The sequence below is a fragment of the Magnolia sinica genome, chromosome 4, assembly GCF_029962835.1.
Source record: "Magnolia sinica isolate HGM2019 chromosome 4, MsV1, whole genome shotgun sequence".
In the NCBI taxonomy this organism is placed as follows: Eukaryota; Viridiplantae; Streptophyta; class Magnoliopsida; order Magnoliales; family Magnoliaceae; genus Magnolia; species Magnolia sinica.
Genome location: NC_080576.1, coordinates 88,713,445 through 88,857,623, shown reverse-complemented (window position 1 = coordinate 88,857,623; position 144,179 = coordinate 88,713,445). Strand labels below are relative to the sequence as shown.

At 39.7% G+C, this 144,179-nt stretch overlaps 3 protein-coding genes across 5 annotated transcripts; 1 reads left to right on the top strand and 2 right to left on the bottom strand.

Annotated features, from left to right (window-relative positions):
* The first annotated feature begins 41,222 nt into the window (after positions 1 to 41,222).
* LOC131243349 (probable protein phosphatase 2C 27) lies at positions 41,223 to 44,770 on the top strand. Of its 3 annotated transcripts, none has more exons than XM_058242648.1 (5): positions 41,224 to 41,383; positions 42,141 to 42,298; positions 42,458 to 42,652; positions 43,042 to 43,247; positions 44,127 to 44,770. In XM_058242648.1, the coding sequence occupies exons 2-5, from the start codon at positions 42,215 to 42,217 to the stop codon at positions 44,683 to 44,685; spliced, it is 1,044 nt and encodes a 347-aa protein (XP_058098631.1). In that variant the 5' UTR covers positions 41,224 to 41,383; positions 42,141 to 42,214; the 3' UTR covers positions 44,686 to 44,770. The 3 variants fall into 3 exon arrangements, with proteins under 3 accessions (XP_058098630.1, XP_058098631.1, XP_058098632.1); XM_058242649.1 differs by having other exon boundaries at positions 41,230 to 41,311; XM_058242647.1 differs by having other exon boundaries at positions 41,223 to 42,298.
* A 35,075-nt stretch (positions 44,771 to 79,845) lies between these two features.
* On the bottom strand, positions 79,846 to 121,523 carry LOC131243348 (uncharacterized). Its single transcript, XM_058242646.1, has 9 exons — positions 121,287 to 121,523; positions 116,487 to 116,513; positions 105,931 to 106,010; positions 99,216 to 99,288; positions 98,778 to 98,835; positions 93,037 to 93,088; positions 90,016 to 90,040; positions 82,021 to 82,112; positions 79,846 to 80,199 (listed from the first exon to the last, which is right to left on the bottom strand). The coding sequence occupies exons 1-9, from the start codon at positions 121,506 to 121,508 to the stop codon at positions 80,154 to 80,156; spliced, it is 675 nt and encodes a 224-aa protein (XP_058098629.1). The 5' UTR covers positions 121,509 to 121,523; the 3' UTR covers positions 79,846 to 80,153.
* A 379-nt stretch (positions 121,524 to 121,902) lies between these two features.
* On the bottom strand, positions 121,903 to 134,287 carry LOC131244206 (uncharacterized). Its single transcript, XM_058243849.1, has 3 exons — positions 134,228 to 134,287; positions 132,704 to 133,180; positions 121,903 to 121,914 (listed from the first exon to the last, which is right to left on the bottom strand). Exons 1-3 carry the CDS (start codon positions 134,285 to 134,287, stop codon positions 121,903 to 121,905), a joined length of 549 nt encoding a protein of 182 aa, XP_058099832.1.
* Positions 134,288 to 144,179: the final 9,892 nt, after the last annotated feature.

Below are 144,179 nucleotides of genomic sequence, written 5' to 3'. Positions count from 1 at the left end.
CATGATATGCAATATCCACTCTGGTCATTAGATGTATAATTCCACATTAGGCCCAACATGAAAAAATTCAAGGTGGCGCAGGATTTAGATGGACCATACCAAAGAAAACAGTTGAATGAGAGACATCCATGCTTGATTTTTATAAGGCTAATCATGATGATTATATGAAATCTACTCCAACCCTTACATACCAATTAAAATTTAGGTCGAGTGACCAAAAAGGAGGCCCATCCCTGATTCAAGTGGGCAAAACCAAGGGAAATAGTTTGGACGGTGAGCATTAGCCTATATATTATTTTTGACTGTGGAGTACACCTTTGAACCACCAATTTTTGTGCCCTAAAACAAATAGAAGTGATGCACCTAATGGTGAGGGTGGATTTCGAATAAACATCACAGTGAGGCTCACCCAATAGCGGTCCCCTTGCACTAAGGAAGCTACCCCATGATAATTACTTAAATTAATGGGTACTTTATTAAAAACTTTTCTGAAAAAGGCATTAGAATGTATTAAGTAGGTATTGTTTTGTAATTATTATTATTATTATTATCATTATTATTATTATTATTAATGCCTAACAGTAAATTTGAAAATACATTCTAAATTCCCAAGAAATTCTTGTGAAAAAACAAATGAGAACCATATTTCTTTCCCATAGTTTCCTGAAACTGACTAAAGAAATACTATACACTTTCCAATGCTTTTCATGAACGAAACAGACCTTAAAAAGATTCCCAGCCTATTGTTGCTCTTTCTCATGATGCTTCCTGCCTTTCGTAGCTCTTTTCAATCGTTATCAAACCATTAACGCACCAGGGCTACATATCAATCCGGACCGTCCATCTGTAGTCCTGTAATGGATTATCTTTAAAAAGTCAGACCTATTGAACCGTACCATTCATCACCGTTCTTCACTTTCGCACACCTAATGTAGACCGTCAAACATTTTGGCTATCTACCGTTGTTTCTTAAATCCATTGATCAGATGGTTAGGATGATTCCATTGACGTGTATTTTGAACCATTTTCCATCCATAGGTGGGTAAGTTAGATGAAAGGTCCTAAATGATTAAATCAATCGAGTTCTAGTGGCTTTACCGTATAATCTCATAAAGATGGGACATGATTCACGAAACGGTGCCACGTGTACGGCGTACCACTGAAGAACGTACACCCCACTTGAAAAACATAGGTGCAAAAGTTAGGCGGATCCACTCATCATGTGGGCCATACGTGTACATTTAGTCAATCCATTGGTTGTCCACTGTCTTCCATGGTGTGGGCCACTTGGTGAATGGGATTTCATGACTTTCGTGCCCAGTGGGGTCCACACATGTATCTTGAGTAAATCCATTGGCCGTCATTGTTTTCTACAGTGCGGCCCTCCTCATGAAAGGAAAATTAAAAAAAAAAAAAACTGTGTTGTCTATATTTTTAGGGACGTGGATTTATCCACACCGTTCATCTATTTTGACATATCATTTTAGTTGATAAACCCAAAAATGAGGCAGATCCGTAGGCTCAAGTGGACCACGCAGTGGGGATTAAACACCTACAAATGAAAACTTTCAGTGGGCCAGAGAAGTTTTAGATCAAGCTGATATTTGTGTTTTCTTTCTCTTCGTCCGAGTCTATGTGGCGTTATAAACATGTTGGATGGCAACAAAACATCATGGTGGGCCCTAGGAAAGTTTAAATAGTGGGCATCACTATCATTAGTTCTTCCTATGGTGTGGTCACTTAAGCCTTAGATTTCTCTATTTATGAGCTTATACCCTAAAATGATATGGAAAATTGGATGGATGGTGTGGATGAACCCTTACATCAAGTAGGGCCGGTTGGATACCCGACCCTGTACCGAAGGATTCCACTGCCCTAGTCGATCCCCGCTCAACACAGGCTGGGTTCCGATTGCCTATGGCTTTTATCCACTGTTTATTTATTTATTTTTCATTAGAGGTGGGCATCGAGTCGAGTAAGACCGGATTGGGTCCACCTCGACTCGGTCAGAAATTTTCAATGAATTGACCCAAACTCGATTCGATCCGGGACTGAGTTCGGGTCATCTAACTCGATCCGATTCATTGCACTGCTGGCCTGACCCGAACCGAGTCCGACTCGGTCAAGGAAATCGAGTCGGATTGGGTTGGGTACGGTTCGGATCGAGTCTTCTATTTTTTTATTTTTTTTTTTTGAAAAATTTAAAAAACTACAAAAAAAATATGATTTTCACCGTTAAAAAATTTGTAGGGCCCACCATAACGTTTATTTTCCATCAAATCTGTTAATAAGGTCACTACATGGATGAAGAGGAAAAACAAATTTCATATTGATCCGAAACTTCTGTGACCCCTAAAAGAGTTTCAATTACAAACGTTCAACCCCCCACTGCTTTTTGTAGTGAGGTCCACTTGTTCTTTAGATCTGTCTTATTTTTCAACTCAAACCTTAAGACGAGCCCACCAAATGGATGGACGGTTTGGATATAACACATACCTCATGATGGGACCCACAGAACTTACTGACGTCAATACACAGCTAGTTCTTGGGCACCGGGCAGTCTAGCACAGCTCGGTGCTCGATGAGCCACGGGTTGAGGCATGAGAGGATGGATTGGCTACTCCCCCTGCTACCAGCCCTGTGGACCCCACCATGATGTATTTATTTCATCCATGTTGTCCATCTATTTTTCTAGATCATTTTATGATATTAAACCAAAAATGAGGTATATCTCAATCTCCAGTGGACAACATTACAGGAAATAGTGTTGAATGAACGTTGTGCGGATTGGATCGGATCGGTTCGGATTGGCTGCTGACCCGAACTCGACTCGTTGTGCGGTCGGATCTGAGTGGGCCAACTCGATCCGACCTGATCCTGGCCTTCGGTTCGGGTTGGATCGAATCCGACCAATTCGATTGGGTCAAATCTGTCGATTCGGGTCGGATCTTGTCCAGCTCTATTTTTCATATCATTTCAGGATATAGACCTAAGGCCGATCAAAGGCTTAAGTGGATCACACCACAAGAAATAGCATTGATAATAATGCCCACAGTTGAAACCCTATTAGGCCTGTTGAGACCCTTCATGAGCCAGAATATTCAGATTGATGCTCCTAGTCTGACGGAGCATTTGTGGAGGATTTGTATAATATTTATTTTTTTTAGTGTCACCTTGCAGGTGAGTTCTTCATGACAGATACTATCCATCTTTTTTTCCTCATATTTTCTACATTACATGTATCATTACATTAGGGCCAATGTATCATTGCGGGGTGTGGATAGTCATCCATGTGAATTTATATTTAGGAATAGTAGAGTCTACTTTTGAAAATTAAAAAATTGGTTTATGAAAAAAAAATTAAAATTTTCAAAATAAAATTTATATATATATATACAAGAATGCAAACATGATGTTATGCGGATTCCACAGGCAAAATTAATACTTAGTCTAGGTTGATAGTAGTCAGAATTCTGATAACTGAAAATTATAAACTTGAGTTTAATTATCTAATCACTAGTTTAGAGCGAGTTGTAATTTGATCTACTGAATTCACAATACACCCTAGCTAACTAAGTGATGAATATGATATGTGAACTAAAATAACAAATTTTAATTCAAACAAGGTTGAATGAACTGGTACCATTGACATATGCTTCAAATAGAGAATATTGAAAAAAAAAAGTGATGGAAAATGAAAATTTTATTATAAAACATGAATGTAATGACCATAATAATCATATCAGTAATCCGGAGTAAGGATACTTAAGTATCTAGTGTTGTTACCATTACAATTACGATACCTTAAGTTATGAAGCAAACCCGATGGGAATCTTCATCTAAGGATGGTATATAATAATGAGGATATGATGATAAAAGAAGAAAAGACATGAAGGAAATGAAATAATTAGAGATTTCATATTCTTGGGATGATTGAAAAGAGTTAAGATATGGAATATGCATATTTCTTAAAGTTAGACTAGTGTCACTAAGCACTTAAGTATATTGTATCATAACTATTTTAAATTTTAATTAGGTCTCTGAACTCAAGGATATAATGAATTAGGAAATTAAAATTCTAACTAACTTCAGACTTAGGATAAATGTTGCTTTGTTTTGGAATTCATATGATGAATAAAGGCATAATTATATAAATTTTTGAGTTTTGAACTATTTTCCATATTTTTAATGTTTGTAGGTAGCATTTCTAAAAATCCACACGAGACTATAACTTGTCCACTAGGGGAAACCTAGGGGTTTATAGACTTGTTGCATATGTTAAATGCAATCGAGATTACCTGCGAAAGTGGTATAGTTAGAATTTTTGTTTTCGTTTTAATTTTATTTCTAGAATTAGTTTTTATTCTTATTTTTATTTGAAAATTTTTCTTTGTTTATTTTGCTCAGTACTAGCAAAATGCTGATTAGGGGGTGTGTTGAGACTCAAATATTGCATATTTTCTCTCATTTATATCTTGGTTTTATGAACATAATAATGCTTAATGGTATATTTTATACATATTTGTGTTGCAAAGTGAGTTTAAGAGCTTAGATTTAAAAAGATGTTAAAAGTATGGATTTGATGCTCAAGAATCACCAAGGCAAAGAATGGACCTTTAAAGATCAAGATTGAAGATTTCAAGACTCCAAAAGTCAAGAAAACCAAGTGGAAAAGGAAGGAAGTGTAGAAATTAGTAGAGAAATTCGTAAAATCTGAGCTTAGATGATATCGAACTAGTTTCGATGACATCGAAGCCAATCTTCGATGACATCGAAGAATTACAGAAAAATTGAATTTGGTTGCTGGATAAACTGGATACATTCTTCGATGACATCGAAAGCAGTTCGATGACATCGAAGCGATACGCAGTATCTACGCGGATTGCGTAAATAGAGTCGGTTTTGCGAATCTATCCGAGCTATGCTATAAATAGAGGTTTCCGAAGGACTTTTGGGAGATATCTCAGGTTCTTAGAGAGCATATCTAGGGTTTTTTTTTTTAGAGAGCTCTCAAGTTTTATAGTTTTAAAAATTGTTTTTCTTTACAAATTTTTATATCTTTATTTTTTTTCTTGCTTTCTTGTTGTTTTCTATTTACCATTTAGTTATGTTTTTCTAATTCCCTCTAGCCCAAGCTAGAAGGAAAGCACCTGGGTTTAATAATCTTTAAGTTATGATAATTGATTTTATTTTATTTTTTTTATGAGATGAATGGTGTATGCATATTATCAATGATCTAGGTTTAGGTTTTTGATCCATCATATGAGATCCATATGGTGGATGCTTAGGCTTAACCTAAATCAATTAGATTTCTTAGATGAGAGATATTTTCAACCTGCTACATTATTTTATTCATTATCTCATGGATATTGAATACTTAAAATCACTGGCGCTTGAGAATATATGTTAATGGTGTTAATCCATGATTCTTTAATCTCTTATATCATTTACTAAAAATATTTGAACTGTTTTATTTTTCGATTAGGCCGACCATAGTGCTCGGATCCTATTTGTGTTATCAAAGTCATCATGATTTATGGATTATTAACCTATGTATGGAACTTTGAAACTTAAGTGTTGTTTTTAATTTAATTGAATTCCATTTAAAAGTCATATATTCAAAACTTTCAAGATCATTGCATCCGTTTAGTTTTCATTACTTCGTTTTGCATTCGATTTTTTCATTCTCCTAAACCATCTCTCTGTGTAATCAACCATGTATTCATAGGATACTACTTATGAACTTCTGCACTTTAAGGCAAACAAACAAGGCCCACCTTTATCTTTATTTGCCATCCAACCTGTTGAGAAGGTCACATGGACTTGGATAAAGGGAAAACACAAATATCGGCTTGATCCAAAACTTTTGTAGCCTCAGGAACTTTTCCACTATAGGTGTTTAACCTCCATTGTGTGGTCCACCTGAGCTTTGGATCTACTTCATTTTTTTTTGCTCATATTCTAACTGACAAAATAAATGGACGGTGTCGATAAAACCCATACATCACAGTGTTCCTCAAAGCCCCAACCTATCCAAAGCTTAGGACATGTGGCGTAGTGATGTAGGGCAGGTTGCGAACAGTTTCATGGCCAAGATGGATCAAAAAAAGTCCGATTGATCACAGAAGTGATCCAGATCGTCGGAACTTAAAACGAATGTATCTCGCAAACCAGAATGAGCCATTGGATGTACCATATATGATTTTGGTGTAGGACGAGCTACTTTGCCCATGCTGAATTTGCAAAATACGTTTAGATCGACGGTCGAATTCGTGTTTTAATTTCGTTTTTACTATTTATGGTAAGTTTTAGTTTGAGTATAACTCTTCATCCATTGTACTTTAGGAGTTGCACCCAACATGAAAAGTGCTTAAAATAATTAGGAGAACAGCGTGGTAAAGCCAAATAGTACACTTACTATTTTTGGCCGAACACTTGCATGCTAGTAGACATCACGACAGTCTATAAATAGTAAGTTTACTATTTATAATAAGTTGCAAATTATAGGAGTTTTAGTTGTAGTTTGATATCAAAACTTCTTCCGTGGCTTAGTATCCGTATTTAAAGGGGTGTGATGTAATTTTTCATCATCTATTAAATTATTATGAATTTTCTAGAATTTATTTCTATTTTCTTGCTTCTTTTCTCATGAATTCGAAAAATCTCTATGAGAAGTCCAGAGAAGTTCCGTGGATTCATAACAGTTATCGCCTCAAAGGAAGATGGTGCTAGACCTCACGTCCTTCCCTTCGCCAGGTAGCACTCCGCATCGCTTTTTAGTGGACCAGATGTGTTTATACATGTGAAGCATTTCTATATCGGTTGTATTTTGTGGTGTCCCTTCATCATGTAAAATAGACATGTTGGTGGGTCCCACACAAGCTGGAAGCTTTCTATGGTCTGCTTCCCCCTCCTTATTTCCTGTGGGGTTAAGAGACTCGGCGACTCGACCCTACCCGTTCAGCCCTTTTTTGGGCTGAATCTGCCCGGCTCACCCGAATTTAGGGTGACTCGGGCGGTGACTCTTGTAATCCAACCGGGTTGGGCCGACCCAATCTGAGTTGACTCGGACGACTGACCAGAAAGGAAAGGACACGAGGTGGATGTCATGCACACATCACGATGGGCCCCACAGAGCTAGACTTCTTGATTACTTACTGAGGGGAGAAAGTCCATGTGTAAAGTAGCAAGAAATCTTTAGGAAAAGAATAAAAGAAAGTTGAGTGATAGACCGACTATAAACAGTTGTACATTTACAAAGATGAAAGGATGAGGTTCAAAGAAAGATATAATAAGATCAGTTTTCACAACTGTCCATTCTCTAGGGGCTATTTTCAATATCTTATGCTCCAATATTCATGATTAAGATATCATCGCAACCTTTGATTTGTATAATTGAATTTGAACCATTGAGACATTTCATTTCAATGTTCCACATTCTTCTGTTCATATCAAGGACGGTTTTGATCTTTGTTATATTTCTACAACTGGGCCACAATAGGATGGCACGTGCTAATGATATGGCCATGTGGGAACTGGGAACTTCCATGCACCCAACCTCCCCACGTGATTGTCTTGGAGAGGGGAAGGTGGATCGGGACCTTCCATCTAGTGGGGCCCTACAATGTACGGACAAAATTTTAAGCCAATGATCAAATGGTACTAGTATCTAATCGATGGTCTTAAAATGGATATAGGAAAAATAAAAGGAATCAACGGTTGAAATCCAAGAGGGAAAAGTGATGGCTATGATTTTGTGATTTTTTTTCTCCTGATTTTTGAATTGTTGACCATCCACCGTAGATCTTACGAGATAAACAGTCCCAATACGCCTTTCCTTTGCCACGTGTGCAGCGAGAGGAGACTCCATGGGAGTTCCTCTAACAAGCGCCGTGATTTTATTGAAGGAACCCATCCATCTCCAGGCACTACAATCGATGGGACACAATCCAAAGATTACACTGACCCGATGGTCCTGACCATCAATTGGAATTCAAGGTGGACGGTTAACCTTTCCTGTTTTCCACCGTCCGATGGAGGACTCGACATCGGTAGTCACCCCTCTAATACCGAGGTCAGTACTGGTTGGTGCCGTAAGACTCACCATGTATGTGTTTTATCCATGCCATCCATTCGTTCGCAAGCTCATTCACCGCCCTAACCTAAAATGAGTATAGGTCTCAAATCAAGGTCGTTATAGTAATTGTGTGGTGCAGATGTGTAGACAGCCACCTAAAGTGAGAATGAATTGCTCTTTCGCTTCAGCCAAGCTCCAATAAAAACATCTTTGAGCAACTCGAGAATCATTGAACAACCATAGAGCTGGGTACGAAGTATTTTTTATGTGCCACAAGAAAACTAACGAGCTCAGTAAATCAAGGGCTTGACCAATATAATTCTGACTAAATTACCAAAACCTTTTGGAAACTCGAAACGTACACTATGTTGATAAAAACCACCTCTAGTTTATCTAAAAGGCCATAAATTCTAGACGGATTAATGGAAAATTTCCTCGATCGGCATGACCCCAAAATGATTAGCCGATTATCTAAGCCGCCCGAAAACTTTGGCCACACGCATTTTTGATTAAACCGCATTTGGTCAACCCTAAAGACATCAAAAATCCAAGCGAGGCAAGTAGAAAGGATCCTTGATACCTCTTGGAGATAATCACCGGACCCGATCAACCAACATCAAATCTAGTGTAGAATAGGTTGTAGCCACTCAACTTGACTCTTCAAACCCTAAAAACCCTTTGTATATAGCATCTGATATATACGAAAAGACAATGTGTGTCACCTATCTAAAAGAACCATCTTTACACATTGGGAATCATTACCTAGCTTCCAGAGGTGAAAGAAAGAATAGCTTACAGTTAGCCCTTCAATGGCTACATGTTTTGGCATATACAATCAACACACTAGCAAGCACCTGCAGGCAGTAAGAGAAATAAGGGAGATAGTGGGAACTGTTCCGTTGGCTTCCGCGGTCCTTCCGGTCAAATTCCGTCAACCTTCGTACCATATCCGGTGTTTGCACACGATCCTAGGCCAGGTTCCGCGCACCGATGACGGCTTGATCTGAAAGTTGTATCATAGCGACCGCTCCGTCGCTGCGGTTCCAACGCCGCGTCTTGTGCGTCAAACCGACGCTTAGATCATAAGTTGGGGACTATGCATTATAATGGCCGTGGACCGCGTATTGCGGGGCCCACCTATTCCATGTGGCACTAATCTCTAGGAAATTATGAGAACGATGACATCACCCTACCCTAGCTATAGCCACCCTACCCTAGCTATAGCCACCCTACCCTAGCTATAGCCACCCTACCTACCCCTATCCCTTCTTACAAGCATTTAATGCTAGCCACCCTCTCTTACAAGTCATTATTACCTACCTAAGCTACTCTCCCTCTCTCTTATCTCTCCCTCTCTCCTTTATTTTTTTTCATTTCCTTCATTTTTTTTTCAAAGCAATAAACCCATACGTATGAGACCCTCTCCCATTTCTCCCAAGCTACTTGTGTGGCCCACCTTTCCCACCCCTTCATCTCTCATCTCAACCATCCATTTCCCATCTTCCTCCATCAAAGAGTAGCACAAGGAGCTAAGGAAGCCAAGGGAGCAAGAAGATCAAGCGGTGGGTGTTTGGATAGGATAGTTTTTGATGTTTTTAAGATGGGCCAAGTGAGGCCAACCGACCAATGGTTCGGATCTCACTTTGGACCCTATGATGTGGCCAATGGCCCACTTGGATCATCATGATCATTCCATGATGGGGCCATTCTCCATGGACCCCATCATGATGTTTACTTTCTTGCATATTTAGGGTCATCTAGACCATCTAATTTAGTGGAGAAGGGATCTCCACCGTTGGATCTAACTTTAATGGGCCCACATGTAATGAGACCCACTTGATGTATGATTTAGTGCAAGGGAGGGCCCATAGTGCCGGGGCCCCTCCATCACGCGGATCTCACCCTCTATCTCTCTATCCCTCTCTCTTTTATTTTATTTTCTTTTATTTAGTTTTTTTTTTTTTTGTTGTAATGATAATGAGTTGTGTGGCCCACTTGAATGGACCCCACCATGAGGTAGGTATACTATCCAAACCATTTATAAGTGGGGCCCATCTTATATGTGTAGTACCTATGACTTGGTGGCCCACCTAAGCAGGGCCCACCTCCAACATTTGTGCCCAAGTCCAGCATCCAGGGACGCTGGACGTTTGCTGGAAAAGAAACACAAATGCAAGCTTTTTTCCCTAAGCTTGGAATGGTCCACTCATGTAGGCCCCACCTTGATGCATGTATTAAATCCACACCATCCATTCCCTTTCCAAGCTCTTTTTAGCCGTTGACCTGAAAGATGGGATCCATCAGGCTTTCAGGCGGGCCATACCGTAGCAAATGGTGGTTTACGTCATTGAAACCTTCCCTAAACTTTTTATACGTTGAAATATGCCCAATATTGGGCTTGGTTTGCTTGTCTCGAGCCATAGAGGGCTACTGGACGGAGTGGATTCGCTGGATATGGACCCCACCTGCAAAATCCATGCGATCTGAATCAAAAATAAATAAATAAAACGTTTACGTCCAGTCATTTCGACGGTGGGACCCACCCCAGATGTATGTGTTCCACACGTATGGGGTGGCCCCACCTTGATGTTTATATGTTACCTAAACCGTTCATATGTGTGGGCCCACGACGTTGGCCCACCCCAAAATCGGCTCGATCCAAGACTCGGGTGGCCCACACCTATGGAATAGTGGGATTGAACCTCTACCTTTGAAACCCATTTGGGGTCCACAGAAGTTTTGGATCAGGGTGAAAACTTCTCCCACCCTCTATTTACCCACTCGGCCTTGTCAACGGGTCGGATGGCATAGAAACGTTATGGTGGGCCCCACATGGAGCCCACATTGATGTATGTGTTTCATTCCCACCGTCCGCCTGGACGGTGGACGTAGGCCACTGTGATGAGGGTAGGGTGCGCAGGAGACTATTACCGTGTGTGTGTGTGTGTTATATATATATATATATATATATATATATATATATATATATATATATATATATATATATAATATTATATTTCATATAACATTATATGTATTATGTATACATATATTATATACTATATATATAATATACACTATATTATATGTATATATTTGTACTAATGTTGAGGCCCGTGATTGAGGCCCACCTTGATAAATAGGTAAGGCCCACCTCAGTACTTGTGACCCATGGGTCGAGGCCCATTTGATGTAATGGGGCCAATGAGTTTAGGCCCATTTGATGTGCACATGGGGCCCATGGGTCGAGGCCCATTTGATGTAATGGGGCCAATGAGTTTAGGCCCATTTGATGTGCACATGGGGCCCAATTGGTGAGGCCCATTTGATACGTATAAGGCCCAGGTGAGTAGACCCATTTGATGTACATATGGAGCCCAACTGTCGAGGCCCATTTGACACGTGTAAGGCCCATAAGCTTAGGCCTATTTGATATGTTCCGAAGCCCCCGGGTTATAGCCCATTGCAATGTACATAAGGCCCATTGGTGTGGCCCACTTAATGAGTATAAGGCCCATGTGACTTGGCTAATTTGATGTATTTAAGGGCCCAATGGATGTACCTAAGGTCCATTGCAATGTGTGATCCCAAAATAGCTTATGAAATGATATTTGTGGCAGTCGTGCCTTGGGAGCAATGTTGGTTTGACGTCCACATTGTAAGTGTAGTGTGGTTAAATGTCCGCATTATGACTTTTCCTTGGGCCACTGTTAGGCCCATATGTGTAATGTGTAGGCCGTCTAGGCCCACCTTCGTTATGTACATCATCCATCCTATATAGCATGTTTAATTCCATGATTCATGATCATATGCATCATACGTATGCTTGATATGAGAAATGACTGATCATAGCATATGCCTTTGGCGATTATTTAGGGGCTCCCGTACAGGGGTGTTGCCTACATGAGCGCATGATACGCGTAGGATTGCGCATGATGGATAGTGTGATTCATGCATTCGCATTGTGTGATATGGTTACTATACGCCTAGCGACATCGTGGTCGTAGCCTCCATAGGTGTATCGTGGATGGCCAGATGGGACAACGGAAATCTTTCTACATGGGGTGCGATAGATATCCTGGTGAAAGTCCCTAAACCCTTATGGTACCAGGAGGTTGCTCCAACGTCTAGACCGAGTGGGTGCATGAGCGCGGAGTGCCTTACCAGACGGTTGCGCTTTCCACCGTGTCGTGGTCGGTTGGAAGGGGGTGCGGCCTTACCGCCCGAGAGTAGGGGGCAATGCTAGCCTGAGTCCAACTCGAGGAATGGGTCCGCTATTGACGAGCCGAGCCCGATATTGGCGGATAGTGAGGTCTTTTCCACTCACCTTATTGCGCGCGATGGGGCGGCAACGGCTTGGAGTGTACTAGACCCGGTGATTTCCAGATTTGAGCCGTATTGATATGTGGACTTAGTGAGGATTTGTATGCTTGACTTGCATTTCGCATTGCATGGCCTTGGTATGGCCGACATCATTCCTTGCACCGCATGGCCTTGTTACGGCTATAGTATTCTTGGCATTCATCAGCATGTTCCGCATTACTCTGATACTGCATAACTACATTATCACCTTGAGCATACACTTTCACCACCCTCTAAGCTTTCTATAAGCTTATGCACGACCGTTGCGTGCGGGTGACGTTGGTTCGCAGCAGCGCTGAGGCGTGGGCGCGTAGCTGATCTTCTTTTGGAGTTTTGGTCTATCTTCATTGTATTTCCCTTATGCTCATTGTACTGTAAAGTTTTTATTATAGTGGAAATGTGATGGAGTTTTTGGTTGTTGTTTGTGGGTTATGCCTTTGGTTATGCTTATTACGAATCAAATTGATGTTGAAAATCCTCCTTGTAGCATCCCAGGATCGGAACCTGGCGAAAGAAAGAATAGCTTACAGTTAGCCCTTCAATGGCTACATGTTTTGGCATATACAATCAACACACTAGCAAGCACCTGCAGGCAGTAAGAGAAATAAGGGAGATAGTGGGAATTCAAGATGGAGGGTTTTACAAGGTTCTAGTGTACAAAATATATGTGTAGCACCCATCTGAGGTTTTAGGGTATTCAGAGATTCCCAACCGAGTCGAAAGAAGATTTTTAATTAAAGAAGCCACTAAAGACAAGAGTATGGCTGAAATTGAGAATACCTGACCATCATTTTGCAGAAAAAGTTTGTATGGTCTTTTCCTTTTCTTCTTACATCTCAATTCAATTCGTGTTTCATTTCACACATACCAAACACATTAGGAGCACACACTCATTTTCTTGCCCTTTTTATTTTGCAATACCTCATCTTGTCTATCTTCTTTTACTTTATTTTTCCTACCTAGGTCCTAAACCCCATAAAGTAAGGATATGAATTGTTTTCTATTTTATTTGTCTACCCGAAGTCTCAAACCCCATGATGTAGGCATAGGGACTTCTTATGTTGTTTTTGCATGCATGTAGTATTAAACTTTACAAAGCATGGTTAGATATAGTATTGCTAGAATTTTGTTGAATTCCTTTAAAACTATCAAATCCTATAAAGTAGAGACTACATACTATGTGGGAGAAAAATAGTGCCTAACTCCTTCCTTTTCTATCAACGAGGTACTTACCAAAATTCACGTCATAGATCAATCACAAGAGTCTTAAGTTGGGAAATTCTTATGATTTCCTAACCCTGAAAGTGATTCTATGATTTCTAATTGATGTTGGATTTTGAGCTTTATTTAGCTAGTGGTGATCAAAGTCGAACATAACATATCCAAACCATCACTCCACACACAACATTAAAAAAAGAAAAAAAGAGGGAGACAAAAAATAGAGGTGACATTCATGCACGATCCATGTCGCACAACGTTCATAAGATGCTCATGCACAACTCCCCTCTTTCATTTTATCATTTTTGCATTGTTTTGGTGATCTTAGACATCTGTTATATAACATCACATCTCATGATGCATCTTCATCACATGAATCATACGATATCCAAAGGAACTATCGTGCTTTAATGTAAGTCGGTTTTGAGTTTGTAAGTTCTTAAGTACTTCACACCATAAGCATAAGATTATGAATGCTCATATAACATGCTCTTCATGAGCATATAATTCCATTCACATAGTTTACAGACACACACAACTTAGTGCATGTCACGGTCTATGGTATCCTATCTTCACATAATGGGCTAAATGCTCGTACATCTAAGGCACAATGGGAATTGTTATGTCCCATTTGCATGCCCTTAAAGTGGTGACCAGATGAGCATAATCATTCAGATATTGCTCAACTTGGACCAAAATGTCCCACAATGTAATGCCTTTAGTAAAGTTGGGACAATTAGGAATCAAATTCCAGGTCAGATCTCATCATGCGATATTAACAAGGGACTGATGTGATGAAATCTCCAAGATCAGGCAATCAAACGATTGATTTAAGTTATTAGATGTCTTCATCACATCAATATTGAGACAGTTCATGTTTTGTCCTAAAATGATCGCAAACGAATGAGATTCGTTGGAGATAAGATAAATGGGTATGATCACATTCGGTCCATATATGACCAACAATTTTCAGATCCAATCCATCCATCTCATAGAACACAATGAGGTAGTCTCTAGCTCAAATTTCAAGTTGATTTGACCCTAATGGATGAGATACGGCCTGTCAAGTTTCAACCATCCGCATCGGTCCAAATCATCCCGATCTGCGCTCCCCAATAAGGGCATCCATGTACAGATTTTCCATTGACTCAATAAAATACCATCATATCTATGTGGCTTGGCTAAGTCAGTGGCCACATTATCAAGGGAAACACATATGATGGACTATCATCATTTACATGATCATGCAGGCCACACGAATATGTGAAACCCATATGTTATACTAGTGGGTTGGACATATGGTGCCCACACCCTTGGAGGGTATGGATGGGTCATATATGTCCAAACGTGTGAACTTTCTAGCCATTATACACTTTCATTATTTAGGTTTAATCTACACATACATCTATGATGTGTGGATGATCAATCAAAGAGGAATCATATGGTACCACTTTTTTAGATTTTCTAGATTTCGAGATTTTCAAAATTCTCATGTTAGGTAAGCGAAAAAACTCACCTCATAAGAGAATGGAAGAGAAAGTACGAAAGTGGAGAAAAATGAGGGGAGAGAGAGAGAGAGAAAGAGAGAGTTTCTCTCACTCCGCTACTTTCGTACGAACGCAAACCCAACGGTAGGTGTATACGTATGGCTTCCATGTGGGTGCCCCATAATTTAGATTTCACAAAAATTATCCGAGTTGTCCACCTTACTCCTACTCTCCCAAGCATCCTCTCTATGTTCTCTATTTTGAGATCTGCTCATTGAGCATCCTTAGATCTTCATTAATGGTTGTAAAGCTCACTCAAATAGCACTGGAATTAAATGATTCTGGGAGCATTTGAAAGATAACTCAATAAGCTATTAAATGGGACTAATTTCGTGTCACTTTGACATTGTTTAGTTACCCAGAATTGGCTACTAAAATATTGATGAAAATATAAAAAATAAATTATCAAATGACTTATGGCTAAATATAACCCTAAAAATTATAAATACTATGAATATAAGAGTCATTTGATTGATTCCCTTGGCCCTACAATGTAATTTGACAATTGATCCCATCAAACTATGAATCTAGTCAAGATAATTTGAATTGTTAAATTGATCTAGTCCTTGACTAACCAACCTGTGTGGCCATTTGGTTCCATCAATTCCACCCAACTTCAAAAACAATTCATCGTTGAGTTAAAAGCCAATAGTTGTCCATTGTGATTATTCACCTTTGTAGTGTGTTTTGCTCAACTTTGACGGAAATTGATGGTGAAGCCCTATATGTTGGATTAGCATATCGCTCCTAAGATGATGTCTTATATAACATGAATCCTTTTTCTGCTTCTTCATAATCCTCCATATTTGGGGGTTAACTTCGACTTTTTTAATAAGAGTGTATTTGCAGACATGAATGGTTGGAACATTAAACGTGGCTCCATTCGTCGTGATCAATAAGCTTTAAGACATTGTCATGGAATCTTCTTCATTGTTGACTTTCAAATCTATGTACCTTGATCATTATTAGGCTGACACTAGGGTGTTCATCTACATAGAGTTTACCATTGTGATTGTAACATTGTCCATCTCTTTGACCATCCAATCGTTCATATTTGCTAATCCTTCAATCCTTTATATCTAGTTGTCCATCAATTGATCATCTTCTTTGAATACGACTTTCTCTAATCTAGTTGTTATCCATTAGCAAAACCATCCATGGAGTCATCAAGCAAGGTAGCGGTGATTCCTCTTAGACAACCATATTTTCTATATGCATGTCTTTCTTAAGATCTCCATTTACAATGTATTGAAATGCATAGCCTTTTTATTATTAAATCAAGGCTTTGAAGTAAGTTTCTATCTCCTTCATGATTTCCTTGAAATTGTTTGCAATCTCTTCCTTGATTGTTCTAATATCGGCCCTCTTGATTTCTCTTAAAATTTCCTCCCTCATCTTTTGAACCTTCTCGACTTTCACTAACATTTCAATGCAACAGTCTTTGTGAGTAGCAGCCATATGGCTACTCTTGTTCATAACATTATATGGGTATTGATAAGGATGATCACAAGATACATAGAAAGATGAATGAGGATTGGATCAATATGGAGAATTGTAGTGAAGGTCAAGATAACTTGGATAAAAATAGAGTGACAATATGGATAATCTTGGGAACGAAGATAAGGATGATTGTATGAGACTTATGAACATCTTGTTATCCATGACATCTCTAAGAAAGGATATGGGGATGAATTTTAGCTCAGGTTCAAGATCTAAGGCTGTGGTAGTTTGGGATAGGTTTTTTAGAAGGAAAAAAAGAAAAGGGATATGATGAGTTAGGAATATGGTTGGTTAAAGTTTTTAGTAGCATTAGGGAAATGGATATGGATAAGTGTTGGGTTGGGGTCTTGATGGATTTCAAGGTAGAGAAAAGGGTTGATGAAATGAGTTTAGGGGAAAAAGGGAAAAAGAAGTAGAACTTTCATTGGATGTTAGGAAAAATAGATAAAGGACTTGTGAAGAGGGGAGAGGAAAGATTGAGGGAGAGTGAAATACATTTTAGGAAGGGAAAAAGGTTTGATGGAGTAATCTTGAAATGAGTTTATGGAAATAAGAAGATGAGAATACTTGGTGAAGAAAGAAAAAAGTTGGTATTTTTAAAAGGAAATGGAGTCATAGGTAAAAAGTAGAAGGGGAAGAGAAAATAAAGCAAAGAAGTTAAAGGCTCAAATCTTCAAGGACGGAATTTACTCTCATGTCAATTAATACAACTCAAAGAGGATACAAATAGATGGAAGAAAGAAAAGTAAGATTGTAGGGAAGAACCTCAACAATGCCCTTGCTAACTACTAATGATTTAAAGAAGAAGAAGAAAAAAAAAAATCTCTCTTAAATCTTCAATCGAATTAAAGAAATATCAAAATTCAAACAACTTTTATTTCAATTCGTCATAATGCTTTTTATATTGGAGCGAGGTCTTATATAAACTTAAAACAAGAGAGAAACTTTAATAAAATATAAAATGACCAAAATTTCCTTAAATCTCATTGTCACCATACAGGTATTATATAAACTTGTCACATAAATGATATTAAAAATGCATAATCTCAAGCTTATTTGAGAGTTATCTCACTAGTTTATCAAATGAGACCAATTTCATATCATTCTAAAATTGTTTCATACTCCAAAAGTAGCTCACTAAAATAGAGATAAAAATACAAAAATGAAATTCTTAAATGACACAAGGCTCAATCTAACCTTAAAAAATGTAAACGTTATGAAACTGATAGCCATCTAATTGATTCCATTTGCCACATCATTCATCTGATTGCTTATCTCATCAGACAATAGATAATCAATTAACATAATTTAGATGGTTAGATTGATCATACCTTGATGAGCCAACTTTTGTAGCCATTTGGTTGATTATGGTAGAAATCATGTACCCATCAGTTCTTAAATGTGAGAGATTATTTCAATATTAGGAGCAATTTGTTAGATAAGGGTATTTATGTTGTCCATCGATACCGACATCAACATTATGCATGTATATTATCTATAACGGATGAATAAATAAAATCATCAAAAGCTATGATATTGTTGCAAGTCTAACAACAAATCATATGAGTAACTTAAATCATCCAAATGATAGGTTCCATTTTACATAACTTGCCAATAAAAAGAGATCTTGACATATATCACTATTGTAAGACTCGTATCCCAACCCGTACCATTCCATAGGCTTCCGTGGTCCTCCTGGTCGAATTCCGGTAACCTGCGATTTGTAACCAGCATATGCACTACTCTATCTCCAGATCCATGCTAGCTGCCAACCCAAGCAACACTCGTATGGATGTCATCTTCACCATTGGTGAGAATATCTCCTCGAAGTTGTTCACTCCCCAAGTATAGGGTTATGATGTAGTAATAAACTCGGTAAGACCGAGGTCGAATCCCAAGGGACTGATACCTGTACGTTATCTGAAAGTAACTAGAACTAGAACTAGACTAAGATGAAATCTAAACCAAATAGAATTTAAGAAATAATTGTGGAATAATTATCTAAAACTTTAAGGAATTCGGAGGAAAGAAACTAGGGTTTCAGAGGATCCACTTGTAGAGATCGGGGAGAAATTATGCCTGCTTCAGAAATCATGGAATTTAACTAGACTTCCTTTGATATAGTTTTCAAGAGGTGAAAGGTATATGAATTAGAATGGATTCCATCACCAAACCATGCCCAGGAGACAAAGTAAACAATAGAATTAAACTAATTACCAACCAATCAACAATGTATGAAGATCAGGAAGGGTATTGTCATCCTACCATGCCCATTGGACAATGATGAACAACAGGGGTTCCTGACTTCATAAACATAAAAAAGGGAAAGAAATACTCAAAGCCATTGCAAACCCATTATAATTTCAGTCACAGACCATAAAAGACTAAGAAAAATATTGCTTCAATAATCAACTATATCAAATCCAGTTTATGAATTAAAGGCACACAGTAAAATCTCTCATCTCGCTACAGGCTTCACCTCTTAGCCACACATGAATGGGCTAAGTCTTAAAAAATGAAAGAAATATAAAGGAAAAGAAGAGAAAAACCAGGCTGCTTCAGGGGTCTCTCTCCATTCCTCAGCTTTTTCTTCTTTTCTTCTTCTTTTCTTCTGTTCCTTCAAAGCCAACCCAGACGTCCAACCCAAGCCACCCCTGTCTTCCTGTTCCAACCACCACCCATTGACAGTAGCCAAAACTGAGCCCTCCTGTTCCAGCGCTCAGCAGCAGCCAAGGTGCCTCCACGGCTGCCCTGTCTCTCCCCGTTTCTCTTCCTTCCTTCCTTTTTTTCCAAAACTCCTCCCCAACTAAAGACGACCTTCAGCCCTGCCTTTTTTCTCTTTCTTTATAGGTGTCAGGGGCTGTGCAGGAGAGGCCTGGCCGGATTGCGAAATCCTTCGCGGCAGGTTCCTCGCGGAACTCTGTTTCTGCGCCAGGAAACGCTCAGTCTGATTGCGTTTGGACTGAGTTTGAGAGAAGGAGTCTTCCCCTCTTTGAAATCTGCCAGCATGGTGAGTGTAAGCACCCATTGTATGATCAAATGGACGGTTTGGATCGCTAATCCGTTCACGGACGGAGGCCTGCAACTTCCTGCAACTTCCGGCTTTCCCGGACGCGCGTAAGCTTACGCGGACGCGCTGACGTGTTCAGTGGGACCCGTGGCGATGTTTCTGATGAAATCCACCCAGTCCATCAGATTTTTCTAGATTTTTGGTCAAGAATGGGTGGTTTTGAAGGTCCATGGGCGGCCCAGAGAAGAAATCACCTCAAAATCGTTTTAAACGTCGCAGGACCGCTTGTTTGTGGCCTCTGTATCGCATACGTGTGCTTGCATGGGTCCAAAAGTTCATCAAGGTTTTATAGTAGTCGAGGCCCTCTACACGATGGACGGATTGGATCATCCGTGACAGGCCATGGGTGGGGCCCACTAGCGTCCGTAAAAACGGACAGCGTCCGTCCGTGTTGCCGCGTGAAACGGCAGTTGCCGTGTTTGGGAAGGAGACGTGGGTCAGCGCTGCTGACCCGCGTTTGTTGGCTCGGTGCGACTCGGGTCTACGTGTGCTGTGCACACACACATCACATACGGGCCCCACTGTGATGTATTTCAACAATCTGATCCATCCATTCATTTTCACATCTTATTTAAACCATCGAGACCAAAGTTGGATAGTTCCAGATATCAAGTGGGCCTAGAATCAACGGTTTATGGGCTGATCTGTCAGTTGGGGCACTTCTATAGTGATCCGAGGGCTGAAATTTGATATGTATGGTTAATTTATGGCCCTCAGGCCATATATGAAGTTTTGAGCCAATCAGATGGCGGAAACTATGTGATCTTGCATTCTTCACCAATTTCGGGCCTCTTTAACGAGAAGGGCTTGATTTTCTCGGATCTCTGGTTTGTAAATTCTTCAAGCTTGGTCCTCTGGAGTCCGTCCCTTGCCTTTAGTGTCATCAGAGCGTTAAATTTTGGCGACCTGCAATCTGTTATCGGTAGTTGCACGCAACCTTGAGTCGTGTCCCGTATTCCAGAGTCAGCTCAACTTGAGACTTGTACCCTTACAACCGCACCGTCGCCGCGGTTCTGACGCCGCATCTTACATACTGATCCGATACCCTGGCGGGGAGATGTGGGCCCGCGTTCAGTTCGAGAAAAACGCCGCGCGTTTGTAAATCTAAGAGAATCTCTACAACATGTCCCATCAATCACCCATCCCCATGTACAACCACCCCTCCCCTAAAGTCAACTCTCTCTTTTATAACCCATACATGTCAAGTACACATCTATCACCCATCACCCATCACACCCATCCCTCTCTCTTACATCACTTCTCTCTCTCTCTATCTTTTCTCTCTCAATCCAAGCAAGCAATCCACAACCAAGCTATCTCCATGAGAGAAGCTAGTGTGGCCACCTTCCTACCTCCCATCTCCACCATTCAATGATCATCTCCACCATTGAAATGCATCCCTTGGAGCTCTAAGATGCGTTGATGGAAGAAGAGGTCTAAGAGTCTAAGAAGATCAAAGGTGGGTGTTTCTATAGGCTTAGAACTCATGCTTTTGATGATGGGTGAAATGAGGCCTACCGATTGATGGTATGGATCTCACTTTGGACCCTAGATGTGGCCGATGACCCACTATGATTCTCATGATCATTCCATGATGGGGCCAATCTCCGTGGACCCCATCATGATGTTTACTTTCTAGATTTAAAGAGGTCATCTAAGCCTTTCATTTTGGTGGAGAGGTAATTTCCACCGTTGATTTTTAATTTGGTGAGCCCACATGTATTGGGACCCACTTGATATATGATTGGATGTATAAGAGGGAGGGCTCATAGTGGCGGAGCCCTCCATCGCACATGTCCCTTGCTCTCTCTCTCTCTCCCTCTCTTTTTCATTTTTATGTGATAATGTGGCCGTTAGGCCCATCCGGATGTACCCCACTTGATGTATGTCTTATCCTCACCATCCAGCCATTTGGTGGCCCACCTGAGTAGGGCCCACGTTAAACATGTGTTATGCCCAACCGTCCAACCTCTAGTGACGCTGAATGTGAACAGAAAGAAAAAATATTAGCTTGATTCAACAAGCTTTTGGGTGGACTCATGTAGGCCCCACCTTGATGCATGGATTTAATCCACGCCATCCATCTTATTTCCCAACTCATTTTAGGCGTTGAGCCGAAAAATGAGGCTGATCCGATTTTTTGGCAGGCCTTAGCATAGAAAATAGGGATTTCTACCATTCAAAGCTGTTAGGACCCACATTGACGTTTCGATTCGCCAAAACATGCTAGATATTAGGCTCTTTTGGACGGTCATGAGCCATAGAATCCAATGGGTGGGGTGGATTCTCATGATGCGGGCCCCACCTAAGAAAAACTACAAAAAAACATAAAAACAAAAAAAAATGTATGCATGCAGCAGCAGGTGCTGCTGCTGTCAGCAGCATCCTACACCCTACGCTACTATGCTGTGGACGGAAAAAGGGGCAGGACGTGGGTCCTAGCCATGGGCCCCACTGTGGTGTGTGATGCACATCAACACCGTGCATTTGATAAGGCCCCATTCTGGTCGTGGGCCACCCCAACAATCAGCCTTATGTGGAGCTCAAGTGGCCCACATCACAGATCAGTGATAATTGAACGTCTGCCATTAAAATCCTTTTAGATTCCATAGAAGTTTTGGATCATTATGAAATATGTTTTTCCTCTTCAGCCGGGTCTGTATAACCTTATTAACAGATTGGATGGGAGATAAATGTGATGGTGGGCCCCACGTGGGACCCACCTGTAAGAGGATTAGCTAGTGTACGCATACAGCAGCGTAATAGCTGTTGTATTGACGTCTCATGCCATGTGGGCCCCATGCATGAGGTATGTGTTATATCTATGCCGTCCAACTGTCCATGTGGACCCCACCATGATGCATGTGTTGCATCCAAACCATCCAACCATTTTGAAAGATAATTTTAAGGCTTGAGACTAAAAATAAGACAGATCTGGGATTAGGTGGACCACATTATAGGAAACAATGGGTTTGAACGTCCACCATTAAAATTCTTGGGGCTACCAAGATTGGACCTATATGATATTTGTTTTTCCTCTAAATTCAGGTCTTTTGTGACCTTATGAATAGGCTGGATGGGAAATAAACCCTATGGTGAGGCCCACTAGAATTTAACCGTGGAAATCATTATCACCACGGTTAGATATGGTATGATCCAATTGATCTTTTGATATGATTCATTTGAATGTATGTATGTGTGTATAGATTTCTAAATAGGTGAATTGTGTTCGGCCCATTTAACTCAGCCCATTCAACTCGGCCCATTTGACTTGGGCCATTTGATTCGACCCATTTAATTAGGTCCGATGTGATATACGAGGCTCATTGTTGAGGCCCACCTTGATATATATGCGGCCCATTTGATGTATTTAAGTCCCATGGGTTGAGGCCCAAAGGGATGTATATAAGGTCCATTGTAATGTGTGATTCCACCATGTTTTCTATACTGATGTTTATGGCAGGTCATGTATGAATCCCTTATGTGGGCCACTCCTTGAGAATAATGTTGGTTAAATGTCCACATTGATGGGCAATGATGGTTAGATGTCCTCATTATGATATTTCCTTAGGCCTTGTTAGGCCCATTCGCACCATTCTCTAAGTGGGTTAACCTAAATAAGTGAGCTCCATTCACCATAGACGGATGGCTCCGTGCCATTAGATTTGATATAACCACAGCCGTGGGCCGATCTTTATATTATAGTTAATCGGCCGCCCATCTATGGAACCCGCCTAGTCTATATGCCGATTGTATAGGCTGATTCCGATTGTCGAGGCCGAGTATCGAGGTCGATTCTGATTTGTAGAAGCCGATTGTATCTGCCGATTCTGATTGTCGAGGCCGAATATCGAGGCCCATTCCCGATTTGTCAGAGCCATTGTATCGATTAGGTTGAGGCCAAGTATCGAGGCCAATTCGATTTGTCAGGCCGATTGTATGTTGATTCGATTGTCGAGGCCGATTCGATTTGTCGAGGATGATTGTATAGGTCGATTTTGCTCGGCCAAGTATCGAGGCCGATTCAGAGTCGAGGCGATTGTATAGGCCAATTTTAATTGTCAAAACCAAGAAAGGCCGATTCGATTGTTGAGGCCGATTCCGATTCTGATTATCAAGGCTAATTCCGATTATTGAGGTCGATTCTGAGTGTCGATTTTGGTTGTCGAGGCCGATTTTGGTTGTCAAGGCCTATTTCGATTGCTGAGGCCAATTATCGAGACCTATATGATGTATATGCGATCCGTAGTTGAGGCCTATTGTGATATGTATTTGGCCTATGTGATGTATATGCGGCCCGTGTTTGAGGCCCAGTGTGATGTATATCGAGGCCAATTTCGATTGTCGAGGCCGATTGTATGGGCCGATTCCGATTGTCGAGACCGAGTATCGAGGCCGATTTCGATTGTTGAGGCCGATTTCGATTGTCCAGGCCGATTCCGATTGTCGAGGCCGAGTATCGAGGCCGATTCCGATTGTTGATGCCGATTTTGATTGCCGAGACCAATTGTTGAGACCTATGTGATGTATATGCGACCCGTAGTTGAGGCCCATTGTAATGTGTATTCAGCCTGTGTAATGTATATGCGGCTCGTATTTGAGGCCCATTGTGATGTGTATTCAGCCCGTATTTAAGGCCCAATGTGATGTATATAAGGCATATTGTGATGCATTTGAGGGCCAGGCGATGGAGCCCATTGTGATGTATGTTAGGCCCATGTGAAAGGCCCATCGTGATGTGTATTAATCTCTTGAGCGAGGCCCATGGTGTTATATATATTAAACCCTTGTGTGAGGCCAAGAGTCCACTATATGTTAGCTCTATGTGGGCCATTCCTTGGAGGCAATTTTGGTTAAATGTCCACATTGTCGAGGTCGATTGTCGACGTCGGTTATTAATACCGATTATGAGTATGTGACAGCATAGCATCATGATACATGACCATATGCATCATCTGCATTTTTTTATGAGATATGATTGACCATTGCATATGCCATAGTGCCGGTGGTTTATGGAACTCCCTGATAGGCGGAGTTATCCCACATGAGCGCACGGTATACATAGGATTGATGCATGATTGGACTACATGACTCATACATCTTGCATTATGTGAAGGTGATTACTGTATGCCCTAACGACATCAGGGTCGTAGCCTCCACAGGCATATCGTGGATGGCCAGATGGGACACAGGAAATATGTTATTAGCATCGAGCTGTCATAAATGGCACTGGGTGAAAATTTCTAAACCCTCTTGGTACTAGAAGACGCTCCAACGTCGAGGCCAAGTAGATATACATGAGCGCCCGAATGCCAAATACCAAGAGGTAGCGTCTCCCACTGTGTCGTAGTCGGTTGGGAGGGAGTGTACGCTTACCCGCCCAAGGGAGTAGGCATAGCTAGGCTGAGTTTGACCAGCTCGAGGAATGGGTCCGCTATCAATGAGCCGGGTAGGTATTGGCAGACTACTAGCCAGGCGGATAATGAGGTCTCTTCCACTTACCCAGTTGTGCTCTTGATAGGGCGGCAAGTGGCGTTGAGTGCACTAGATCCCGATGATGATCTCAAAGAGGAACCGTACTGATTCGTGGAGCAGGAGTTGCATACTCATTCATTCATTCACTACCCACTCGGGCTGGTGGTGCGCAACTGTTTGTTACATGTACTTTTGCAATGGCCAGGATTTCAGTTGGGGCGCGCAACTGACCTGAGATCAGGAGTTTATCACATTGAGTCTGACTATCAAAATTTAGGTATGGGACTGGTTTGGATAGAAGTCCCTTGTGATGGACCCCATAGTCTGCGATATTACGTACTATCATCCCGACTTCACACTGCAGCTTAGTCATTTCATTCGCACCACATATTGCATATTGCATTACATCATCGACATATGACATTTTGGGTTGCTACGTTTCTGCATTTATATGGCCTAGATACGGTTACGGTATTCGTAGACTCATCGGGATTTGAATATTACATTGCGTCTTTGGCATCTGATATTTGGCTTGTTGTCTTCATATTGCATAACTGATATACATTGCTTCATCAGTATATGATATTATTTTTGTTATATTTCTGCATCGCATAGCTTGGATAAGGCCGATGGTATTTATGGGCCCATCAATATGTTTTCACATTACTCTAATATCGTATGATTTATGAACTTGCTAGTATTTCTGATATTGTACGATTTATGAGCTTGTCAGTATTTTCGCTTACTCTAATCATTCTGATGTTGCTTACTTAGCACTTACCTTATGCACACACTTTCACCACTCACTAAGCTTTCTATAAGCTTATGCATGATAGATGCGTGCAGGTGGCGTTAGGTTGCAGTAGCGTTGAGCTTGGAGCATGCAGTGGACCTCTGGAGCTTTGATTTTCGATTTATGTATTTCCCTTTCAGCACTGTATTCAAAGATATTATATTAGTAGATATGTGATGATGATGTTGCCCTTGTGATTTGGGTAAACTTGTGGTTATGCTTGTTACGAGTTAAATATACATTAGAAAAATCCTCCTTGTATAATCCCAGGATCGGAATCTAGCGTATGGACATTGGTAGCTGAGAATGGGGTACTACGGAGGCTGTCAACACCGGATTTGGCGATTGGGAATTTTGTTGGCCCGATTTCCAAGTTTGGGGCGTGACAACTATCCCTTTCCTGTTAAAGACAGGCAATATTAGAAGTGTACATGAGTCGAGTTAGCTCGTTCGCTCGCTCGGATTGACTCGAAAAAGCTCGACTCGACTCGAATCAAAACTATGTTGGAGTAAAGTCGAGTCAGTTTTATTGAGCTCGAAACTTTTTTAGTCAAGTTTAAGCTAGACCTAGCTCGACTCGATTCAACTCGGTATTGAGCTCGAACTAGACTCAATTCGGCTCAGATCGACTCGGATCGATTTTTGAGTAAGTATATATAAAAAATTCGGACACCCAAAATAGATTTTTTTTTTTAAAAAAAAAAAAACCCTAACCCCCCAGCATTCTCTCATCTCGGCCGTTCTCCCAACCCTAAAAACCTTAACCCCAGCTCGAACTCGACTCTCTTCAGCGCTCGAATGGCGACCGGCGACCAGTACCACTCTCCTCTCCTCTATTTCTCGTCATTCTCCAGCACCCGACAATGATGTTTCTCACCAAGTGTTTGATGAAATGACTCAACGAAGTATGGCTAGTGGCAAGGAAGGTATGTATATAAAACAAATAACCTTTTTTCTTGATTTTTATATCGCTAGGTGTTTGATGAAATACCTATAAAACCATTGCCGTTGTTTTACATACAGTGAGATTTTGAAGGTGCGGTCCATGTGTTTATGAAAATGCTACACGGGTGAACTCGGCTCGATCTTTGCTCGAACTCAGCTCGAACTAGCCTGAGTTGCTGACCGAACTGAGCCAAGCTGGCCAGTCAAGCTCGAGGACCGAGCCGAGCCGAGTTCGAGCTGGGGTCAGCAAGTGGCCAAGCCGAGTCGAACCATGCCCAGCTCAACTCGGTTCGACTCATGTACACCTCTAGGCAATACCTTACCTTATACCTATTCTTAAATAAGTGTTATTTTCTTTTTTTTTTAATCAAAAATCACCATGTAGTCAACATCCATTGACAAGTCAAGTGTTAATTACACATATGGAACCATGTTAGAGCTTCTAAAATCCATTGGGAAAATGTGACAAAGCCTTGTTGGAGCAACTATATACTTGACAGTTAACCACGGGATGATACCATTTTATCTTTGGGTTTGGGAGAGGCTGAGGTTAGGCTATAGTTTAGGAGGAGAGAGGAGAGGTAAGGGTTAGGTTTGGGGTTTTAGGGATTTGGGAGATGGTTAATATTGTCATTTTTAAAAAGATTTTACTAACCTAACCATAACTATTTTTTCATATAAAAAATTTAACAATGGTATGGGTATTTACCATATTTGGAAGATGAAAAGTATTATTTTGAAAAAAGAAATTTTATTTGTCCTTAAGCCAAAAGGGAGGGTGCAATATAAGAGCTTCTTTAGATTGATGGCAAGAAAGGAAATGAAACATTATCTCATATGAAACTCACTTTATGTAGTTTGCCAAGCCTTTCTTTGTGGAGATTTGTGCGAATATCATTTTTTCGTTGGAAAATAAATAATTTATTTTTCCACTTCCACTCTTAAGAAAATCATTTTTGGATGGTGAAAAGAAAATGAATTTCACAGGGAGATCAAGCCTAAATGTGCCATCGTGCATCTTCAATCGTCTCATATGTATCATATATATATCAATGTACCAATGGACCGCAGTCCATCTTTAGTTATACTACACATGCCACTGTACCACATATGCAAATGTGTCACTATCTACCTTCTCTTGCACCCAATATATGCAAAGCATCCCACATGTGCTAATGTGCCACATATGACACCATCCATCTTGTATTGTGCCCATTTGTCTTTTCTTATGCCCCACACATGTACAGAGTACTCCACATGTGTTGATGTGTGACACGTGCCATTGTCTATCTTCAATAAATTTAAATATGCCACATATACCAATGGTAGCAATGTAATAAGTGTTAACATCTAGATTCAAGTGCTCACATGTCAAATATAACAATAGGTGTGTAACGCCACATGTGCTATTATACATCTTCAAGCACCTCACTTAACCCACATGTGCTACAAATAAGCTTTAAGCACCCACACATGCAGCATATGCCACATGTACCACCATCTATCTTCAAGTCCATGCATACCACTATCCACCTTCAAGCATGCCACATGTGCCACAATTCATTTTTAAGCATCCACATATGCTACATGTCCTAATCCGGACATGCTAGTGGCTACTTGAAAAGTTTTCTAGAGATTTTTTTACAAGAAAATATACCCAGAATTTAGGTTCTCATACCTTTTGCAAAAAGTTTCAATAAGTTATTCCATTAATTACTTTAAGTGATTATCAATAATTACCATTGGAGAGTATGTTCATTGATTTTATGTTAATTTTTTAAGGAAAGTTGGGGTGATTGTGGGAGCAAAGGGTTGGTCGCTAAGGTGGGGCGCCCCACCGTGATATTTATGTGAAATCCACCCGAACCACCAAGTGAGTGACCCTTGTTAGGCTCAAGGCCCGAAAATCAACCTAATCTGTGATTTAGGTAGACCACATGATTGGATCAGTTACAAGGCAATGCTTTCCCTCCAAACTATTTCCCTCAGTGTGGCCCACTTGAATCATGAATTGGCTTCATTTTTTAGCCCCTGCCTGATTTTTTGATGTGGCATCTAATGGTTGGAGTGAATTTTATATAATTATCATGGTGGACACTGTTAAAAAACAAATATGAACATCTCTATACCAACGGCTTCCTTTGGTGTGAGCATGGTTTTTAGCCCCGGTGCTAATGTGATAGTACACATTTAAGGTTGGAGTGGATTTTGCATATACATCCAGGTGGGCCATATTTATAGGATATCAAGGTGCATATCCCTCTCACGACTGTTGAAAAAAAAACATAGATTTGCTATGAAATTAAAATAATAATAATAATAAATAAAGATGAACACCTTGATGTTTTTATACAGGGCACCATGATATGCAATATCCACTCTGGTCATTAGATGTATAATTCCACATTAGGCCCAACATGAAAAAAAATCAAGGTGGCGCAGGATTTAGATGGACCATATCAAAGAAAACAGTTGAAGGAGAGACATCCACGCTTGATTTTTATAAGGCTCATCGTGATGATTATATGAAATCTACTCCAACCCTTCATACCAATTAAAATTTAGTTCGAGTGACAAAAAAGGAGGCCCATCCCTGATTCAAGTAGGCAAAACCAAGGGAAATAGTTTGGACGGTGAGCATTACCCTATATATTATTTTTGACTATGGAGTACACCTTGAACCCCCAATTTTTTGTGCCCTAAAACAAATAGAAGTGATGCACCTAATGGTAAGAGTGGATTTCGAATAAACATCACAGTGAGCTCACCCAACAGCGGACCCCTTGCACTAAAGAAGCTACTCCATGATAATTACTTAAATTAATGGGTACTTTATTAAAAACTTTTCTGAAAAAGGCATTAGAATGTATTAAGTAGGTATTGTTTGGTAATTATTATTATTATTATTATTATTAATGCCTAACAGTAAATTTGAAAATACACTCTAAATTCCCAAGAAATTCTTGTGAAAAAACAAATGAGAACCATATTTCTTTACCATAGTTTCCTGATATTGACTAAAGAAATACTATACACTTTCCAATGCTTTTCATGAACGAAACAGACCTTAAAAAGATTCCCAGCCTTTTGTTGCTCTTTCTCATGATGCTTCCTGCCTTTCGTAGCTCTTTTCAATCGTTATCAAACCATTAACGCACCAGGGCTACATATCAATCCGGACCGTCCATCTGTAGTCCTGTAATGGATTATCTTTAAAAAGTCAGACCTATTGAACCGTACCATTCATCACCGTTCTTCACTTTCGCACACCTAATCTAGACCATCAAACATTTTGGCTATCTACGGTTGTTTCTTAAATCCATTGATCAGATGGTTAGGATGATTCCATTGACGTGTATTTTGAACCATTTTCCATCCATAGGTGGGTAAGTTAGATGAACGGTCCTAAATGATTAAATCAATCGAGTTCTAGTGCCTTTACCGTATAATCTCATTAAGATGGTACATGATTCACGAAACGGTGCCACGTGTACGGCGTACCACTGAAGACCGTACACCCCACTTGAAAAACATAGGTGCAAAAGTTAGGCGGATCCACTCATCATGTGGGCCATACGTGTACATTTAGTCAATCCATTGGTTGTCCACTGTCTTCCATGGTGTGGGCCACCTGCTGAGTGGGATTTCATGACTTTCGTGCCCAGTGGGGTCCACACATGTATCTTGAGTAAATCCATTGGCCGTCATTGTTTTCTACAGTGCAGCCCTCGTGAAAGGAAAAAAAAAAACTGTGTTGTCTATATTTTTAGGGACGTGGATTTATCCACACCGTTCATCTATTTTGACATATCATTTTAGTTTATAAACCCAAAAATGAGGCAGATCCGTAGGCTCAAGTGGACCACGCAGTGGGGATTAAACACCTACAACTGAAAACTTTCAGTGGGCCAGAGAAGTTTTAGATCAAGCTGATATTTGTGTTTTCTTTCTCTTCGTCCGAGTCTATGTGGCGTTATAAACATGTTGGATGGCAACAAAACATCATGGTGGGCCCTGGGAAAGTTTAAATAGTGGGCATCACTGTCATTAGTTCTTCCTATGGTGTGGTCACTTAAGCCTTAGATTTCTCTATTTATGAGCTCATATCCTAAAATGATATGGAAAATTGGATGGACGGTGTGGATGAACCCTTACATCAAGTAGGGCCGGTTGGATACCCGACACTGTACCGAAGGATTCCACTGCCCTAGTGGATCCCCGCTCAACACAGGCTGGGCTCCGATTGCCTATGGCTTTTAACCACTGTTTATTTATTTATTTTTCATTAGAGGTGGGCATCGAGTCGAGTAAGACCGGATTGGGTCCAACTCGACTCGATCAGAAATTTTCAATGAATTGACCCAAACTCGATCCAATCTGGGACTGAGTTCGGGTCATCTAACTCGATTTGATTCATTGCACTGCTAGCCTGACCCGAACCGAGTCCGACTCGGTCAAGGAAATCGAGTCGGATTGGGTTGGGTACGGTTCAGATCGAGTCTTCTATTTTTTTTATTTTTTTTGAAAATTTTAAAATATATATATATATATATATGATTTTCACTGTTAAAAAATTTGTAGGGCCCACCATAACGTTTATTTTCCATTGAATCTGTTAATAAGGTCACTACATGGATGAAGAGGAAAAACAAATTTCATATTGATCCGAAACTTCTGTGACCCCTAAAAGAGTTTCAATTACAAACGTTCAACCCCCCACTGCTTTTTGTAGTGAGGTCTACTTATTCTTTAGATCTGTCTTATTTTTCAACTCAAACCTTAAGACAAGCCCGCCAAATGGATGGCCGGTTTGGATATAACACATACCTCATGATGGGACCCACAGAACTTACTAACGTCAATACACAACTAGTGCATGGTACACCTGCCACTTCTTGACGTCACGTCGATACACAGTGTCAGGAGTTAGAAGACTTTGAACTCGGAGCTCAAGGCCTAAGAGGAGACAAATTGAATACTCCCCCTACCACCAGCCAATGGCTGGTGGTCGGTGCTCTGTGGACCCCACCATGATGTATTTATTTCATCCATGTTGTCCATCTATTTTTCTAGATTATTTTATGGTATTAAACCAAAAATGAGGTATATCCCAATCTCAAGTGGACAACATTACAGAAAACAATGTTGAATGAATATTGCGCGGATTGGATCAGATCTGATTCCAGATTGGATCGATCCGGATTAGCCACCGATCCGAACTCGACTTGATATACGATCAGATCTGAGTGGGCCTACTCGATTCGACCTAATCCTGGCCTTCCGTTCGAATTGGATTGGGTCGGATCCGTCGGATCGAGTCTAATTCTGGTTGTTAAAATTGAAAATCCACGTAATGATAATGTGTACAAGGTTAATGGTCAAATATTGAAACCTTATATGGAAAACTTTCATTTGGGAGAGGAGTCCGTCCCTCTTCATGAGTCAGAATATTCGGATTGATGCTCCTAGTCTAATGGAGCATTTATGTAGGATTTGTATAATATTCATTTTTTTAGTGTCACCTTGTAGGTGAGTTCTTCATGGTAGGTACTATCCATTCTTTCTTTTATTTTTATTGTTCTCATATTTTCTGCATTACATGTATCATTACATTGGGGACAATGTAGATTTTAGGTTGGGGGGTGTGGTTAGTCATCCATGTGAGTTTATATTTTAGGAATAGGTTGAGTACAAATATATATATATATATATATATATATATATATATATATATATATATATGGGAAAAGGTATATGTGCTCGACCTCACGATAAGCTCCCGTGAGGTCGAGCCGTGTGGGCCCCACCGTGATGCGTGTCGACCATCAACATCATGCATTTGATGGGTCCTCTAAATTATGGGATATCCCAAAATCAGCCGTATACGGAACTCGTGGGCCATACCATCTAAAATCATGTGAAGACACCGTTAAAACATATAAAAGCACTTAGTGGGGCCCACCTGAGTTTTGAATGCCACTAAAACTTGGTCCGAACCCTCATCCAAGTGGGACACACATAATGGATGGGCTGAATTTGCAAACCACATCTCGGTGGGCCCAAAAATGATTATGAATGTTTTAATGGTGCACGGCCCCTCCCCACTTCGTATGTGGTGTGGCCCACACAAGTCACGGATTGACTTGATTTTTGAGACCTAGGCCCACGATGGAATGGTGCATCCGACTGATGGGGTAGATGTTCGAAACGCATCACGGTGGGGCCCACACAGCTCGACCTCAAGAACACATGATCATCCCCCATATATAGATATATATATATATATATATATATATATATATATATATATATATATATATATATATATATATATATATATATATATATATTGGTTTATAGAAAAAATTCAAAATTTTCAAACTAATTTTTTATATATATATACAAGAATGCGAACATGATATTATCGAATTCCAAAGGCAAAATTAATACTTAGTCTAGATTGATAGTAGTCGAAATTCCGATAACTGAAAATTATAGACTTGAGTTAAATTATCGAATCACTAAATTGAGTTGTAATTTGATCTACTGAATTCACAATACACCCTAGCTAACTAAGTGATGAATATGATATGTGAACTAGAATAACAAATTTTAATTCAAACAAGGTTGAATGAACTGGTACCATTGACATATGCTTCAAGTAGAGAATATTGAAAAAGAAAAAGTGATGGAAAAAAGAAAATTTTATTATAAAACATGAATGTAATGACCATAATAATCATGTCAGTAATCCGGAGTAAGGATACTTAAGTATCCAGTGTTATTACCATTACAATTACGATACTTTAAGTTATGAAGCAAACCCGATAGGAATCTTCATCTAAGGGTGGTATATAATAATGAGAATATGATGATAAAAGAATAAAAGACATGAAGGAAATGAAATAACTAGAGATTTCATATTCTTAGGATAATTGAAAAGAGTTAGGATATGGAATATGCATATTTCTTAAAGTTAGACTAGTGTCACCAAGCACTTAAGTATATTGTATCATAACTATTTTAAATTTTAATTAGGTCTCTGAACTCAAGGATGTAATGAATTAGGAAATTGAGATTCTAACTAACTTAAGACTTAGGATAAGTGTTGCTTTGTTTTGAAATTCATATGATGAATAAAGGCATAATTATATAAATTTTTGAATTTTGAACTATTTTCCATATTTTCAATGTTTGTGGGTAACATTTCTAAAAACCCTCACGAGACTATAACTTGTCCACTAAGGGAAACTTAAAGGTTTAAAGACTTGTTGCATATGTTAAATGCAATAGAGATTACCTGCGAAAGTGGTGTAGTTAGAATTTTTGTTTTCATTTTAATTTTATTTCTGAAATTAGTTTTTATTCTTATTTTTATTTGAAAATTTTTCTTCATTTATTTTGCTCGGTATTAGCAAAATACTGATTGGGGGGTGTGTTAAGACTCAAATATTGCATATTTTCTCTCATTTATATCTTAGTTTTATGAACATAATAATGTTTAATGGTATATTTTATACTTATTTGTGTTGCAAAGTGAGTTTAAGAGCTTAGATTGAAAAGGATGTTAAAAGTATGGATTTGATACTCAAGAATCACCAAGGCAAAGAATGGACCTTTAAAGACCAAGATTGAAGATTTCAAGACTCCAAAAATTAAGAAAACCAAGTGGAAAAGGAAGGAAGTGTAGAAATTAGTAGAGAAATTCGCAAGATCTGAGCTTAGATGACATCGAACTAGTTTCGATGACATCTTCGATGTCATCGAAGAATTACAGAAAAATTGAATTTGGTTGCTGGATAAATTGGATGCATTCTTCGATGACATCGAAAGCAGTTCGATGACATCGAAGCGATACACGGTGTCTACGCGGATTGCGTAAATAGAGTCGGTTTTGCGAATCTATCCGAGCTATGCCATAAATAAAAGTTTCCGAAGGACTTTTGGGAGATATCTCAGGTTCTTAGAGAGCATATCTAAGGTTTTTTTTTTAGAAACCTCTCAAGTTTTATAGTTTTAGAAATTATTTTTCTTTACAAATTTTTATATCTTTATTTTTTTTTTCTTGCTTTCTTGTTGCTTTCTATTTACCATTTAGTTATGTTTTTCTAATTTCCTTTAGCCCAAGCTAAAAGGAAAGCACCTGGGTTTAATGATCTTTAAGTTATGATGATTGATTTTATTTTATTTTTTTATGAGATGAATGGTGTATGTATGTTATCAATTATCTAGGTTTAGGTTTTTGATCTATCATGTGAGATCCATATGGTGGATGCTTAGGCTTAACCTGAATCAATTAGATTTCTTAGATGAGAAATATTTTCAATCTGCTACATTATTTTATTCATTATCTCATGAATATTGAATACTTAAAATCACTAGCGCTTGAAAATATATGTTAATGGTATTAATCCATGATTCTCTAATCTCTTATACCATTTACTAAAAATATTTAAATTGTTTTATTTTTCGATAAGGCCGACCATGGTGCTCAGATCCTAATTGTGTTATCAAAGTCATCATGATTTATGGATTATTAACCTATGTGTGGAACTTTGAAACTTAAGTGTTGTTTTTAATTTAATTGAATTCTATTTAAAAGTCATACATTCAAAACTTTCAAGATCATTGCATCCATTTAGTTTTCATTACTTCGTTTTGCATTCGATTTTTTCATTCTCCTAAACCATCTCTCTGTGTAATCAACCCTGTATTCATACGATACTACTTATGAACTTCTGCACTTTGAGGCAAACAAACAAGACCCACCTTTATCTTTATTTGCCATCCAACCTGTTGAGAAGGTCACATAGACTTGGATAAAGGGAAAACACAAATATCGGCTTAATCCAAAACTTTTGTAGCCTCAGGAACTTTTCCACTGTAGGTGTTTAACCTCCATTGTGTGGTCCACCTGAGCTTTGGATCTACCTCATTTTTTTTGCTCATATTCTAACTGACAAAATAAATGGACGGTGTCGATAAAACCCATACATCACAATGGCCCTCAAAGCCCCAACCTATCCAAAGCTTGGGACATGTGGGGTAGTGATGTAGGGCAGGTTGCGAACAGTTTTATGGCTAAGATGGATCGGAAAAAGTCCGATCGATGACAGAAGTGATCCAGATCGTTGGAACTTAAAATGAATGTATCTCGCAAACCAGAATGAGCCATTAGATGTACCATATATGATTTTGGGGTAGGACGAGCTACTTTGCCCATGCTGAATTTGTGAAATACGTTTAGATCGACGGTCGAATTCGTGTTTTAATTTTGTTTTTACTATTTATGGTAAGTTTTAGTTTGAGTATAACTCTTCATCCATTGTACTTTAGGAGTTGCACCCAACATGAAAAGTGCTTAAAATAATTAGGAGAACAGCATGGTAAAGTCAAATAGTACACTTACTATTTTTGGCCGAACACTTGCGCACTAGTAGACATCATGATCGTTTATAAATAGTAAGTTTACTATTTATAATAAGTTGCGAATTATAGGAGTTTTAGTTGTAGTTTGATTTCAAAACTTCTTCCATGGCTTCGTATCCCTATTTATAGGGGTGTAATCTCTTTTTTCATCATCAATCAAATTATTACAAAATGTTTAGAATTTATTTCTATTTTCCTATTTCTTTTCTCATGAATTCGAGAAATCTCCATGAGGAGTTAATCGACTACAGAACACGATTAACTAGTTATCGCCTCAAAGGAAGATGGTGCTAGACCTCACGTCCTTCACTTCGCCAGGTAGCACTCCGCATCGCTTTTTAGTGGATCAGATGTGTTTATACATGTGAAACATTTCCATATCGGTTGTATTTTGTGGTGTCCCTTCATCATGTAAAATAGACATGTTGGTGGGTCCCACACAAGCTGGAAGCTTTCTATGGTCTGCTTCCCCCTCCTTATTTCCTGTGGGGTTCAGCCCTTTTTGGGGCTGAAGCTGCCGGACTCACCCGAATTTAGGGTGACTCGGGCGGTGACTCTTGTAATCCAACCGGGTTGGGCCGACCGAATCTGAGTTGACTCGGACGACTGACCAGAAAGGAAAGGACACGAGGTGGATGTCATGCACACATCACGATGGGCCCCACAGAGCTAGACTTCTTGATTACTTACTGAGGGGAGAAAGTCCCATGTGTAAAGTAGCAAGAAATCTTTAGGAAAAGAATAAAAGAAAGTTGAGTGATAGACCGACTATAAACAGTTGTACATTTACAAAGATGAAAGGATGAGGTTCAAAGAAAGATATAATAAGATCAGTTTTCATAACTGTCCATTCTCTAAGGGCTATTTTCAATATCTTATGCTCCAATATTCATGATTAAGATATCATCGCAACCTTTGATTTGTATAATTAAATTTGAACCATTGAGACATTTCATTTCAATGTTCCACATTCTTCTGTTCATGTCAATTGTCAGAATAATTGCTAAACTATAAGTCTCTTGGTAGGGATGGAATGGACGGTTTTGATCTTTGGTATATTTCTACAATTGGGCCACAATAGGATGGCACGTGCTAATGATATGGCCATGTGGGAACTGGGAACTTCCATGCACCCAACCTTCCCACGTGATTGTCTTGGAGAGGGGAAGGTGGATCGGGACCTTCCATCTAGTGGGGCCCTACAATGTACGTACAAAAATTTAAGCCAATGATCAAATGGTACTAGTATCTAATCGATGGTCTTAAAATGGATATAGGAAAAATAAAAGGAATCAACGGTTGAAATCCAAGAGGGAAAAATGATGGCTATGATTTTGTGATTTTTTTTCTCCTGATTTTTGAATTGTTGACCATCCACCGTAGATCTTACGAGATAAACAGTCCCAATAGGCCTTTCCTTTGCCACGTGTGCAGCGAGAGGAGACTGCATGGGAGTTCCTCTAACAAGCGCCGTGATTTTATTAATGGAACCCGTCCATCTCCAGGCACTACAATCGATGGGACACAATCCAAAGATTACACTGACCCGATGGTCCTGACCATCAATTGGAATTCAAGGTGGACGGTTGACCTTTCCTGTTTTCCACCGTCCGATGGATGACTCGACATCGGTAGTCACCCCTCTAGTACGGAGGTCAGTACTGGCTCGTGCCGTGAGACCCACCATGTATGTGTTTTATCCATGCCATCCATTCATTCGCAAGCTCATCCAGCGCTTTAACCTAAAATGAGGCAGGTCCAAATCTCAAGTGGAGTACACCACAGGAAACGATTGAATTGGGACACTTTGGCTTTTTTTATTTTTTATTTTTACACACGCAAACACACCACCACACACTCACGCCGTGATGAGATTTCACCATCTATGGGTACTTGAACCCTCAATCAGGTGTTGAAACTCCTAAAAGTCTACCATTGGAGTAAGTGTAAGGACTCCATATGCTTATATTACTACTAATGTGATTTTTAATAAAGATGAACAAATATTCTTATCTACTCATCTATTCTATTCAATGCTATTAATATGGTATTTTCATTCATTTTTGAGGTAGGTTCTGCCCCCTCAAATTAAAGTCATGAAATAAGTAGCAAATTAAAATTGAAACGGCTCAATTCGCCAAGTTAAAAGCATTTGCCCCTGTTTACTTCCATATCAACAAAGCAGCTCGGAATCAATTGGCAAAAAGTCAATGACTACTTGAGTTGCTTACCGCCATTAAAACCCTTTTAGTGCTACAAAAGTTGATAACAAGCTGATATTTATGTTTTCCCTATGTTAGGTCTGTATGACTTAAGCAATAAGCTAGATGCCAGATACATATCATGTGGGTCTAAGAAATTTTAATGGTGGGCATACAATCGTTATTATTTCCTGTGGTATGGTCACATGGGACTTCGTTCTATTTCGTTTTTGGGCTCTTGTCATGAAATGAGCTGGAAAAATAAAATAATGAACAGCATGGATAAAATACATACATCATACATCATGGTGGGCCACGCACGGTACTGGCCAAGTCACTACGGAATCCGAGTCACTCTGGTTGAATCCAATAGATGGTCAAAAGCAAAATAATCACTCAGCATGACTTATGATATGTAGCCCATCCGATAGTGACCAGACGATGGACGGTTCCTATCATCTAACAAGAGCTGCATCTAACCCGCTGCCATCGAAACAAGATGTGATAACACGAAGAAATACGAAGAAAACTCGCGAGTGCACTTTCCAGCTAAACTTGTACATGTACTCGACTACCTCAACCTTCCAGCATGCAAGATCCAAGCCGTTCATCAAATCAGCCTTATTGTAGTTACTCAGGGATAAATTTCAAACCGGCCCACTGATCCAATTTAATATCTGATCCTCCTAAAATTCCTCTCCCTCATACCATCCATTTATTTCTCCACGCTCGGCCCACATGTGATGGAAAAAAAAAAAATCAATCTTTTTTATTTAATATAATCTAAACAATCTGATTTACCTGATGAACGGTCTGGATCTTTATAATGAAATTTGTGTTCTTGATCACACGCGCGACTGCTGTAGAGTGAGTGCACTCAGCAGCCTCCATAACTCCTGGTTTCGCTTCTCAACAATAATATCTCCCGCATCCAACGGCATCTGGCCACGTATCCCCCACACGAACCGAATGATCTGTTCGTCATCAACGCTTTAAGAGAAAAACTCTGGTACCCTGCCAGAGTCGGATCAATGATACGCATGCACCTAAAAATACAAAATGTGAAATGCAAATAATTAAACTTTCCAGATTAGGGGCACCTTTTTAAATGCATCATGAACTAAAAATCAAGTTTATTTGATTATCTGACCGTCCGATTCTAAATATTTATTGGACGGCTCAAAATGCAACCAAAAACTGTTCTACAAATCAGAGGTTAGGATTGTTCTAGCAATCGGATTTTAGGCATGTGACTTAGAGAAAGTGTTTTCCATAATGTAGTCAGTTAATGCGAGTTAATTTATGCCTAATGTCCAATCTGAGCGCCTGCTTATCAAGCGTCATACGCTGCCGGAGTATGAAATTACTCCCACTCCTTCCGTCCTCTGTAACGTAAAAGACAGGTAGTCCTACCTTCCCAGAACGGACGGGCAGTCCACAGAGTGAAGTGAAATCATAGGCCGCCAGCTGGCCAAGTGGATCTCTGTAAGAGAAACTTCAATAGGTGGGGCCCAGCATGGATAGGCCATGGACCGTCCTTATCATCTTTTGAGTTGATGGAAAATCGCAGAACTGGACATGAATGTAAAGCATTGACAATTCTAATATCCTATCCGTCCATTGATCGGACGGCTGCAATCGTTTTGTGTCAACTCATACCTCGTCTGTCCTTTATCGGAAATGGGACTCATTGCTTGAACAGTTCTGATCACCACACGAATTGCCCAACTAGCGGAATAGGAAGCGAATTTCATTCTGGTAGTCCGCGGACTATAAACCTGCCTTTAGAATAGTAGGAGAATGGGATCTTGAGGCGCATAAACCCACTGTACTGCCCACCAATTTCATTAGCTTAAAAGAAACCTTAAGCTTAAAAGGGTCTGTTTGGGCGGTGGGATTAGAAGGGATTAGGTGGCATGGGATTCATCTGGTCCTCTGCCCATTCCACTCTATGCCTGAGAAGAATGGAAAAGGCTTAGAATTAGATTAGATGGAATTGCATTGTGCCCGTGCCAATTTTACTCAATGTTAGCAAGTTGTGCAGATCCCACCATGATGTGTGGGTTATATCCACACCATCCACCCATTTTTTGAGATTATTTTAAAGCATGAGCCAAAAAATCAAGTAAATCTAAAGCTCAAGTGGACCCCACTATAGAAAACAACGGAGATTAAATACTTACCGTTGAAAACTTCTTTAGGGCCACATAAGTTTTGGATCTACTCATTTTAGGGGCTGGTATCCTAACGTACAGGAGTATTTTGATCAAAATACCAGCGTCCGAACCTCAAAGGTCACTTTCCCCGAGATAAGTTTACGGGGCTGAGAAAATAAAAAAGACTCATCTACAGTTCTACTTATTTATCGGAGAATAGCCAGCGACCATCCACATCCCTAGCCGTCCATCCCCGCCACCAGAAATCCAACGACTGAAAATTCCCAGCCGCACTGATCTATGAACCAGAGGCTACCATCCGGTCAACACCAAAGTTTCCATTCAGAAACCGACACGTGTCCGGACCCGACAGCTACGAGGCAAGCGAAGGGATGACCGGAAAACCTGGGATCGCCTGTTACTGCGGCCTATATAAATTCAGTTCCTCTCCTTTCCGCCCGTCTTTCCATGGTTTTTATGGGGTTTTCTCTCTCCTCTTTTCAGTAATTATTTTTTCTCAGGAGAAGTAAAGAAAAAGGCAAGTGAATCCTTCACCGATCTGTGGAAATTCATCTTTTTTTATTCTCCTCGGATTTCACCTCCTGCAATTGTAAGAGATTCGGAATTTTATTTTATTTTGGGATATTTGCTGGTTTTTTTGTGGAATTTGGTGAATTACAGGGCTTGTTTGGGTTACCTAGGGTTTTTTTTTTTCTGATCGAGAATACTTGTGATTTGGGTTAGATCTGCAAATTCTCGGTTTCTAGGGTTTTCTAAGCTTTTAAGACTGTAGGATTTGGTGAATTTGAGGGTTTTGATATGTGAATTGTTGGATATTGGTGGAATTGGATTTTGGCGATCGGCTGGGAATCAGATGGTGTATGTTGCTTTGATTTTGATCGATTGTGCGTTGTTATCGTGTGTATGTATTTGAATCGGCTGGGAGGGTTGTGAATTGTGTGGGAATTGAAGGGAATGTAGTTTGCTTGTTTCAAATGGCGTGTGGTTGAAAGAATTGGTTGAATTGAGGGTTTTTGTGTTTTCCTCTATCGGTGGATTCATTAGGATGTTTGATGATGAGAAGATGGATTTTCATGAACATTGAGGCTTTGAGATTCTGGAGATTGTAACTGATGAGCATTCACTGAATTCTGGATTGGGGTGGATCAGGTTTTAGTTTTTTGGTTTTCTATCTCTTACAAATAACGGATGGTTGGGTATCTGATCCAATTTTGAAGGGTTTCAGCTTTGTAACTGGTGTAACGAAATTTTGGGTCGTTTGAATTTTGGGTTATTTTGGAGGGTTTTATGTGTGGAAAGGGTAATGACTGCAGGGACTGATTTATCGCGTCCTTTTACTGTATTAGATGGTCGATTCAGTAATGATAATAGGCCACCCATTGGCGATGAGAACTCCGAGGCCCTGGAGAGCTTGAAACAGATGAATATCGGGAAACCTCCTCGGCACCTTTCGGTCATTCGGCATTGCATCAGCAGTGCTCAGCTGGTGGCTGAAGATGAATTGGTGAGTTTTTGAATTTCCCCTTTGTTATGGATTTTTTTTTAATTGGACATTTTATGTTTGAAAATTACGGATATGCCTGAAAAATTATAACCATGGGCATCTTGCTGCCTTTGGAATCGAGCTAAATCTAATGTAATTGCTACCAATCTCTGCATGTAGGAGTTGAATATTGAGAATATTGGCCCCAAATCACCAGCAAATGAGAAGTCTGTGTTTTTACCCATTTTTCGCTCTGGGAGTTGTTCGGATAAAGGACCCAAACAGTACATGGAAGATGAGCACTTATGTATAGATAATCTACTTGAACATCTTGGAGAAGTTGCAAATTTCCCGTCACCAGGGGCTTTCTATGGGGTGAGTAACGTAAATACTGCTGATGCATCTTCTGATTTGTAATTGGTTGTTAATTTGCTATACCATTCATCCTCATTTGGTACAATAAAATCATGGTATGGCTAGATGCTTGCTTTTATGGCTAATGAAGATAAATGGTGTAATTTATTTTATATTTTCAGTTTCTTTACTAATTCCATTCAATCATGATCACGGAACCTCTCATTTTCCATCATTTGAAATTTAAGAGATAATTGGGGAACAAACCATTTGGTGGATTTGCACCCGTTCATTGATTTTGCCAATATGATTATTTTTTTATTTTTTTTTTTCGGCCAGAAATTCAACAAACTATGTATAGGCTGCTCATGATGATGCAATAGCTAACATGCAGTAGTTTATGTGGGCAGGTATTTGATGGCCATGGTGGTTCAGATGCAGCATCTTTCATCAGAAAGAACATTCTTAAGTTTATTATTGAGGATTCTCATTTCCCCACTTGTGTGGAAAAGGCCATTAGGAGTGCATTTGTCAATGCTGATCGTGCCTTTGCTGATACTTGTTATCTTGACAGCTCCTCGGGCACCACAGCGCTGACTGCCCTTATTTTCGGAAGGTGAGAACTCTATCCATCTCTTTTATTGATCAACACACCTTAATTGAAGTTCGTTAGCACAGTTTTGAAAGTAACTATAGAGTCTGAATTGTTTATCATTAGAGGGGGGGGTTTTTTTTTTTTTTTCTTGGCTATGTCGCATTATAGGAAATTTCTTTAGTTTAAACTGCACTATCTGTTGATTTAAAAGCCACGAATGTGTGGATATGCTTCTTGGTTCCTAGTATTGGCGAAACCTATTTCTATTGCCTGTTTGGGCAACACTTTGTTAGGAGCAGAACATGCTTGGTCAATGGGGTGTGTTGTTGGTTATTTCAGAAAACCAATAAGCTTCCTTGGGAAGATCAAGGAAATTAGTGTCCTCTTTTATGATCTAGACTTCTTTCATTTGGTAATGACCCTGTTGCTCCTTTTGCTGTGTTCCAGGGCTGCACCCCCATTATTGCATTTCAGAAACTCCCCCTTGCTCTAATATAATATATTCAGTTATCTTCTCAATTGAAGGGAGGGAGGTGGCCGTCCATCACTTTAGTCTCTCATCTAAAATCATGATCCTTGACAACCTTTGATTTTTGGTTTTCAGATCATGGGCCCAGAAATATAGCTCCCTTGAATTGCATGGAATTCATAAGTTTGGCTTTTGTTTCGAAATCATAGTTTTAGATTCGGGGTATTATCTTTTTAACTTATGCGATGGGTTAAGGAAAAGAAAAGAAAAGAAAGGAAAAGAAAAGAAAAAACTTATGCAATGGGTCTTGCACATGTTGTCAATTGCTATTTACATTTCCTTTTATCTTCATTGTTGTTGTGATCTATCACCTAACGTATATTCATCTTGAGACTTACTTTTCCCGACATAATTCTCCCATCACCATTCAGGATCATGCTAATCGCCAATGTTGGCGATTGCCGAGCCGTGTTGGGAAAACGTGGCAGGGCAATTGAATTGTCCAGAGATCACAAACCCAACTGCACCAGTGAAAGAATCAGGATTGAGAATCTGGGTGGCATCATCTACGACGGCTATCTGAACGGCCAGCTGTCGGTAGCAAGGGCTCTTGGGGATTGGCACATGAAGGACCCTAAAGGCTCTGCCTGCCCATTAAGTGCGGAGCCGGAGTTGCAGGAGACAATCCTCACAGAGGAAGATGAGTTTCTGATAATCGGCTGCGATGGTCTATGGGACGTGATGAGTAGTCAAGGTGCTGTTACAATAGCAAGGAAAGAGCTCATGCTCCACAACGATCCCGAGAGATGCTCAAGAGAGCTGGTGAGGGAGGCACTTAGGCGGAACACATGCGACAATTTAACGGTCATCATCGTATGTTTCTCCCCAGACCCGCCTCCTCGGATAGAGATTGCCAAATCCCGAGTGCCGAGAAGTATATCAGCAGAGAGTCTGAATTTTCTCAAGGGTGTTTTGAACAGCAATGTATGAAGGGATGTAAAATGTTTTTTAGTGGTTGGGTTTTATGTGCTTTACTTCCTTTGGCCACCAATAAAAGTTCCAGGAGTTGTGATTATTTTGTGGGGGGGGGGGGGGGGGGTGGTGCGGGGGTGGGGGTGTTGTTAGAAGTTAACAATGTACATGTAAGATTAATCATTTGTATCAGTAGAAAGCATGAATTGGTTCTTTTGGAGCTTCATGGGATTTCTCTTTTTAGAACACAGACACACACAGCATGATTTTAAAAATCAGTTTCATTACGGATGTATAGATCATTATGTGAAGGAAATGCCACTGGGTTACATGATAGGTGAAAAAAGGGATTGTATTGACACCATTACTCAGATTGATACGTCTGTTACATGATGATATGGTCGTTAAGGGCCCGTTATTAAAGTTGTAATTTTAAACTAGATTTAGCCTATTTTGAGGACCAAACATGAAATTTGAGCGGGATTCAAGAAACCGAAGCTGAGTGGACCATTTTTGAAAATATTAGGAGATGGGTTAAACTATCACCTTTTTTTCTTTTTCTTTTTCTTTCTTTAAAAAAAAAAAAAAAAAAATTCAATACACACTCTTACACCCGCACACACCACATGGGTTCTTGAACCCATGATCTCAGAGTTGAAACAGAGTGTTTGCCGCTAAGCCATAAATTGAGAGGCCCTCAGTTATATATATATGTTTTTACGTAAAGGGCATTAATACAACAATTTAGCAAGTTGAGATGACACATCTCAGTAGACACCATTCTTACTAAAGAATGGGCCATTACATTATCAAAACAAGTCCAAGAGAAAAAAATTACACGTGCCACCCTCACATTTATTAGAATTTTAATGGTTACTTTTTATATTTTTTCCCAAATCAGATTTAAGGCTGTTGCTGGAGCTGGGCACGGGACGATTCGACTTGTCCGACTTGTTTAGACCCGACTCGACCAGAACCGAATGAGTAAGTCGGTCCGAACTGAGTAGACTTCACCTAATCTGAATTCATACCAAGGCAAGTTCGAGTTACCCAATTACTTGACCCGAAACTCGATCTGGTCAGTCTTGACTTGACTAAAATTTAGTTTATATATATATATATTATATATATATATATATATATATATATATATATATATATATATATATATATATATATATATATATATATATATATTATAAAACCTAAATCTAATCCTCCTTTTCCTCCTATCCTGAGCCCAACAACCACCCACCACCACTAGGCCACCCTCCTCTCTCTCCTCCACTCCCTCATCTCCCACACTTGATGGTCTCGACCCAACAGCCACTAGCTTGACAGCTTAGCTGCTCGTCTTGACTGAGCAACTCGTTTGCACCCACCCGGTCCCACCACCATCATTGCCCTCCTATCTCCCTCCTCTTCCAAGCTCGGCAGCCAACCACCACCTGTTAGAAAATCCAATACACAACGGAGGATAGAAGAAAACGATCAGATCTATCGGGTTCAAGGCTCGACTTGAATAGTCGATTTCTCAAGATAGATTTGCTGCCCTTTTTCTGGAAATTCCAGCAAGTGCAAATGAAGGAAATTTGCAAATTGTCTTCAGGATACAATGAACTCTCAATCCAATTTTCAACACGAAAATTTGCACATTTAAGTATTGAACAGATCTCTAGTTTTGACACCACCATGCCTTAAGACGTTCAGAAAAAACTCAGAAAGAGATTAGATCAAGAGTAATTGCACAGAAGATGATATAATGTTAAGAATTAAGAGTCTATCCTTCTGGATTATAGTATCCAGGATTTATATCAACTGAAAAGTTATAGATTTCTTCCTGAAGAGGTGCTAAAGAGCCTTTTCAAGAAATTCATACCCATTCACAGCAAATAATTGTCTTTCCATGAAAGGACATGACTCTATGTCATATGGCAGTTATTTCTGTACCCATTCAGACAGGATCAATTATCCAATAGGAAAAACTGAATCCACATAAGCGACACATGACATAGGTGCCACATGTACAATCATGTCACAATTACTCTTAATCAACAAAGGTCATAAAATCATCAGGATAAACCCTCGTTCAATTCCAGTTGTACCATGGCAAAAAAAGTTTGAACCATGTGCCAAAAAGACTATCTTTTTGCTCCTTGCGACGATGTGAAGTGCTAAGTGCGCTTAATAAAGCGCCCAAGCAGCCTTACAGCCCACGCCATGTGCGCGGATGGTACTTCACACCGTCCTTGAGGAAATTTGAACCCTAGTTGCATAAGTAAAACCCCTTCTCTTACCGACTGGCTATTCACACTATTTATGAAAAGTTTAAACAATTAATATATTTATTTACTTTCTAAAAATAACTTTTATTTTTGAAATTTATTTTTATCTAAAAAACACAACACCACCATCATCACCCTCATCTCTCCCTCCTCTTCCAAGCTCGGCAGCCACCCACCACCATCATCACCCTCCTCTCTCCTCTCCACTCCCTCGGTGCCAACTCGAACAAACTCGGTACTTTTGACCAAGTTGGACTCAGCTCGAATTAGTCCAGGCCAGACCCGAATTCGGATCGGTTCGGGCATGCTGGACTTGGTCTGGTCATCCTCAACTCAGTCCAACTCGACTCGATGCCTAACTCTAGCCGTTGCATAGCCATATTGGCAGGACGGACCACACGTTACCTTTGTGTGATACCTTGGGGGGAGGGACCCTTGGATTCTTCTCATCCATTGCCAGGTATGCTACCGGCCCACCATTTTTTTGGAGCCTTTCCAACCTCGTGATTCCCTCTCATTCCTGAATATTTTATGACCCGCTCTATTAAATTCCCAGCCTACCAATTGGAGGATGTGTTTTTCTTTCTTAACTTTTCCTTTTATATATATATATATATATATAAAGGCATTGGCTAGCCTTGCAACCTGTTTTATTTTTAAATTCTCGTGAAACAGGTGAAGGAGAGGTTTGCCATCCCACAAGCACTTCCAAACACATGCACGTGACTCGATACGTATATCAGGAGGGGCCACGTCGAGATCCTTTTGCCCAAAATTCAGGCTCTTCACTCTGATTGCGTAGTGTACCACCGACATTTAAGTGGCAAAGTTCTGTGGGCCCCACCGTAATGTATGTGTTATATCCACACCGTCCATCCATTTTTCCATATCAATTTAGGGCGCTCAAATGGACTAAACCACATAAAGCAGTAGGGACAATGACGCCTGCCGCAAAAAGAGTTATTGATCTATGCCGTTGTTACCACCTGAGAGGTTTGTCCACTCATTGTGGTGTATGGGGGAGCGGATTAGGTGAGACCCCATATCCACCTAGGTGGGTGGGACCCCTAGCTGACCTCATCCATTCCAACCATCCCGATTAAGAACTCATTTTAGGGCATGATCTAAAAAATGAACCAGATCAAAAATCTCAAGTGGACCATAATACAAAAAATAGTGGAAATCGACCATTAAAAACTTCTCATGAGCCACAAAGTTTTGGATCAAGCTGATATTTGTGTGGTCTCTTCATCCAAATCTTTATGACCTTATCAACAGGTTGGATGGCAAATAAACATTACGGTGGCCCTCATGAAGTTTTTAATGGTGAGGATTCAATCACTATTGTTTCCTATGGTATGATCCACATGAGATATGGATCTACCCCAATTTAGATAAACCACGCTCATGGTGTTATGCTCTATTTATGCCCGATCCTATGAGAGTCAATTAAAGAGTATACTTGTGTATCTAAATTCTGTTGAGATACTTGAAGATGATTTGTAATTGGCATCTATCAGGTGATGCCACACTATCCATAAAGTAATGGTGGCCGCATGAAACATGATCAAGTTAGCAACAAGGCTTAAAGTAGTTATTGATGTTGGAGGCAAACTAAGAAGGAAAAAGATTCCAAGGATTCAGTAGTGTTGAAATAATTAGAGTAATCATCAGGTCAGGACGTGAGAAGCATTTGAAGAACCATTTCAAGGTTATAAATATTAAAGGAATTTGGTAGAAAAATTTGTCTCCTATCAAATTAAACTAAATAAAATCTATCTTTCAATTATATGTCATTTATATTATTTAGTGTAATCATTTATATTCTTTAGTGTAATTTTTTAACTTTATATGTCATTTACATTTTCTTGTGTAATCCGTAGTAGCAATTAAAATAGTTGTTAACTTTAGTTGTAATTCAAGTCTACGATCATATGTTAGATTTAGTTTGAGTATCAAATAAAATTCTCTAACTAGATAGGCCTTAGACAATTATTTTTTTATGATCGAATATAAAAAATTTCTTTTTTGTTTTATATGTACTAAAGAGAAAATCATTTCATATGGAAGGCAGAGGTGTGACTCATTTTTAGAGGATAAACGTCACTCTCTGACTATTGCCTGATTATCTTAAGCAACGTTGTGCAAGTAATTGAATAGACGACTGATCTTATTAGATCTCGATCATATATGATCAATTTTCACATATATCTACCTATCTTGGTGCATGGGGTCATAGACGTTTGATTTAAATTAAGCCGCACATATAATTCTCACACGCTCGCACTAATCACGTGATCAAGATTAAAATAGTAACAATGCACAGTATATCTAAAATGAAACCCATGATCTGGACAGCTTAATTGCATCCCATGTGTAATTTATGAGTATTTTGTAACTGCCCGTGCATTATCCATGACACTTCAGGAGAGTATCAAAGTTCCTCTCTTAAAAAACGATGATAATAAGAATAATAATAATCCAATGTTTCAAACGTTGGCAGGAAATGTGAACATGGAATCCCGTTGCTGTCGCTGCAGGGGATGTGCTGTGCATTGATTGGGACTGCAATCTGTCAATCAATCAGGGGAAGGGTTACAATCAAATCCCAGCCACGCATTGGAATCAGGTTATTTGTTTTCTATCCAACCCTTTCTCAAAAAGGGTTGTTATTTGATACTCCGGCTGAACATTACACTTGATATGCAGGCGATCATAAATTGTACACATTGCATGGATTAACTCAAAAGTAAACTGACTAATTCGTGGATATCGTTGTTGCTTAGTCATTGTTCCCAAATCACCTCAACTTCTAACTCATTTTGAAGCGTCCATCAATCTGGACAATTTAGTTGAATTAACTTGTATTGCACGTAAGCAATTTCTGAATAATTTTTAATTGCTCGTGTATCATCCATCATCCTCAATCAGAGTACGGAAGTTTTTCTTTTCCCAGAACGCCTCTAGTTGCCAGCTTGTGATTGAGAAACCGTTTTAACGTTGGGAGCGGATTAGGTGCGGCCCTTACAGGTGGGCCCACGTGTGTATTCTATATCCACACCCTCCGTCCATTTTGTCTGATCATTTTAGGGCATGAGGCCAAAAATGAAAGAAGATCCAAATCTCAGGTGGACCAAATGATATAAAACGCTGATTGAACACCCTAGATTTAAAAACTTCCTAATGCCCACCATAATGTTTCAGTAATGTTTATCTGCCATCCAACCTGTTGATAAGGTCCGGTGAGATAACAAACAAATATCAGCTTGATTCAAAACTTTTGTGGCTCATTAATGGTCAATCACCACCTTTTACTATGTGAGATAACAAACAAATATCAGCTTGATCCAAAACTCGTGTGGCCCATTAATGGTCAATCACCACCTTTTCCTATGGTATGGTTCATATGAGAATTAGGTCTACCTCATTTTTTGTTCTCGTGCCAAAAATAAAATGATCCAGCAAAATGCATGTACAGTGTGAATATAGAATACATACAATAAGGTGGGCCCAACAATCAGGCTCGCACCTAATCCACTCCCTTTAACTTCGGGCTTACACGGAAGTAATCAAAAGTTCTAATTTTTTTTTTTCAAGTCAAGTTGGCGGAGACTAGTCAACAATTGTTTCTCAAAGGCATATGATAAGAAAGGATTATCCATCATGTAAAGTATGGTAGCACATGTGTAGCTTGGCACACGTGGCATATGATAGTGTGAACGCCGCCTTCACGCACGAGCATGCGATAGTGACCTCACTTCCTTAATTTTTGGTATTGATTTGTTAGTATAGCTAAAGTATATTATTGACTCGAGAAATGCATTTGATTCGAAGTAGCCACTAGTTAGATGGAGTTTAAAATTTACGGCCAGGTAGAAACTATAAAATTGCTTAGGGGTCGGGGAATTTCACGATTCCCTAACTCAAATGACTTTCGCTATTGGTCTATAACCGTATATTCTGAGTAATGAAAAATGAAAGGATTAAGCATTGTTTTTCGCTCACACAATGTGCGGTCTCTACTTCAGAAGAGAGTTTCAGCATTTTTTTATTTGGTCGTGCTTCACATAACCCATAAGGGTCAGATAGGCGAAAGCAAGAAAAAAAACTATCTAACCTTACACCACAGAGCCAAGTAGCTCCGGGTAGGTTAATAAAGTAAAAATGTAATGAATAAAATAAAATGTCATATAGCCTTGCTTTGCAAGATTTAGGATCCTGAGTAGGCAAATAAAGTAAGAAAAAATGGAAGAGCGTGAATAATGTAGAATGAGATGTAAGGATATATAGATATAATTGATGCACTTATAATGTGTGGAGTGGAATGCAAATTAAATAGAGATAGATGAACTCTTAGCTTTGATGACTTCTTAAATGACCATTTTTGTCTCCTATATCGAGCAGCATATCGGCATGTTGGAAATATTTAAGACACTTCGAGCAGCACCTCCAAGTGAATTCCAACCCACAGACCATCTCTGTATTTTTTTATATCTCTTTCTACTATCTGTTTTTTTTCTCTCTCCCTCGCTCTCTGTTTCTTTCTATTCGTTTTCTCTCTCTCTAGCTTACTTCCCTTGCTCCTCTTTATATGTATGTGTGTATTTTCATTCGTCCATCGGATCCCTTATATAAGCGTTGGCGGCCGAATTATACTGCCAACGGCCGTAATTACTCGGAATGCATTGTGGGCATCCGTAGTTTAAAACGTAATATATTATATTATACATATAAGTTAAAAAGTAATGATTACTTTTATATATTTATTTTATAATAAATTTTTATGTTTATATATATATATATATATAGAGTAACGATTGATTTTTATTTTTTGTGCAAATTATTTGAATGTTAGTATCTTATTAGTTATCTGTCTATTTTCAATAATCTTAATTTTGTTGGAAAGATAATTAGATAAGGTTCTCAACAAGATTAGAATCACTTCGATCGGACCTTATTTAACCTGCCGAAAATACAACCGTACATAATATGAAATCGATTGTGTGCAATTTGACCGATGGTTTATTTTCGATGATATTAAGATCATTGGAAATATCACCTGATAAGTTTTTCAATGCAACTGAAATAACTTCAATTGGATCACGTTTAGCTAGTTTTAAGTGCGGATAAAAATTTTACCGCTTTAGTTGCTCAGCAATGAGTGATTTTGATAAACGGGCTGGATCCTCCTCATCATAATCCAAATTAGAAAAAAACTTAAGTTCATTAGAAAAATCATTTGAACACATTTCCAATGAATCATACATCATCTTAATCGGTCAAAATTTACTATCAATAATATTATGACCACTTCGTGGACGAGGACGACCGTACTTTCTTCAATCTTAAATATATGACCTCTCACGCTTCAACACAACATTATTCGGAAAGATTAAATAGTACAGAGAGCAATCCACGAGTAGAGAGAGTTCATTTTATCCTTTTTTTGCTCATCGGTTGTTACATACAAAGAGTTAATAGAATTTTGGAGTTTTGATACACGACCATGATCGAATCGCTACTGGATTTGGTGCTTCCTGATTGGATCCATTGGTTATCTCCGAGACATGTTGAGTATACTCCCAATTGGATCTAAACAGATTTTCAATGATCTCTGAGTTAGTATAAGACAATTTATTGAAGTCAAGCAAAAGCTAAAAGAGTGGCTTGTCCTCGTTTTAGGTAGGGTGTCTATAGATAGGCTCTTGAAAAGTAAATATGATAATTTTTACTGCATAAAATTGGATAATGACACTTGTGATGCGTGTTTAATGCATTGTCATATACATACCACAACTAGGGGTGTCAATGGGATGGGCTCAGGCCTGAAAAATCATAATTTTAAATAGGGCTGGCCCGAAATAGTTCAAACTCTAGGTTGACACCTACCCTAGGCCCAGCCCGTTGATAGCCCTAACCAGAACCATTGGATAAGCTACCACACTAGAAAAAATAAAGGAATTTTTTCAAAAGAAATACTATCTAATTAATACTGAAAAAGTTTTCAAAAAACTATCTCATTAATCCATATAATTATCATTCCATTACTTTCGATAAAGGAATTATGGGAGCAAATAGTGGGTAGCTCAAGTGAGCCCCATTGTGATGTTCATGTAAAATCCCCCCAACCAGAAGGTGCAATACTCCATGTTATGCCAAGAGCCCAAAAATCAACTCCATCCATGATTCTAGTGAATTATATGATTAGAAACCGTGCATAAGGCAACACTAGCCCTTTTGGGCATGACTTTTGGACTCAGGCCTAAACGTTTTTTTGTGGAATCTATTGATTAGAGCGAATTTCATATTATCATGGTGGGTATCATAAGAACCGAGGGTAGGTGTATGTCTTCCAAATTGTTCCCTTTGACGTGGCCCACAAAATCACATAGATGGACCTGATTTTTTTATTTTTTATTTATTTAGTTTCCTTTTAAGCCTAACATGGTACTAAATATCTATCGGTAGGAGTGGATCTTACATAAACATTGTTGTGGGCTTTGTCAAAATCAAGATCAAACTCCATGCAAGTCCTTTTTCCCCCCCTTAAAACTCAATAGTTACACAAAGATGCAAGAGACTTTAAATTTTGGCCGAGCCTACTGTGATGTCTATGTAACATCTACTCCGACTATTAGATGTATAGTCTTAGTTTAGCCTGGATCCAAAAAATCATGATGACTTGTCACTCAGCTGGGCCACACCAAAGAAAGTAGTTAGGAGAGAGAGATGTCCACCCTTGATTTTTATAGGGTCCAGTACAATGATCATATGAATTCCACTCCAACTATTAGATACCAGACAAATACTTAGGCTTGGGGCCTAAAAGTTAGGCCCATCAAAATTCAGGTGGGCCATATCAAGGGAAACATTTTGGAGAGTGATCATTGCCCTGTACACTAATTCCAATCATGTGGTCAACCTAAATCACAGTTGGGGATGATGTTTGGGCCCTTGCCCTAACATGAGGTGATGAACCTGGTGGTCAGGATGGATTTTACCTAAACATCATAGTGGGGCCCATCCAATCAGCCAACCCATTTGCTCACACACACCCAAACAGCCCTTAAAAAATGTAACCAAAGGTAGCGAGATGATAATAATATGGATTAATGAGGTAGTTACTTGAAAACCTTTTTTGAAACAAGTACTGGAATGTAAATTTCTTGTGAATTAAGTAATTTTTTGTAAAATTTTTAAAAATAAGTATTGGGTTACATTTATTTTTTTCCCAAGTTTTATAACACCTTAGGTGTGATGTATACATGAACAAGGACTTAACCCAAATAAGCCTGACCACGGTAGAACTTCTGCTTCTACTAAACAGTATTTTACGACCTATGTATTGGTCATTTTTCATCAAGCATGGAATTAGTAGAAATTGAAAGAAGATTTGACCAAAACTCTGTTCAGACATGAACTACCAATGTGCTATGATACCAATTATAAACATATGCATAAAGGGTTTATGTTGACCGCTGAGTTTCGCTTGTTTCGTTGAGCTTTTTTCTTTCATTAGCTTCCTTTATTTTTTAAGAATAATTGTTGCTTATCTTAATAACAACCAATAAGTTAGCTATGAGTATTTACTTCCAATTCTTTAATAGAGTAGACGGACGCTCATGATTGCTTTGTCTACCTACCCTTTCCAATCTTCAAAAAATCAAAATTGGACTAGAAAATCTACCTACCTACCACTCTCTAGTCCTCAAATTTCCAAAATTCACCTGTCTCCTCATCTTTGGAAGATGCTTGGTATTTCGCTTAGATTCCATCGTTTGTGTGATATGTACATGCCAGATGTGCCAAAGCCTAATGTAATTCCAGCCAATCACCTCCTCCCGCAGCATCAGTTATAAGGATCTTGTCCTGATCTTTCGTACGGTGGTGAGTCACATGTTGGTTGTTTAGCCATTGGATCTTATGAGGTTAGATTGGGTGTAACATCTGATACAATAAACCTTAAGGGAAATACCCAATCCATTATGGGGTCCATCTAATTAACAGTTTGGATCATGGAACCACAAGCTCTATGTTTGGGGATTCCTATTGTCACATTTGCTGATGAATGGGAACCCTCTGAGCAAATACTCTTGATTCATGACACCGTGAATACTTTGGTGTACTATTTGTATGAATGGAGCCCATGGTTCCATAATTTAGGACCGTTGATCCTATTGTGCTTACCTTTGACTAGGGCCTGCTTAAATATCTGCCAGATTAGTGGGTTCTTGACCCTTCGATGATTGTTGATAGATGATCCACAAGACAATGCCAAAAGTTTGATGCCTAGGATCTTCCAATCAATTGGCCTATTCTTGGGCAGTGCCCCATCTTCACCCGGTGGGTCCAGAATATCAATGGTCTGGATCTGTGAACAATGGGCTTCACTCGTGTGAATTGTGATTCACATGATTATGCATCAGGACTACAACTCCTCCCTGACATGAGGAAGTATGTGATCATCAGCCCAAAGATTGCAGTATCCTCAATCTCCCCAATTGTACACGTGGAGGAGATGCATCATAGATCCATGCCATTGACCTGATGGGCCCACTCTGGTGGACCATGCCTCTAAAATATCCCATATAGGAGTATCAAAGACACCCATTAGGATGTGAGTGTGTTGTTGGATTTGCGTGCATGTGAAAAGTTTTTTTTTAAAGAACTATCTTTATAAGCGACAGACATAATCTTGATATGCTTCTTTTCCATCCAATCTATCTGTAGGCCACCACCAACAGAAGCATTAGGATTGTCCTGATCAAGGGGATCCATCAGACCAACGGCCAGGTCTTTAGAAGATATTGTGTGTATCATTGCCTCAAGCATGAAGGATCATACATGTCCTCATATACATCATGTGTGACATGTGCATTAGTAATATGTTGAAATTTTGGTTTTAAAAATAAATAAAATATTTTTGAAAATTCCATTCTCTTTTAAAATAATTTTTTAATTTTTAAATAAAAAGTTGTGTTTTCTTTAATCCCACATCGGAAAAATTATTATGATAGTTTATGATCAGTTTATAATTATGGTGACTCTCTTTAACCATACACAATCCAACAATCCAGACTCTCCAGAATTGAAGGCCCAAATGTAACTAAATCGTAATGGAGCATAATACAAAAGTTAGGTTAAGGATGTGATAGTTGTTGCAGAAAAACCCTCGCATATAAGCGATGCAGGCAAAGTAAAACTACTAAAAGAAAAAAAATAAAACAAAAGAAAAAAATGACGAACCGAAGCAAAACCAGAGACGAAGTAAAGAGAGTTATGTCGTTCAGCAATATACTATATTTACAAGACAACAATAGGAAACTTTTTTCTTTATTAAAATAAGATTTTAAAAAATAGAAGGCTTATCTCTCTCTCACTCTTTTACTATAAAATAACTTTCTTACCAAGAAATATTTCAGAAGCATGCATAACTCTCTACATATGTTCCTCTTATATAAATAACACCTAAAGAGAGAGCATATTGCAATACCTAAGATAAACTAGGCTTTATAGCACACATATGTACATGCATATGTACACACACAAGAGGGAGGCGGAAGATGTTTTATGCTGAGAAACGTTATACGCTTCACTGTCTTAGTATTATCTAATCATGAAAAAAATACTAAGACATTAGGTGACAACATGTAAAAAAAATACTTTAAAAAATAACTACCCAAACGTTACTAATCATTAAGTGACAACAAGCTCAAAAAACGTACTACACCAAACAAATTTCTCTCTAGCAATCAGTTTCGTTATCACATTTACTACATTGTTAGCGTGTGAATCTTTTACAATGAGATATGTTTGTATTCAACTATGTTATGAATAAAGTAATAGTAAATGTCAATGTGCTTAGTCAAAGCAAGAAATACATGATTCTTAGTCAAGAATAATGTGATCTAATTGCCACCGTGAATCACTATAATTTTTTAGCTTAATGTTTAAGTTTTCTAGTAACCTCTTCAACCAAATGCTTTCCTTGTATACTTGTATAACGAATACATACTCTACTTTCAGAGTAGATAATGTCACAATTGATCGCAATCTCAATGTCTAATTAACTGCACCGTCGACTAAAGAGAAAGTATAACCTATGATAGATTTTCTTTTATAACGATATTCTATATAATCCACAGTCATGAACTTAACCAACTTTAAATTTTGGCTACTATAATAAATTATCACCTCAAAGTATCTTTTAAATAATGAAAGATCCACTTCATAATAATTTTATGATCTCTGCTCGAGTTCTCCATATATTTATTTATTATTTTCACTACTCATGTAGTGTCTAGTCTAGTATACACCATGATAAACATAAGGTTCTCTAACGCTGTTGAATATTATGCTTGAGATATATCTGCCTTTTCTAATTCTATACTAGGACAGTAATGTAAAAACAATATGCAACTAACAAAAAATAAAGTATTTATTGAATTAGAATTTTGCATGTTAAAGTAATACGGAACTCTTTCAACATAATCATTCTAAGTTATTCAGAATTTCTTGTTCTTCTTGTGTATTACCATTCCAATAGTTAATTAATGGTATCCAAATCTTTCATATCAATTTTTTTAGCCAAACAAACTTTTAATGATGCAATAGTATCTCTACTAGTACCTACATTTAACATGTCATTTACATACATCAACTAAATAACGAAACCATAATTACCAAAGTTACGAGTATAAACACAATAATCTGCTCAACATCTTTGAAATTTAAATATCACAATAAATGAATCAGACTACTTGTATTAACATTATAGCACTTGCTTTAAATCATAAAGTAATATGTTCAGCCGTCAAATGAGATTCTTCTTGTTTTTATTTTAATAAAGCCTTAAGGTTTAGTCATATAAATTTCTTCATCGAGATTTTTGTGCAAAGATACAATTTTTATATCAAACTACTACAGCTCCAAATTAAGAACCACTGCTACACTCAGCATAGTATAAATAGTAATCAATCAGACAACTTAAGAAATGATCTCGTCGAAGTTAATGCATGATTTCTGAGCATATATCATTGTGCCATTAATCAAGTTTTGTATTTCTCAACATTTCTTTTAGTATCTTTCTTTAGCTTATAAGCCCATCTGCAACTAATAGCCTTTCATCATTTAGGTAAGTTAATCAATTTTTAAGTATTTTTTATACAAAGCTTCAATCTCTTTCTCCATAGACTCTCTTCACTAGCTAATATCTATAGATTCATTTGCCTATGGTATGAATAAGGACCACAATCTTTCGTCTTACAAGCAAAAGTTGAAATATAATTCTTGAGCCAAATAGAAAGTTTTATAGCTTTTTTATTACTTTGAGTTTCAACACAAGATATCTCTTTTATACGATTTTCATTACCTTCATCATCAACGATATCATCAACTTATTATTCTTCTGAGTATGTAAGCTAATTTTAAATATCATTTAAATATTTCAATTCAATTATTTCTCATGCCTCTGAGCTCAATAATTCGTAGTCTTTCTCACCGAGTCTTCATTAAAAATGACTCTCAGCTAAGCACCAACTTATAGGTAGTAGGGTCTCACAATATATATATATATATATATATATATATATATATATATATATATATATATATATATATTTATTTATTTATATTATTTTCAGTTCATCAAAGTAGACATAACCATATGATTGGTATAAAAAAAAAACCTATACATAAGCATCACAACAAAAAATATAGAGGAACAAATAATTAATATATTTTTTAAACTATACCTCTTCAGGAATTTCACAGTGTAGTGCAATCATAAGAAAATATTTCTTGAGCTTAGCGAAGCTCAACATGCTCCTAGAATGATCAATAAGTATATAGTACGACTCTATTCTACTATAGAGTATCATGGATTGTAGTACTTCTTAATGCCATGCTCATTATAAAAATTCTTAAATTCTTTAAACGTATATTCACATCTATTATTAATTCTCATCTACCTAATGTTCTTTCCCTTATAGTTTTCGAGTAATGTGTTAAACTTGATAAAACAAGTAAAAGTAACACTCTTCCTTTTGAATATGTAAACATATATTTTTCTTAAGAAATCGTCAATAAAATAAATAAAATACTTTAAACTTTCTAAGAACTCAATAAAACATCCTAAGTGTCAGAATAAATTAGATTTAAGACATCTTTATTTCTAGTACTGAAGAGTAAAAACACACTTTATAAAGTTTTTCAAATAGACATTCTAAAAAATCTAAATTAATAAATTTTCAAACTCTAAAAAAAAAAAAATCGATCGAGTACTTTTAATCCTTACTCATATGGCCCAACCGCATGTGCCAGATATAGCAATCTGTCATGACATTAGCAATAATAGCATCGCCAACCATAATATTTCAGATTAACCAATATAAACTACCCATCAACTCTCTTTACGATTATCATCACCTCTTTTAGACTTTTATAATCTTTAATCGACTATTTTTACTAAAAAACTTACCATTGTAAGACCCGTGTCCTAGCCTGTACTATTCCGTAAGCTTCCGCGGCCCTTCCGGTCGACTTCCAGCAACCTTCGACCTGTATTTGACGTTTGCGCACGATCTTGAGTCATGTCCAGTATATCAGAGTCGGCTCGACCCGAGACTTGTACCCTAGCGACTGCGCCATCGCCGCGGTTCCGACGCTGCATCTTACATGCCGAGGCGATACCTGGGCCAGGAGATGTGGACCCGCATTCGATTCGAGAAAAAATGCCACGCATTGTAAATACCGAGGAAATCTCTACGATACGTCACATCAACCCATCAATCAAGTGTTAAGTTGTAACACCCCGTGTTTTCAGGACCCGAGTATATGACCCGTTTCCCAAGAACCCGAGTGTTAACTTAAAAAGAACCAAATTCCATATATAATCTTTTTCTTTTATCAGAGTTAGCAGATAAGCGTAGAATGGACAAGTCAGTATAAAGGAATATTTTCATTTACATTTAGAGTATACAAGAGTTTGCCCATAATGACTTATACAAACCAATGTCTCCACGTTAATATTACAAGATTTACATACATGAGGAATATATAAAAACATATAAACGAAAGCCGTAAGATCGCGCAGCTTCCTTAGTAGGTACAACTACGCATCCTTGACTATTATACAGCTCCTCATCAGTCTGAACCTGCATATCACTTAAGCCACCTGTGCTACCTGTACGGTTATATATTTGATGGATGAGTGGCCAACTTAGTGTGAATTTCCCTCAAGATTACACACCGCCGCCTTAGCTAAGCATAGTTAAAAACAATAAGCATTCAATATAATACATGATGCAGTCTTTTTTATATGCATGGATGCGTGAATGCACATCGACCTGCGGATGTTCATCCAGTCGGAATTGGGCTCATCACCCATGCAACCATCGACCTGGGGATGTATCCAGTCGGATTTGGGCTCGTCACCCATGCAACCATCGACCTGGAAATGCTCTTCCAGTCGGACAAATAGGTCGATAGTCGGTGGTCTGGGAGCTAGCGAAGTAATCCCTTAATGCTCCTAAGGGAACATGCTATAACATCCAGAATTAGCCACCCGTCATCGCCAATATGCTATGGATGCATGATCAGCCAACCCGTTATTATTTCAATTACAATCAGCCATTTTAAGTTACTCAATGGTCACTACGGGAGGCTCGTCACCCAGCGTAGGCCGACAGCTCGGGCATAGTGTCCCATTACCACCATCCCTGGCTCATGAGATTTTTTCCACCTTAGGATGCTTAATGAAACCCATCGATCAGTGATCAATCAAATTAATTGAGTAGGGAATCTCATGTCCTACATAACCTCCAATCGAGGGTTCATTCGATTCCACACTCCATCATGTTACATCCTTAGTCTGGGTTCACATACACTAGAGGGTTTACCCACTAATAAGTGTAGTGAATATAGGTTCATAATGACTTACAACAATTCATATGAGAATATACTGATATAGCATGACAGGCATATGTTAAGCATAATAATCAAAATAGGTCATGATGTGAACTATAAATTAAAATGAGAGCTATCATGTAGCAACTATCAAATGCAATCATATTTCTCATTTATCAGTCGTAAATCATATATAAATCATATAAGAGATCGCATGTTATGAATTAAAAATTTTAACATTTGATAAAGACTATAACTTAAACTAATTTGGAAATGGAAAGCTTAAGGGAAAAAATCATCACCTTATACTTTGAATCGCCTACCAGTATTGCTAGGGAGTGCGTGTTTCCTTAGAATCAAACCCTATCATGAGTTATAAATTTATACAGTTATGTTCAAGCTTACAAACTATTTAGGGTTAAGATCTCAACCTAAGGTCTAGATTACCTAGCCGGGTCGAACATTGATACATGTAAGATCCAGGTAACGTTAACCACACTCCACATGGAATATATGTATAGTGATCAAATCAGAGATCATGTGGGCCCCTCAGATTACTAGAGAAGTAGTACCCCATCCAAGTCGGCAGGTGGGATGAAAACTTCGGCCAACTGGCGTGCACGATTAGGATTTATTTGGTAATAATACCAATAAGAGAGGGGTTTTATAGCAATGGATGAAAAGATAGATATTTATATATTAAAATCAGGAAGTGAGAGCCAGACCTTTTAATGTGGCCGAAATGCAAACGGTTTCAAGAGATCCGCACTAGAACTGGAATCGAAATTTTAAAACAGAAAACTAAATGAGGTGATCAAAACAGGAGAATTTAAATCCAACTAAACGGGAGAACGGCTAAATTCTAATAATGGTGGGAATTGGAGTTCAGATCTGGGGTTTTACCTAAATCTTTCAGCTTTCTCTTCCTCCCACGTTTCTTCTTTTCTTTCTGTCGTGGCTTATACTGGTGGGACGGGAAGTCTTTTGTAAACATGAGGACCCGTGCATATCCTTCACGTGAAATATGGGCTGAAATCTTGGCTAGCCTTGGTTTTGGTGATCCTCAGGAGTGTACACATTATGTGTACATGCACCACCAATGTGTGGGGCCTTCAGTGAGGATTAGTGAGATCCATACCGTCTGTCATGTTTTATGGGTCTTATTTAGGCCATCTGACTATGGGTGGTGCAAAATCAAAACTCAAGTGGCCTATGCTAATGGGGCACACCCCAAATCTAAACTACATATCGTTACAATGACGATTTTCATGGGCATTGGTGTAGCATGCGAGAGAGTTCCTTTTCCAAATCGGTCCTTCAGTTAGCAGGGTCCACTGAGGGTGGGGATCATCCCATATGGAGTGGTGAGATCTATTGATGCTAATCCTAGTTGGAACGTGATTGATTTATTGATGCTAATCCTAGTTGGAACGTGATTGTTTTAGGAGGAAGAAACGGAGGTAGTTCTTTTTGAATTTGAATACATATTTCGGAAGGATTTCTATCTTGGAGAGTTGAGACTTACTGTAGCATTGAGTGGGGTCCACTTTGATGGCATTTCCATAGATCTAATCCGTTCATTAGTTTTATAGGGTTGTTTTAGGCCATGGGCCAAAATATGGTAAGAATCCATTGATCAGGTGACCCACACGAGGGGTAGGGAAGTAGGGTGAAACCCGTCATTCTGCTCGGTTTAATCGCTGTAACAACAGCTAGCTTGTGCGGAAAGAATGCCAATTCTGTTTGATTAGGTGAGGTCCACTTGTGATGATCTTTCGGAGAATCCATACCATTCACCACTATTTGCATGTCGTTGTAGCCCACAGCCCCAAGTTTGAGTCAGATCCGCTTTCCAGGTGGGCCACACGATCTGTTAATATATTAAATGGTATTTAACGTCAAACCCTATGCATGTAGAAATTTGAGTGAATTGATATTTTGTGAGAAGTTCACTTTACTACTAATAGTTGTACGATCCGCTCTGTTCATTGTGTTCCCCATATCTTGCTAAGATTAAGGTCCAAAAATGGGACAGATCTGTTGATCGGGTGGGCCATACTATCCGATTCAAGCATCAATGGTGGCATGTAATGGCATTCAGTATTTACGAACTCGCCATCCATTTTTTAACCGGCATCCGACGCCCGTTATGTCGAAATGTGCCGTCCGAATGTCTTGAAATTTGACGAACATGCATCATTTTTCGTGCTCTTTCATGAGATCCAGTTTGGGTCCCGATCTCCCGAGGATAAATAAAATATTCTTTTAATGGCTAATATACTTCAAAATTCTAAAATAATATTTGTACACCTCTAATCGACAAGTTACCGGGCAGTTTGGACTTAGAACCTAAGATCTTCATGATGATCGGTTTACCGTGATGTTCTTGTGGCCCGTTTGGCAGATCCAAATATGACCGGGGGTCAGATGACTAGCTAAAAATAAGAGAACTTAATAGTTAACACTCTTACTATGTATGTAGGTGGGTATACGGTCAGTTTCATAAACGGATAATATGTAAGGTGGGTTTCAGGAGGATTAGGGGTAAAGCATGTGTATCGTCAGATTAGGGTGTCTTATTCACACGTGTAGGTTTCTCAAATTGTAATTCTAATGGTGGGTTAAGCATATTCATATGGTGTGAACAAGGTGAACGGATCAGAATCTTGATCTGATAAGTGTACGGACGGATGTAGAGATCAAGTAGCTAAATTAATGGGATCTAAGGGCTGAAATTCTATGTGTACGGTTGATTTATGATAATTAGACCCGGTATAAAATTTCACATGAAACGGATCATGAGAACCATGTGAATTTGAATTCAAGGTATAGGTTGATGGCATTTTTGTAATTATTGTTAATCTAAGAGTTTTGTGAAATCTAACAGTTCTACTTGGTTCTATGTCTATTTCTAAACAATTCTTACAAAATAACTTGCATCTAAATCATTATGGTTAAAGAGTTATTCACCGATTTAGTTGAGGGAAGGTACATGTATCCGACCACATGATCAACGGTCGGATGACTTGATTTATGGATGAATATCATTCATAATTGGTTAGATTCATGTTGGAGGATGGATGCAGGATTAGGTTGACTAGATTGGTACCGTACACGTATATATAATAGGTTAAATTTATGGTAACACTCGAGGACTATCAATACTCGAGTATTGAAAAGTTCGGGGTGTTACATAAGTACAACTACCCATCCCCAAAAGTCAACTTCTCCATCACTTCACCCATCCCTCTCCCCATCACTCCATCACTCACATCACCTCTCTCTCTCTCATCTCTCTTATTTATTATTATTTTTTTCTCCCAAACTCCATGGGAGCAACCCACGTCCAAGGTCCATGAGAAAGCTTGGTGTGGCCCACCTTCCTACCTCCCATCCCCACCATTCAAAGTCCATCTTGACCATTGAATCGCACCCCTTGGAGCTCTAGATCGCATTGGAGGAAGAAGGAAGATGAGATCAAAGGTAGGTTTTCATAGCCTTAGATTTGATATTTGATGCAAGGCCCATTTATGATGGGACCCATTTTCATGTACGTGGTTGTAAGCAAAGAGGGGCCCATAGTGGCGGGGTCCCTCTCTCTCTTGTGATGGGCATGGCCCACTTAATCTCCACCGTACAAAGCCGTGTGGGCCCACTTGGATGGATGTAGCTCCTATCCACCCACCTTTCTGGATGTGTTATTCCACAGGGCACCGTGATGTATGGGTCTTATCCACCCACCTCTCTGGATGTGTTATTTCACACTGTCCGTCCATTTGTTGGACATGTTTGAACAATGTTGTGGGCCACACCGTGTTGTATTATTTCATCTACACCGTCCAGACCATCTGAACAGTATTGGACTACTTGGACGGTGCTATCCCGCTCCACCCTGATGTGTTACATTTACACAGTCCATCCCAATTTATTTATTTTTAAAGCCATGGACCTGGAGTGAGGCAGATCCAAATCTCAACCGTTCCTTGCTGCAACAGCAGTAGGGACTGGTGCCCAATCTTAGAATTTTCTGGGGTCTACTGTGATGTTTGTGGAAGGTCAGCGGCTAACCCATCTTCCTAGGTGGTCCACGCTCTTGTGGGACCCACCTTGTAGATGCTTTATCCAGGCTGTTCATTTGTTAGAAATGCCCAAGTAGGGCCAGCGGTCCAGTAGGATTGACTGTCCAGCAACCTACTAGACCTACCATGACGTATATGTTTATCCATACCGTTCAGCCATTGGATGGTCCACCAAGGCTCGGTCCACGTCCCTGTAGGACTGGCCCACGGATGAGGCCCACCTCATGTGTTTCATCCTGACTGTCTAAATCATATGGGGCCTGCCTCGATGTATGTTTCTGTCCACACCATTCATAGGACATGGACCCACATGATGTAAGTGTTTTATCTCCGGGCCCACTTGATTTATATGAGGCCCATTGGTGTGGTCTATTGATGCAGCCCACTTGATGTGTATGAGGCCCATTAGTGCGGCCCCTTGATGTAGCCCACTTGATGTGTATGAGGCCCATTAGTGCGGCCCCTTGATGTAGCCCACTTGATGTGTATGAGGCCCATTAGTGCAGCCCCTTGATGTAGTCCACTTGATGTGTATGAGGCCCATTAGTGCGGCCCCTTGATGTAGCCAACTTGATGTGTATGAGGCCCATTAGTGCGACCCCTTGATGTATATAAGGCCCATTGGTGTGGCCTATTGATGTGGCCCACTGGATGTGTATGAGGCCCATTAGTGCGGCCCCTTGATGTAGCCCACTTGATGTATATGAGGCCCATTGGTGTGGCCTATTGATGCGGCCTACTTGATGTGTATGAGGCCCATTAGTGCGGCCCCTTGATGTAGCCCACTTGATGTATATGAGGCCCATTGGTGTGGCCTATTGATGTGGCCCACTTGATGTGTATGAGGCTCATTAGTGCGGCCCCTTGATGTAGCCCACTTGATGTATATGAGGCCCATTGGTATGGCCTATTAATGCGGCCCACTTGATGTGTATGAGGCCCATTAGTGTGGCCCCTTAATGTAGCCCACTTGATGTGTATGAGGCCCATTAGTGTGGCCCATATGATGCGGCCCACCTGATGTATGAGAGGCCCATGGATGTCATGTCACGCCCCAAACCCGGAAATCGGATTCATAGAAATCCCGATTGCCGAATCTGGTGCTGACAGCCTCCGTAGTACCCCATTCTCAACTCCCAGCGCCTATATGTCAGATTTCGATCCTAGGATCCTACAAGGACGATTTTTTTTACGTATATTTATCTCGTAATAAGCATAACTACAAGTTTACCCAAATCACAGAGGCAACAACATTATCACATATCCACTAATATAAACAATTGAATACAGTGCTGAAAGTGAAAGGGAAATACATATATCGAAATCAAAGCTTCAGAAGACCACCGCACGCTCCAAGCTCAACGCGGCTGCAACTTAACATCACCTGCACGCATCTATTGTGCATAAGTTTATAAAAAGCTTAGCGAGTGGTGTAAGTGTGTGCACAAGGTAAGTGTCAAATATCCAATATAATGTCATAATCATACAATATCGAAAATACTGGTAATCCATAAACCGTACAATATCTGAATAAGGAGAAATACTGACAAGAGCAGGAATTATCCGAGTAAACAGAAATACTCACAAGATCATAGATCATACGATAACAGAGTAAGCGGAAATATGAACAAGTCCATGAGCCAATCGATATGTACGCAATATATAACAGCTACGCAAACGAGGAGTCATAAAGAGCCAAATATCAAATGTAGAGGATGCAATACAATATACATTTCTGATGAGTAACACAAATAGCATCAGTCGTACCTAGACCATATAACCATATAAATGCAATTAGGTATATAATTCCTTATGTGTTCACAAACACGTCAGCCATATCTAAACCATATAAATGTAGAAACACAGTAACCCAAGATGTCGTATGCCGCGGATGTAATGCAATATGCGGTGCGGATGGAATGACCATACTGGAGTGTGAAGTCGGGATGGTAATACGTAGTATCGCAGCTATGGGGTCCATCACAAGAGACTTCTATCCAAACCACCCCATACCTAAATTTGGATAGTCGACTCAATGTGGTAGACTCGATCTCAAGTTAGTCGCGCGCCCCAACCGAAATCCCGGCCATTGCGAAGGCACACGTATCAACTAGTTGCTTACCACCAACCCGAGTAGATAGTGAATGAATGAATGCATGAATGAGTATGCAACTCCCGCTCACTAAATCCACATATCAAGACGGTTCATCTCTGGATCATCACCGGGTTTAGTACACTCCAAATGGCACCGCCGCTCTCCCACCCGCAACCCAAGTGAGCATAAGAAACCTCACTATCCGCCGGCCATAATCCGCCAATACCTATCCGGCACGTCGATAGCGGACCCATTCACGAGTGGTCAAACTCAGCCTAGTATTGCCCCTACCCTCAAGCGGGTAAGGCCACACCCTCCCAACCGACCACGACACGGTGGGAGACGCGCCTCCGGTATTTGGCACTCGGCGCTCATGTATCCACTCTGGCCTCGACGTTGGGGCATCTCCCGGCCACGGAGGTTTAGGGATTTTCACCTGTGGACATCTATGGCGCCCGTATGCTAGAACCAAACATTTCCTGTCCTATTTGGCCATCCACGATATGCCCGTGGAGGCTACGACCGATGTCGCTAGGGCGTATAGTAATCATAATGCGAGATGCATGAGTCATACAATCCATCATGCATCATCCCGCACATACCGTGTGCTCATGTGAGATAACCTCCACCTATCGTGAGTCTCATAACAACATGCTCAATGACATATGCAATGATCAACCACCTCTCATAACAAACATGCAGATGATGCGTATGGGCATGTATCATGATGCTATGTGTCACATACTCATAACTGGTATCCACAACTAGCATCGATAATCGACCTCGACCATGTGGACACTTAACCAACATTGCCCCCAAGGAATGGCCTACATAGAGTCAAACATATAATGGGCCCACTGCTCACACAAGGGCCTAATATACAACACAATGGGTCTTACTCAAAGGCCACATATACACAACAGGTGGACCCTGCTCATGGGTCTAATACATATCACAACGGGCCTTGCCCATGGGCCATGAATACATCACAATGGGCCTTGCCCATGGCCTCAAACACGACATGTGGGCCCTACACATGGGTCTTGAATTCATTAAATGGACCATGCATCATAGGCTTAATACATATCACAATGGCCTCAACTACGGTCACATATACATCATGCAGTCTCGACAATCGGCCATGGCAATCGAATTCGATACTAATCGGCCTCGACAATCGAATCGCATATATCAATCGACCTCGACAAATCGACACCGATAATCTACATCGATAATTAACACCGACAATCCGCTTCGATAATCAACACCGACGACCGGTCACATAGACAAGGTGGGTCCATAGATGAACATCCGATCAATCATAATATAAAGATCACCCGACCATGGTTATATCAAATCTGGAGCATGGAGCCATCCGTCCATGGTAAATGGGGCCCACTTATTTGGGTTAACCCACTAAGAGAATGATGAGAATGGGCCCGATAAGGCCTAAAGAAGGGTCACAATGTGGACATCCAACCATCACTGCCCAGCAATGTGGACATTTAACCAACATTGCTCCCAAGGAGTGGTCCACATAGAGTCAAACATAAGATGGGCCCAAATATCCAACAAGTGGGCCTCAAATAGTCATCACAGGTGGGCCTTACACATACAGCACGTGGACCTACACATCACGGTGGGTCGATACATTGGGTCGCACGCCACACCAATGGGCCTCAATTCAACAAGTGGGCCGCATCAATGAGCCAAAAATACATCTCAATGGGCCTCATCACAAGAGTAGGAATATTTCACAATGGCCTCACTAAATGGGTCGGAAACACATCTCAATGGGCCACGACGTATGGGCCGAGTATATATCACAATGGGCCACGACCCATTGGCCGCAACCCGTGGGCCTCAAATACAAGTGGGCCACATTAATGGGGCCCATATATAAACCTCAGGTGGGCTCTGCTCATGGGCTTCAAATACATAATATGTGGGCCCTACCCATGGGTCTTATACACATCAAATGGGTCACGCGTCATGGGCCTAATACATGTCACAATAGGCCTTGCATCAATGGGCCGCCCTAATGGGCCTCGTACACATCAAGTGGGTTGTATCAAATAGGAACACTAATGGGCCTCGACCCATGGGCCCTGATATATATATCATAATGGGGTGCCTGCCTTGGATGGCATGGATAAAGATACATCAAAGTGGGCCTGACAAATGGGCCACAACATACATCAAAGTAGGCCTCATAACATGGTCATACATACATAAAATTGGCCACATCAATGGGCCCCATGTATGTTAAATGGGCCACACTCAATATAAGTGGTGATAATGATTTCCACTACTAAAATTTTCAAGGTCCGCCATAACATTTATTTCCCATCTAATCTAATCATAGGGTCTCAAGATTTCAAAGATAGCCGTTCAATCCTCACCGTGCACTATGGTCCACTTGATAAGTAAATCTGACTTATTTTCGTCCCAAACCTTAAAAAAAAGGATCATTTTCCAAAAATGGTTGGACGGTTGGATGAAACACATGCATCATAGTGGGTCCCATAGGGATGGAAGGAATAGATAAGTCACATGTTCCATGATGGAGGTCCACAGTTGTGGACACAACACATACATAAATAAGTCTTAAGTAAGACCCACCAAAATGTTTATTTTCCACCCAACCTAGGGCCCAACATACTGTCCATCCAAAATGAGGCCAACATGATGTTTATCTTCCATCCAAACTAGTCATAGGGTCACATGGGCCTAGGGCCCACTGTAATATTTATTTATCATCCAACTTGGGCCACTATAACATCTATTTGCATCCAACCTGTTGATAAGGTCTTATAGACCTGGGGCCCACCAAAATGTTTATTTCCATTCAAACCTGTTGATAAGGTCATACAGACCTGGGGCCCACTACAGTATTTATTTATTTATTTATTTTTATTTTTATTATTATTATTATTATTATTTTTCAACCTTGTGATAGGGTCACATGATCATGGGACCCACTGAAATGTTTACTTGCATCCAATCTGTTGATAAAGTCGCATGGGCCAGGGGCCCACTGCAATGTTTACTTACCATACAACCAGTTCATAAGGTCACGTGGGCCTTTGGCCCACTGTAATATTTATTTGTCCACCAAATTTATTCCTTTTTTTTGGGTATGGTTATGTGGTCCTGGGGGTCCACCATGATGTAGTTCACAAATCCAACCCATTCATTATGTGTGTCCCACCAATTTAAGGGTCCAAACCGAGTTTCAGGTGGATCCAAGCTGCATGTGGACCCCAGCAGTTGATTCCATGTGGCTTGGCATACCACCGCATGAAAGGTGATGGTGTGGGCCATTCGAGAACTTTTTGTGACTGATTTTTGGAACCAACGCATCATAAAAGGGGACCTATTAAATGAACGGCATGGATGTAGAACATACATCATGGTAGGGTCCACAACTGGGGCCAAGGGGGGCCTCCCTGTTTAACGTTAGACGTCCAGACTCCTCTGGACGTCAAGTAGCAAATGCATGCCACATACATATATTTATTTATTTATCCTAGGTGGGACCCACATTAATCAGATCTACTCCGTCCATTGTATGTGTCACACAAAATTAGGGGTCCAAAACAAGTTTCATCTGCATCCAAATTTCAGGTAGGCCCCACCAAGTGATTTTATATGTTTTAGGCATATCTTCACATGATTTTATATGGTGTGGCCCACCTGAGTTCCGTATACGGCTGATTTTTGGGGAGACCACCTGGGGCCAGCCCGTTTGTCCGCCAGCAGCACCCACGCACGCTGCTGCTGACAGCAGCGTGTCCTTGTGGTTTTTTTTTTTTTTTTTAATTTTTCTCGAGGTTTTTCATATGTGGGGCCCGTGTCTTGAGAATCCACTCCGTCCATTAGATTCCATGGCCTACGACGGATCAAACGAGTCCGCTATGCAGTATGTTTTTGGCGGGTAGGGACATCAAGGTGGGTCCTAATGGATCTTAAAGGTAAAAAAAGTTGTTTCCCCCACCAGAAAATCGGATTGGATTCATTCTTTGGCTCAACGCCTAAAATTGGCTTGGAAATGAAATGGATGGTGTGGATTCGATTTTTACATCAAGGTGGGGCCTACATAAGTAGCCTGCCCCAAAAGTTCTCACCCCTCTCTATTTTTTTTTAGACGGTGCATTGCTCCTACTTGTGAAAAACGTCCAGCGTCCAGGGACGCTGGACGGACCGTGTGCACGTATTGTTGAAGGTGGGTCCCACGTGTGGGGTCCACATGGACATGGCCCACTTGATTTGGGTCAATCTTATATTTATGTTTTCCAATTGCCGTTAAGTGGGGCCCACATGGCTTGGCCGTGAGGTCCATTTGATGGACGGCTTAGACATCACATACATCAAGGTGGGGTACATCCGGATGGGCCACACGGCCACATTATCATACCAAATTAATGAGAGAAAAAGAGAGAGAAAGAAGCACCCACCTCGAGATCTCTTCTTCCTTCTTCCGCCAATGCATGATAGAGCCCCAAAGAAATAATTTCAATGGTGGAGATGATCATTGGATGGTGGAGATGGGAGATAGGGAGGTGGGCCACACTAGCTCTCTCATGGGAGCCATGGACGTGGGTTGCTCCATGGAGGGATTGCTTGGAATGGAGAGAAGTGAAAGAGAGAAATGATGTAAGGGAGTGATGGGAGAGAGGGATGGTGAGGTAATGGGAATTAATGAGTTTGACTTATGGGGAAAAGGGAAGGTAAGGTGGTATGGTAGGGTGATGTCACCCCTAGGGTGACATCATAGTAATTAATGTTTCTAGGGAAGTACAACAATAGGAATAGGTGGGTCCCACAATCAAGCGATCAACGGCCTAGATAATGCACGGGCCGGATCTTATAATCTGAGCATCGTATTGACGCACAAGACGCATCGTCGGAACCACGGCGACGGCACGGTCAAAATGACATAGGTCTCATTTTGAGTCGGCTCGGGTTTACAGGATGTGACTCAAGAGTATGCGCCAATGCTATCTACTCGTCCCGGGTCGCCGAAACTCGACTAGAGGGAACCGTAGAAGTTTATGGAATGGTACAGGCTAGGTTACGGGTCTTACATGTCACCCATCGGAATGTGTATTAGGCCCTTGTGTGAGGCCATGTGCCCACTATATGTTTGGCTCTATGTGGACCACTCCTTGGGAGTAATGTTGGTTAAATGTCCACATTGATGGATAATGATGGTTGAATGTCCACATTTTGACCTTTTGTTAGGCCCATTCTCATCAATTCTCTTAGTGGGTTAACCCAAAATAAGTGGGCCCCTTTCGCCATAGACGGATGGTTTCGCGCTATCAGATTTGATATAACCACGACTGAGGGCCGATCTTTATATTATGGTTGACCGGCTATTCATCTATGAGCCTCACCTTGTTTATATGTTGATTAGTGCCGATTATCAATGCTGATCATTGGTGCCGATCATATATGCCATTTGTCGAGGCCGAATCCAATTTTGTCGTGGCCAATTGACCGATTAGCGATCGAGGCCGATTATCTTAACCGATTGCCGATTCCGATTATCGAGGCCGATTATCGATCGATTCTGATTGTCATGGCCGATTGGCGATTGGCGATTGTCGTGGCCGATTGACTGATTAGCGATCGAGGCCGATTATCATGACCGATTGCCGATTCCAATTATCGAGGCCGATTATCGATTGATTTTGATTATCATGGTCAATTGCCGATTATCGTGGCCAATTGACCGATTAGCGATCGAGGCTGATTATTGTGACCGATTGCCGATACCGAGTATCGAGGCCGATTCCGATTATTAAGGTCGTTTCCCATTGTCAAGGCCGGATATCAAGGCCAATTGTCGAGGCCCAATGTGATGTATATGCGACCTGTATTTAAGGCCCATTATGACGTGCATTCGGCCCGTGTTTAAGACCCAATGCGATGTATATGCAGCCCGTATTTGAGGCTCATTGTGATGTGTATTCAGCCCGTGTTTAAGGCCCAATGTGATTTATATGAGGCCTATGTGATGAGGCCCATTAGGATGCAATTGAGGGCCAGGTGATGGAGCCTATTGTGATGTATGTTAGGCTCATGTGAAAGGCCTATTGTGATATGTATTAAGCTCTTGAGTGAGGCCCATGGTATTGAAAATTTGGCCCTTGTGTGAGGTCATGAGTCTACTATATGTTAGGCTCTATGTGGGCCATTCCTTGGGGGTAATGTTGGTTAAATGTCCACATTGTCGAGGTCGATTGTTGATGCCGGTTAGTGATAACGATTATGAGTACGTGACAGCATAGCGTCATGATACATGCCCATACGCATCATCTACATGTTTGTTATGAGATGTGGTTGACCATTGCATATGTCATTGGGCAAGTTATTTTGAGACTCCCTGATAGGCGGAGGTTGTCTCACATGAGCGCACGGTATGCAAAGGATTGATGCATGATTGGATTGTATGACTCATGCATCTTGCATTGTGTGTTGTGACTACTATACGTCCTAGCAATATCAGGGTCATAGCCTCCATAGGCATATCATGGATGACCAGATGCGACACCGAAAATGTTTGGTTTTAGCATACGGGAGCCATAAATGTCCTTGGGTGAAATTTTCTAAACCTCTGCCAAGAGACGCCCCAACGTCGAGATAGAGTGGATATATATGAGCGCATGAGGGCTGAATAACAGAAGGCCTCGTCTCCTACTGTGTAGTGGTCGGTTGGGAGGGGATGTGGCCTTACCCGCCCGAGGGTAGGGGGCATAGTTAGGATGAGTTTGACCAGCTCGTAAATGGGCCCACTATCGACGTGCCGGGTAGATATTGGCTGAATACTGGCCAGGCAGATGGTGAGGTCTCTTCTGCTTGCATGGTCGCGCGTCAGTGGGCGGGGGTTGCATGTAGAGTATACTAGACCCCGGTGATGATCCCAGAGAGAGAAACCATACTGATATGTGGACTTATCGAGTAGGAGTTGCATATTCATTCATTCATTCATTCACTATCTACTCGAGTTAGTGGTGTGTAACTAATTGTTATGTACCTTCGTAATGGTAATGATTTCAGTTGGGCGCGCGACTAACTTGAGATTAGGAGTCTACTACATTGAGTCTGGCTATCCAAATTTAGGTATGGGACTGGTTTGGATAGAAGTCCCTTGTGATGGACCCCATAGCCTGCGATACTACGTACTATCATTCCGACTTTACCTAGCTTGGTCATTTCATTCGCACTACATATTGCATTGCATCATCAGCATCTGATATTTGGCTTACTGTCCCCGCATTGCATAGCTAATCTACATTGCTTCATCAATATATGATATTGTTTTTATTATATTTTTGTATCGCATAGCCTGGATAAGGCTGATGGTATTTATGGGCCTATTAGCATGTTTTCGTATTACTCTAATATCGGATGATTTATGATCTTGCCAGTATTTCTGATATTGTATGATTTATGGGCCTATTAGTATTTTCGCTTACTCTAATTACTCTGATATTGCTTACTTATTACTTACCTTGTGCACACACTTTCACCACTCACTAAGCTTTCTATAAACTTATGCACGATAGATACGTGCAGGTGGCGTTAGGTTGCAGCAGTGTTGGGCTTAGAGCATGCAGCGGACCTTTGGAGCTTTGATTTGGTTATATGTATTTCCCTTTCAGCACTGTATTCAAATGTTTATATTAGTGGATATGTGATGATGATGTTGCCTTTGTGATTTGGGTAAACTTGTAGTTATGCTTATTACGAGTTAAATGTACGTTGAAAAATCCTCCTTGTAGGATTCCAGGATCGGAATCTGGCGTGTGGACGCTGGGAACCGAGAATGGGGTACTATGGAGGCTGTTGGCACCGGATTCAGCGATTAGGAATTTTGTGAGCTCGTTTTCCGAGTTTGGGGCGTGACAACCATCTTCATTAAACTTTCCTAATGACAAAAGTTTTTTTATAGGTCCGATACGTGCGACACACCAGAAACTGTATGTGTGATACAATCAAACGTAGTAATTTTAACATCTCAATTTCCCACAATTTTATACATGCTATCACTCATATAAATTGTTCCACCATCACTTAACTGATATATTTGTAAAAATAGTCCATATATGGAGTAATATGGAATAAAGCACCCGAATCTAAAATTTATTGATAATTCAGATTCTCTTGTAAAATCACTATCAACAACACTTCTCCGTCCTCATGTGAATCAGGTTTGAAAATTTTCTAATTTTCTTTCTTCAATTTATAATTTTTGTGCAAGTGGTCATTCTGTCCACAAATCCAATACATTCTTGTTTTGTGCCCTTTCAACTTGGATCTCACCTAAGCTCTCCCTTTAATACATTTCTCAATAGATTTTCTTTCGACAATCATAGCATTACCAGAAAATCTCTTGTATGTTTTTCTGTGAAACTCTTTAATAAGCAACATCAACATGGTTGACTCCATATTGAGATAGAGATCATTGTTGAGATTCATAATTAAATTATACCATGAATCTAGCATCAAACAAAGCAAAAATACAACATTTTCTCCATCATCAATCTTTGCATTGACCATTGCTAATCTACTAATTTGGATATTAAACTCATTTAAATATTCATACAAAAGGACCCTTCCTTCATCTTCAAGTTTTACAACTATAGTTAGATAAAAATCTTAATTAACATTGATTTCCCTTGATCTTGTGCTAAAAGGCTTATTAACTTTTGACTCTAATATCAATTGTTAGGAGAAAAAAAAAAACCAACACACAATTGATTTAGGCAATGCAAAACTATAAAAGAAAAGGAACTAAACAAAAAATCAAGAGCCAAAGCAAAAAACAAGAGATAAAGGGCATAAATATTACTTAGTTCGGCAATATAAAGCTTTCTTAACTAAAGTAAGGAAAAATAGAAATACAATACTTACATCTCTCCCACTTTTTCACTTTATAAGCATTCCCTCACCTTAAGAATACATATCACTTTCTACAAATGTTTCCCTTATATTGGCAACACCTTAAAAGAGCATGTAGCAAAACCTAGGGAAACTAGATTATACTGCACACATAGGTACATACATGCATACACAAGGAGGCAAGAGACATGTTTCATGTTGGGAAACTTCATACACATGCATGTGTATGATGCTCCACCACCTTGACATTTAACTATTTAATTTTATCCTTGAATTTGTATAATTTATGATTTTAAGTTTAATTGTTCACTTGGTAGTAATGAATTGGACGATTATGAACAAAGTTACCAAAGTGGTATACAGGAGTGCAACTTGGATTGTTCAACTTGAACTTGATAGGGCTAGCCTGAACTTTAGGTCTAGTTGGGTTGTGAATTGGTTAAGCTTCGGTTGAACATCCTTAGCCCAATTCTCAACTTACCTTGATTGGGTTGGGTTTTGGGTTGAGACATCAAGCAACCCAATTCACTTTGAATTTTTATTGTCAACCTTATCTTATTATTATTATTTATGTAGTTATCGAAGCTATTTTAATGGTGTTATATGTTAGATATGGGTATGTAAAACCCACTTATGAGCATCCATTAGTGAATAGATCCCCATGATTTTTCCTCAGATTACATCTAGGTGGATTATCCCTTTCTCCACATGCAAATCTTATATTATTGAAAGGAGGAGAGATGAGGGTGGATGCAATAGGATTCTATTTCTATCGTAACCAACTCTTCTTGATTCTCTTCAATATAAAGAAAGAAATTTTCTCGGTGTAGAAGCATCCCTAGAAAATAAATAAGAGAAAATTGAAATGAATAACAAGATAATAGTCAATTGTCCAATAGGCTGCCTCCATATAATCTAAACCCTTTATCATATTTAGTGACCATCTTAACCACGAGTCAAAGACATGATTAACTCATTTTTGTTCTCATAGTAGCTAGGCTGATTGCTAGAGACTTTGTGAACGTAGCTAAAAAAATCATAAAGAAATCATTAGATCCTATGGGTTCACCCATCCAGGCCTACCAATTTAATTGGTAGATGTTTGATTTATCAATTTAATTGGTAGATGTTTGATTTTGTGTTAATTTACTAGTTGTAGGAGTTTACCCGACCAAAGCTAATCTAACCCGCTCTAACTTGACCGAACATGAATTGGGTTAGAATTGATTATGCAATACCTTGGGTTGGGTAGTTTTATGGTTGGGTTGGACCTTGGTTGACTCTTCTTGAGGTTCAGCCCAACCCAACCAAGTTGCACCACTAATGCCGTATAGAAACGAGGTACATGAAACATTTATCTTTAATTGGATCTCAATAATTAAAGAGACTAAAAATTTTGGTTTTATTTTTTATTATTATTTAAAAAAAAAAAAAAAGATTACTGAGAATAGAAAGTCCAAGCTTAGTATGATTTCAACTAAAGCAATGTAGTAGAAAAAAAAATGGCTCATATATATATATATGGGAAAAGGTTCTATGCGGTCGAGCTCATGGGAACTTCCCATGAGGTCGAGCTGTGTAAGCCCCACCATGATGCGTGGGAAGGTTCTATGCCGTCGAGCTCATGGGAACTTCCCATAAGGTCGAGCTATGTAAGCCCCACCATGATGCGTGTCGACCATCAACACCATACATTTGATGGGTCCCCTTTAAATTATGGGATATCCCAAAAGTCAGCCGTATACGGAACTCAAGTGGGCCATACCATCTAAAATCATGTGAAGCCATGCCTAAAACATATAAAAACACTTGGTGGGCCCACCTAAAATCTGGATGCAGCTGAAACTTGCTCTAACCCCTCATCCAAGTGGTACACATATAATGGATGGGCTGCATTTTTGAACCACATCTCGGTGGGCCTAACAAATGATTATGAATGTTTTAATGGAGGGTAAGCCCTCTCAACTTTTGTATGTGGTGTGGCCCACACAAGTCACTGATTGACTTGATTTTTAAGCCCCAGGCCCACCATGGAATGGTGCATCTGACTGATGGGGTAGATGTTCGACAGGCATCACGGTGGGGCCCACACAACTCGACCTCATGGGAAGTTCCCATGAGTTCGACCACATAGAACCTTTTCCCATATATATATATATATAATACCTTAAAATAAGTTCATCCCATTTTACTTGCCAATGATTGTGTATTAGAGACTAATGAGATCATCTCATTTTAGTTAGCAGTGAGATTACATATAATAGATCAAGATCTAATAAATAATCACTGGTAACTAAAATGAAATGAACTCATTTTTAAACTCTCTCAAATCCTTGCTTTTCAAAGAATCCCTATATAAATCAATTCCTCCATGCTATAGTTTTCCACATTCTACTCATTATATGAATGGTTGGCGACCACTTATCTCTATTTTCTTAAATTGCCTTCTAAAGTTCGTTTTAGTAGAACACAAATTTTTAAAATCGTATTTAATCAGATTGCCTTAAAAAATGAGTTTTTATTTTATTTATTTATTTGCCTATCTTCCAAATATGACATTGAAGAAATTTTAAAAGTTTCATTTTTTTTATTTTTTTTTTCAAAAATATGAAGTTTAAAAGAGACTCTTGCTTGCTATGGTTAGGATTTCTTGGTAAATGCCACTTTCAAGATATCCCACATCTACAATGTACCCTGAAATTTCAATGGGGTTGATAGGCATTCAGGCGTTCTACATATTAGAAGAATGAGTCAACAACCATTTCCCAAAAGGCCTTGAACAATCACAGGAGTCTAGCCCATCTACTGGTTATCTTTTTTATGAGAAGGAACGACAAGTACATGTTACCATGAGCTTGGGAATATGGACCATAGCGCCCATTGGTGGATCAAGAACCAATATTACATATTGGATGGTTCGACTCTCATTGGTGGGCTGCCAAATTGGTGGTTGAAGCAAGAAAGTCTAACTAGTCCATGCAAGTGAAAAGCAACATAATAGATGAAGGGTCATGAAACTGTCCAGCGGAAAGAATGAATATGGTAGAGCCATCTTTTCTTGCACAGAATCTCAGCTGAGTCAGTGAGATTTAGAGCCGAGTCATTGTGAAAGGCAGTTCCAAGCAAGACTTAATCACAACTCCGCCTAACTAGCCCACTCAACCCAACAAGATTCAAAGTAGGAAAAAAAAAAAAAAAGACAAAAACAAAAAATGCAAGCCATACGCTACACTATTGCTTCTTTCATTATTTTATATTTTCATTTAAAATATTGATAAATAATATTAGTTTAAGGTGCGTTTGGTTGCACCAAATTTCATGAAATATCATGCGGTTGACTCAAAGACTCAGATGACTTGACTCTATAACTTATTAATTAAGGGAGTGTTTGGTTGCACCAAATTTCATGAAATATCATGAAAATTAGCAAATTTAATTAATAAATATAGAGTCAAGTCATCTGAGTCTTTGAGCAAATCCGACCCAGCTAGACATCAGTTGAGTCGACTTTTCAAGTTTTAGTACAAGTCGCAGAGTGATGAGTCAATCAGGGCTGTGAATTGTGGGGGCCTTATCATGAATGGGCTAATGTTTCAAAAGCATACTAATAAAAAGATTGCTTGTGTCACTTTTCTGCACTTTCAGGCGCTTAATGTGGCTCATTAACAATTTTCCAGACTACTGCAGTATCTCGAGCCACTTCCCATCCATACTAGGGCCCACCAGATGGATAACCCCAATCGACACATCACCCTGCTGTTCGTGGTGACAAGATGGCTCCCTACTGCATTCACATTTCTCGGGGCTCTATGATATCATCTCCCAGGAATGGAAACAGTTATGGTTTACCAAATCAGCAATGAAGGATGGCACATCACACCCAAGCAACAGGAAACAAAAAACATAGTAAATATTCTTATGTTTAGTCATTATTTTAATGTTTAGAACATTAATGGGCGGTCATGATACCGCAATAATAAGTGGCCCTAAACACAACATCCTGAAAGACCTCAGAATTCAACATTTTGATAAACATATCTAAGATAGTTATAGTGCACATTGCTTGAAAATATTCAAAGCCGATATTAATGTATAATAATACAAAGGAGCTCTAAGGTTTAAAAAAATTGGTTACCTGTATAGAAGAAAAGAAAAAAGACGCAATCACGAACTCTTCCTGTTGGGTAGAGTCGCAGATTTTCAGCTTTTTCTTCAGAGTTCTCCATATGATATATCATCAACCATATCAGAATAAGCACTGAATATGATGAAATAAGAGTTATTCATTGTCTTCCATCAAATCACAAAAAATAAATAGAGGAGAAGAAGAAAATCAAACTTTCTACAGCTTCTTGGGGATTTTACTGCAAAATTCCTCATTTATTCATATTTTACGAAACAGTGCCACAAATTCTGGGGAGGTGCCTTCTGAGGGATAAAATGAACCAAAATGCCCTTTTTAAAAAGTGGTAAACTTGGAACTGTCAGGGCCAGATGATATTTGTATGACATTGAACCAGCCCAACAAATGCAACCCACCATGATAAACCCATGAACCAAATATCTGGAAGATCCAATCATAATATGGGCCACACCAAACCAAACAATGTACAATGCCAAAAAATATCCAAACACGTGTAGCTCATCTAATGATTTGCTTGGCCAGATTTTTGTTCTTATGATCATCATTGTTGGGTGCATAGGTTGGATGGGTTAGATGTCATGCACATTTTTTTTTCCTACGCACGCACACCCCACACACTCACGCCTTAGTGGAATTTCACCACCTATGGGTACTCGAACCCTTGACCCGGTGTTGAAACTCCCGAGTGTCTACCACCCGAGCAAGAGTAAGGACCCTTAGATGTCATGCACATGCAACATGGGCCCAACGATTCTTGATCTTACCACTTTTTTAAAGAAAGAAAAAGTATTCGAGGGCATTTTGGTAGTTTTTCCACTCAAAAATACCAACCAGTAATTTAGATTAGCTGAGTCATTATTTGCTAAAATGACAATTCCCAATGAATTTTGCTATTTATTGAGAAAAACTTTGATACTCTTTAGTAGAGTATGATGTATGAAACAGGCACTCAGAAATTGCAAATGTGTTATACAAGTAATTCAGACTGAACTGTCCGATGTACGAGGCCCAATTTAGATGTATCGTGAACCAAAAATAACGCTTACTTGATTACCTTCCAAACGGATTGGTGGACATTTATTGGATGGTTCAAAATTAAAACATATCCAATAGTCCTATTTCAACAAACAAGTGTCCACAAAACAGAGGCTAGGATTGTTCAACCAATTTTACTTTGGGACTGTCACTTAGTGACAGTGGGTTCCACAAATTGGTTTAATTTGAGTTAACGTATGCAAAGTGTACAATTTCTGCGTGCCTGCTTGTCAAGTGCAGTTCCAGAGCCAAAGATCGTAGTTCTGGAACGAGCAATCGAAAAGATTCTGCAGCATCCTCAGGATTAGGTATTGTTCCTCCAATGATCATTGTACCAGTCTTCTAGAATATCAAATAACTCCCGTTATTGGGTAAAGGCTGGTGCACCAAATAACAAGAATAAGCACTAAGCAACAGTCTGGCATTTTATCAAAAACACCAGACGGTCATATGGGCTGTACTGCTTCCTCAAGGCACAGATCTACATGAGTGGGTCCTGCAGCTCGGCAGGTCAGATGCAATTGCTTGGTGATGATGAGCGCATGAGTAAATTATCAGACCAATGCACTAGACAAAGAATCATTCTGCATTTTTTGTTCATAATAACAAAAACTCTTTTACGTAACAAGCAGGACCTCAACCAAAATGAAAGGCAGAAATCTAACTCGGGTGTGCTGCCACGTGAAAACTGCTGCTGTATATTTTTAAGTCCCACAGTTTCTTGACAACAAAACTAGACGAGGGACAAAAAAAAAAAAACACACTCCACCTAAATAAAAATCTTTGATCTTCGTTCTAGCCAGATAATAAAATGCTTAATGGGGGTATGACACTTCTTAGTTTTTAATTTTACCAGTAATTTTTTTTCAGTGAAGCTTCTGGGTGTTGGTTTGAGAGTACCTTGTTGGGCGGCAATGCTTGCTGAGATCTTGACATAGAACCTTGCTCACATCTCCTGTTCTAACGGATCCTTTCTTTATCAGTTCAGCCAACTGCATAAGATGGGCAGAGCCAGCAGGCGTCAGATAAGTGCAATAGTGAACAATCAATACATCACATGCCACATGAATATAAAACGACTTGAGCTGTTTGCCTCAGAGAGACCGAAACTGCAACCAAGTACTAAAAATATCTATCTTTTTCAAGAAATGGCCGCATTGGTCATGCATGTTGGATACTTGGATGTGTATCACAATGTGAAGTCATAAAAGCACTTTGATGCAGGACACATGATTTAATGCTAGCATGCAACGTGGAGATTATGAAAAAGTCCATAAAGTAATTCAATTAACAAAAGATATTAACCTACCAATTAATTAAGAGTAAACAATAGGAAATAAAATCTGATTTAACTTAAATCACATGCCCGCATGCTAAGAAATCACATAAATCGATTAAAACTAGGACCGATGAAAGGATAGAACTTCCAATTTAGCATAGGCACGTTCCATACTCAATGGACAGATTTGTAGGTTTTATGATTAGGGTTAGGAAGGGAAAAATCTGAAATTAAGAAAATTAGGGTTCATGGGAATTGAGAATTTTAGAATTAGGGTTTTAAAAATTGGGAAAAAATAGGAAATTGAAGATCTGGGGTTTAGAAGGTTATAATAGAAGGGAAAAGAGGAAGACAAGAGAAGAGAAGAATACCTTAGAATCCACTACCAAACAAGCTTCTACCCTTCCACAATTTAATTGAAAGGGAGGGTTCCTAGAAAACAATGAGAAAAATTCTTTCACACAAGAGAGTTTCTCTCTTCTTTTTTTCTTCTCAAATCTCCACTAGGGTTGGAACTCCACTCCCCTTGTGGTTTTATAATTAAAAAAATTCGAAATTAAAATTCAGCATAATTACAACTATGCCACTCACTTACGTAAAGTGGCCCATTATCCAAAATAAGAAAACTAAAACATATATTATCAATCTCAACCATCAAATAACTCCTAAAAATAACAAAAAACATAAAGAAAGCAAGATTAGGGTCCAAGGGGCCAAAATCTAAAAGATTTGGTGGCCCGATGGCCTGATCTAAAAGATCCAACAGTCTGATCGACACGAAATAGAAATCCTATGACTAAAATGATCTCATAAGCAACCCACATGCATCATCCCAAGGTGGGGTCTTCCTGTTGCACTTCCAATGAATGTTGGGTCTTCAAAATGGCCTGGCAGGCCCCATCTGGAACTCGTCTCCCATCCACAAAGAAAGCTACACTGACGTGGATGGTCGTCTCCATCTTTGGTACACCCGAGTAGGTCCTCTAATGTCCCCATCACACTTGAGCTTACCTTTCCTCATCATATTTTCTGCAGTAACATATTCTTCCGAGGTTTTTGATATTTTTCTATTTTCTATAATGTAGGAAATTTTCCTGTCTTTTAAATAATATTTTTTGTTAGTAATCAAAAAAAAAAATTAACAACATATTTTCTTTAAAAAAATAAAATAAAATAACATGAGAGCCTTCATAGTATGTATACATAGGTAAACTTCTCATCAATATAGGTTGTTTGAATACGGTGCAGTGTAGGTTGACAAGACCAGAGAGTGGGCAAATACTAATGTCTGGTTGCTTTTCATGGTTTTTACATAGAAAATGTTGCCAGTGTTGAAAATTTTGCAAGTTCTTATGGCAGTAAAGGTGGTTTACAAGTCCATGAATGTAAAACCCCGAACATTTCAACACCCGAGTATTGAAAGTTCTCGAGTGTTACCACGAAAAATAACATAATATGTAACTGTGTACAATACCAATCTAACTGTTCTAACCTCACATCTATTCCCTGACACGAATCTAACCCTTGATAACAGTTTCCATTCACAGATCAAGTCATCCGACCGTTGATCATATGGTTTGATATATGTACCTTTCCTTGACTAAATCGTTGTATAACTCTTTATCCATAAAGATCTAGATATAATTCCATCCATAAGAATCGTTTAAAAATGGGCATATAACCATGTAGAACCATTAGATTTCACAAAACTCTTATATCAGCAATAATTATGAAAATGGCATTAACCTAGACACCTGAATTCTAGATCACATGGTTCCCACAATCCATTTGATGTGAAATTTTATACAATGCATATTTATCATAAATTAACCATACAAGTCGAATTTCAGCCCTTAGATTATTGTAAAAGTGGCCCAATTGACAAATCAGCCCGTAACCATTGATTTTGGTGTCCATCGAGTAAAGAAACCTCATGGACAGTCTTAGTAGGATATTTTCCTTCATATGAACGACTTGGATTGCCCATAATATGGACCAAGTGTGGAATATGAAGACCCCACTTTGATAGGTTTTTTCTTAGGCGCGAAGTTAGCCTTTCGAGGCTTACTAACTCCATATAAATCTGGACCTTCAGATTTAACCACTTCCTGTCGTCCATCGCAACTCAAATTTGGACTACAATTTGGTCTCATATGACTACGAGGTTATACAAAATTTAGACCCCAATCTATGACCTTACACCATTGAACGCGGAAGCCAGCTCCTTCCTTTTAACGCAAAAGGTAAATTTTCATATTTAGGCCTTTCCCACCATCGATCAACCACCAAATATCGTTCAACCGTTTTCCTATCTTGACTACACATTTTTCCAAAATTGGGCCCTAATCATTGTGTGGATTGTTAATTAAGATCAAGTCCGTTTTAACACCCGTTATGAGATTTTTCAAGATAAGCCAATCTAAGGCTCGGATCAACTTCATATTTAGTCCCGTGACCCAACACGATTGGCTTAAACTAATGAATGGAGCGGATCCCTTATAGATATCATGATGGACCCCATTATACCTACACATAACCTGTGTCCGCATCCAAGCTACCTCACATAAGGGACAGTTGGAGAGACGTGTTGGAGGAAGAAACGTGTTGGAGGAAATTTCCTTCTCCAAACCTCTAACCTCGGAAGATGCTCTATCATAAAGATTAGTGTGACCCACCCTATCGTTGGATCTGCATCACTTTTGAGCTCATGACCATTATGGTCGAGCTAAAACTATTGAATGGAGTGTATATCTCAAAGGACATAACAAGTGGACCCCACCAGATGCCATAGTCTATTACGTCTTGTTACGTGGTTAAGCAATCACGTATCTTGTTATGACAAAGACGTTTAAGCTACGGGTAACATCTTCTTATAGAATGTGTTGTAGCCCACTAAAAGCTCAGATCAACCCCATATTTGAACGCCAAGTCTACATGATCCGACCAAGATGAAGAACGGAAGGGATTTACCCTCGACCGCTTGTGGGTCCCACAAACGGACGGTGATGTACATGGGGAATACACACCCGTGCCATACTAAAACATAACGTTCGGTCAAAACATGTTTGACCGAACCCGTCCCGAGTTCGTCTCCTCCACACTCGCTCCCGCGCTGGAAATTCAAATCCAACCACAGGTGCAGATGGAGATGGGACCCACCACCAGGAAACAATGGGTGGATCTGGACCGTCCATCAAACATGGACCCCACCACACTTTAAAGCCTACAAACCCCGCCGAAAACAAATCAGAGGCGTTGCCACTCACTCGGACGATCAGAGCCCCTCGCCAAGGAAACAACAAAAGAAGGGAAGCTTCTGATCGACCCACAGCGCTGTTCGAGGCGATCCAAACCATTCAATCCCTAAAGGCATCCATTCCGACCCATTTCGACGAAAGAGGAGCCGGACAGAGAGTAGAAGATATACGCATGTCCATCTCATTCTCTAATTCTTGTGCCGTGAGGAAAAGAAGGCTCTCGAAAGCCTTCCAACGCAACCACCTAGACCACCAATTTCGAACACCTAGGGCCACTAAATAGAAAATCCAAACGGTCCAAAGGGACCGATCGGACGAAGGATAATGCCAGCCAAGATCGCCATTGTAAACGAAACCCATCTGTCGAGCAGATGCCTGGCGATAAACACGGACCTGAGCAATCAAGATCACCTACTTGATGGCCCACCTGGAACGTGAAAGAAAGAAAGAAAACCAAATATCAAAACTAGGGGCAAAAAAATTAATGAATCAGACTGGTCACAAGGCGCGATCTGCACTCCACGCCGACGAGTTACAAACTCGCCCCACCCTCTACACATTGCTAACCGACTTCAGGTGCGAACATACTCCGCACGAAGACCTAAAATCCCCAAAATCCCTATAAAAACCCCCACCTAGCTAGGACGTTACACACAAAGAAGAACAAAAGAAAGAAGAAATCGAGCAAAGGAGAAAGAAAAGAAATGTGAAAGGGAGAGAGAGAGAGAGAGAGCAACGGCCAGCCCTCCCGCTGGACGTACCAGCAAGGAAAGAAGACAGAAAAGAAAAGAGAAAGAAAGAATGAATGAAAGAAAGAGAAAGAAAAAGAAAAAGAGAAAGAAAAGAAAAGAAAAGAAAAGAAAAGAAAGGAAGAAAGGAAGAAGGAAAGAAGGAAGAAAGAAGAAGCCGAGTTCTGCCAAGATCCGTCGGACGCCAACAAAAATCCAGGTCAGGCCGAGTCAGGGGCGATTGTTACTCCGAAACCCAAGCTTGGTACAGATTTCCCAACGTGAAAGGCTGTTCAAGAGCAAGTCAAAACGAGTCGACTCAACACTGAGTCTTGCTGAAGTCCAAGCTATTAGACTAGGAATTCTCTAAGCAGGGTAAGTTATTCTAATTTAATTCGAGTTCCTAGTCAAGTCACTATTTAGTATAAACCCAGATCTGCAAACTTTAGTATTTAATCTTAACTGCATAATAATAAAATCTAACCATAGGAACCAGGCTAAAATTCAGTCCTACGCCATATACAACAAGTATTGACAATCATTGAAAGCAATACCCTTCTAAAGGTGAGGGTTTTTATCCTTTAAGCTTACTTTAATTTAAGTTGATAAAATTATCTTACTTCTTCATGCTTTCATGTCGCTTTAAATTCTCCTTACAATTATATGTTTTACCATCAATTATTTGCCCTTTGGAATTATAGTATAATGTTGCTTACAATTGATCTTTATGAATTTATGTGAGGCGATGGATACAAGCCTTGCCCTTGCCTCTATCAATTTATTGAGTTGGCCCTTGCCACTCTCCTCTTTATTGAGTTGGTCATTACCACTCTCCTTATTATTGAGTTGGCCATTGTCACTCGTCTATTTGTTGAGTTAGCCATTGCTACTACTCTTCTATTGAGTTGACCATTGTCACTCTCCTCTTTGCTATGTTGGCCATTGCCACTTTTACTCTTGTTGAGTTGACCATTGTCACTCCTCTTTATTATATTGGCCTTACACTATTTATCTTTAAGGATTGGGCATGTGTCTTCATATTTCAGAACCTCCATGATTCAGGTTATACTCTCGATCAATACAAGTGATGTGTTAAGAGGTATCACAACTAATGACTCGATATTTATCATGGACGTAGTGCGTTATGGGTAGTGGCCTTCTTGGTCAGCACGTAATTCCATGAGTTGATTGGCGTGGTGCACAATCGATGTAAGTAAATCGCCATGCATGTTAGATCACCTTTTTCGGGATTGGATGTCGCAAATAGTCGCTCCATAAACACTTCGTGTTACGTAAATCCTCCAACCACGTTGTTGTGTCGCCTTGAATGTTCGCATAAATCCATGTTAGTATTGGCCATGCCGGCGAATATCCGTAGTCATGGGATACGGGTCGAGTCGGGTTTTATATGAATTATATTCCACATTGTGATGATCACTACGTATGATGAGCCGCACACACTTTGCTAGGCATGCATCTCATGTAGGTTGTTTGTGTATACTGATATCTCATGTATTAGTGGAGTACGAGACGTGTCAGAACCCTTCCATAACTTTTATGAATCTATTGAATTATCGTTAATCTTAAAGGATAACCATCACTATGAGTAGGGCGTTGACCCTTTCCAACAGTACAGATGATGCAGGTGACGTACAGATTGAAGACTTAGAAGACCATCTCCCTATGGAAGATTATACTGAAAGAATAAGAAAATAGTTTTATACTTCCATTGTAAACTCGATAAATGTAATAAGTTCCCATTTGAGAGGGCATTTGATTATTTACTGAATTCTTTTACTCTAATGAAATAATCAATACAGTTGATTTTATCCTCGTGAATGTTACCTTCATGAATGTATCTGGATGTGATCTAAATGAAAAATAATAATAATAAGGTGCGATTTTTAAATCATCCAAGTTTATATATTATTAACACCCGGTTTTCTCAGGCACGAGTATAAACTCTGGCCGTGAAAATTTTGGATGTCACAATGAAGGTGTCTACTCTATCTCCAGTGCTGGAGCTTAATTGCCTTGCATAAAGGTGAAGCTCTGAAATCGACTTGTTTGCTTGCTTGCTCACTGCACTGTTGACAAGGCAAGGAAGAAAGAGAGATTCCAATCCACATGCGGGCTTTTCTCACTCTACTTCCACCAAAGCATAAGAAAAATTCTCTAATCAAAGCTTGGAGATTCAGAGGAAGGATTTAGAGTCAAGATGCTTAAAATCAGCAAAACCACAAGCTTGGAGTGAGCTAATTGAAAATGTGTTAATATAGAGAAAGGGTGGGGTTTCGAAACTACGGTCTCTCTCTTGGTTTGTTTTGTTGTAATTATGGAAGGCCATATTAAGGGTTGTATGAGATATGATGCATGAGATGGGCTTAGATATAAAGTGGCATGCTTTATTGGGTTGTTCACAACGAATTCATACAAAACTCAATGAATACAAGTATGTTTTAAGCTAATTTCAATTTTTTGGAAGGGGAGATTTTATTAATGATAGAACGCCTACATCTTTGGCAGTGACAACACAACAAGCCACTAATTACATCTCTTTATAGAGAGAGAGAGAGAGAGAGAGGGGGGGGGGAAAGCTATATATGAGAAATGATCACTTGCACACCTTTGCACACATGTCATGGGCACAAAATCTGAATGGTCCATGTGATGTGGCACCCCATGAAAACCCCAAAGGCCAACTTTTAGCCTAATCGAAGACTCTAGTGAGCCATAGCAAAGGGAGAGGGAAATCAAGGGAGGAAATTGGGGCACTCTCACATCCAACCGGTTGGACTATACCTACGGTCGAACCGGCACAAAAAGCTACCCTTAATTAACCTTAATAAATGCGAAGTAAAGAAGGAAATGGGGTTGTTGGCTTGGGTGGACCCCAACATGGTGTTCATGTGAAATCCACCTCAACCATCATGTGCGTCACACCATGTTAGTCCTAGGACCCAAGAATCAGCCTCATCGGTGATTAAGGTGGACCACACAATTAGAAATAGTGAATAGAGCAAAGCCCACCTTCCAAACTATTTCTGTTGGTGTGGCCCACCTGAATCGCTAATGAGCCTAATTTGTTTTCCCCAGGACTAAGTGTGGAATCTAATGATTTGAGTGGATTCAATATAATTATCATAATGGGCCCTATAAAAATCAAGGGATTTTCATTAAAGATTCATAAGGATTGTCTTTAGGGTCTATAAAAGTGGGGGAAGCATTCTACATTTTCGGAGTTGTGAGTTTTCTGAAAGTATTGTAAGAGAAGTTTGAATGTCAACAAAGTTATTTCTCCCTTTATTCAAATATTTCTTTGAGTGTATGCGTCTTCATTTCTCTGCAATTCAAGTGTCAAGATCTCACTGACTCAATAACCGGGTTGCACCACGGGTACTCCTAAACTTGTGATTGAAATGACCTTTTGAAGAGTTTTCAACTCTCCAAGCACAATTGTGGTCTATCTTGTGTTACTCAGCTCCTATGCACAGCTATCATGCAAGTTTGACAATGCAAGCTTGATTTAGTAAATCAATATTTGCAAAACCAGGTGATACAATCTAAAAGATGCAAATAAGAATAAATTCAATAATGCATGATTTATAAAGTTAAATAACAGGTAACTCACATCATCTTCTGTATCCTCCAGCAACCTACGCCAAAGAACAGAAACAAGTTAGGTTAGGTAATCCGCATGTCCTTAAGGAATGGATTTTCATGCATAATACGCACATAAAATTAATATCAGCAATTGGAGAATTGATAGAGACTGTTTACGCTTCAATAAAGATAGGCTGGATTATACCATATAGTAACAATCTAGTGAGCTAACTGCATGGAAGCCTTCCCATGCATATAATTACATTTGGACTCATTCGCATCCACATTCCACATCACCTATCTGGAGCATAAATTAGGTCCAGCCCACTCTTCTTACACCACTGTTCAAAAATCACAGCAGTCATACAGTTCCAAACATCTGCAGTTGTACGTATCTTATATAAAAAATCTTGTCTATCCATTTTTCCATGACACTGATTAAATGGTCTGGATCATCCTGTTAGTATGACTTTTTCGAGTCAGCCTACAAAGGGTGGACTGGACCTAACAGACGCCCAGAAGGATGATGTGGATGCCAATGAATCCAAGTCAACTGTGCATGGGAAGGTTCCCAGGGACTTAGCCCACTAGAACATTACTCTAGATTACATAATAGATCTCCATGAGCAGTTATGAACTGTTGGTTACAATAACAATAACATCAACTCTGACAGATCTTCAAGAATGAATCCTTAGTTGCAAAAGGCATAAGGAATCGAACAGTTTTGGTGAAGGATCGGGAAGTGTCTGTTTCAAGGCAAGTGTAGAAGCCTAGGAAGCGGAAGCGGAAGCTTGAGTGGGAGCACATCCGAAGCGCAAGTTCAGAATGCACCAGCACCTTGGCAGAAGGTTTATTCAACTAAGAATAGTACTGTACAACAGGAGAAGGTGACTAAATGCTAAATGTTTGCCAAGCAGATATGCAGAATAAATAAATGGTCCCTGAATAGGGTCTGATGTTTGTGTATTGTGGTCCTTCAACTTATCTCAAGTACATGGTTCTGAAAAAAACAATCCATATCATATCAACTGATACGGCCATACTGTATTCTTATTTACCTGATTACAATACACAATACAGGGCCATATAGGCCCACTCAAAAGAAAGGAGAAAAAAAAAAAAAAAGGTCGTGTCGGCCCGTATCAGGCCTTGTCGGCCAATACAAGCATAAATGGCTAAATTTAAATTTCTTTTTTCAAAATTTATCTTTTTTCCCTCTCCTTTTTTTCATTTAAACCATCAGGGAAGCTTGTCAAAGTCACTTTCCCTCTCCTTTAAATTTCTAGGCCTATTTTGGGGATCAAACCAAAAGATTTGAGTGGGATTCGACAAATCAAAGTGGAATAGACCATTATGGGGGGAAAAAAAAAAAAAAACAGGAAATCATGCTATGTTTCGCCCCAATACAGCAGAAAGAAAATGAAAACACACACACACACACACACACACACACACACACACACAAAATACACCAAATCATGCTTTACTAGTGTTCATGCTTGTGTTCAATTAGGGCCCATTTAGTTGACTTTAGACAGGTCAAGCCAACAAACAGCATTCTTATCAAAGAAAGCTCTAACACACACGCGCACACACACGCGCACACAAAGTTAGATTCTTAAATATCTCATAGCTACCATTTTTCTGATATTTTTCCTTTATTCTTTGGTGAAAATAAAACTCCACACACACACACACATGAGCCTATGCTGGTGCTGCTAGCAAGACACCCTCTAAATTACATGATGTACTGGTGTCGCTAGCAAGCCACCCTCTAAATTACATGAGGTACCAGTATTGGTGCCGCTAGAAGACACCCAAGTTACATGATGTGCAAATGGAATAGCAGATCCCTCACCAATCCTCCGAGACACTCTTAACTCAATATGATATAAGTAAATGGAATTGAACTCCCTCTCTATCTCTTTTTTTTTTTTGAAGATTCCTCTCCATCTCTTAATTACAAAAGAGAAACAGGAAGTTTTATTACAGGGTAAAAAATCGGACATCCATCACCACTCTGAGAACATCACAAATTAGCAACAAAAGCAAGATGAAAATACCAAGAAATATGTGGTGGACCAACATGACAATGAGGAAGACAATGAGCCACAAGAAACCAAACAGAACCATATGTGACTACCAAAGACAAACTAGCATTGCTTTGTGGTGCTTCAAAGATTGTAGATGGCATCATGCATGATAGTGGAGCCACAAGTATATGGCTGCTTCTTATTCTTCTTGAAGTTTAAGTTACACAATTGATAGGTTATACAGAAACCAATATGTTGGAAAAGGTTGCACTGGATTTGACAGGATATCTGTTTTGATAATATCCGTTTTGAGAGTTTTCATCATATTTCTTATTCCTTTTTGTTCACGCTCTGTAAAGCTTCCTCCATCCCAAGTAACTCCGACAATCTAAGAAGAACAAAAAAAGGTACATATTAAAGCCAAAGATGCTAGGGAGAGGATGATGCATCAACAGAGGAATAATGCTTCAGTGACAGGGTGATGATGTTCGTCTCGATTCTCTGCATTTAAGTGGTCAGTTCAATGAATTTAATGACAAAGGTGATAATGATTGGATCAAGAGAAGTTGTGGATAAAGAATAGAAGCAAGGATTAGGAATACGTTGCTAAAGCTTGAAGTTAAAAACTTAAGTTTTGCAGAAGAACTGAAGGTCTGCCATTTTTAATTAATAGAAGTTGATTGTTGGATTGGTCTTTGATTACAAAAACTGATAACAGGCACCATGATTTAATACCATGAGAACAGAGAATCAGAATCACTTAAAACTGTAGGAGGGAAGGTTTAGTCAGCCTTACATAATTGACAAAAACTCGAGAAAGAACAAAACAACATGACACATGGGAGGAAAGGATAATATCTTATATCCTATCTAGTAGTGTGAATAACTGAAATAAAACAGAAAACAGGCTCAGCAAACAGAGAAATTCAACAAGCTTGGGAAATTTTTGAACAAATAAATAAAGAAAATTTTGAACAAATAAATAAAGCAAAGTTGGACCTTTCAAATGTTGTACCTTCCACAATAAGATGACATCTCTTTTGCATGTGCCCGAGCTTCTCGTTTATCTATCATCACATGAAAACAACTCTGTGAGGAGTAGGTTATGGTCCTTGATAGAGTGGAATGACGGAACAGGATTCATGCAGCTGACCCCAATTAGTTGGGATAAGGCTTAGATGATGATCATCATGACATGAAACACAACAAATTAGCTTGAGTTCAGATCTAGAAAATGAAATAAGTGTCCACATTCAGGACTTAAAGAACCATAAGGATCATTCATTCATAAGGACTTGTAGTAATTAGTAACTGGTAACCAACCAAAGCCTGGTGGCAAAAATTACAAACGTAATGTCAGGATCCTGAAAATCAAGACAATGCCCACCTCATTATGTCAAATATGTTATAGAGAAGTATCTGAAACCCTTTTTTAGGGAGACTTAATATGTGGTTTCCATTTTACTGATATGGAGATCCAACTGTCTAATGACTCTAATCACTCTTGAAAGCGCGTTCATTGCAAATTGTCAGATTATTTATTTCTATCTTCTCACTCATTGAAGTATTCATTCTTGTCACAAGGCCGGGCTGAAAGGTGTGTTTGCAAGCACGATCTTGAGAAGGTTTACAACCATGTCAAATGGGATTTCTTACATTTGATGTTAGGCGAGTTGGGGTTTGGTGTCACGTGGAGAGGGTGGATGAGGGCTTGTGTGGTTTGGCATCAAATGAAGAGGGTGGATGAGGGCTTGTGTGGAATCTGCTCGCTTTTCGATCCTATTGAATGGATCTTCTTTTGGGTCTTCCAAGTGTTTGAGTTAAGGGACCCTCTTAGGCCTTTTCTTTCCATTGTGGTCTCTGAAGCTTTAAGTAGTATGCTCAGCAAAGTGCAGCAGTTGGGCCTATTTGAGGGCTTCAAAATCCTGAACATGGAAGATCCACTATCCCATCTACAATTTGCAGACGACACCCTTATTTTTTGCAAAGAAGATTCAGGATATCTGGATTACTTACCCAAGATCATTTGGTGCTTCAAAGTTGTTTCTAGCCTTAAAGCCAATTTGTCTAAAAGCGAGTTGTTGGGGATAGATCTAGAAGATGGGGAAGTGGAATCTCTAACAGGGATGCTGGGGTGTCGAGCAGGCACTTTCCCATCTTTGTACCTGGGTATGCCTCTGTGCATTGGTGAACCCACCACTAAGCATCTGTGGATGCAGTGATAGAAAGGATGGAGAGGAAATTGGACCCTTGGAAAGGTAGGCTTCTCTCTCTAGGTGGGAGAACCACCCTTCTCAAAGCAGCCCCACCAAACCTCCCCATTTATTTCATGTTGTTGTTCCGGTGCCTGAAATCAGTCCTTTTGAGGATTGGCAAGCTTCGTAGGGAGTTCATATGGGAAGGGGGAGCTATCCATAGTAACTTTCACCTCCTCAAGTAGGATGAGATTTGCAAACCTGTCCTTTTGAGGATTGACAAGCAACCTGGAAGAAATCAACTCCGCACTCCTCAGCAAATGAATTTGGAGTTTTGAGGTGGAGGAGAACAACCAATGGCACAAGGTTATTGCCAGCAAATTCAAAGTGGCAAACTCAGGCAGATGTACCAGAGATTCCTCCCTTCACAGAGCATCTGCTTGCTAGAAATCTATTGCTCGTATGGCAGGCAAGGTTCTTCTGGAGATTGGGATTTCTGTTGAAGTGGATCTAATGTAAGCTTTTGGGATGACATATGGCTCGGTGACTCCTCTTAGATCATAATTTCCTCACATTGTGGGCCTCTGCCTGAATCACTCCATCATGGTGGCCAATTGCTTTTCCATCCAAGGTAACATCGTTGTTAGGCTTCCTCCTTGCCGAAGATCATTAACCAAGTTGGAAATTGAAGAGTTTACGAGCCTGCTAGCAGCTTTGGAAGGAATATGTCCAATCCAGCTATTCCAGATAAACCTACCTGGTTACAGGGCCTGCTAGCAGCTTTGGAAGGAATATGTCCAATCCAGCTATTCCAGATAAACCTACCTGGTTACAGGATAAATCTGGGGGATTTTCGGTTATATCTTTTCTCAAGGCCATCCGTGAATCTGGCCTGGCTTCCAGTTGATCGCATACTCACACACAGGTCATATTTGGCGATACCACGCTCCTCCAAAGCTGGCTACGTTTGTGTGGCTCTCCAGCAAAAACATGATTCTCAAGGTGGATAATCTTCGCAAGAGAGGAATGATTCTCCCCAACATTTGCCTCTTGTGCTACAAGGACGAGGAATCGGTTGAGCACATGTTCCTTAAATGTCCCTACTCTTTAGGTGTTTGGAACTATGTCCTGGCTTCTTTTAAGGTGTCTTGTGTGTTTCCAAGCACCATGGAGGAGCTCTTCTTGGGATGGCATGAGGTGTCAGTGGCATCTGGCCCTACCAGCCATTTTATGGAGCATCTGGATGGAATGGAACAGCAGGTGTTTTAGGGACGGGGGAAACTTTGGGTTCTTCTGTAGGGAAAGTTTTCACATTCATCAGGGAGTGGGATTTGTAATTGTTGGGGCTTTCCTCTTTTGTTTTCTTTAACTTTGGCTGTTGCAATAAAATTCTCATTTCGCTACAGGAAAAAAAATTGTCCAATCACTTGTGAAACTAAACTTTAAAAAGAAACCAATGTTGTATTAATATATGGCCCTTTTTCTTTAACGAGTATGTAACTTCAATGGGAAATGGTGTTGGGAAATCAATTTGGCCAGTCAGACGTAGAGGGTGCTAATAGGACCTGGGAAAGGGAGTCCATCAGTGAGGGAGGGGAAGAGGAGATGGGGGGAAATGGGGTATTGATGGAGGCGGGCAGGGGAGGACCTTTGGATGGGTGAAGGAGAAGCAGAAGAAGCCCTCGTGGCTGTAGTTTCGGAGGATTGCAGGTTTGGGAGGCAGCAGGAGTCAGGAATTTCATCTCCCCTAATCTATGGGGGGGATGATCTCAGAGGAATCATCTTGGGTAAAGAAGAAGAGGGCAAGGTTGGCAAAGGAATCAAGGGTGGAAGGTTCGTAAAGCAACTATGGGTGGGTTTGGTAGGAGGAGAAGAGAATTTCAGGGTGGGTGATTCTGAAAAGAAGTAGATGAAAGAAGGATTGTTGCTGGTTCTTTCTTAAATTCTCTCCAAGAAAAACCGGAGGGTATTCAGGAGATTCAGAACCTGAGATGCAGCATTTAACTATGATGACAAGAGCTCAGGGTTAAGGGAGGAAGGGGTGTTCATCAGGAGAATACAGAGCCCAAATGATTTTGGTATCCAGGAATGTGAGGGGTGAGCCGTCAAAGACTTGGTCAGGGCAAATAAAGTCAACATCCTTATACTCCAGGAAACCGAAAAGGAAATGATTGAGGATCAGTTGGTGTTTGACTAGTGGGGAAATAAAGGGCACAATTGGGATTGGATTAAATTGAAGGGACGATCTGGCACTATCATGGTGGTTTAGGACATCAACCGCTGGAGGAGCCAATCTTTGGTGCCTTTCAGCAGTCTACAGGGCGAATGAAGGGTCACTCAGGCCCACTTTCCGAGAGGAACTGAGTAGGGTGCCTGCATCTTGGAATATACCTTGTTGTGTTAGGGAAGATTTCCATGTCATAAGAAATGGATGGGAAAAGAAAGGGGGCTCCAGAATCACTAGAAGTGTGTTGGTCTTCAAATCCTCCATGGAGAGCTGGAACTCCATCGATTAACCAATGAATGGGACTAAGCATTCTTGGTCCAACAAACAGGAAGATCCAGTTATATGCAGGTTGGATAGATTCATGATGTCCCCAGATTGGGAAGCAGCCTTTCCAAAGCTTCATTGAGGGGTCTTCCAAGAAGATTACTAGATCATCACCCATTATGCTTAAGCATGAAGATGGACTCTTGGGGTCTGAAACCTTTCAAGGTATATAAAAAAAAATGTGGATAGATCATCCACATTTCATGGAGTCTGTGAAAGGCTGTGGAAAGGCTTCTTGGTTGAAAGCAAGGCTAACTTCCAGTTGTGTGAGAGGCTTAGAATGCTGAAAGGAAAGCTCAAGTCTTGGAGCAAAGATGTCTTTGGAGCAGCTAATGCTAAAAAGCTCATATGGCAACAAGAACTGGTTGATCTAGAGCAGGAGGAAGAAAGTTTGTTTTCCCTTCCCCCTGACACAGGAATTCCAAGCTTCAGGTGTAACCAAAAATTCCAATGAATATTTCTCATTCTTCATGAAACATGTAAGGATTTATTAGTTGTCAATCAACAAGTAGCGTTCATAAGTAATTTATTAGATAGTTGATAGAGGAATACCAAGCTTCGAGAGTAACCAAAAATTCCAATGAATATTTCTCATTCTTCACGAAACATATAAGGATTTCTTACTTGTCAATCAACCAAGAGGGGTTCATAAGTAATTTATTAGATAGTATCTTAAAAATAAAAATAAAAACTCCCTTATTGTCCCAAAAATAATCTTTGGTCGTTCATTTGGGAATTTCAGGTGTCTGGAAAGAACTGCTCAGTTCCCCAAAGGATCTTTTGTCTGCAAACGAGACAAGATATCCTCTTACACCCAGGTTTATCAACTCCTTGCATAGATTTAAAGATCATTTTAGTATCCGATAGTGTTAGGTAGACTATGGCTAGCTGACTGACGCATCTTACATATATGATCTGCCGTTCATGAAGGTAGGCTTTTATATAGATATGCATAGTTCTATTCTCTAACATTACTGAAAGTCATGATTGTTGTAAACTACACTTGCATATCACGTGTTTTTCAAACTTTAAACATTCTGGGGATAAAAACTGACACAAAAGTTCTTATGCATGCTTTTGAAAACTTATTCACATAGTATTACTATCCATCAACAAAATTCAGACTGTGTTACTGAACAGAGTTCAAAATACTCTTCTTACAAGAGACAATGCCCCCCAATAATGAAACTAGTTGATCTCACACACATAGCACAACTCTAGCCAATTGGAAATCATCTTTATGATAAACTCATACCTCTTTCAATTATTAGAAATGGACTAATCGGTTATACCACATTCATTGGAAATAATTTATAGGAACCCATTGCCCTTTCAATTATTAGGAATGTGACTAATCAGTTTAACCAAGTTCATTCATCATACCAAATCTATGAAACTGTCCTAGAAAACAATACAGTAGCCAGTGGGTCACATGGAACTCATGGTTCAATGCAAGGAGAAAATAGACAATCATATTCCTAAAAGAGGAAAATATGATGTCTGATCCACCAATTTTCTCATCCCAGCAAACGGTATACATGGGATCTACTTTTGTTGCAAACTGCTGATATTGTGGGACCCATCAAGAATGGGATGCCCACAAAAATCTCACCCATCACATGACCCTGGCTGATTGCACCCAGTCAAATGTGGACCATCAGCTGTAATTCTTCTATTAGCAAGCCACCAATTGATGTGTAGGATCATCTGATAGGATAAGATACTGAGGCATGACCCTAACGGGTGAAAATTTAAATTACCGAAGCCCGCCTGTACCATTGCCAAGTTAGACAAAAAAAATGTGGGTTTCTTTCATCAAGCATCACTAATGCCTCATTCTTAAAACCCAGAAATGGGCTTTTTCGTCAATTATATCTGCAACCAACATTCAAATAGAGAAATATACAGTTTCCAGATGGGAAACATGAAGAACAATGACCCATCACATAGTAAAAAAGAACCTATTTAAATGAAAGGAAGTTAATTCTAGAGAGGTCATATGACTCATACCAGTATTAAGACTATTCCAGTCATCGACTTTAACCCATTCTTGTTTGCCTGAATCTAACTGCAAGACAGTGCTGCCACTCAGTTGCTAAATAGGAGCTTTATATATATATATATATATATATAAGTAAACATTATGTGCAAATGCCTGCAAGTTACATCCACAAATAGATAAACATGTACAGCTACAAATTGAAGGCAGGTCTCGCTTTTCTCGCTTCTGAAGACATGTAGATGCATAACATGCACCTGTGATTGGAGTGGGAAAGGGCAGGAAAAGCAGGCCACGTGCAGGTTCCATTTCCCACACTGTCCCAAACATAAAGGGTAGTTGGTTTGCCAAGGAGGCCTTGCCAACTGAGATCTGGTGGAACACCCAGATACGCCCAAAACAAGGACTGCAACCAATTTCATTGATGTTAACTCAATAAGAAAGATTACCTTCTCGAGAGTGTAATCCTGCATCTTTTCACAGAGACCATCCAAGAGTTCAACAACTCTCAGCTCACTGACTCTAGGTACAATAAACACTCCGTGTCAATCACTAGCATCTTATACAGCAAACAAATATAGTGCAAATCTGAAATCAATTCAAGCTTTATGAATACAAGAAAGCTGAACTTCCATAACATTAAGTCAGTGGTACATGATGCCATATGAGGGCATTTTATGCTAGAAAATTTATGGAAATATAGAGAAGAGGAATAATGTACACATGGTTATGTGTGTGTGAAGGGTAACAAAGAATTTATTGAACAAGCACCGAGCTGGCGCAAAAGATTACAGACAAAGCAAGAAACTTAAATCACAGTCATTTAAGGACTAAATACACAGCACATTCCAAGACCAGAGATTTAGCCTTAAAGGACACCTCCGCATCCTTGCTAGAGACATTCCGAAAGCATGCACTATATGTTTCTCCCCAAATTGCCCAACAGATAGCTAGAATGGTCAATCTCCAAAGAATAGTCTTCCACCGTCCTATCCTCACTCCGTGTCAACTTGAGAGTAAGATTTCAACAGTTTCAGGCATGGTCCAAGACAGCGAAGGAATTAATAAACTTAATTCATGCTTCAAGGCAAATTTACAATGAATAAAAAGGTGGCTGACTGATCCCGCATCCTCCATGCACATCACACATATATCAGAAAGAACCATGGATCTTTTTTGGAGATTATCAATTGTGAGCAGTGTTGTCATGTGTGATCGTATAATCAATTATGCAAGTGATCGCACAATGGCAAAATGGGGGTGGGATCGCATATGCAACCAGGCATAAGCCATGAGAAGCATATACAATCACATGTGGCTTTATGCCATGAGCATGCAATCGCATAATCGAATAGTCATGACATAAAGGCATATACAATTGCATATGCAGTCCAACCATTAATTTTTTTGGAAAAAATCACTTCTACACTCTCTCTCACTCTAAACTTAAACTGGCTTGTGCTCTCTCTCTCTCTCTCTCTCTCTCTCTCTCTCTCTCTCTCTCTCTCTATTACATTTTGGGAACATGGTATCAGAGCATCGTTCTCTCTCTCTCTCTCTCTCTCTCTCTCTCTCTATTACATTTTGGGAACATGGTATCAGAGCATCGTTGATCCAATACCTTGTCTCATCTCCTTTGTTCTCCCACTTCTTCCTCTTCTTCTTGTGGCGGAAGTAACCCTCACATTTTTGGGGCTGATTTAACCTAAATTCATTATGTCATTGTACCACCACTTGGTGAGTGGTGTAATCATGTTCTGTGAAGGTATGTGAGGCCCACTTTCATATTCTACACTATGATGTGTCAACGTGGGCCATCGTGCATCTAAAGTCAGATTTATGGTCAGATTTGTCGATAATTGTTGTGTGTGGAAGTTGATGACGAAGATTGTAGATGAAGTGTATGAGTGAACGACATTAAGAAAATAATGTTGCTGATTGATTGCATTCATCGACATATGTCATCCTAAAGTGAACGTTTGGTAAGATTAAGTTGAAAAGTTCCTCCCTTGTGTGTTCGATTTCTTTATTTCTCTAAATATGGATATCAAGAATGAAACCGAGAGTAATCTCTTGTCTCCATCCGAGTTGATGACTATGCAAATCACATCAACTTAACTTAACGGAGCAAATTACCAATAGTGGACTACATTTGTAAAAGTTTTTCTTATAGGTAAGAGAGTTTAAGTATTTGACTTCCCCCAAGTCTGCAGAGGACTCAACAAAATATGAAGATTGTGCAATAGAAACGCATATTAGAGCATTGTCGTGGAATAGTATGGAAGCTCACATCAGTACGAATGCCATCTTCTTCAAGACAAGGACAGCCAAAGAAGTGTGGGAAAACTCGAGGGAGATGCGTTCACGTGAGAAGAACTTAACCTGTATCTAAGTTACTCCATAACATTTTTGCTCTCCAACAAGGAGATAAAGAGTGTGGGAGAATATTACTCAGCCTTGAGAGGCATGTGGGAAGAAGTGAATAAATACCAACCATTGTCAGCAGATTATGAGATCCTGCGACGGCAGAGGGAGGAATTCCATGTTGTTAAACCCTCTCTAGTCTTCATCCTAAGTTTGAACCTGTGAGAGCTCAAATCCTTGGAGGTAGTGAGATTTCATCCGCCACGGAAGCATTTGCCCGAGTTCAGCGTACAACTAGTATAAATGCACAAAGTTCATCCTCGTCTTATTATTCTACACTTGTCTTTGCATCTAGTAGAGGAGATGGGAAGAGTCGAGGTTGTCGTCAGTTTGGTGGTATAGATTTTGGGGGATGTAGTTTTGGAGGCAAGAATACATGGGTTGGTCGCAACACAAATTTTAAAGGCAATCGTGGTAGCGGTTGTGGTAATCAGCAATGTACTTATTGTCATCTCAATAACCACACGATTGATACATGTTGGGATCTTATTAGTACACCAGCATGGGCAAAGCAGGTTTGCTCTTTGCAAGATGGTTCTAAGGGTTACGTCTCAAGTCTAACTCACTCATTTTAAGTCGAGTACTCAGGCGGCCCAGTTACACTGTCCAAGGAAGAGTATGCCAAGCTTCCAAAAGATCGATCCACTCATTCCCCATCCTCCTCAATTACTCTTGCTCAGTCATGTATGATTTGTCTTACTTCTTCTGAGAGTGTTCCTCTAGTCATTGACTATAAAGCTTCCGGTCATATGACCGGTAAGCATAGCAAGTTGTCTTAGCTAGTACAATCTTCGTTTGTTTCCTAGATAACATTAGCAAACAATACTTCAACCCATCTATCTAGGATAGATATTGCTCGTCCTACCCCAACTCTTTCATTATCGTCAAGACTTCATATTCCTAAATTTCCTTTGAGTTTATTGTTAGTAAGTAAACTAACCAAATCATTATATTGTTCTGTCTAATTTTATCCTCTCTATTGTGAATTTCATGATCTAAAGAGAGGAAGAATAATTGGAGGACATGAAGTGAATGGACTCAATTACCTCAATAGTGGAATAAATGGAGATGTGTTAAGAAGAGATGTCTTTCTTCATCAGTGGCATTCCAAGCTTATTCACCCATCTATAAGTAGTTTAAAAAGTATTGTTCCGTCACCGTCGTGTATAGGCTAAAGTGTGAGGCTTGCAATTTAAACAAGCATCATAGAGTGCCATTTCATCCTTGTGTGGATAAAAGAAGTGATAAACATTTCTATTTGATACATTTTGATGTTTGAGGTCCAGTTCGTGGTATTAGTTTATCTTATTTCAAATATTTTGTTATTTTTATGAATAATTTCTCTACAATGACATGGTTATACTTAAACGAAGAATCGTTCTAAAGTATTCTCTTGTTTTAAGGAATTTCATATGCAAGTAAAACTTAATTCTGCTTAAGTATGAATTCTACATTCAGACAATGCTAAAGAATATGTATCTCACGACTTCGACTCATATCTCCTATCCCCATGGCATTATTCACCAAACTTCATGTTCGCGCATGTCACAACAAAATGGAACAATAGAACATATGAATCGACATTTACTTGAAGTCGCTATGACATTGTTGTTAAATATGAAGGTTCCGAAAACATTTTAGAGTGACAGAGTTCTAACTGCATGCTATCTAATAAATTGGATACCTTCATCAGTTTTAAATGGAAAATCGCCTTCTTTGTCCTATGTCCTCATAGTCAAACGTTTTCAATTTCTCCAAAGGTATTTGGTTGTCTATAATTCGTTCATCAATTTGACCATGTCTCTGACATATGTGAACTAAAAGTTGTGAAGTATATTTTTATTGGGTATTCTCATACCCAACAAGGATACAAATGTTATAATCTTATTACTCGTAGACATTATGTGCCAGTCGATGTTACATTTTTTTAGCATACTCCATATTTCTCTAAGGGAGGACAATCCTCTATCAATCCTTCTACCACGTCAAAAGATCATTCCTTCGAGTCCTCATCAATACCGTCAAATGAAGGCAACTTGCCTACCGCTCTTCGTAAGGATATATTTTCTTGCACTCATCTTATATCTCGTTTTGTTTCCTTCGTTGGCCTATCTCATTCATTTCCACAATTTGCACTGTCTTTGTCGTCCATGTCTATTCCTAACTCTTTCCAGGAGGCTCTCAACAATAATGGATGGAAACATGCTATGGAAAAAAGGGATGGTCACACTCTTTCAAAATCGAACTTGGACATTAGCTTAGCTACTTGCAGGAAAGTGTGCAATTGGGCGAGGATGGCTGTGTATGGTTAAGTATAAGCCCGATGGCTGAGTGGATGGACTAAAAGTTTAATTAGTTGCAAAAGAGTATTCTCAGACCCTAGGAGTTAACTACTCATAGACTTTCTCCTCTAGCCAAACTTCAATCTTTATATATTGTTGTCTCCATTGCTGCAAATCTAGATTGGTCGTTGTATCAACTTGATGTGAAGAATTCCTTTCTTCATGGAGATCTTGTTAAAGAAGTTTGCATGAAGTAATCGCCTAGCTTTGTTGCTCAAGGGAAGTCCGACAAAGAATGCCACCTTAAGAAGTCAATCTATGGCTTAAAACAATCTCTATGAGCTTGGTTTGACAAGTTCAGTAAGGTGGTATTTGAGTTTGGGATGAAGCGTAGCTAAGCTGACCACTCTGTCTTTGTAAGATGAAGTGAGGCAAGTGTTGTGTTGGTTGTGTACATAGATGATATTATCATCAGTCATCACTGGCAGTAACAGTACAAGTGTTGACAAGTTGAAGAAGTTTTTATACCAACACTTCTATACAAAGGATTTAAGACACCTTTAACACTTCTTGGATGTTGAGGTGGAAAGGTCGAAGGTGGCCATTAACTTATCACAATGAAAGTGTGTGATGGATTTACTAAAAGAGACAAGTTTTCTTAGACCCAAGCCTGTGAAAACTCCCCATGGATACAAATCAGAAGCTGAGTGTGGATCAAAGGGAATTGTTTGATGATCCAAGGAGATATCACCGACTTGTTGAAAAATTGATCTACTAAATGATTACCTGACCGGATATCACTTATCCAGATGCTGTAGTCAGTCAGTTCATGCAGGCTTCTTGTATTCCCCATATGGAGGTTATGCTTCACAACCTCTGAAATTTACAAGGAGCTCTTGGTCGTGGTATTCTCTCTACAAGAGAAATGACCATCTTCAGGTAGAAGGGTGTTTAGATGCAAATTGGGCTAGCTCTCCATTTGACAAGTAGTCTACAATGGGTTTTTGTACCTTCGTAGATCATCTTGTTACATGGAAGTGAAGCATAGTTGCTCATTCAAGAACTAAGGCAGAAAACAATGTAATGGTCCATGCAACATGTTAACTCATTTGATTAAAGACGTTGATATGTGAGCTTGGGTTTCTGATTGATATCCTTATGAGATTATATTGTGATAATCAAGTTGCTTCTTACATTGCTCATGGCAATCACTTTTTTGAATGATATTCAAGAGAAGAACGTTCTAGAAAGATTCATAGAATTAGAACAACTATTCCTGTTGGACGAAATGAACCCACTTTATCATGAAAGAACCAAGCAAATCGAAGCAGACTTTCACTTCATCCGGGAGAAGGTTGCTAGCAAAGAAATATGCATGTCGTTTGTCAAGTCTCGAGATCAAGTGGCAGACACAGTGTTTTAAATAGTGTGTAGCGTATAGCATGGTGTTTGGCCCTCTATAGCGTGTAGCGTAAGCTACACAATCCTTAATATTTTTAATTAAAATAATAAAACATGTGATAAAATTTACAAAATGCATAATTTCTATGAGTTCTTGACTACGAATCTGGATCATCAACCACCTATTTCGATGCAAAATCCCCCTCTCTTTGCCTTTAGACATTTCTAAGTATGACTTCTTTTTTATTTATTGAAACATCACAAATTCATGATATAGACCACAATTTGGAGATCCGGATTGATCAAGTGCTCTATCTACGATATGGACCACAATTTGGATGGTCCGGATTAGTTTAATGTAGTGTCATGTGTCCTAGGTATAAGTAATCACCATTTTAAAATAGGTGTTTAACTAACATAGAAAAAACACTTGAAAAAAATGAGATTTTAGGTAGCTTACGCTATCCACGCTACGCTATATGTAGTGTACACTACATGCACTATAGCTTACACTACATACCTTGTAGCTTACGCTACACGCTACACTAAAACGCTACAAAAAACACTGGGCAGACATGTTTACGAAGGCTCTAAGTCATGTTCATCTAGATTGCTTCTTTATTAAGCTAGGCATTCACGATATATATGCTCCAACTTGAGGAAGGACTGTTGATGGCCCATATTGGTCGCATGTGTAGTCTATTAAGCCAACTTCAGTTCTTTTGCGAGGCTCTTTTTTTTGTGTGTGTGTGGAGGGGTGGGTGGGTGGGTGGGTGGGTGGGTGCAGCAAGGTTAAACATGTGTCGGATTAAGTCTTAGGCATGGGCTAATATACTGCAAAGACTTTAAGGGCATACTTGTAATTTTACATTAATTAGTGAAGCCATAATCTAATAAAGAATAGAGGTGGGGTGTGTGGAGGCTATTGCAGTCCCCTCTCTTTCTCCTCTTTCTCTCTCCATTACATTTTTAAGAACAGTAACAAAAGCTATTAGAACTCTTAAACCTATTCCTCCGGTAAGATAAGGATTTGGTAGGCTCAAGCTTTGGCGTGTACCTGTAATCAATTACTTTCCCTTCACGTTGCCCTTTCGAATCCAAGCGATGTCGCATATCCAAATGGTTTCTTGGTTTCTCCTAAACAAATATTTAAAATCGAACTTTAATTGAAATTTTTTATATAAAAAAAACATAGATATATATATATATATACAAGATAGGCCATTGGAGGGGCAAGAATGAATAAGAACATAATGAAAAACACAATACAACTCCCTCACTTGTAAGTTAGCCATCTAGTTTGCATCTTAATGTATAAAAAATAAAAATAATGAAAACTTGATTTTCATGACTATGCTCTAATCTCATGCAGTATGATATTACAACATTATGTAACACAATTATAAAATATGAGATGCAAAACTTCAAATTTCACCACCAACCTGGAAAAGGCATATAGGACCAAATGACAAAAGGTGATGATACTTAGTTTTTTAAACAGCAAAAGAAAGGAACCAACGTCATAATCATTATAGACTTCTCATAGCTATCTGGGGTCGCTCAAAAATCCTGACCTAACTATTTGGGTTCAGGTTATCCTACATCAATCAATCCCAAGGCCTTATCCTCGGAAAGTAAACAGCTCTTCTCTTCTCCTGTTCCTTCATTGCCTCCAGCCTGGATAAACTCCTACTTCTTGCCTATGGCCCTCTGGACTGTAGAGGACAATAACCCAAACCACTTCCCCCATACACATAGTTAATCCTTTTGTTGCTTCTCCTCGGTTCCAAACCTAACAAAGTCCAAACCTCTTGTTTTCCCTTTCTTCTAGCTTGTGATTTAAGGTCCCTAATCACTCTTGCCTCCTTAAACAAGCCGAAGCTGCTGAATATTAGCAGCCCTGTGATACCATACAGGAGTTCATGAATATTTAAACAAATGTCGTTAATCGATGGGCAGAATTCTCTAACCCATGTGATTTTGGGGATCTGAACAATCTATGGTGGGTCCAGCTATTTGGGCAGTTCAGATTTGAAGTAATGCCATGTGTTTATTGCGGTCTAGTTAGCACTGGTAGTATAATGCCCAGCATGCTATCCTTTCCATTTAGCTTAATCAAGAAGAAATTGCAAATATTAATAGCATTTCTTAGATTTCATAATGAGGATGTAGCCCTCAAATTGTTATAAGAAGCCATCCCCCAAACCACAAATCACTACAAGCCAAGACATGCCATATATATTTCTTTCTTTTATCTTGACCCCCCCAGTTCCATGCTTGAACAAGGATGTTTATTGAGCTAGGCATAGTCCAGCGCATGTCAAAGACAACCAAGATCTTCCTCCATATCACAAAAGAAAATTACAACGGATGAAGAGGTGATCGACAAACTCTGCATCGTTGAGGATTCTATAGGGTTCTTAGATATAAGGAGGAAAGGTCCTCATTAGTAACCATCCTCAAGAAGTTATAAGCTTTGGTGCTCTTGTATAATACAAAGTACTCATCCATTCTCTTCTCTCTCTTGCATCCCAGTGGGTTGGTGCACAACACTTGGTGTTTGCACTTGGGGGATAAGCTGACACATTCGTGACAGGACCATGAGCCGAGTGGCACACGGTCCACACTTGGGGGAAGCACCTGGGCTGTGAGTGACACTCTGCAATGAATCTGATCTACATCTGTATGCCTCTGATGTTGGCAGGTTTTGATCTTATTCTCAAAATTTATCTGATGATTTATAATGTAAGCCAACAAAAGAATCCTGCAATATTTTCAAAATATCTAAGATCTTTTGCACAATGCCCATATATAAGTACTACAATTTTCTATGATACAAAATACATGAATATACCACCGAAATCTATCGAGCGAGGTCAGCCTCCACCTTTTTTTGTAAGGAGAGAAATAAAATGTTATTAAAGAGGAAAAAAGAATTATACTACGAGAAATGTTTCCCCAAAGATAACAGACATTTTACGGATACCCTCCTGCTTGAGAGGATCAGCCTTGGAGTTCGTTTCCATCATGGCAGGGTTTTTGTTCAACAACAGTCCAGTGATATCTATGTAAAGATGGTCAGAGAGATCAACCTTTGGTTTGGAGGAGGTTTGTTTTCTGTTGTGGGGTTTTCCTCTAGAGCTGTGGTCGTTGGAAGCTTTCTGGGTGGTTGGCTCTTGCTTAGGGGAGGTAATTGTTGTTGATCAGGTGACGGAATCTAGGGAGGAAGTCAGTGCTATGAGGCTCTGCATAAGGAGAAGGAAGACAATCGTTGATCCAAAACTCATCCCGATTGCAGTTGGGGAGAAGGTAACAATTCATGTTGAAAGAGAGGTGCGAGGGGGTCATCTATGGAGGAGGAGACTGCGAAGCAAGAGCGGGGAGGCGGTCGATGGCAAAGGTGCACCATCTCCATAGTCCAGCAAACCACCAAGAGGGAAGGAGAAAAATGGACGGAGTGGTAAGCAAGCAGTTGGTGACCAGGACGGCCTCTCAAAGTAACACGTGGAAAGGAGAATGAGACTTCTGCGACAGTGATGGGACGTGACAAACATGTGACAGCCGATGATGGTTCTCAAGCTGCCAAACAAGTGCTATGCGGAGGCTCGGAGCTCAGATGCCTACATTGGCAAGGACATTCAATCGGATTGGGACATGTAGCAAAAGGAGGGGCGGGTCTCGGTGACAGGTGTCTAGAACAGATCCCTTGGGTCGACACGTCCCTAATAACAGGAGGATTGGGGCCAAGGCAGGATCCAAACCTGACAGGGGTTCTATGCCTATTGATTCGATGGTGACACGTGGAAAAGGCGCGGATGGAGATGAGGATAGGTGTCCTTGGGGAACCACTAAGCCTCACGCTAGTGTTATCCAGTTCATGTGTGCATAGTTAATCGTCTCTGAACGTATGACAATTCCTGGCCACATGCGTGATTACCCGATTATAAGAGAGGCTGACTAGCGCCATTTAGTGCTAAAGGCCTGGAAGGAGGGTGGGGAGTGCAAGGTAGGCCCTCTACTAGAGAGCTTCAAGGATCCTTCCACTTGGCATGCGCGCAGTGGGGTTGAGGATGACATGGTCACCAACATTCAACACCAACAGGGAGGAACCCTTTGGAAGCGGTTCGACCAATTATCCTAGCCCAAATGTCCAAGCGATGGTGGTGATGTCTCTGAAGGACGCTTCTAATGTGGAGGTTGCAAAGAAAACCCAGTTGGGAGCCAATGCAATGAAGAGTTGTTGTTGGATACGATGGATGTCACTCCTCTTCATATTACCAAAGTTATAAAGGAAGAGACATGCAGTTTGATTGTTACCCCAAAACCGTTGAGGTTATTATCAATATGGATGGAGCGGAGCCATGTTCCAACAAAGGTAGATATGCTTTGGATGAAGGAACTATTGTGAGGGGGAAACTAGTGAGAATCACTTATGGGGACAACAACGAGGAGGCCCTTGTGGTGCTAAAGTTTGTGGAAGGGCATAGAGAAATCCCAGGAAGTTGTTCCAATGATGCCCAAGAAGACTCCAAAAGAGTGGAGAGAATTGAGTAACCTCGAATCATCAATCAATTATGAGTCAGGGGTCAAGTCAAGCATGGCTAAGAAGGGGAGAGGGGTAAGAATGGTTTCCCAATGATAGTTCTATGTTGGAACGTCAAGGGCCTGTGGTACTGAGAAAAGGTATCGGGTGCGAGAAGTGTGCCCGAGAACCAACGCTTAGATCATTGCTTTACAAGAAATGAAATTCCAGTCAATCGACGAGAAGAACTTAGATTCGATTTGGGGGGGTAAAAACAAAGATTAGGTTTCTGACTGCAATTGGTTCGGCTGGGAAAATTGTAATGGCGTGGAATACTGAAATCTAGAGCAAGGAGTTCTCATGCGGCTCATTAACAATGTTGAATGTTCTCAAGGATAGTGTTTCAGACTTTCGTTGGACTTTCACTTTTATGGGCCTTATCATTTAGATCTAAGATCGATGTTGTGGGAAGAACCAAATATACTTCGGGACAGATGGTCGTTGCCGTGGTGCATGGGAGGGGATTTTAACATCATAAGATTTTCCCAAGAGAAATTGAATGGCAGTCATATAACTCACAATATAAAAGATTTTTTTAATTGGATGCAAAGGAACGGATTGGTAGATATCCCACTGAGAGTTGTCATTTTTACTTAGAAAAACGGCCAAGAAAGGGCTATTCTATTTCGCCTCAACAAGTTTTTACTATCGTTGGAGTGGCTAGAGAAGTTCCCACTTGTTCACCAACATGGGGTACCTAGATTGGTTTCTGATCATTGGTCGATCGTTTTAGAGGTTGCGGATGAGAATTTGGGCCCGAGGCCTTTTCATTTCGAGCTAATGTGTCTTCCGGTGGAGGGGTTTATGCATCTAGTCAAAGAATGGTGGGAATCAATCGAAGTGGAAGGCTACGCAGAGTTTAAGTTAAACCAAAAACTAAGGAGCATGGTGTCTTAAAGGCCGTTACGTAAAGATAACCGTGGCAACCATTACAGGTTATGGTGTCATAATGGTCGTAACAGCTATTATGCAAAAATGACATGTAACCACCATTAAAGGCTCGTTACACCCCCTGTAAAGGCAATAACAACCCTGTAATGGTCTGTTACGGAGCTAATATAGGTTTTTCAGATTATTATTTTTTCAACGTTATGGGGTAGATATAGGTTTTTCAGATTTTTTTTCTTTTAATAAAAATAAAAAATAAAAAAAATATTATAACGGCCATTACAGGGGTAGTAACAGTCGTTACAACCCGTATTGCAAGGGGAATGGTGGTGGCCATTATGGCCACCATCACCGTTACGGAATACCTTGCTAAACAAGTTAAAAGAGAAGATTAGTCTTTGGAAGAAAGAAGTTCTTGGGGCCAAGGAAGTCGAGATGGATAATATTCTCAAGAAAATCCAAGAGATCAATGTGAAGGAAGAAGGGGAAGTGCTCTCAAAGGATAAGAAAGGTATATGTGCAAATTTAGCTTTGGAGTATGCGAGAGAGCCAAGTGGAGCAGGAGATTAAGTGGAGATAGAGATCAAGGGCAATCTGGCTAAAAGAAGGGAACAAGAACATGTGCTATTTCCATAGCATAGCAAGCGCTAGAGTTAGATTCAACATAATTGGAAGCATAAAAGTGGGTGGGCAAAAGGGTTGAAGAAAAATCTAAAGTTTGTGACTCTATAGTTCACTTCCACAGGAGACTGTTAACAAGTGAAAAATGGAGACAACTTCGTATGAATTTTTATTTTATTTTTTTATAATAAAAAAAAAGGCCATATGGTTTTCCTATGGCCTTCTTTCAAGTTGTTTGGAACGTCATGAAGAAGGATGTGGTTGACTTCATTTCGGAATTTTTTTTAAAAGAGGTCAGTTGTCGTTAGGGCTTAGGGCATCCTTTATAGCTATCATCCTAAAGATTAAGGGTGTGGAGAACCTAGAAGACTTTAGGCCTATTAGTCTTATCGGGAGCCCTTAGAAGATTCTGGCAAATATCCTTGCTACCAGGGTCAGATTGGTGCTTGCAAATGTCATATTGGAAAAACAAGGAACGTTTGTAGCAAGAAAGCAAATTATGGATAGCACGTTGCTCGCCCATGAGTGTATTGACTCCAGGCACAGGGGAGGCAAGGTGAGGATGGTCTGCAAACTAGATATTGAGAAGGTATATGATCATATCAATTGGAGGTTCATGGATTATATGTCGGGCAGGATTGGTTGTGGGGAAAAAAAATGGAGAGGATGGATCCAGGAGTGTGTTCGGTCAGCTTCATTTTTTGTCCTCGTCAACGGTTCCCCACAAGGTAATGTTCAAAAAATTGGTTCCTCGCAAGGTTACTTTGAGACCTTAAGAGGCATTCGCCAAGGCGACCCGCTCGTCGTATTATTTGTTCTAGTTGAGGAAGCACTTAGCAGAATGCTTCACAAAGGTCAACAAATTGGCTTATTCACCAGCTTTAAAGTGGTGGATTCAGGCAGTCAGATCTCTCACTTACAGTTTGCATACAATACCACTCTTTCTTGCAATGTAGATGAGACTATGATTGATAATATACAGAAAATTGTGAGGTGTTTCTAAGTAGTCTCAGGCTTGAAGGTCAACGTGCCTAAAAGCAAAATGTTGGGCATATTGACATCTAATGATGAGGTAGCAAGACTTGCAGAAGTTTTGGATGTGGGATTGGTTCCTTCGTGTCAACATATTTGGACCTTTTGTAGTGTATTGGTAAGCTAGTTAAGCACATATGGGATAGTGTTAAAGCAGATCGAAAGGAAGCTTTCAAGATGGAAAAGATGTTATCTCTCGTTGGGAGGGCGTCTGACACTCATCAAAACCACGTTCTCGAACATGCCCTCATGCCTCTATTTTAGTGTCCTAGGGGGGGGTTCTAAATAGATTGGGAAAACTATGGTGTGATTTTTTATGGAGGGAGGCAAAAGACAAACAGAAATTTCAACTCACGAAGTGGGAAGAGATTTGCTTACTAATTGATGGGGGAGGAACAGGTGTAAGGTTTGTTTATTCTATGAATTTTACATTGCTTAGGAAGTGGATATGGAGGTTTGTTGTGGAAGAAGGAAGGTTGTGGAGGGAAGCAATTGCTAGTAAGTATGGCACCTAGGATAGGGGATGGTGGGTCAGAGATTCATCTCAGTATAAGCCTTCAGACTTGTAGAAAGCTACTTACTCAGTGGCCCCTAAATTTATGGAAGGTGTCTTTCTCGGTTGGAGATGGGAGATGCATTCAATTTTGGTTCTTAGTGCAAAGGGAGACTTGTTCGTGAGGAGTTCCCAGTGCTAGTCAATCTCGCTCCGAAGAGGAACATGACAGTCGATTAATGCTTCTCCTTGATAGGCGGCGTGGTAGTGCGGTCTCCTCGTCATTGGGCTCTAGGGGACAACGAAGCAGAAGACTTCGTAAGCCTTCTCAAAAGACTTAAAAGCATGAATCCTAACATGGGGGAAGGTGATGCTCTGGTTTGGCATGCTCACAGGTCAGGCAGATTTTCGGTGCTTTCCTTCTATAAGCTGGTCAGGAAGCATAGCCGAAGCGCATCGAGTCATAATTTTTATTTTGGCACTATGACGCTCCTCCTAAGGTGGTTACATTCATTTAGTACGAAGAAGGTGCCTACAGTTAACAATCTCATTAAAAGAGCTATGACCATTCCCAACATATGCGTTATGTGTATGAATGATGATGAGTCGATTGCTCATGAATCTCTTCATTCACTATCATTTTGCTAGGAAGGTGTGGGTGGGATAGGTTCTAGGTTCTACTTTTTTCCATATGCTTTGGGTTATGATGGAATCTATTGAGGCATTCATTTCACGATGGCAGGGGGGGAGTCGGAAAGGAAGGAAAGGCAGTTTGGAGGATGGTCTTGATGGTGGTTCTATGGTCCATTTGAGGATAACAAAGAGACTCCGTGGATGGGATTGTTAGAAACGCTACGACCTTTGTAGTTAATTGGATTTCTGGCCTTGAGGAGGTGGATGTTTGTAATGTCCTACCCTTATTGTGGTTGTGATCGATGTTCGAACTATCGGTATCGCGCAATGTATCGCACCCTTGGGATACAAATACGTATCGGTTATCGTATGGGATATATCGTTTGTATCGCATAATTTATCGCACTTTTTGGGAAACATGGGGAAACATTGGGAAAATGGTTGAATTTTTCAGTGAAACTTTAGGGATTATTAAAAAAGACCTTAATACACACTTTTAAATCATAAAATCTCAAAAAAGAAGTGCACATAATAGGTTTCCTTTGTATAGGGTCTAAGCTATGCGTTGTCCTATTGAACTAAGACAACTATATTTAGTATCCACCCCGTCCATCTGTTTTTCCATATCATTTTAGGACATTATCCAAAAATTGAAGTAGATCCAATAATCAGGTAGACCATACCATAGGTAACAATGGTGATTTCACATTAGTGGGCCACAAAAGTTTTGGATCAAAGTTGATAATTGTTTTTCTCTTCATTCAAACTTATGTGAAGTTATCAGCAGATTGGATGCCTAATAAAATATAGGGAAAATTAAGGTGCACTCTAAGAAGTTTTTAATGGTACCATGTTCAACTAACACCGTTTCCTTGAGTATAGATAGTCCACCTGATAATTGGATCTTCTTAATTATTGGGATCATGTTGTAAAATGATCTAAAAAAATGGATGGACAGAGTGGACACAGAATACACACGTCAAGTTGGGCCCCACGGTACGGCTGTACGGTCTTGGGTGAGGTGGGGTCTCACCTAATCCGCTCCCTGGACCTCGTATAGTACTGAGTAAACTCTATTGGGCCCACCGTGAATGTACATGGTTTATCCATGCTATCCATCGGTTTTTCCGGCTCATTTTAGGGGTCGAGCACAAATTTGAAACATATCCAAAGCTCAAGTGGACCATACTGCATTAAGCAATAAGAATAATGATTTCCACTATTGAAACCTCCCTAGGGCCTACAGTGATGTTTATTTTTCATCCAACCTATTCATAAGATCACAAAGATATGGATAAAGGAAAAGAACAAATATCAGCTTGATCCAAAACTTCTTTGGCCCCCAAGGATTTTTTAACAGTAGATGTTCAATTCGCACTATTTTCTGTGGTGTGGTCCACTTGATCTTTAGATATGCTTCATTTTTTGGGCTAAATCCATAAAATTATATGGTAAAATGGATGGACGGAGTGGATAAAATACATGAATTAAAGTGGGCCCCACAGAGTTCATGCAGTACACCACTCACTATGCTATCCGCTTCCCACCACACTGCCAAGATGGCAGTGACGCTCCTCCAACTCGAGTTGTACGAACAGTTCAAAGTTACATGGCCCCACAATAATGTATTTATTATATCTACACCGTTCATGCATTTGGAGATACCATTTTAGATCATGAGCCCAAAAATGAACCATATTCAAAGCTCAAGTGGACCACACCACAAATAGCAGTGGGGTTGATTCTCACCGTTAAAACATTTGTAGGGCCCACCATAATGTTTATTTTCCATCCAATCTGTTCATTTGGTCACATAGACCTGGATGAAGAGGAAAAACATATTTCATATTGATCCAAAACTCCTGTGACCCCAAAAGGGTTTCAATGGTAAACGTTCAATCTCCCACTGATGTTTGCAATGTGGTCCACTTGATCTTTAGATCCGTCTTATTTTTCAATTCAAGCCTTACGACGAGCTCGCCAAATGGACGAACGGTTTGGATATAACACATACCTCATGATGGGACCCACGGATCTTGGCGACATCAACACACCATTCAACTCGGTGGTGTGCGGTACACCAACCAACTCGATTTCCATAAAAAGGGCTCGTACGCCCTTTTTTAAGAAGCAGAGGATTCTGGCCTCTCCCAAATCTCACATATATTCGGATTTCAACGAGGATTTCTCCGGATTTCAGCAAGGATTTCTCCGAATTTCGCCCAAATACTCGGATTTCTCCAGATTTCGACGGATTTCTCTCCCAAATTGGAGATTTTGTTTGCACTAACCTACGAACGATGCTTTGATACGAATGGCCCACCAAAGGGAAGTTTCCGATCATTGCAATCTCTTGTACAAGTATCGAAATCCACCTGTTGAAAGTTTCTCTATATATATTTTTAATTTTTCCAATTTTTTTGGGATAATGATGTTGTCCCGAACGATATTTTGTGTTAAAATATATAAAAATAAAAATAAAAATAAAAAAATAAAAAAACTTTCTTGGTATCTTTCAAAGGTTTCGTGTCGCCGGACCGCGATACCGATAATATTGGCTGATAGTACCAATATTTCGAACATTGGTTGTAATTTTCTGTCTTAGTATTGCTAAGCAGGGTTTTCTTAATAATTTTTGTTAATTCTAAAAAAATAAATAAATAAAATAAAATAAAAAACACAAAAATAAAGGGAAAAGGAAGTCAGTTTCAACAAAGTTCCCTAATCTTTTCTGTCCAATCTACCACTAACAAGGATAGCCATCGCGCTTTCGCCCAATGAGGCACATGTATGGGGGTTGCCTGCTATGACCATTGGAAGCAAATGAATATGAAAATGTTCTTTGATACCAGTCCATCAAGCCTTTATATTGGCCTCATTTAAGTCTTCTCTTCAATAAGCATCAAAAACAACCTTTATCTTGCTAGCAACTTATGTAGTGAATGCATGGTTTTAAATCTCAGTTTCCGAGTATGACTCACCTAGGGAATTGAAACTGGTATGACTCATTCAGAATTGTTTGGCCAGTACATGTTCATGTTTCAATGTATAAATCAACAAGGTAACTTTTGCATGATCGTCTGCATTTTTTTTTCTTTTTCTTTTTTTATGGGTAATAAGCATTTGGTGAAAATTTAAAAAAATTAAAAAGATGACTTTGAAGTCAAAATAATAAAATGTAAATCAAGTACAGATAGTTAACTTTAAACATTCCATAAGATTAAAGGCCTGTATACTTGACGACACACTATAGTTGCAATGACATAATGTAGTATAATTGGTAAGATTAAGCTTCATACATGCTCCATATCAGCTAACAGTAAAATGCAAAGCGAATGAAAGAACACATGGAAAGATCTCTTACATTAGAAAGTCCAATCTCTATCTCCTCCTGCAAAATGTTCAGTATGACGGTCAGAGCCCAGACTCAATGATTCAAAAAGTAACTCAAACGATTCCTCAAATATACAAAAATTAGTTCGAAGATTTGACATAGAAACTTCTAACATGATATCCCAAGTTCCAACCAAATCTAGGAATTTTCTCTGTGAAGCATCAAGCTTGTACTGATTTAAGGGTTTGAATATAAGTTCGTGAAACAGAAAAGAAAAAGATATAGAAGCACACAAACACGAGTTCTCCAATCACCAAAAAAAAAAAAAAAGCAAAATGAAAGTAATGCATTGTACCTTCCACTGACAATCAATTTAGTGAAAAAAAAAAAACAATCGAATCAAGACTGCAGAATCCCTGCAAGTTCTTCAAAATTGTCATATGCTTTCAAGAAGATAAATATGGCTAACAGCCTCCAAAGTCCTAAATCAGTCATTGATAATAAGAGGAAAGAATAAAATCACAGATAGACTGCGTTTCCTTATTTTGGGGATGCTAACTCCAAAATATAAAGTTTACATTTGGAAAGAAATTTTATTTGAGTTCTTAATTTCCTCTCAGTTCAGATGTAAGAAAGCTAAAATGTGGTAATTTGTGATTGAAACCTTCTGGACGTCACATGTAGCATAAATAATATATATATATATATATATATATATATAGAAGTTGTCCATGCATCAATAACCTTTAAAAACTTGAACTCTAAAATACAAGCAGCAAGACACCACTCGGTTAGAGTGTTATATATAATTGTATATTCTTAGGGGTAGTTTTATCTTTTTACCTTCACTTATTGTGGTTATTTATACCGTTGTAACCTTGCTTAATTATGGAATAAGATTCCAATTATTACTTTAGGGCTATTAGCTTTTCTTCGCAACTTTCATGGCATCAGAGCTTAATTGTTTCTAGAGTTTATACTGCTCCAAGACATCAAAAACAAATGAGATCAAGGTTTGCATGACAGATATCTGTCCCTAGACTGCAGAGATTTTTTTTTTTTTTTCTTTCTTTTAAAGATTCAGATTCGCCGTACATGCTGGTGTGGGCTGATGTCATCAAATCTCTTAAAGGACAAATCCTAGCAGCTCTAGATTTTCAGAGATACATGGTTATTTTTCTCCAATTTTTATATTAGTTATAACAGTCTTCAGGCAGGGATTGCAATGAAATTCAAAATATGCCTATTCTGATTCTGAGATCAATTCATTTCTTTGATTGAGAGTTTCACTTGGGGATCACAAGGAGTTGAAAGGGCTCTATTTGGATGACATTTCAAACCCATGCTTACATGCTTTGGTGGTGTCTTCAGTTCAGTGTTAAAAGGCCCCAAATCACATTCACAACCTTCACTGTTTTTGGTGCCTGCCTTCTTTTGGAATTTCAAAAATATCATGTAGTTGTGATCGTTCCCTACGAGTTTTGCAAAATATTTGTTTATTATTGTCCATCTCTTGCAAACCCTAAGGGGTTGTTTGGATATACCAATAATCACTTTAATTCAGAAAAAAACCAATTAACACTTTTTAACCATGTTTGGTTAAGAAATGATTAGTGGAAAAGTTTTTTCCCTGGCTAATGTTTTAACCAAAAAAAACCTCAATTTTTTTTTCCTTTTTTAATCTCCCAATAGTGGTTTTTTTTTTTTAACGACTTTCACATCTCTTTATCCCTCTCCCTAAACAAAAAACTACAGTTGGTAATGTTTGGGCCAGACCTAGCCTAACCTGACACTTACAACCCTACACCTGAGCTCAGCCCAAGCCCGAGCCCCAAAAAATTAGTTGACCTGTGCCCAACCAGTCCCAGCCATAAAATTGATAAAATCCCTGTTACCCACTGGAATGTTCATAACCCATCCATTGAACAAGTTGGCCACGCATGCATAATATATATATATATATATATAAACGAACAAAATGAATTGTCTATGTATGCATGGGTTGCCTAATAGAGGATTAGATTGGGAAACTTTTTTTTTCTTTTGAGAATTAAATTTTTTAAGATGTACTTATGAAGTCAGGTTGGGTCAGGCTACAATGACATTAGCCCACGCTGTCTAAATTGATAAGGCCATGCATGTCAAGCCCAAGCCTAGCACACAAGCCAAGATGATAGGTCCATGCCTAGTCCAAACAAGTAGGGTTGCCCGGCCCATTGCCGTCCTTACCCACAATCACACATGAGAAATATGTAACTCACAACTACTACATCCAAATGGTAGGCACCACTTTAGATGAATCATAAGCCAAACCCATGAGAAATATTAGGGCCTGTTTGATTTTTTGTGATACAAGTAAATCCTGGTAAATAAGTAATTGTTACTTTTTCACCATGTTTGAAAATGTGAGAGCAATTCCATCTCGAAAATCGATACAAAAGTGTTGACTTAAATATGTGGACCCCATCGTAATGTATATGATATATCCGCCCCGTCCATCTATTTTATTAGAACATTTTTGGAGCATGAGACGAAAAATGGGGCAGATCCAACACTCAAATGGCCCACATGAAAGGAAACAGTGACCGTAATTCGTCCACCGTTGAAAGTTGTTTCCTTGACTGGGACCACATTGAGGTTTTTTCATCATCCAACCCGTTCAAAGGGTCACACGGACATGGATAAGGGGAAAACAAGAATATCAGCTTGATTCTAAACTTTTAAGGGCCCCAATGAGTTTTTAATGGTAGGTGTTTGATTCCCGCTATTTCTTATGGTGTGGTCCACTTGAGCTTTGGATCTACCTCATTTTTTTGCTCATGCCCTACATTCAGCTGGCATAACAAATGAGCGGTGTGGATAAGTCACATACATCACGATGGGCCCCACATTGCTTTTGTAAATTGCTCGATTTAAGTGTTAAAAAAGTAAGTTGTCAAACCTGCATCGGGAAAGATGCAGTAATTACCTAGGTAAATAATCATTACCAATTTACACAGTAATTACAGTTGAGCTGAAAAATCAAACAGGCCCTTAACTCAAAACTAAAATGTCCAAATGGTGGGCCCCACTTTAGATGGATCATAAACAACATAAAATAGTGAAATGATATTTTAATTTTCAGATTCATAGATGCCAAATGGATGGTTCTTTGTGTATTTGGCCATTACAACACCTTTTTTTTCTTTTCTTTTTTTCTTTTTTTCTTTTTCTTTTTTTCTTTTCTTTAAAAAAAAAAAAAAAAGAAAGAAACCTATATCAGCCAAGGAAGTCAAGGATAAGATGGTTTAATGGAAAGTATTGTGGGTTCCATAGAGGAGTTGGAACCCCAAAGGGAACTACTGAAATGTACTACCATGGAGGAAAATAGCAAGAGAGAATTTTGATATCAGGATGCCTATAAAAAACCCTGATCTTGAGGGATTCATGGAATCCATGAATAATTCTCCAAGACAAACAGAGCTAAATGAGGCTAACAAGAGTGACCAAGAGTTTGAATGCAGAAGTGAACCCACCTTGGATACCAGCAGTTGTGCTATCCACTGCATAGCCAAAGGGCACCTGTGCCCCTCAACAGAATTATCCAAACTACCCCAAGAGAAGATAAACTACACGCACGAAAGAACTAATAAAGTGCATGATCTTGACCCAAACGCCTTCCACAACTGGTTAAGGTTGATGGAAATTTTAAATTGAATGGTTCCAGAAAGTCAAGGATGTTGAACTATATTTCCCAGCCTTCAAACTAAAAGGGTCAGCATTGCATTCTATAGTAAATTAGTAAGAGACCTGAGACACAATGGCCTTCCACCCATCTAAACTTAGGAAGAAAAGAGTGGCAGGATGGAACGGATGTTTTACCATTAAATCACAAGGTTGTGTTCCAAGCACTTCTTCGCCTGCAAAAGATAGTATGGTCGTTGAGCACACTCAAAGGTACAATGATCTGATCATGTGATGTGGTTTGATGGAAACAGAAGTACATCAGGTTGTGTGATGTTGCAATAGACTTCTGGAGGCCATTCAATGAGAGATGGTGGAGGTCAATAATGGGAGTGATGATGAAGCCTACCAAATCGCATTGCAAGCCCAAGAACAGCCTGGAGAGCCGTTCCTAAATGTGACAGATCCAGGCAGTGCCACGCTTATGATCGCTTGGAATGAAGGCACTACACTCAATGGGACCAAAATCCATCAAACTTCCGCCAAAAAAATTTCAGCCACGGACGATATTAAGGGCAAGACCAAACATTACAGACCACAGTCAACATCATCACAGAGAGGTGGGCCCACCTGGGTGATTGCACACCTAACTGGAAAAAGGCCAATTTGAACAATCAAATACTGCAAATTCCCTCCTTCAACAAAGCCAACACCTTTCTCAAAGCCACATTGCTCCCGATAGCAATTGCATTGTAAAAATAAAGAGAAATTCGTTGATAAGGAAAAGAACAAAATGATCACCTTTGTCAAACTTAGAAAAATCCAACTACAATAAATCAATTCATTCCAAATTCCAAAACCCATCAACCAAATTACACATAACGATCTACCCATTTCTCTGCTGTTCAAAAAAAAAAAAAATCTCATATTTCAGATATTAACACCAAATTCTATAAGAAAATAACAGAGGAGAACCAAAGCCGGAAGCTCAAAGGAATCGATCCCAACAAAATGGAAGCAGTTTCTCACGGACCCAATTGAAATTCCACACCCAAAAAATAATTCATCAGAAACAAAGTCTAAGATTGAAGAATAGTTTGATAGAGTCTATGGCTCCGATCAAACGATTTTATGGGGGAAAAATGCTGAAGAGGAAAATGGGATTACCGCAACCGCATTGCAAGCTGTGCATTTGTCGTCGATGCAGACGATTAAATCTATAATGGAGAAAATTAAGAGGACCCAAATGAGAAATTGAGAGTCTCTTCTCTTCTTCTTCTGCTCCATCTTCTCTTCTTCTTCCGCTCCTGTTCTTGCCGCAGAAAATTCCTCTTCGTTTCTCTCTGGCTTTATAGAAGAAGACGGAGTATGGTGTGAGTTTGCTAGCATTTATTACACGGTAGCAGCCCTTACACGTGGCACACACCTATGTCGATCCAAACCCTCCAATTATTGGGAGTCATCTTCGATTGATCGTGGCCCAAATTTTATACGGGTCGGATGATCTTAAGCATCTGATTTATTTGTTGAATTTGCACCGTTGATCATTTCCTTTTTAGCCGTCTACATGGGGACCATATTGGCGACTGATAATCCTTCGATCCGTGTAATTTTATGTTGGACCGGGATTTGGACGGTTGAGATTAGGGGAATAATGTAACTAATGTTACAAATCGTGGATGCACGAGATCTGGTCCCATGCTTCGTAATGATTCAAACCATTGATCTGATAGAAGGCCTCGTGAATTTGAGAGTGGAAGATCGGAGCCTTGCTCATTTGCCATCAAATTGGCAGCTGCGCAAAAAAGAAAAATAAAAAAATAAAAAAAAATTATGACATGATACTCAACCAGCCGTGTGACGCATATGCACTCGGAATTTGTAAGCATTTGAGTTAAATGAATGAAATATGAGACCCACTGTTGACAAGATATGGTCACGAGGCCTTTTTTTTTAATTTCTTAATCCATTTCACATATTTTTTTTAAGAGAGAGCAAGAAATAAATTAACAAATGATTTCTATTTTTGAACAGAGCAGTGAAAGTAGTTGTAGTTATATTTTAAATTTGGTTGCATTGTAATAATAGCGTGACATGATTAAATGTGTGGCTCAATTCAAACCGAACAACTATGACCTCGAGCGCTAAAATAGATAGATATGTGGAAATTGACTCAATAAGTTTTAATATAATTAATCACTTATTCAATCACTTGTACATCATTGCCTTAGATGATCGAGATAGTTAAAGGATAGGATTCGCCCTCTGAAAGTAAGTCACACATATACCTTTCGTACGAATGAATTTTTTCTCATCAATGTAGACAATAAATAAAAATAAAATCTTACAATCGGCCGCCGAGAACAACTGCATAATACCTCTCCGGATGGAGAACTACGCTTGATATTCGAACTGAATCTGGCGTATGAGGGTGGACTCGAATTATAACTAAAGTTAACAACTACTTAGTTACTGCTACGAATTACTTAAGGAATGTAAATAATATGTAAAGGTAAATATTACACTAAGGAATATAAAATGGTAGATAATTAAAAACATAATTAAATGATATATTTGGTTTGGTTAGTATGAAACGATTTCTTCTGTGTGAATTCTTTTGCTATAAATAACCTTGAACTGATCATCTGAATGCTTTTCACATTCTAATGGTTACTGTAACCGCTTCAGCACTAAATAAACCACTTAAGATTTCCTTATAAACTTGTCACTTGTCATATTAACCACTTCAGGCTTTCTTACTAACTCGACTACTCGATCAACCTCATGGATGACTCTCAGGTGCTTGGTTTATTTTTTAATTCATTTTAACTGCTCTCTGTCTTGTCATCCTATCAGCTGTGATTCGTAAAAAATACTTCAAGTATCTTTGAAAATCTTTAGTATATTATATATTTCCCTTACTAAAATATGTGTCATTTCTAAAGATCTATGTATATGCCCTTTATGGCATCTTATGAAGATCAGTTGAACATTTGCTTAACATCTCAAGACTTAAAGATATTACATGGTTTTGAGATTAAGATCTATGTATATGCCCTTTACGGCATGTTATGAAGATCAGTTGAACATTGGCTCAACATCTCAAGACTTAAAGACATTACATGGTTTTGAGATTAAGATCTATGTATATGCCAACCACTAGGTTTAATGACCTTAGAAAGACCTTAGTTAGGTGCTTTCGAAAAATGTTTAAAACAGGTAAACTGTGGTGTAAGTTCACTGCAGTTCGGTTAGCCCAACTTACTTTGGTTAACCCAACTTCAATTTCGGCAAAGATTTCAGATTCAAAAGTTTAAAAATTCTATTACAAATTCGATCAACCCAAAGTTGTTTTGGATCAGTTTCCAACAATGAATTCTTGAATTTTCAAAGGAATTTGGCCAACCGAATTTTGGCTCAAGCTAGCCGAATTTTTTATTTATCTTATCCAGCGAAATCTAATAGTCATTAAAACGAAATCGTTGGAATCCGCTAACCGAACTTTTTTTTAGGCTAACTAAATTTTCAAATCTTTTGGATATAAATAGGAACATTCTCTCATTCATTTCAATAACAAAAAATTAATAAAAAACATTCTTTAAGTTAGAGAGATTCTCTCAAGTCCTTTAGTTATTCATATGATAATTATTATTTTTATTTAGCTTATTCAATTCATTTTCTCAAGTTAGTGTTAAATGAAATTAAAGAGCAATTTATACTCCACTTAATAAATAGAGAATTGAATCTGAAACAATTATGATTTAAATTCATTGGAATATATTAGATCATTATATTCTTTTTGGTTGAGCATATACTGCCTCATCAACTCTCAAGAGAGAATATCGTTGTTTCAAGCCTCAACTGCTTATTCAAATCGTCGTTTCAAGATAAGTACACTTATTATTATTACTATTTTATTTTGGCTTTTATAAGGTAGCCTTGAATTTTTTGTGGGTTGAATTGTGGTAAGCCCATGAAAATCACAAAGGGAGTTTTGTGATAACCCATGAAAATCACTAAAGGGTTTTTTGTTGTGATAGCCCGTAAAAATCATAAGAACCGTATGAGATTGTTAAAGTGAACTTGTGAAAAGTTTGAAATAGTGAAAGCCAAAATTATGAGAGTAGTAATTTTAAGAATAGAGTAAGTATAGGTTTACGCACCGAACCACTGTAACCCCTGTGCATTTGTGGCAATTGTTTTATTTGATTATTTGTCTCTTTCTAGTTTGAAAGTTTGATTTCAAAGATGTCGTGATATAAGGTTGTCCTGCCTAAAATTTTAGGTGAAGGTTGTCTTACAAATTATTTGGAATCAAGATTTCAATACTTTATATGATTGAGATTTTTATGTCCACATTATTTCGAAGAATTTAATATAATCCTATTCACCCCCTATAGGACATCAATAGCTCATCTTTCAAGTGGTATCAGAGCGAGGTTGCTGATCCAGAGCTATAATATGTCAAATTTCGAAAGTTTATCCATTACCAAGCCACCTCCCTTTGATGACTCAAATTATTTATATTGGAAAGTCATGATGAAAATCTTCTTCAAATCCAATGATGAGAGTGTGTGGCAAGCCACTGTGAAACAATGGATTGCTCCTATGATGGAAGTATTAGCTGAGAATGGAACAACGTCCATGAAAAAAACCGCTTATAGTTTTTGGACAATTATTCAAAAAAGTGAAAATAGTACTAATGCTAAAGCCTTAAATGAAGTAACTTGTGCTTGTCACTCCCTAGACTCGGTAACCGAACTCACAAGGAACCCGATGGCCGGTTCTGGCCGCAACAGCCTTTATAGTACCCCATTCTCGGCTCCTGAGATAGGTTCCGATCCTGTGATTATACAAGGAGAATTTTCATAACAGTATAATCATTTGAATACGAGCATATCCAATATTACAACAAGTACATCTGAGAATAACAAGGGGCACGCATCATAAAATCTACTAAGAATTTGGACTTTTACAAGCTTACATCAAGTCCGAAAGGACATACATAAGATAATGGGAAAAAAGAGAAAGGTCAGCAACATTGGAGTCCTCAACTCAACTCTACTCCACGCTCTACTGTACAACGCCTGCCTAGAGTCTCCCGCACGTATCAATCGTGCATAAGCTTATAGAAGCTTAGAGGGTGGTAAAAGTGTGTGACAAAGGTGCACAGAAGAATAGCAGGATGTACAAGGAAATAAACGTGCTTAATAAGAATATCACTAGCCTTACCAAGGCTTATCATAATTACGATGCAATGAGCACTGGACGTCATACCAAGGCAATGCATGAAGGGGCTTACACAGCCAATGCTAATGCGATGCAAGTAATGCCAGTGCTCATATCCAAACTACATATCAAGTACATTTCCAATCATAAGGAAATCACCCGGGTCCATTATACTGCTGAATGACTGTCACTCTACAAACCCCGCACAGTCAAACGAGCGTAAGAGACCTCACTACTCGCCTGTAGACAGCTAATCACCAATAAGGCCTGAAGGTAGCGGACCCATTTATGAGCTGGTCAGACTCAGCATAGCAACGCCTCCTCACACGAGGCAGGTAAGGCTACACCCATATCCAACTGACTACATGATAGTGAGAGTCGCGGCCTAATGGTATAAGGCCCTCGTGCACTCATAGTTTTCACTCGATCACGGCGTTAGAGTAAATCCTTAGTACGATAGAAGTTTTGAGAATTTTACCCATGGGCATTCTATGCACCTGGTATGCTTAAGTAATATTTTTAGTGTCCCCTCATACGGTCATCCACGAATTCCCTGTGGAGGAGAGGGGCTGATGAAGCAAGGGCGGTATCATCATGAAATTTAATGCCAATGCATGAATTACACACACAAATTATGCACTAGTTGTAGGCACACAATGTGCATAAGGAGAGAAACTCCATCTCTCAATGACCACCACACAATACAATTAATTCATACAGATGATACATATGAGTCACAAGAATGTAAGTGTGCTTCTTGTGGAATATGAAATCCTCCGTCCTAAGGAAGGTTAAGGTCTATGCACATAAACAGGTGTCCTAAGGAGAAGAAAAATCCTCTAGTGGGGGCCCAGTACTTTGGGATGACCTACAAGCTAAGAGAGGGTCATGATCTTAAAAAGGAACGGTCCTAGCCAGGCCCAAGGTGGACCTTCTACCACCTATAAGGGCCTCTATGGGCCTACCTTAGGGCCACTAAGGAGGACATCCAACCTCAACTGGGTCCCAAAAGGTAGCCTACTATGCATATAATATAAGGTCTAAGGCCTAAGCAATGTATGGTCTAATGGGCCATACATCAAGCCCAATCTCATAAACCATATAGTGGGCTCTCAAGTGAGTTTTGAGCCCAACTATAAGGGTCATAAACCCATATGCTGTGGTGGGCTTCATGGGCAGCCCGGTAGTTCATTCACATGAGCAATTCTCACATTTAACACAAATGAGTTGGGCCTCACCTTTTAACCCAAGTATAGGGTCAATTTTAATGGGCGGCCAAGGGCCCAATTTCTTACATATTCTCGCCCCTAAGCCCATCACAATAGATGGGAGAGTATAGGCCCAAGATCAATGGGCTTATCCAAAAGGACTTAGTCCACAAGGCCTAATTACCAGCACAAAAGGGCGGCCATGCATATATCTAATATCACATAATGAGCCTTGAGGAAATAACCCAAAAATAAAAGTCATTCAATTCATGCTTTATGGTGGACTTAGAGGACAGCCCATAAACCCAAGAATACACATGGGCAGAGCCTAAACCGACAGTGTGGGCCTTGCTATATCAGCCCAAAGACTTTGTAAGACCCTCCACAATATGCATCAATGTGGGCCTTGCAAGTCAGCCCATAATTGAGTACTTCATGAGGGCATCAAGGCCCATAATACATGATCGGCTTATATAGACAGCCCATTGGGCTCACAATTCAATAAGGTCAGCCCTTGTACAATTGTAACACCTTGAAAATCAGGGGTTGAGCACAAGCTCAACTCCCGAGTTCCAACGCATTACTTATGCAACATAGATAATGATGATTAAATGTTGTCTGTATGAGTTCATTAAACATGAATGACATTATACCAAAATAGCATATCATACTCCAGAGACGATTAGATTACGCAAGTGGAAGACTGTGATAGATATATAAAACATATACGTGTTGTAAGTCCCCAGAGTATGAACACGATACCAGGTTAAATATATATACATGTATACTCCCAAAATAAACAAAATGAATATACAAGTATGCTCTAAAATACATAATAACATGTGCAATGGCATCTAGTCAGCATCCTTGCAACCGTCGATCAGAACGGTCTACATAAACCCGCCTGATAACTGCATATATGAGAACTCTTCCTCATCATCGTAGAAGTCTGGCTTGGCCTCATACATCGTGCCAGTATCTGCATCTAAAACAGAGTTTGGTTGGTGTTTTAAAACACCGTCCCAGAGTGGGAGTGAGTGATCAACTCGATGGAGCTATAAGGCAAAGATTAACATGTTATCAATTCAGTCAGCAGTAATGATAAAGCAATACAACAATCAGGTCCTAAGTACTCTTATTAATGCAAGGATGGTATGTGATAATGATGCATGCCCTTGCCTACACTTCCTCAGCGACATCATCTCATGATCACGCATGCTACACTCCCGGTAAACGTGCGCTTCCTCGCCAAAGCACCGTGCAATGCGATGCATGGTCGTGTTAGCCAAATCCTTAATTAGGTTTATTCACATAGCAGATTTGGGAAGCTAAGGTACCTCCCTTATATCATTTCCCAAACAATGATCCATCTAGGGTCGTCAATCCTAGTTAATCACATATGATAGGCAAGTTCTAGGTCACTACGAGGAGGCTCATCACCATCAGCGTAGGCCTAGTTTATACTCGAAGCAATTACGGAAAGGCTCGTTGCCTTAGCATAGTCTTAGTGTATACTCGAGGTCACTACGAGAGGCCCGTCACCTAATCGCAGGCCGACAGCTCAAATACAGTGTCTCATACCACCATATTTGGCTCACGAGTTTAGTTTGCTCACTGGATACTGCGGGGAAGCTCGTCGCCCCAGCGTAGGCCGACAGCTCGACCATGATGTCTTATACCACCATGCCTGGCTCATGAGTTTTAGTGGATCGAGGTACCGAGGTTAAACGGGCTTTTCACTGGTGAGTTTAGTACCTTAGATTCAAGAAGTAGTATCCATAGATGACGAACATACATTGGGCCAATCGGGTTACTTGACAAGCTCGACTGGGACAAACGTACGTTGAATTAATCGATATGGAGCACATAAGCACTCTGCGTGGCCTAACCACTGTCGACAATTAGCGTACGACTCGGATTCCTCAAACGTATCTGTCGTGGCTAAACAGTATGACCACTGATCGTAAATCATTATCGATTGCCTAGACTACGTCATAGCCCCAATCACACACCAACCAATAGCATTCACATGTGATAATTCAAGATAGCATGTGACAACAAAATCTAAACATAAATCTCATTCGAGCATTTCAACAAACACATACTACACATGTCATCATACATATGCATTTCATCTATAAATCACATAGTAGTAAGATAGGTTACATGAAGGAAACTATAGCTATAAATAAGGGAGTTGAGAATCCTATCTCAACACCCTCATTAAATGCATTACATCAAGTATTTTCTCATTCAGGCATTTCATCAAACACTTAGACTATTCATATTACATACATGTAATAAATTAGTTAAAACACATATTATAGCAAATCCTTTCACAAAGGAATTACCACGCATACAACAATCATGTATGTGCAATCAACAATCATGGTAAGCACAAATCATAATTCCATGTTCATTCAAACATTTCAACAAACACTTGGAATACATTAAAACCGACATAGTTTATATATGTGTAATATACAGAAACATCGTATCTAAGCACATGTGATAGCAACCAAGTCAGTCATAAACCATTAACTAACATTGAAAGCCTTGAAAACCATAACCTAAACGTTTATAGTCCGCACCTTTCGCCGGTAAACTCGTAACGAATTCAGTTTAAACACTAAGTCCTCGCCTACGGCATAACGGCAACCTATAGCATGAAATAGGTTAGCTACTTTACCATTTACTCTATTTGAATCCCTAATACATATTAGAGTTAGGATTTCTTACCCGAAAACGGAATTGAAATCGCTGGTATAGCAACATGGAAGCAGTAGCTAGGCACGTGGAGTGGTGAGATCGAATCCCAGGAACAAACCCTAACTCTCCCTCTCTCTCTCTTCTCCTCACTTTCTTCTTCTCTTTTCTCTCTTCTCTCTCCTAAGGTTTTAAAATTCATATGGCAAGGGAGAGAGAGGGTTTAAGGCCCTTATATAGGCCCAAGATTGATGTAAATGGCCCCAAGGCCATGGTATACTTAGGTTATAGCCAAAAGTTGGCTGTTTCGGTCCAATGGAGCATATCTAGAGGCCCTTTTTCTGTGTACGATCTTGAAAAAGTTCCCTAACGATGGATCTATGCCAGGTCAAGTTTTCGGTCCGATCGGATTTACAGATCGACTGCGGAGGATCAGTTTCAGTTCAACGGTCACGGTTACTCAATTAGGGCCACAAGTATTCTGACCTGTGTTGGAAATTTTTTCTGATCTGAGGGTGTAGTTGGGTCAGAATCTAACGGTCTAAAACCTTAGATTTGACTTGCAAGCGAACGACTCAATTCACTTAAGTTTTAGTTCATTTTCTAAAGGTATTTGCGTTTCTCACACACTTCGTTCCGGGCTCAAGTTGTGCGTTTCGGGATACTATCTGGACTTGATTTTTGAGGTGGTAGTCAAGCCTATTAAGGCGGTCATAATCGTATGATTTCGCAATAATCGAATTTTTGATACACGGTTCAGGTCCGATACGGAGTTTCGCGATACTCCCGAGAGTAACGGGGTTTAGATATTGATCCTAGGTTTTTAAGTAATGAAGCGTTAACGGTTCTACTAGTTTTGGGTCTTGCAGTTCGTATTTAAAGTGGTTAGAGCTAATTTCACAGATAATCTAGTTTAACACTTAGTTAATTCTCGTTTAATTTCTAGAGGATTTAGTCCTTAGTAATCTCTACCTGAGGTGGTCCTCGGGTCTTTGTGCAGATTTTTCCGAGACGTTACAACAATGTTGGGCTCATGGAAGAGGTTTACAATCCATTGGGCCTATAAAACTGCTTAAAAATCTGGTTAAGGTTAGCCTATAATATCACCACAAATGTGAGCCTTAAGAGGCACTAATTAAGCCCAAAAATGTCTAAGGAAAGAAGGCAAAGAGTGTGTGCAACACTCCCTTAAATCTGGTGGGCCACAATAGCTCCAAAAAAATCAACCATGCAGCAAATTTGGGCCCCTTGCTGCAATTCCAGGCCACCCACTTCCTGGGTCTACTGGAGTCCAGAAATTTATTTAATCTAGATGGGTTACTGACCCATGATGACCCACACTCATCACAGCGGTCTGCGGATGATAAGCAGTGCTGAGATGCAAAGTGAGTCCCAATGCCTGCTGAAAACTCCTCCAAAACTGAGACGTAAATCCGGAGTGTATAAAATGATCAAAACTGGGACATTGTACAGTCTCACAATCTCCTCAATAAATATCCTCGCCAACTAGTCCATAAACTATGAAGCACGCACTGAAATGAAATGAGCCGACTTTATCAGATGATCGATGATAACCCAGACGGTATCGTGATCGCGCTGAGTCCTCGGCAAACTTACGATGAAGTCCATCGATACGTGCTCCCACTTCCACTATGGAACGCTCAACGGCTGTAAGGGACTAGGGGGTCTTTGATGATCGGCCTTGACACGCTGGCATGTGTCACACTCGATCACAAAACTATCAATCTGGCGCTTCATCCCCTACTAAAAATACTGCCTCCTCATATCACAATACATCTTCGTGGAGCCTAAGTGAATAGTAAGTCTCGATCGGCGTGCCTTGGTCATCAGATCATGACGCAACTTTGGCACGTCCGGGATACACAATCGACCTCTGAAGAGTAACCCACCATTGGAACCAATCTGTCAATCTGACTGCTCCACGAATGCGGCCTCTGCTCGGTACTCCTGAAGTGACTCGTCCGTCTGCTGAGCCTCAATCACCCTAGCCACCAGAGAGGGTTGAATCGATAGGCTCGAAAGCTGAATAATGGAAGACTGCATACTGAACTCAAAGTCATACTCTGAAACATCCTCGAGCATCTGCCACTTCCACACCATTATCTGAGCCACAAGCTGATGTTTAAGCGCATCCACCATCACATTCGCCTTGCCTCGGTGAAGATTAAAATCATAGTCCTTTAACAACTCCATCCATCGCCTCTGACGCAGGTTCAACTCAGACTGCGAAAATAGGTATTTCAAGCTCTTATAATATGAGAAGAGCTCGAACCTGACCCCATATAGATAATGCCTCCACACCTTCAGTGCGAAGACAACTGCTGCAAGCACCAAATCATGAGTGGGGTAGTTCAGCTCATGGACCTTGAGCTGGCGCGAGGCATACGCCACTGGCTTCCCATGCTGCATCAGTACAACACCCAAGCAACTCTTGAAGCATTGGTGAAAACAACAAAACCCTCACTCCCATCAGGAAGAGTGAGAACAGGAGCGGACATGAGGTGGTCCTTCAACTCGATAAATGCCTCCTCGTAGGCATCAGTCTAGACGAACTCAACGCCCTTCCGCGTCAACCGGGTCAATGGTGCTGGAATAAGGGAGAAACCCTCGATAAATCGTCGGTAATATCCTGCTAGACCTAGGAAGCTACAGATCTTAGACACGTTCGTGGGCTGGCCCCACTGACGCACTGCATCAACCTTCAAAAGGTCCACAGCAACACCACATGACCGAGGAACTTCATCTCCTCCCGTCAAAACTCGCACTTCTCTATCTTCGCATACAGCTGGTGGGTACGGAGGGTCTCCAGGACAATCTGCAAGTGCTTAGCATGGTCCTCTCGAGTCCTCGAATATATAAGAATATCATCAATGAATACCACCATGAACTGATCGAGGAACGGCCAAAAAACCTCGTTCATTAGTTGCATGAATACGGTGGGCGCATTAGTCAGTCTAAACGACATGACCAGGAACTCAAAGTGACCATAGCGTGTCCGAAAAGCCGTCTTCGGAATGTCCTCCTCTCGGACCCGAATCTGATGGTAACCGGAGTGCAAGTCTATCTTAGAAAAATACTATGCCCCCTGTAACTGATCGAACAGATCATCAATACGGGGAAGTGGGTATCGGTTCTTGATGGTGACTCTTTTGAGCTCGCTATAGTCCACACAGAGCTGCAACGAACCATCCTTCTTCTTCACAAACAATACCGAGGCCTCTCAAGGCGAACTGCTAGGATGAATGAAACCTAACTCCCGGAGCTCATCTAACTGCTCTTGCAGTTCCCTCAACTCCAATGGTACCATTCGGTAAGGGGTCTTCGAGATAAGCGTAGTACCGGGCATGAGATCAATCTGAAACTCCACCTCTCGACCCAGTGGCAAACCCGAAATCTCCTGGAACACATCTGGGTACTCACAAATAACTGGCAGCTGCTCAATGCACTCTGACATAGAATCCTCGATGATAGGTGCCAAGAACTAGATAACGGCTCTCCTTTGGGCTCGACAACGAACTGGAACACTGACAAGCCTGGAATGTGGAACGTGACTGTCCTCGCGGTACAGTCCAAGATAGCACCATACTCCAAACCCAGAATAACGTCAAATCCTGTCATCGGCATCACGAACAGATCGGCAGGAAGAAACATCTTGCCCATTAACACTGGACAAGAAGGGCAGCGACGGGTCAACAAAACGGACTTCCCCATGAGAGTCGAAACGGCTAAGGCCTCAGACATGGACTCCGATGAAATACCGGTCGATCGACAGAATTGCTCGGCCACAAAAGAATAGGAAGCGCTAGAATCAAACAAAATATGAGCGATGTAAGCAGAAATAAGAAGAATACCCTCAACGACTCCACCGGTAGATGACTGTCGGTCCTGGCTTGACGCCTGTTGTGCAAAAAAAAAAAGCAGCCATGAGCTGGTAAGGGAAGCAACCCGGAAGACTGAGGGTCCTGAGTCTGAGCCTACTGGGCTATTATAAACACTAGACCCAGGGACCGGACAACATACGGATATCCCCTCTGCTGGTGCTGCGGCTGCTGCTGAGGAGGTCTGCCTAACTGCCTCTGCTACTGCCGTCTCTACTACTGTTGTCTCTGCTGAGGAGGTCTGCCTAGCTGCCTCTGCTGCTGAGGAGGAGCCCTAGGAGCGGTGGGTGGAAGCTGTGCTCTCTGCTGCTGCTGAGGAGGAGGAGGCAACTGCCTCTGATGCCCGGCATCAAGGCCCTTAATACATGATCAGCTTATAGATAGCCCATTGGGCTCACAATTCAATAAGGTCAGCCCTTGCACAATGTTGGGCTTATGGAAGAGGTTTACAATCCATTGGGCCTATAAAACTACTTAAAAATCTGGTTAAGGTTAACCTACAATATCACCGCAAAGGTGGGCCTTAAGAAGCACTAATTAAGCCCAAAAATGTCTTAAGGAAAGAAGGCAAAGAGTGTTTACAACACTTCCTTAAATTTGGTGGGCTACAATAGCTCCAAAACAATCAACCATGTAGCAAATTTGGGCCCCTTGTTGGAATTCCAGCCCACCCATTTCCTAGGCCTGCTGGAGTTCAGAAATTTATTTAATTTAGATGGGTTATTGACCCATGATGACCCACACACATCACAGCAACCCCCACCAGATAAGAAGGGGGATATATGACACTTACTTCAAGTGGGCCATGCCGTTGGAATGCAGGCCCAGTAACCCAAGGTAGTGGCGTCCCATGGTGGTTAGTCCTACGGGCTTGGGTATTTGGCCCAAAACTGATCCAAATTGCAAGCCATACCACGGCTGGTATAGGGTCCTGATGACCCTGAAAATTTTTAGGGTGGTCCTTACATGGGTGGGCCACACCTCCAAAAAATTTTATAATTTTTGAATAACTAAAATTATTTTAATTAATTTATATAAATCAGTCTGTCCAGAAAATCGGACTAACCTGGACGTCCCAACGTGGTAGGCCAGTACGGCCCTTGCCAAGGTGTGCACAGGGGTCCATTGGACTTAAAATTTGGTAAGTAGGTCCTACCATGGGTGGACCACCTTCCTATAAATTTTTATAATTTTTGAACACTCAAAATTATTTTAATAAATTTCAAAATTACAATCTGTCCAGGGCGGAATGTTGCTGGAAATGTAACTGTCCTGAATTTGGGCCATCCAAATGGTTGGGTTTTGGGCCTTCAAAATTTTTAAAATTTGGATCCAAGATCCCTCATCAAGCCTAAAATAAAGTGGTACCCAGAAATATGGTCCACCTTCTAAGAAAATATTTTTAAAATTTTGTTTCTATGGGACTGTTGCTAGACTGCGCAACAGAAATTTCTGGTAGTCCACTATGTTGGCCCACCCCTTTTGGATGCCAAATGGGATCCATTGGCCCTAAAATTTTGCAGATAGGTCCTACCATGGATGGGACACCTCTCTGCAAAATTTTAAAATTTTTTAGGTAGTATAAGTATTTTATTTAATTTATATAAAATATGGACAGCAAGGTCTAGAAATAATTCCTACTGAAACATGCTGCTGCCCCTGACTTGTACACCCCATTTGAGTGGGCCTAGGTCTGCCAAAATTTGGGAAAATATGAGGCCAATATCCCTGTACAAGTATACTATAAGGTGGGGTCCACAAAGGTAGCCCACCATTTTAGAAACAAACTGATAATTATGTTTGTACAGCAAGCAGAGTGGCTAGATAGTCCAGAAAAATCTGGACTATCCACCCTCCTTGGCCCACTCTTTTGAGTGATCAAACAGGGACGGATGAAGGTAAAATTTATCATACTTCTAGGTGGGGTCCACTCCTCCAGAAATAATCTAACAATGGGAGTAAAACAACCCTCTAATCAGTCCATAATCCATGCCAAAGACAACTCAAAAATAGTTCAGAATTTTTCTGGACAGTAAGGAAAGTCTGAAAATAACTGAACATAACTACTGAATAAAGGGGGAAATACCCCACAAAATTTGTGTTATGGTCCACCTTAGTGGACCCCACAAACATCCAGGCCATACCCCCTTCATGAAACCGATTACATGTGCCCAAAATGGAGCAAATAGAGTGCCAACGTCCAAGGAATGGCAGCCATGGGCGTCCACTTTGCTTGGACGGTCTGGATATTCTGGGGCCACTAAGTGGGCCACACACATCAGGAAATCAAGAATAAAATAATGGAAAATAAAAATAATCCAGCTACAAGAGAGGAAAATGACATGCATCAAAGGAAAATGCCATGATGGGGTCTATGGAGAATGGCGCCATCTATGGAACATGCATGCAAAGAAATGGGTCATTGGCCTCAATCATGGAGACATGAAGGATCTTCATCATCACTTGATGGTTCCTAAGGAAGATGAAGGAGAATCTAAGAGCACCCACCTTACTTATATCTTCAAAATTCTTGATGCATTGGACTCCTCATGCTCCAAGGACTATGGATGAAGGGTCAAGATTGGGAGTGGATGGTTAGATGAAGAAGGAGATGGGAGGGAAGTTGCTGGAAATTCCAACAAGGTGGGATGTTTGGGTGCTTTTGCAATGAGAAGAAGAGAAAATGAAGGAAGAGAGAGAGATATGGAAGGATTGTAGGAGTGCTATGATTAGTTTCTAGGAAGAGATGAGCTTTGAAAAGAGAAACTACTCATTGCTTATGGGATAAGGTGAAGCATGATTACCTAGAGAAGACAAATCTCATGATGTTCTCTTGAAAAGAGAAACCATCATTGCTAGGCTAGGGGTGGCTTGCATGGGGCATAGTGCACATGGGAAAATATGCAATTCAGGTGGGTCCCACCAAAATGTAATCAACGGTCCAAATAATGTGCGACCCACAACTTTTGATGGACATGTCGGATTCACGCACGAGACGCGTCGTTGGAACCACGGCGACGATACGGTCGCAATGACATAGGTCTTAGGTCAATCCGAGTCAGGTCTACGTGACTAAACTCAAGGATGACCACAAATGCTATCCAAGGGTCACGGGTCACTGGAATTTGACCGGTAGGACCACCAGACCAAAATGGACGAAATGCATACTCACACACACGCATGTACACATGCGAACTCGGGTCGAGTCTCATAGTGCTCTATCACCAGATAAATTCAAAAGAATCATTTCGTGTGATACAACTAAACAAGTTTAAGATATACTTGAAATAACATATGAAATAACCAATATTGTGAAAAAATCTAAGATCCACATCCTCATAACCAAATTTGAGGAAATCTGTAACGAAGAAAATGAGTCATTTATGGACTTCTATATGAAACTGAATAACATATAAAGATAGAATCCCTGAAAGTAAGGTTTGTGCAAAAATACTGCGATCACTTATTGATAGGTTTAATTCGAAAATTATTAATATATAAGAATTGAGGGATATTGGTACTGAAGGTAAATGAGTTAGTTGGATCTCTTCAAACTTACGAGCTGAATTTCAAAGTTCCTACGAACAAGTCTATTGCCTTCATATCCTATAAATCTAAATCAAAGGATCTTATTGTAAAATCAAATATTAAGGAAATGAGGACGATATGACTATGTTGGTAAATAAATTTTATAAAATTTTCAAAAATAAGAAAAGAACATATCTTAAAAAACCGTTTGACAAAAGAAAAGGAAACTCAAATTATTGGAAATCAAAATCTAAAAACACCCAATGCTTCAAATGTTCTAAATATGAGCATCTCGCTTCAAAATATCCTGAAAATGATAAATCAATAAGGAAAGACATGATTGCTACTTGGGATGAATCATCAAAATCTGAAACTAATTTAGAAACTGACAAATCAAATCAAGAAACTGTAAATGACCTAAAAGCTATTATGACTATAACTAGAATTACTTCTTCAGATGATTATGAAAGTCCTGTAAATAACTCTTAAAATAAAGACGATCTTCAAGTTGCATATGATGCCTTGTATAGAGAAAGTTATAAGATTGCGACTAAATTGAAAATTCAAAAAGAAAAATGTGCCAAATTATAATTAGAACTTGAAAAGGCTTTTTTGAAAAAATCTCATTTTTTTTTTTTGTAATTATTTTGAAAAGGCAAAATTGGATTTAAGTCTGAAATTTTTGGAATCGCAAAATCTTAAATCTGAAAATGAGATATTAAAAATTGAAGTTTCTTCACTTCATAGTTCAAAGGATACTTGGAAATATACCGAAGGAGACTAGAATCTTGAAAAATTGTTGTCCTCATCTCATCTATGTGGTTAATATAACCCAAATATGGATTGAGTTATATTAAATATAATATTCTGAAATCTAAGGATTTTGCTCCTACATTTGTAAAAGGAGAATCCTTAAACTTTAAGGTAGAAACTCTAAAAGAGTTAAACTATATCTATATATATATATATATCTATATATATATATATATATATATATATATATATATATAAACTTTAAAATCTAAACATGAACTTGAATTCAGCTCAAAAAATAAAAACTTGTGTCAACTATAATATATACCCAATGAGAGGTAATAGAAATCCACCTCTAGCTGATAAAATTGTGGACTTGCTCAAAGTGTTGTTGAAATTCAACTCTGGTAAGAACGGAGTAAATAAAAATAAGAGAAATCCTAGCTCCTAAACACATCGAAAGGTAAGAGATCCTCTTAAGCCTAGAATCGCAATGAAATGGGTTCCAAAGGTTAAGTGTCTTGTTATCCACACAACTTTCAAAGCAAATAGCCATTCAAGATGGTACATGGATAGTGGATGTTCTAGACATATGACAGGTGATAAAACAATTCTTCCAAACATCAACTAAATCGACGGTGACTCAGTTACATTCGGAGATGGCAACAATCATAAGATTATCGACAAAAGGTAATGTACAACTTTCCAACTTACCTATCTTCAAGAATGTCTTATATGTTGAATGCTTAAAACAGGATACATTGAGCATATCTCAATATGTGATAATAATCATAGCGTGAAATTTTCGAATCACGAATGTGAGATAATAAATAATAAAAGACATGTGATATTAAATGGTCGCAGAACGTCTGAAAATTTCTATATAATTGATGATTATTGCTCAATAAATCATTCATGCTACATGGTCATAACAGACGAGATTGAATTATGGCATCAACGTCTTGAACATGTAAACTATAGAAATCTATATAAATTAAGAAAAAGAGATCGCTTACCCGACTTACCCAAATTAAAAACGATAGAAAACAAAGTATATGATGCTTGTCAAATAGGCAAGCAAATTACGAATAGTCACAAGAAAGTGAACTCCTTAGCCACTACAAGACCTCTTGAACTTCTCCACATGGATTTAGTCAGACCAACTAAAATGAATAGTAAAGATGAAAAAAATATTTTATAGTTGTAGTTGATGACTATAATAGATATTCTTGTGCGGCGTCTCCTAGGTCCCGAGCTTGTACTGCAGACGTCAGCGGCTATCGATATCATCAGGCAGAGGATGCGCACAGCTCAAAGCCGGCAGAAGAGTTTTGTTGATCGTCAGCATCATCCCTTAGAGTTTGCCGTTGGGGAACATGTGTATCTCAAGATCTTACCCATGAAGGGTGTGGTTCATTTTGGAGTGAAGGGCAAGCTTGTCCTGAGATTTATAGGACTTTTCAAGATCACTGGGCGTGTTGGCGCTATAGCCTATCGGCTTGCCTTGCCATCTCAGTTGTCTGGCTTCCACAATATTTTCAATATCTCTATGTTGAGGAAGTGTGGGTCAGACATCGTTTCTATTATTGATTGGCAGCCATTGAAGGTTCGTGAGGACACTTCTTACGTTGAGTAGCCAGTTTGTATCCTTGATCGGAAGGAGAAGGTCCTGTGGACCAAAGTCATTCCCTTGGTGAAAGTGCAGTAGGGCCATCATAATGTAGATGAGGCGTCTTGGGAGCCTGAGGCGGAGATTCGAGAGCACTATCCCCATCTTTTCGATGTTTGATTGTATGTTGTATTATGTTTTGATTATATATGATGTTGTGTTTCTTTTTTCCTTATAAGTTATGTTGAGTTGTGATGGTAGTATAAATTTTGAGGATGAAATTTTTATTAGGTGGGGAGAGCTGTAAGACTCATATCTTAGTCCGTACTGTTCCGTCAAATTCTGCGTTCCCAACGAATTTCGACAACTTGTGACTTATAATCGACGTTTGCGCGTGACCCTAAGTCGTATCCTGTAAATTTGAGTCGGCATAATCCGAGACTTGTACTATTGCGATCACACCGTCGCCGCGGTTCCAACGCCGCGTCTTGCATACCGATCTGATACCCAGGTCAGAAGATGTGAGCCCGCATTCAGTTTGAGGAAAATACCACACATTTGTAATTTCAAGAGAATCTCTACAACATGTCCCATCAATCAATCAATCAATCACCTCATGTCAAGTACACACACTCATGCTTTCTTTCTCCATAAGTCAACCAACCACTAAGTCAACTCTCAAGTCAAGTACACCATCACCTGACATCCATCACTCACTTTACATCCATCACCCATCACTCTCTCCTTACAACTCTCTCTCTCTCTCTCTTCACAAAAATTCCAAGCAAGTGGTGGACGTCCAATCCTTTCAAGAGAGAAAAGTGAGTGTTGTGTGGCCCACTTTTGACCCCAAGATCCTTCATCCTAGCCATTCATCTCTCATCACCTTCCATCAAAGTGAGACACAAGGAGATCAATTTTCCATCAGACCAAGAAAATCGAACGGTGGGTGCTTCATAGGTCTAGATTTTCCTATTTTTATGATGGGCCAAGTGAGGCCTACCAATTGATGGTATGGATCTCACTTTGGACCCTAGGTGTGGCCGATGGCCCACCTTGATTCTCATGATCATTCCATAATGAGGCCATTCTCCATGGACCCCATCATGATGTTTATATTCCTTACACAAATAGAGGTCATCTAGACCTTCCATTCTGGTGGAGAAGGAATCTCCACCTTTGATCTTTGATTTGGTGGGCCCACATGTATTGGGACCCACTTGATGTATGATTGAATGCAAGGGAGGGCTCATAGTGGTCGAGTCCTCCATCACATGTGTCCCTCTCTCTTTCTCTCTCTCTTCCTCTCTCTTTTTCATATATTTTTTGTGTGATGATGTGGCAGTTGGCCCACTTGGATGGACCCCACCTTGGTGTATGTCTTATTCACACCATCCGTGCATTTGGTGGCCCACCTGAGCAAGGCCCACCTTGTACATGTGTTATGCTTAAACCGTCCAACGTCCAAGGACGCTGGACGTGGAATTGAAACAAAAATATTAGCTTGGTTCCACAAGCTTTTGGGTAGACCGCTCATGCAGGCCCCACCTTGATGCATTGATCAAATCCACGCCGTCCATCCTATTTCTTAACTCATTTTAGGTGTTAAGACGAAAAATGAAGTTGATCTGATTTTCTGGTGGGCCATAACATAGCAAACAACGTTTTCTACCGTTGAAATCCACTTGATGTTTCGATTTGCCAAAACATGCCGGACATTGGGCTCTTTTGGATGGTCTTGAGGCATGAAATCCAATGGCTGGGTTGGATTTTTCGGATGCGGACCCCACCTATGAAAAACCACGAAAGAACATCATTTTCAAAAAAAAAAAGAAATATACGCAGCGCCTACTGCTGCTAACGCTGAAGCAGGACGCTGCTGCGTTTGATGGATGGGTAGGGACCACGGTCCCAACCGTGGGCCCCACCATGATAAGTGTCGTTCATTAACACCGTGCATTTGTTAAGTCCCCTCTGCCCAATAGGCCACCGCAAAAATCAGCAGTATGTGGAGCTCGGGTGGCCCACACTACAGGAAACAGTGTTGATTTAATGTCTGCCATTGAAACCCATTTGGGTCTTCACAGAGGTTTTGGATTATTATGAAATTTGTTTTTCCTCTTCGTTTCGGTCTATGTGACCTTATTAACAGATTGGATTGAAAACAGACGTTATGGTGGGCCCCATGTGGGACCCACTGGTGTATGTATTGTATACCACACCTCCCCATGCATGGGGAGGTGGGACGGCTGGTGTACCTCACTACATAATTGTTGTAGTGGCGTCACCAAGTCTGTGGGTCCCACCTGCTTTATCTATGCCGTCCAATCCCTATGGGACCCTCCATGATGTATGTGTTGCATCCAAACCATCCAACCATGTGGCAAGCTCGTTTTAAGGCTTGAGACAAAAATAAGATAGATCTATTTATCAAGTGGACCACACTGTACGGTGAGGATTGAACGTCCACCATTGAAAGCCTTTGGGAGTGCAGAAGTTTTGGATCAGTAGGAAATTTGTTTTTCCTCTTAATTCAGGTTTGTGTGACCTTATGATCAGGCTGAATGGGAAATATATGTTATGGTGGGCCTTGGGAATTTTAATGGTGGAAATCATTATCACCACTTATACTTGGGTGTGGTCCATTTGATGTACATATGGGGCCCATTGGTGTGGCCCATTTGATGTACATATGGCCCAGGTGAGGTGGCCTATTTGCTATATGAGGGCCCATTGTGATGTATTCAAGATCCATGGGTTATGGCCCATTGTAATGTACATAAGGCCCATTGGTGCGGCCCATGGACGCGGCCCACTTGGTGAATATAAGGCCCATGTGATACGGCCCATTTGATGTATCTAAGGCCCATAGGTCGAGTTCCAACGGGATGTCCTTAAGGTCCATTGCAATGTGTGATTCCACCAGGGTAAGTAATGATGTTTAGGGCAGGCTATACCTTGGGAGCAATGATGGTTTGACGTCCACATTGTAAGAATAATATTGGTTTAATGTCCGCATTATAAATCTCCCTAGGGCCCTTTGATAGGCCCATGCTGGTTATGTGTAGGCCGTCTAGGCCCATTTTCGTTGTGAGGATAGTTCATCACTTTATAACATGCTTAGTATAACTCCATGATTCATGCCCATACACATTATATGTATGCTTGATATGAGGAATGTTTGATCATAATATAAGCCGTTGGGCTGAGACATTTACGGGACTCCTTATGAGACGAAGTGCCCCACATGATTGTGCAGTATGCACTGGACTGCTGCATGATTTGACGGTGTGATTCATGCATCTCGCATTTATGTGTCATGATCATTATATGCCCTAGTGACATCAGGGTCGTAGCTCTACAGGCACATCATGAATGACCGTATCGGATACCGAAAATACTTAGTTCTAGCACTGTGGGCACTTAGGATGTCCTTGGGTGAGAGTCCTAGAACCTTTTTGGTACCAGGAGATGCTCCAACGTCTAAACCGAGTGGATACGCGAGTGCCTGAGTGCCAATTACCAGTAGGCCGTGTCTCCCACTGTGTCGTGGTCGGTTGGAAGGGGGTGTGGCCTTATCCGCCTGAGTGAGGGGGTTGTAAGCTAGGCTGATTTTGACCAGCTCGCAAATGAGTCTACTATCGACGAGCCAGGTAGGTATTGGCAGACTACTAATCAGGGAGATAGTGAGGTCTATTCCACTCGCTGGGCTGTGCGACTAGGAAGGCGGCAGTCAGTGTGAAGTGTACTAGACCCCAGTGATATCCCAGAGAGGAACTATACTGATATATGTACGTGATGAGGATTCGCATGCGTGCTTTGCATTTCCCATATGATATTTGGCTATATAGACCTCGCATCGCATGGCCTTGGTATGGCCGATAGCATTCATACCTTGCATCACATGGCTTTGGTACAGCTGATAGCATTCATGGACTTACCGCATATTTTCGCATTACTCTGATATTGTATACTTGGCACTCGCCTTGCGCACATACTTACACCACCCTCTAAGCTTTTGTAAGCTTATGCACGACCGTTGCTTGCAGGTATTGTTAGATCGCAGCAGCGCTGAGGCAGGAGCATGTATTGGATTATTTTGGAGCTTTTTGATCACCTTATATTTCCCTTTCTACACTGTACTTAAAGTTTTTGATATAGTGGATATGTGGTGATGTTGTTTGTGACTTGGTTATGCTTGTGGTTACGCTCCATTATAAAAAAAATCATACCGAAAATCCTCCTAGTAGGATCCCAGGATCGGAATCTGGCATGTGAGTGTTGGGATTCGAGAATGGGACACTACGGAGGCCGTCGGCAACGGATTCAGCGATCAAGAATTTTGTGAGCCCATTTTTCAAGTTTGGGGTGTGACAAAATTGCCTAAATATTTATGGGCTGAAGCTGTGAATAATGCATGTTATATAATTAACTGTGTTTACATAAGAGTAGCTAAAAATAAAATAGCTTATGAATTATAGGTTGAAAAAAACCCTACTGTTAAATATTTCCGAACTTTTGAGAAAAATGCTTTATTTTACATGACTAAGAAAATTTGAGCAAATTTAAAACAAAAAGTGATGAGGGAATATTTTTAAGATATACTTTAAATAGTCGAGCATATCATGTTTTAAATAAAAGAATTAGGGTTATAAAAGAATCTATAAATATATTAATTGATGATAATCCGATCATTCCTAGTCTTTACCAAGATGATGGCGATAATGATATTATTTTGGTTAATCAATCTGAACTATCATCATCTAAATCAGATATTATTAAGTTAAAGTTAGTCAAAGACCATCCCACTGATCAAATACTTGGTAACCCTCATACTAGTGTTCAAACTAGAAGACAGCTTGAAAATGTATGCAATCATGTTTTCTTCATTTCTCAGATAGAACCGGCTAATGTAAATGAGACACTAGCTGATGAAAGTTGGATCATGGCTATACAAAATGAACTAAACCAATTTGTAATAAACAATGTATGGTATCTTGTCTCCATACCATCTGATAAACATGTGATTGTAACAAAATGAATTTTCAAAAATAAATCTGATGAATTGGGTAACAATGTTAGAAATAAGGCACGATTGATTGTGCAAGGTTATACTCAAATTGAAGGT

Bases quoted from the DNA above. Each gene is read 5' to 3' on its own strand.
- LOC131243349 (XM_058242647.1), top strand. From the start codon at position 42,098: ATGACTGCAGGGACTGATTTATCGCGTCCTTTTACTGTATTAGATGGT. The intron at 42,299-42,457 runs GTGAGTTTTTGA...CTCTGCATGTAG, and splicing joins TGGTGGCTGAAGATGAATTG to GAGTTGAATATTGAGAATAT. The intron at 42,653-43,041 runs GTGAGTAACGTA...TTATGTGGGCAG, and splicing joins CACCAGGGGCTTTCTATGGG to GTATTTGATGGCCATGGTGG.
- LOC131243348 (XM_058242646.1), bottom strand. From the start codon at position 121,508: ATGCTAGCAAACTCACACCATACTCCGTCTTCTTCTATAAAGCCAGAG. The intron at 106,011-116,486 runs GTAAGAGATCTT...ATATTTGTTTAG, and splicing joins TAGAGATTGGACTTTCTAAT to GAGAAACCAAGAAACCATTT. The intron at 99,289-105,930 runs GTACACGCCAAA...TATTGTACCTAG, and splicing joins GGGAAAGTAATTGATTACAG to AGTCAGTGAGCTGAGAGTTG.
- LOC131244206 (XM_058243849.1), bottom strand. From the start codon at position 134,287: ATGGACCCCTGTGCACACCTTGGCAAGGGCCGTACTGGCCTACCACGT. The intron at 133,181-134,227 runs GTTAGTCCGATT...TTTGCACAACAG, and splicing joins TACCACGTTGGGACGTCCAG to GCGTCAAGCCAGGACCGACA.